The sequence below is a fragment of the Muscardinus avellanarius genome (genome assembly GCF_963383645.1).
Source record: "Muscardinus avellanarius genome assembly, chromosome: 8".
Lineage (NCBI taxonomy): Eukaryota > Metazoa > Chordata > Mammalia > Rodentia > Gliridae > Muscardinus > Muscardinus avellanarius.
The window spans coordinates 86,424,443-86,568,621 of record NC_137794.1 but is presented as its reverse complement, the minus strand read 5'-3'; positions in this window follow the sequence as shown (position 1 = coordinate 86,568,621).

Sequence of the window (144,179 nt, the reverse complement as noted above, 5' to 3'; positions counted from 1 at the left end):
ATCAGCACTTAGAGGCAGAGACAACAGGATGATAGGTTTACAGCAAGGCTCACCAGTTTGGTGAGACCCTCAGCTATTTAGTAAAACCTTGTTTGAAAATTAAAAAAATAAAATAAAAAGGGCTGGGGAAGTAGCTTGGAGTAGAATGCCCCCGGGATGAGTTCCAAGTACCAAAAATAGAAAAATAAAAAACCCAGATGGTACACATGATTGTGCAAAATGCTAATCTGCCTTAATTTTTTAAGAAGTCACTAAAATCATAAAATACATTTGTGATTTGCTTTTGGTAAAAATATTAGTAATTAAATGACCAGCATTCATATTATCACTATACCCCTGTACCTCATCATGAGCTATTACTGATTTCAGTAATAGGTTAAGCAGGCAGTTATTTACCTGCAGATATGTAAAGATGCACTTGTAAGTTTAATTAATTCATTAATTTCTAGAAGGCAACAGTTGAGTTTTATGCATCTACTTTTACACATCTATCTTTTTTAAAGAATAGTTGCAATCAAACCAGGGCTTTGAAAGAAAGCTTTGGACTTGCCATTGCTTGCTATGCAACTTTTATTGAACTCTGCTCATGGATGCCACTGCTGCTTGCCACACTCCAATTGGAGAGCTTTTCAGAATACCACAATTCTAATCCCATATTCTACACATGGAACTCTTTCAATGTCCTTTATATGTTGCCGATTACCTTCCTTTGTCCTATTTGCTTAGCTTTTCTTGACATTAGTGAAAAAATTAGTAGAAATCTGTTCAAAGAAAAATCAAATGAAATATCTTCCTGGTAATGAGAAGGATCCCTGTTCTGACATAAATTAGGGTCCAAGAAAATCCTGTCTCCAGAGAAGTGGATCATAAACCCACATACTCTCATACTTGCATGATTTTAGAATGTAAAGGCAATAGAGACAGGGCTCCTGGTATATTAAAATGAAATATGGCTTTTTTCTTTTCTAGAATTGAGTCTGTATTTAAACTCTTCAACTGTCAGCTAACCCTTTTGGGTCCTTACCCTCTATAATATAAGAATCAGTCATCTTAGCAGTTCAATGCCAGCAATATACAATCTACTATGAAGGTTGAGAAGTTGAGAATCAAATTGTTGCATTCCAAGATGTCTTCTGGATGTGGGTATGGCTCAGTCAATGGTAGAGCGCTTTTCTAGCACAGGTAGGTCCTGAGGGAATTTAGATAATTATGAATCAATTCCTGTGTGTGATTTTGCCTTTCAAAAAGGTTTAAGATGATGGTTAAAAAGCATTTTCACTCATTCTCCCGTAATCACACAAATATCTTACAAGAACATAGAATGACTTTCATACTTGGTATATAATTGAGGTAATAAGTATGCCCCTGTCTTCAATAAATTTAACATCTTTACAGTAAGTTTGATATTTAGCTAACTCTCTATTTACTTGAAAAAATATTAATGGAGATTAACCAGTCACAGAAAGTGAAGGGTTATATGTTTTCTCACATATGAGGAAGGTAGGGAGTATTCAAGACACAAGAGCAACTCTAGAGGATGGAGAAACCCCAGTGGAGCCAGGGAGGTGTTCCAGCAGCTGGCTGGGGGAAGGGAGAGGGAGAGTTAGTGAAGAAAGCACTTCCACAGACTTTATGTACAGATGTGAGAATACCTGCGCCAATCTCACTATCATGTATGGGGAACAGGGGAGAGGGCAGGGAGCTGAGGTAAAGCCACCAAGTGCTGTGTGCATGTATGTCCCTATCTCTGTGAATTATATTATGATATGAGACTATAATGTACCAATAAAAGTATTTAAACAAGTAAATAAATTAAATATAAAAATTACAACTGGACATTGTGGTGCACTCCTGTAGTACCAGTATTTGGCAGGCTGAGACAGGGGGAGCGTCAGCAACTTATCAAGGCTCCCCACAGCTTAGTGACACCCTGTTTTAAAATAAAAACTAAATAAAATAGTACTGGGGCTGTAACTTGGAGATAGAATGCCCCTGGGTCCAATCACCATTAAAACACACACACACACACACACACACACACACACACACACACACACACACTATATATATATAATTATTTAATTATTACAATCTTTTCAAAGTTACTAAAGTTTGAGGGCCTAGAGTAAAAAAAAAACACAACTTCTAGTTTTACAGAACTCTTGGAATTTAGAATTAGAAAACAGAAATGTGTCATAGTAAGGTAATTTTGATGATGGAACTTTTAGAATTAGAGAAAAAGTGCCAATATTTTAGAATTTAGAATTAGAATTTAGAATTAGAAAACAGAAATGTGTCATAGTAAGGTAATTTTGATGATGGAACTTTTAGAATTAGAGAAAAAGTGCCAATAGTATTCAAACTTCCTGCATTAGTACTTGATACCTTATAAGAATAAACAATCCCAGCCAGGTGTGATGGCACATACCTATAATCCCAGTACTTGAGAGGCTGAGACAGGAGAATCACAGGTTCAAGACCAGCCTCAGTAACTTAGTGAGCTCCTCAGCAATTTAGGAAGACCATTTCAAAATAAAAAATAAAAATATAAAAAAGGGATGGGGGTGTAACTCCCAGGAAGAAAGTTCCTGGGCTTAAGCCCTGATACAAAAAAAAAATTCTTATATGACCAGGGAAAGTTGAGTCTGGAAACAGAAATGGTGCAGAAGCAAGAGAAAGAAGGCAAGTGAGGATGCAGGATGAAGAAAGGAGCTAAGAAAAAAAATGATGGGGCCTTCCATTAGGTGTCTGCAAAGAGAATGATCTAGTCTCTGCAAGGTGCTAAAGTATCCAAGCTATTGTCAAAGACTCAGTCAGTTTCACAATTCTATCTGTGGCTATTCCTGTGTGAGGCATTAATGAGGGGCACTCAGCACAGTCAGGATGATCAAAAATCTGGCCATTAGTAAATAAGAACACTGAAGCTTACAATCTCATTTCTTGCCTAAAATAATCTTCAAAATAAATATAACATCCTGGTGTGGAGGTGCACACCTGTAATCCCAGTACTTGGGAGGCTGAGACAGGAGATCACAGGTTTGCAGTCAGCCTTAGCAACTTAGTGAGGCCCTCAGCAACTTAGTGAGACCCTGTTTCATAAAATAGGGATGTAGGTGTAGCACAGAGGTAGAAAGCACCTGGATTTGGTCCCTAGTACTGAAAAAGAGAGAAAAGAAGGAGAAGAAAGAAAGAAAGAGAGAGAGAAAGAACTGGAGATGCAACCCCAGAGACATTCTACCTCAGAGCTATGCTCCAACCCTATTTTTTATTCTTTTTTTTTCTTTTTTTTTTGTGGTACTGGGGGTGGAACCCAGGGGCTTTCTACCTCCAGGCTATACTCCCAGACCTATTTTATATTTTATTTATTTGGAAACAGGGTCTCACTAAGTTGCTGAGACCCTCAGCTGAGGCTGGTTTTGAACCTGTGCAATCCCCCTGTCTCAGCCTCCCAAACACTGAGATTACAAACATGTACCACTATACCCCACTCCAAGATTTTTTTTTTTTTTTTGCGGTATGGGGGGTGGGTGGGGATGAAACCTAGGGACATTCTACTTCTGAGCTACACTCCCAGCACTACTTGCTATTCTTTATTTTGAAACAGAGTCTCATTGATTTGCAAAGGACCTCACTAAGTAGCTAAGGCTGGTTGTGAACCCAGATCTTAAGGAAATTTTTTTTGTAAATAAATAATGTTTATGATGTACATTAACAAACATATCAAAGTCAATCACTAAGCCAAACATAAGAAGAAGGGATGGGGAAGGAATGGGTGGGAAATGGGTAAGGGCTAATTGGGTGATGTGTGCATGTATGCCTCTACCATCTTGTACTTCATTAAAATAAATGACTACAATGTACCAATAAAAAATTTAAAAATAATAAGCAAATAAATAAATATGGACTAGGACATGTCCCCCAGGAATAGAGCGCACTTGCATAGCATTTGCAAGACCTGGGATCTAGCTGGATGCAGTGTTGTTCACCTATAGTTCCAATGACTCAGAAGGCTAAAGCAAAAGGACCCAAAGTTTGAGGCCTGCTTTGGTAACATCATGAGACCTTGTCTAAAATAAAAACTAAAAAGTGTTGGGGATGTAGTTCCAATGGTATAGTGTTTTCCTAGAATGTGCAAAGCCCTGGGTTCAATCCTCAGTATAACAAACAATAAATAATTATAGTAGTAGTCGTAGTCGTCGTAGTCGTAGTAATGATAAATGTGATTAGAGCTGGGAATGTGGCGCTGGCACAGCATTTGCCTACCATTCACAGAGCCATGCGTTGGATCCCTATCATGGCAAAAACAACAACAACAACAAAAAACCCAAAACATACCAATTGTTTTTATTAGAAATGTAAGAAGTTACTGACCATTCTACAGTTGATCTGAAGTATAAATAAGACTACTACTCATCTCAGGTTGTGTACTTTGACTATCTGTCCCTATCTTGTTTTCTTCTTATCTAACATAATCTGTCCTACCATTAAAAATCTGAAAGGAGCCAGGTGTGGTGGTGCACGCTTATAATCCCAGCATTTGGGAGGCTGAGACAGGAAGATCTGGATTCACGGCCAGCCTCAGCTACTTATTAAGGCCCTTTGCAAATCAGTGAGACCCTGTTTCAAAATAAAAAATAGTTTCAAAATAAAAAATAAAAAATAGGGCTGGGGTGTAGCTCAGAAGTAGAATGCCTTTGGGTTCCATCCTCAGGGCCACATATACACACAGAAAATCTGAAATGATAAAGATTATTTTCCTTAGTAATTGACCTTTTTCATGAGGTCTTAACAAAGCCCAGAATCATAAGTAACATTTTACTTTTTTACAAACTGAAGATGCCTTTAATAGTAGTATGCACGCTCTCCTATATATTCTCTTTGGGAAAGAGAAAATTTCTAAATCTCAATGGTCTTATTCAACAATAAGCTTTCTGCAGGTAAGCTTTTGTTGTTTTTTCTTTTTAGTACTGGTGATTGAACCCAGAGTCACTTTAGAACTAAGCTATATCCCCAACCCTTTTTATGTTCCATTTTGAGACAGGGTCTTGCTAAGTTGCCCAGGCTGACCTCAAACTTATGATCCTCCTGCATCAACTTCCCAAATCACTAGGATTACAGGTGTGCACCACCCCACAAAAGGACAGAGGGAGTGAGGTCAAGTACACTGGCACAGAGGCCACACGTCCTCAGGCACCGGGGTTCACCTGCACAAGCAGCTCTGTGAGCTTCTCCTCCCCGCTGTATACTGCTCCTGAGGCCACACGTCCTCAGGCACCGGGGTTCACCTGCACAAGCAGCTCTGTGAGCTTCTCCTCCCCGCTGTATACGCTCCTGAAGCTCTCCCTTCTTGCCAGAAGACATCTGTAGAGAAAGTCAAGGTCACTCAGTCAGCAAGCAGCCACTTCTGGGGAATGGAAGACAGGTTCTAATATAGAGATAGGAAGAAACCCCTCTGAGCACAGAAGAAAAAAATGCTGAATGGAAACCCATTTCCATTTGTACACTAAATGAAGAATTTTAATAAAGACCTACTACAGCAAAGTAAAGATAAAAGATTGCCAATTAGTATAAAAACATTGCGAAAACTTATTAACAACATCAAGGTTCAAAACACAGTCAATAATAATGCTGTCCTCATCCTCATCTCAGCAAAAAAGCTGCCCTTCATCTACACTCACTTTCTGTTCCCTCTATGGGTTTAGAGTGACCTTTTCCTGTAGGAGGATCTACATCTTGTACCTTCCTGTCTCATGAAAAGATAGTATGAACATGCTACGTTTGCATAAATCTAAAATTATGCCAAACTAAAAAGATTAAAAAAATTTGTAATTATGGTCTTAATTTATAATAAACATGTATGTGTGTTAATAAAAGCAACAAAATAGTTGACATTTATTGAATAGTTGCTATATGACAGGTACAACATTTCTATGTATGATCTCATTTAATCCTCATAACCATACTTTTAGGGAGGCAAAGAAGGTAAATGACTCTCCAAAGGTCATAGTTTAAGTGGCAAAACCAGGACATGGATCCAGGCTGATTCCATGGCTTATGCACCTAAACATCAAGCTATTTGGTGTTTATCCTTCTCAGATGTGCTCAAGCTCATGCATAAAGGTGTACATACACAAAATATGATTAACATTCTGAGATATATAGATATCTATACAGACAGAGGCCTATACAATCTATACATGTGTATATATATATATATATATATATATATATATATATATATATGATCTGTGTTTATCTTTTGGTGATAGAATTACTGTGACGTTACTTTCTGCTGTACCTTCATATAGATTTTGTAATTGTGAAATAAATCTATAATCCATTTGTTAAAAAAAAGAAAGAAGAAAGGAAAGAAAGAAAGGAGGAGGAAGAAAGGGAGGGAGGAAGGAAAAGAGGGAGAAAAGAAAAACAATTTGATGTCCTCTGATCTCCCTCATGGTAGACTTGGCAGTGAGTGTCACAGAGTAAACAGGTATTTCAGCAACAGACGCCCTGGTTACCATCTGTTAGATGTGAGGAGCTTCTTATTGCCATTGAACCTCTTTTCTTAATTCTAAAACATTAAGATAGTTGTGTCTAAGCTATAGAGAAGAGGTTCAATGGCAGTAAGTTGTGATAATTCTCACAACTTCTCTACACATTAGACACAACTATCTTAATGAAATAGAGCATGCAAAACACCAAGCAGAGAGTAAGTTGTAACTATCATTTTCAAGTCAAAACAAAGAATGAGTAGAGGAGAGACTGAAGCATAGGAGTGACAGTGTAGGATTTTCAAAGGGTTTATTACAAAAATAGAACAGTTTAAATTTAGAGATCCATGTCTAAAATACTTCAGAATAGAAAGTCAAAAGGAAAACCCTATGTAATTGTTTTAACAAAATCTGAAAAATCATTAAATAGCATTTACATTCATTTGGGGTTAAAAAAAAACTTTGATGAAGTTAGAATGAAATACTTTTTATTTATTTTTTTATTTTTTTTGTGGTACTGGGGATGGAACCCAGGGGCCTTCTACCTCTGGGCTACACTACCAGACCTATTTTATATTTTATTTGGAAACAGGGTCTCATGCCAGCTGAGGCTGGCTTTGAACCTGCACAATCCTCCCGTCTCAGCCTCTCAAGCACGGAGATTACAAGCGTGCGCCACATGCTGGCTAATAAAATACTTTTAATACAATTAAATGCATAGAATTAGTAAAACATGATCATTTCAATAGATGCTGAAAAAGCATTTGATAAAATGCAACATCTATTTATGCTAAAAGCACTGCAGAGAATCAGAATAGAAGAAACATACCACAACATCATAAACACAGTCTACAATAGGCCCACAGCCAATATTATATTAAGTGGGGAAAAACTTTGAGAATTTCCTCTAAAATCAGGAAAAAGACAAGGTATCCATTATCACCATTTCTCTTCAATATAGTACTTGAGACTGTAGCCATAAGCAATAAGGCAAGAAAAGGAAATCAAAGGAATATAAATAGAAAAAGCAGAAAAACTTTTACTATTTGCAGATGGCATGATACTAAGAAGACCCAACAAACTCAACCAAAAGGCATATAGAACTGATCAACAAATTCAGCAAAGTGCCTGGACCCAAAAGCAATCTTAAAAATCAGATGCTTTTCACGTCCAGCTACAATTTATTTTTTAAACTCGCAAATAACCAAGCAGAGAAAAAGAAAATATTTGAATAAACAATTTATAAGACAAGAAACTTATAAGATGAATAAACATAGGGATAGGGACTTACCTTGTTAGTAATTGAAAAATTGAGTTGAGATGGCCTTTCATACCCATCTCAATGGCAAACAATTTAAAATGTCCAATGATGTCAGGGGCTAATGAGAAGCATGAAGCTCCTGTAATCTGCTGGTGGAAGCCTAACTGCAAAAACCTTGAAAACAATTTGGCATTTTCTAAGAGTTAAAAATGTGTGTGCTCTGGGAGCATTCCACTCCTGGATAAATGCATTGATTTGTACACAGGAATCGTGGTCACAGGGGTCTTGCCAGCACTGGTTATAGCTACATGCCCTGGAAAACCACTCGAATTGTACCAAAAGAAAAAGGAGATGAATATGTAAAGCCCTAAGCAATTTTTGGCAAGATGCTTACATATGTGCTAAAACTATAAAGAAAGGAGAGACAAAATTTAAATTCAGAATACACATGAGAATCTTGGAGGGTATACAAGGAGTTTCAAAAACTTAATAAGGTTCTCTAGAAGAAAAGTGACGGATTTTATAGGCACAGACGCTCCTCCTATCATTTTCCTATCTAAAATGTTTGATGGACATTATGTTTTTGGAAAACAGCTTCTGAGCATTTGTTGTGTTTCATAGAGAGCAACAAATATATATATATATTTTTTTTCCAAAAGCAAGTGATTTTGTTGTTAACTTGGGAGAGTATAGAGGATGGCTAAAGTAAATACTTTCAAAAATGTGTATTTGTGATTGCAAAATGCACTCAATCCTATATTATGCTTGTGTGTCATTCTAAAAGCTATGTACTCATCAGCTTTTATGAAAATATTAGTGTGTACAATACATTTTCTTGCTCTTTACAATATCTAATAAAACTAAAAATTTTATTGTGTGTACATACTAGAGAGATTTGGAGGTGGTTACTGCCATGTTATTGTCTGATTATATAGAGAGAGCCTTTAAGCAGACCTTGTGCTCTGTTTCTGGAGACAGATGTCACGATTGTCCTATTCATATACTATTTCTTTTATTTTACCTTATTTTTATATTTGTATTGGTGCATTTTATTATCACATCAGAATGTAGTTCAAAGTGATACTGACCTACACACACAGCTCTTGGTGAGCTTGATTCTGTATTTCTGCAGGCATTTCTTTTATTGGGAAAAATATATATATATATGATATGAAAACTGCACTGTCGAAATAAAGTATTTCTACCATAGTTACACTGATATTTTCATGGAGAAGTTTCTTTTTTAAAAAAACTAAAAGAATAATGTCATAAAGTAATTGGTTTCTACTTAATGTAAAATAGAATGTAAGTACGACTTTATTATTTAATCAGGTAGGTGGAAATCTGATAGTTTTTATTCATGCTTAAGCAAGGGTCCTCATTCAAAGTATTAAGCTACTTTTTCTGTTAACACAAGCAAACAAGAGAGTACACTTGGTGCATAGGATCTCTGATAAACCAAAACACATCCAGCAAAAACTCTCTCAATTTAATGGTTTAAAAAAACCTTAGTTCATGTCAAAGCAGAAACAGACTCTTATTACACAGGCATCCTGTTAGTGTCTTAAAAAGTAAATCTGCAATAAGTAATCAGATACATTGTTATACACCTGCTAAAACAAAAAGTACTGTATGCTGTCATAAAGAGTAGGAAGTAGGGACTGTAGGCTTCAAGAGATTGGGTAATAATAAAGAAAAAGGCATCCTTTCAACTCGGAGGACAGTAGCTGATTTTGTTCCAGACAGTGCTGGGAGATGCTGGAACTCATTCATACTCGATGACTAACAAGGGCTTTATACAGGCCATCAGATGATATCAGTAGGTATCAGTTCAGAATCTGTTGGAAAGCTGTCCACATGGGCAAAGTTGGTATGAAGTATCATGACACATTGTAAGCAATCTCAGTTCAGAATTTTTTTCATCTCCCAAACCAGAAATTAGGCCAGTTCTTAACTTTGTTGTAGTTGAAAGAAAAAGACAGTATAGATTTCTCTTTTCCTATTTATATCTACCAAAAAAAATTACAAGAGGCCCAGCTAAATTTTAATTTCAGATACACAGTGAATGTGCCTTTAATATAGTTGTGTCTTGTGCAATATTTGGGACACACACTACAAAATTACTTTTATTTTAGTCTGTTGTTTACTTTTATTTTATTCCTGTATTTTAGCTGGCAACTCTCACATTTTCCCTAGTTACATTCCAAGCTTCTTTGTTTTTTACAATGGTTTACCCATGGCAAATTTTTAAGAGCAATATGGAGTGATGACCCTGTATTTAGCTTGGACCCGAAACAGTAATTCTGAACATCCCCCAAAGCTAGATTTTTACAAAAAGCAGCCTACTTCCTAAAAAGAAAACTATTTTTAAAGAAAGCCAATATCAAAATTAAAATGCCATTTGCTGAAATTAGGGATTGAAAAATCACATCCCTTAGACTTTTTGTGCCATGTCAAGTCACCCCCAACAAATAGTATAATTTAAATAAGGGTTATTTAGATAGTCCTTGTATCTCAGCAATACTTGCCATAATCATTCTACCTGTAAGTATTGACATGTGTTAAAAATATCAAAGGAAAAGAAGAAAACGAGGCACATATTTGGCATGTACATGGTGTCAATGAAGGAGTTATAACAATTTGATACAAGATTCATGATGGATTATTCGGAGGCACTGGGGAGAGAGGCAATACAATGCGGTGGATCAATCGCAGACTTTAATTAGAGCATCACGATGCGCAGACGGTTCGTTCCCTTGGAGATGGCCTTGCTCTTTCCTACACTTGTATTTTTCTCCTACCTCCTAAGCCTGCAACAAAAGGCCTTGAACTATTTCTCTGCTCTCATACATTCTGCTGCAGGGATAGAACCCAGGAAACCAGTGGTATTTCTTCCAAGGTGTGAGCTCTCTGCTCATTTAGGGCACTCCCAGAAAGTTTCCTGGACTGAGTACTCAAGCTACCCTCCAAATACTCCTCAGTAGTTTTTTCTTTCAAGAGAATTTTGACCAGTAGAGCCCTAGGCAGCAACTCTAGGAAATGGAGATTTACAGGTAGGCATGAAGGTGTGCCTCTAAAGGTTTTGTTGTTACAGAAAAGACAGTGCTAACTGGAAATTCAAAATCCAGCAAGCATATATCTCATCTCATGCCAAACCTACAGTTGGGACTGTTTGTAGAGTACAGCTGTAGAGAGTGCAAGGTGTGATCCCAGCAACAAGGTGAAGAGGAATAAGACTATTCATCTGAGCATGCTTCAACCTTAACACAACTATTATCTGAATAGCCATGTTTCAGCAACAACAATTTTGCCTAAGATTGGTCCTTCTCAAAGTAATTTACTTTTTGAAATCTGATGGTACTCACATTTAAGGGTACTTATGATGGTTAATTTTATGTGTCAACTTGACTGAGTCACAGCATGACCAGATTACACATTGGTGTGAGTGTGTGTGTGTGTGTGTGTGTGTGTGTGTGTGTGTAAGATTAACATTTGAGTTTATGAAATAAATGAAGTAGATTGTCCTCCCCAATGTGAGCGGGCTCTTGAGGGCCTGAATATTCAGGGGAGAAAGGAATAAGGAATTTATCTCTTTTCTTTTGTATCAGTACTGAGCTGGGTGGGACATCTCATCTCTTCTTGTGACATTTAAACTCAGGCTGAATCACATCACTGCTGTCTGTGGTCTCCATTCTGCAGAAGGCAGATGGCAGACCTTCTCAGGCTCCATAGTCAGGTGAGCCAATTCCTTATAGATCATCCTCATCTTCTCTTTCACTGTGTGTGTGTATATATATATATATATATATATATATATATATATATATATATATCCTCTTTTTCTGGAGAACCTTAACCAATACAATTTTTATAATTCAACCTGGTGAGTAAAGAAAAACATTCTTCTTTAATGCAAATCTCTCGATGTAAAGCAAGCATTCCATGCTTCATTAACAATACCCTGGGTGCTGCCAAACTTTCTGGTGTGTGTGTGTGTGTGTGTGTGTGTGTGTGTGTGTGTGTTACTTGATATTGAACTCTGGGACATTCTATCTTCAAGCTACACTCCAAGCCCTGTTTATTTATTTAATTTTTTTGTGTGGTACTGAGGGTGGAACCCAGGGGCTTTACTACCTCCAGGCTATACTCCCAGACCTATTTTATATTGTATTTGAAAACAGAGTCTCACTAAGTTGCTGAGAGCCTCACTCAGTAGCTGAAGCTGGCTTTGAATCTGTGCGATACTCCTGTCTCAGCCTCCCAAGTGATGGGATTACAAGTGTGCACCACCACACCCGACTTATTTATTTAATTTTATACAGGATCTCGCTAGATTGCTGAGAATCTCACTACCTTGCTAAGCTCTCCTCAAGTTTGTGATCCACCTATATCAACCTCTCAAGTGCTGGGATTACAAGTGCTGCCATCACACCCAGCCGAATTTTCTTATAAAGAAAATCAACATACTTCTTATTCTTTATCACTTATTTACTAAACACAGAAATAATGACATTCATCCTTATACATTTGATTGTCATTTTGGCAATCCTTAAAGCAGCGTTAGTTTGTAAAAAGAGATTTTTTTCTAAGTAAAGGAAAAATATAAAGCATGAACAATTATGTGAAAGAAATCTCAATGTTGTAGATTCATTTTTATATCAATATGAATTTTCTTGTGAAGCTTTGACCTAATTGAAAGGTGACTATTTTGAGACCCTGTCATACTTGCCATTGTTCAGAGAAGTCCCACATTTTTCTATTTCATTCAAATGAATTAGGAGTGATGCCCTGAATGGCAGCTACCACCCTCTGTTTTCATCTCATCACAGCTTTGCTATTGGTTCCTGCCACCCCTTTAGCCTGACTGCCCCCTTCATGCCAGTATGCCCCATGTCAACTCTATTTTTGGTTCCTAACCTGACTACATGGTCTAAATCTGTAGTGCTGAAGCTTAGGAATCTACATTACTGAAAATTCCCACATCCAAGAGATTTTTTTTTTTTTTTTGGTGGTACTGGGGTTCCTGAAAGCCCTTCTACCTCTGGGCTACACTCCCAGACCCATTTTTACATTTTTATTTGGAAACAGGGTCTCCTAAGCCAGCGCACACGGCTGGCTTCGAACCTGTGGGATCCTCCTGTCTCTGCCTCCCAAGCGCGGGGATTACAAGCGTGCGCCACCACGCCCGGCTCACATCCAAGAGATTCTGATGTGCCCAGTCCATGGACCAGTATCTGTAGACTTTAAAAGCCCAGCCTAGGCTAATCCATTTTTTTTTATTTCTCTTCAATTCTATTGCCATATTCCCAATGGTTACCAAAATTCTTACCTTAAATTTTCATAGTTCCAGTGCCTAACCTATTACTGTCTGATTTTACAAGTACAATTTATACCTTTGGACCTTCTTGTAGGGGAAGTTTAGAAGTGTTAGGTCTTAGATTACAAATCAGGTCAGCCACTTGCCCCAAAACACAAAATGGAAAAGTGATGATGAAAAGCAGGGAAGGGACTTTAATCAGTCTAGCTGTACATGGAAGACAAAGGGGAGTAATGGCAGGAGGTCTCAGATAATACAGACAAGGAAGACCAGAAATATGCACAGTCAAGGAATCTTAGTCTGTGATCTGGGTTAATCATTATCTCAAGATTGGTCAGGTGGGCCTTCTTGGAAGGATAAAGAAAAACTGTTATTGTCGAGGGATCGTTTTGGCTCAATATAAGATATTTATTAATCAGAACTGGTTTTCCTAAACCAGAGCACCCAGATAAAAAGAGAATGATGCAAAATGGAGGCAGAGATGCCACATTTTTATCTCGCTTTTATGTAGCCATTGGACATTTGTAGGCTCAAGTGAAGAATCAGTTTTTAGCAAATGCAGCCTCTAAGTCTGTGTTATACTCTGATTTTATAAAACCAAGTATGTCCTTGAAACCTTTCCTTCCTGATTCCTAAGTTTTTATAAATTCCTTTCTCTCTAAAATCATGTTTTTCTTCTCTCTGACTTACATATTGAAACTCACCACTCTTGTGACCAGACGACCAGGTCATATTAAAGCAAGCTCCATACTGTTTACAGAACAGTATTTCCCCTGCACCTGCCCTCATGCACACTCTGCTCTGAGAGCTTGCAAGCTCCTGGTAACCAGGAACAGTGCTCTGTGCATTTCTGAATCCAGTACTTCTGAAACCAGAGTCCCTCATACATGAAATATATTGAAGGGACAATTGTTGGCTTTACCCAGTTCTCTTTATTTGAAATTTCTCCTTGATCTATGATTGCTCATAGACTTGATGTATCCTTAAGAGCATGGCAGAAGCCCCATGTATGATCATTCACACAGTTTAGGATTATTCTCATCTTTCAATATGAAACCATGTTAAACAATTAGTATTTACTCACTAGTGAACATTAGCCCTCATTTTAGGAAACCCTGAGTCTACATCTAGATTTTAATTTCTTCAAGGAAAATAAGTGCATCTGATATTTTGTGGAACTACTCATAATGTGCATCACAAATAAATTGTTCAATCTTAGTTACTGAAAAGAATTAGAAAAGATCTTCGAGATAGAACAGGGCTAGGAGCTGTGAGTCCTGAATTTTAGACCTACCTCTGTCATAAACTAGATGTGGAATCCTGGATAAATGATGGCCTTTTTTCTGCCTTAGTTTCCTTATCTATGAAGAAAAAGATGCTTGGTAATATGATTTTTAGTCAACTCTAAATTTCATCATCTGGGAACATTCTAGCTGGCTTAAAAAAGTGCTGGGGAAGGATGTTTGCTCTATCTACTCCCCTTTCCTGGACCATTGCGCTTTCAGATGCCTACTAGGTTCACTCTCTCTTTTCCTTCAAATCTTTTCTCACTTTTTACCTTAGTGGTCTCATCCTGCCCACTCTTGTTAAGATTTCAATCCACTCTCTCCCCCATGTTCTTCTTACCACAGCATTTCCAATCCCCTTTTTGCTACTTATTATTTTTTCATAGTCCTCATCACTTTCCTTTATATATGTGATTTTTAAAACTACATTTTATTTTGTCTCTCCCCACTAGAATCTCAGTCTCCAAGGTCATGAATCTTAGTCTGCTGTGTCCAGCAGTGTATCAGGAGCACAGAGAACAGTGACTGGCAGCTGATGCTCAACAAATATTTTCATAATGAATGGATTCATTTATCATGGTAAGAAAACTTTTATAAATTAGACTTTTTAGAATAGAAACTCTCTGTAACCTAAAACCATAAACATCATCTTGACTTTGCCTATTAAAACTGACTGAAAAATAAAAGCACCAAGTTAGGAACAAGGGTGTAATTCTAATAACAATCATAGATATAACACTGCTAAATAATTTCTTAAAAACAGGTCAGAATGAATTCTTCTGAATGTGTTCCATCAATTTGCATAGAGTAAAACTAACTATTTGGAATCTTTGAGAAATAAAACATTCTAACTATAGATTTTAATCATTGAACTTGAATGATTTATAATATGTGGTATCCCATGTTCATAAACAGTATTGGTATAATTTAGATATGAACTATCCTCCAAAAGCTAATATATTGAAAGCTTTGTTTCCAGATGGTAGCACAATTGGGAAATGGTAGAAACTTTTAAGAGGTGAGGCCTAGTTGGAAAAAGTAGTTCACTGGGGGCATGGCCTGGAAGGGTTTATCAGGAGTCTAGATCCAGGCTCCCTCTCTCATTTCTCACTGGCTGCCAAAGATGAGCAGTTTTCTTCCACCACACATTCTTCACCATGATGCAGTGCCCTACCACAAGTCCAAAGGCAATAGAGCCAAGACATCATGCACTGAAACCATGAACCAACTTTTGAGTTGTTTATCTTGGGAATTTTTTCACAGCAACAGAAAGCTAATACAACGAAAATACTGAATATTAATGATTTTCCTTGACAAATGTACATTTTATAATAACTCATTCTGAAAAACAACTATCTTGCTATAACTACAAAGGACAATAAAGTAAATGTAGAAACTTAGGATTAAATTCTATGTTTCAAGTAGGTACCCTGAAATCAATATTTTGAAACATCCTAAATTATTTTAATGATTTTCTGATTTCTCCTATAAGCAGATTTATAAAAGTGAATTCTTAACACTGATAGTTGTTCTGTCTTTATTACTCCCTTGACACTTTATACTTGTGTCAGAGTTTATCTTGCTGTTGTTTACATCTGTTGAGATATCTGTCTCATCTAAAACATGTAAATTTCATAAGGGCATACAACTTAGATATACTTTTATACACAGTATGCTTAGAAAGTAATAGAAATTCAACAAATATTTCTTGAGTACACAAGGGAAATCCCAACAAATTCATTTTAAACATGCCATTTACCTTACAATTTATTTTTATTGGTTCACTATAATCATATAATCTTTTTTTTTTTTTTTTGCTTTTCTTTTTTTTTTCTTTTTTTTTTTAATTTATTTTTTATTGGTGCAATGTATTCATACATCATAGTGGTATAAAGAAAATACTTTTGTAGACATACATGCACATCTCGCCCAGTTAGCCCCTACCACGATCCCCACCCCATTCCCTCCCCATCCCTCCTTCCCACGCTTGGCTTACTGGTTGACATCTAGTATTATAACAATTTATACAATATTAACATTGATAATCTCACATAACAGTTTCATTTGTCTGGTACCAAACTTTTGATGACTTAAAGATAACATTTCAATATTTCTTTTTGCTTTCTTTCTTACCAGAGAATATTTTTTCTTTTTTTTTTTTTTTTTAGGTGAAACTATCATACATTTATTTATTTATTTTTCAGAAAAAATCTATCCTGATATGGAATATGGACTCTAGATACCCAAAACAGTCTCAAAGGAGAACAAAGCTAGAAGATGTATGTTTTCTGATTTCAAACCATATAAAGCTACAATAATTGAAACAGTGTAGTACTGTTCTAAAGGCAGATATATAAACCATTGGAGCTAAATAAAAGCCTAGAGATAAATTCTTCCATACATTGTCAAGTTATTTTTGACAAGGTTTCCATGAACTTTTGGTGGAGGAAATACTAGTCTTTTAACTAAATATTGTTGAAAAATAATAATAAATGAAAAAGAATAAAATTGGACCCTTACCTAACACATATACAAATATTAACTCAAAATAGATAAAAGACCTAAATATAAATCTTAATACTATAAGCTTTTAGAAGAAAATCTGGGTCATAAAACCTCACAACATTGAAATTGGAAGTGATTTCTTGGATATGATTTCAATGGCACAGGCAACAAAAGAGTAAATAAACTCCCTAAAAAATAAAAAAAAAATATTGTATATCCAAAGACAATGTAAACAGAGTTAAAAGTTACTGATCCTCTTCCAAGAGTTCCTCCTATGACCCATTTCTCCCTAACTCTCACATATTAGGGAAAGCATCTGATTTCTTATTTTTTGTGCCTGACTAATCTCACTTAGCATAATGTCCTCCAGTTCCATCCATTTCCCTGAAAATGATGTAATTGAGTTTTTTTTGATGGCTGAGTAAAATTCCATTGTGTACATATCCCACAGTTTTGTAATCCATTCATCTGTTGATGGACATCTTGGCTGGTTCCATAGTTTGGCTATGGTGAATTGTGCAGCTATGAACATAGATACACATGCATTAGTTTGGTAGTTTGGTTTCTTTTCTTTTGGGTAGATACCCAACAGTGGTATTGCTGGATCAAATGGAAGATTTGTTCCCATTCTTCTGAGGATTCTCCATACTGTTTTCCAAAGTGGTTGCACTAATTTGCAATCCCACCAACAATGTCTTAGAGTTCCCACTTCTCCACATCCTCGCCAGCATCTGTTGTTGTTTGTGTTTTGAATGATGGCCATTCTAGTTGGAGTTAGGTGATATCTCAGGGTGGTTTTGATTTGCATCTCTCTGATTGCCAGTGATGTTGAGCATTTTTTCATGCATTTATTGGCCATTTGAATTTCTTCTTTTGTGAAGTGTCTATTTAGTTCATTTGCCCATTTTGTTATTGGATGCTTTGTTTTCTTAGTGTTGAGTTTCTTGAGTTCTCTGTATATTCTAGATATTAGTCCTCTATCAGTGGTGTAGGTGGCAAAAATCTTCTCCCATTCTGTTGGCTCTCGATTGAGGTTCTTGATAGTTTCCTTTGCTGAACAGAAGCTCTTCAGTTTCATGCAATCCCATGTATTGATTCTCCTTTTAATTTGTTGTGCCTTTGGGGTCTTGTTGAGGAAATGTTTGTCTGTGCCTATGTGTTGTAGTGTTGGACCTATGCCCTCTTCAAGGAGCTTCAAGGTCTCTGGTTTAATTTCCAAGTCTTTGATCCATCGTGAGTTGACTTTTGTACAGGGTGAAAAAGTGGGATTAACATCCAATTTTCTGCATATGGTTAACCAGTTTTGCCAACACCATTTGTTGAAGAGGCTATCTTTTTTCCAGTGTATGTTTTTGGCCCCTTTGTCAAAAATCAATTGGCTGAAAGTGTGTGGACTTGTTTCTGGGTCTTCTATTCTGCTCCATTGGTCTATATATCTGTTCTTTTGCCAGTACCATGCTGTTTTTATTACAATGGCTTTGTAGTATAGTTTAAAGTCAGGTATTGTGATTCCTCCTGCGTGGTTTTTGTTGCTGAGAACTACCTTGGCTATTCTGGGCTTTTTGTTATTCCAGATAAATTTAAGGACTGATTTTTCTATGTCTGTGAGGAATGATCTTGGTAGTTTAATGGGCATTGCATTAAATCTGTAGATCACTTTTGGGAGGATGGCCATTTTAATGATATTAATTCTGCCAATCCATGAACATGGAAGGTCTTTCCATCTTCTAAGATCTTCTTCGATTTCTTTTTTCAGTGTTTTATAATTTTCTTTGTAGAGATCTTTTACTTCCTTGGTCAGGTTTATTCCTAGGTATTTTATTTTTTTGTGGGAGATCCTGAGTGGAAGTGTTTTCTGAATTTCTTTTTCATTGGATTTATGGTTGGTGTACAGGAAAGCTTCTGACTTTTTAAGATTGATTTTGTATCCAGATACCTTGCTGAATTTGTTGATCAGTTCTATAAGCCTTTTGGTTGAGTTTGTTGGGTTTTCTAAATATAGTATCATGTCATCTGCAAATAGTGAAAGCTTAAGTTCTTCTTTTCCTATTTGTACTCCTTTGATTTCCTTTTCTTGCCTTATTGCTCTGGCTAGAGTCTCTAGTACTATATTGAAGAGAAGTGGTGATAGTGGACATCCTTGTCTCGTTCCAGTTTTTAGGGGAAATTCTTGAAGTTTTTCCCCATTTAATATGATGTTGGCAGTGGGCTTATTGTAGATTGCCTTAATAATGTTGAGATATGTTCCTTCTATTCCAATTCTCTGCAGTGTTTTTATCATAAATGGATGTTGAATTTTATCAAATGCTTTTTCAGCATCTATTGAGATGATCATGTGGTTTTTGTCTTTGATTCTGTTTATATGATGAATTACATGGATTGTTTTTCGTATATTGAACCAGCCTTGCATCCCTGGGATGAACCCTACCTGGTCATGGTGAATGATTTTCTTGATGTGGTTTTGAATGCGTGTTGCTAGTATTTTGTTTAATAGTTTTGCATCCAAGTTCATCAGAGATATAGGCCTGTAGTTTTCCTTCCTTGAACTGTCTTTATTCGGTTTGGGTATTAGTGTGATGTTGGCTTCATAGAATGTATTTGGGAGAGTCCCGGTTTTTTCTATTTCCCGAAATAGTTTGAGTAGTATTGGGATTAGTTCTCCTATAAAGGTTTTATAGAATTCACTTGGGAAACCATCTGGTCCTGGGCTTTTCTTTGATGGTAAGCTCTTTATTGCTATTTCCATCTCTTTGATTGTTATTGGTTGGTTTAAGTGTTCTATATCTTCTTGACTCAGTTTAGGAAGGTTGTATTTATCTAGGAAGTTGTCGATTTCCTCCAGATTTTCCATTTTGTTGGAGTATAGTTTTTCAAAGTAGTTTCTGATAATCCTCTGGATTTCTACGCTGTCAGTAGTAATGTCTCCTTTTTCATCCCTTATCTTCATAATTTGGGTTGATTCTCTCTTTTTTTTAGTTAGGTTGGCTAGTGGTTTATCAATCTTGTTAATTTTTTCAAGAAACCAGCTTTTGGTTTTGTTGATTCTCTGTATTGTTTTTTTATTCTCTATTTCATTAATTTCTGCTCTAATTTTAATAATTTCCCGTCTTCTGCTGGCTTTGGGGTTCAATTGTTCCTGCTTTTCAAGGGCTTTGAGGTGTGTCATAAGGCTATTTATTTGAAGATTTTCTGTTTTTCTTATGTGAGCACTCAGTGCTATAAATTTTCCTCTTAATACTGCCTTCAAAGTGTCCCAGAGGTTTTGATATGTTGTTTCTTTATTTTCATTTGTTTCTAGAAATTTCTTGATTTCACCTCTTACATCTTCTATGACCCATTCTTCATTCAGAAGTGTGGTGTTCAGTCTCCACATGTTTATGTTGTTTCTCTGGGTCTTCTTATAGTTGATTTCTAGTTTCATTCCATTATGGTCTGAAATGACACAGGGAAGTATGTAACATTTTTTAAATTTGCTAGTGCTCATTTTGTGTCCCAGGATGTGATCTATTTTAGAGAAGGTTCCATGAGCAGCTGAGAAAAATGTAAACTCTGCTGTAGTTGGGTGAAATATTCTATATGTGTCCAAGAGGTCCATTTGGTTAATGGTGTTCTTTAGTTCTGAGACATCTTTACTGACCCTTTGTCTGGAAGATCGGTCTAGTATTGTGAGTGGTGTGTTGAAGTCTCCCAGTATTATTGTGTTGGGATTTATGTGTGGCTTCATGTCACAAAGAGTTTGATTTATGAAAGTAGCTGCCCCTATGTTTGGGGCATAGATGTTGATTATTGTTATTTCCTCTTGCTGGACTATTCCTTTTACCAGTAAAATGTGACCTTCTTTGTCTCTTCTAATAAGTTTGGGTTTGAAGTCTAACTTGTCTGATATCATAGTTGCTACTCCTGCTTGTCTTCGAGTACCATTAGCATGGATTACCTTGCTCCAGCCCTTTACCTTGAGTTTGTTCCTATCTTTACTTGTGAGGTGTGTTTCTTGTAAGCAGCAGATGGATGGATTCTGGCTTTTAATCCATTTTGCCACTTTATGTCTTTTTATTGGGGAGTTGAGGCCGTTTACATTCAGTGTGATTATAGAGAGATAATTTTTAATTCCCAACATGTTAAGATCTTATTTCTGTTTGAGATACTGTTTATTCTTCTTTGCTTAGTTGTCTGCTGGATGGGAATTCTTGTTTCTTTGGTTCTGGCGTGAATTACCCATTTCCTCTTTGCAGTTAATCTCCTTGAGTATTTTCTCTAGCGCTGGTTTTGAAGACATAAATTCCTTCAGTTGCTGTTTGTCATGGAAGCTTCTTATTTCCCCATCTAATTTGATGGATAGTTTTGCTGGGTAGGAAATTTTTGGCTGGAAGTTGTTTTCTTTCAGAGTTTGGAATATGTTACTCCAAGCCCTTCTGGCTTTCATAACTTGGTTTGGGAAGTCTGGAGTGATTCTAATTGGTTTGCCTCTATATGTCACATGGCCTTTTGTTTTTGTTGCCTTTAAGATTCTCTCCTTGGCTTCCACATTAGTCATTTTGACAATTATGTGGCGTGGGGATCCTCTTCTCTGATCCTGTCTAAAGGGAGTTCTATAAGTTTCCTGGACCTGTGTATCGACCTCTTGCTCTATGTTTGGAAAATTTTCTGCTATTACTTCCCTGAAGAGATTGTTGATCCCTTTGGTTTCACCTTCTTTTCCCTCCTCTATTCCAATTATTCTTAGGTTAGCTCTCTTGAAATGGGCCCATATTTCTTCAATGTCAGATTCCTGCTGTCGGGTTTTTTTTTCTAAATTAGAAACTATGCGTTCATTTTTAGAATGATCATCTTCAAGAAGCGAGATTCTATTCTCCATGTGGTCTAATCTGTTGTTTATGCTTTGAATTGAGGCCTTTACTTCATTAATTGCATCCTTTATCTCTTTTTGACTCTCTCTAAATTCTTTTCGAAAGTCCTCTATTATTTCTAAAGTTATTTTCCTAATTTGATCTTCTAGAGATCTTTGGGTTTCTGTGTTATCAGATTCTGATGTTGTGGTGTTGTTGGCATTCACTGCTCCATTGTTATTTCTCTTTCCCATGATTTTGGAAGTTTGTGCCTTCTCTGGGTTCTTCCCTAAGTCACTACAAGTTCACTTAAGATGCTCTGGATCTCTAGTCTATGGTATCTCAGTCACCACTACTCCTTTACTGTGTTGTATCACAAAGTCTCAGACCCAAGGAGTCAATCAAGGCTGCTTAGACCGTGGGGGGTGCCAAGTTGGGCGTTCTCCAGTGGGGAGTTGTGACTATGGTATGATATCTCTGCCACTGCCACTCCCCCACTGGGCTGCACTGCTAAAATCTCCGACCCAGGGAGACTATCTGCGCAAGTCCCTGGGAGTGCAGTACTGGGATTTCTCCTCTACGGGCCGCAATTTGACTCACGGTTGTTGAGTGCGCTGATGGAGCTGTAGTGAACTCGGTGGATTCGCTGCTGCCGCCACTGGCAATATGGCACCACTGCCACACCCTCAGCCGTGATGCGGCGTATTTCTTCTCTGGTTTTGATCTCTGCTCTGAGTCCTTGCCAGTTGTGCTGCGCCCAGCCCTTGGGAGCTTTAGATGTTCCCTGCACCAACAAAACTGCTGACTGCCGCCCGGCTGTTCAGCACCTGCTCACCTCGGCTCGCTGTCCACCCCTCCTCTCAGGCGACTGGTGGCTGGTTGAGTGGGTTGGTCTAGGGCTGTCCGGTGAACTCGCCGCTGCCGCCAGCAGTAAGACGCTGCTTCTGCATCCTAGGCCGCGAGGCCAGAGTACCTCCTCTCTGGATTTGAGCTCTGTTTTGAGTCTCCCTCCTCTCTGGAGCCTGGTGTTGCTAGGGGAGATGTAGGCCGCGCCGCTCCGGCCGCTCTGCGCCGCGGCTCTGGCTGCTCCGCACCACGGTTCTGGCCGCTCCGGCTGCTCCGGCCGCTCTGAACCGCGGCTCTGGCTGCTCTACACCGTGGGTCTGGCCACTCCGGCCGCTCCGGCCGTTCCGCGACGCAGCTCTGGCTGCTCCGGCTGTTCTGGCCGCTCTGCTCCGGCTGCTCTGGCAGCTCCGCTCAGCTGTTCTGGGCACTCTGCTCCGGCTGCTCCGGCCGCTCCACTCCGCGGCTCCGGCCACTTCGCGCCGCCGCTCCAGCCAATCCGCGCTGCAGCTCTGACTGCTCCGGCTGTTCTGGCCGCTCCGCTCGGCTGCTCTGGCCGCTCTGCTCAGCTGCTCGGAACCGCGACTCCAGCTGCTCTGTACCGCGGGTCTGGCCACTCTGGCCGCTCCGGCCGTTCCGCACCGCGGCTCTGGCCGCTCCGGCTGCTCCGGCCGCTCCGCGCCGCGCGGGGGCGGCACTTCGGGCTGGTTTTTTTCCGGTGACTTGTTTTTCCAGCCCTTTTTCTCTGTCCCTTATATTTACCGTTTTTATTTCTTTGCTGTGGTGTTTTCTGGCTCTGAAAGGCGCTGGTTTTGAGGTAGTAGAGTTGGATTGTTAGCGGGACTTGTAAGTGCCGCTTTCCTCCGTCGCCATCTTCCCGGAAGTCCATATAATCTTATTGAAGCGATAGAAACATATATATACACAGTACTCACTGAGCCCTCATCCAGTTCCCACCCCATTCCCTCCCTACCTCCTTCCCATGATAACTTATATTTTGCAATCATACCTAAAAAACAAGCATGCTATCTTACACTATTTCAAGTGTAAGATAGCATTAGAATTCATATAATGTTAATATAAGGTACCTAAGAATGAAGAAAAAAAGCATGGAAATTTAAAGTCATTTTTGTATGATAATTCTTAGTTTTATTTATTATATAATTTTTTTAAAATTCAGACTAAAACTATGTAAATGCAAAATAACATATACTTGTAAGGTTACTGTAGACTATAAATGATAAATATAGTATCATTTGAACCTAGTATATAACATATGGTGAATTATATATAACTTTTAAATTCATAAAAACACATTAATATGGTCAGTTTTTAAAAATAGATGCCTGTAAAATTGTGTTTAATACAATTATTAAAATTCTCAAAGACTTTAAATGGATGTCAGAAATCTTCACCAAAAAACTTTTCAAAGTAAGTTCATAACTGAAGACAAGGTCATGATTAAATAAAGTCATTATCAAAAATATTGTCTATAGTAAAGTCAGATTGATTGAAATATTATAATTCTGCTTATTATTTATTTATGAGACTAATAGTTTAATAAATGTCTGTACGTTAATGTAATTATGTTCATGCCTATGTTTCTCACACTTATTTGACATACTTTTTTGTAAATCTGTATTTTACATAATCTCATAAATCTCATTCTTAATTTCTTGAATTATCTATATTTTTCTATTAATTCTAACTCAATATATAAAACTTCTAATTCATAGAATCTAAAATATGAAAGTTTATTATTTATTTTCTGATGGCAAGCTAATGATTTTGGGTTACTAATATATAAAATGGCATATGTCCAGCTCTTAGACATCAGACACTTCTCAAATGTATCAGTAAGCTTCTACATTTTCATAAATGAATATTTTTATTATATCAACAGAAAAAATGACCTTTGTGCTTCATAATTTTTGTATGATTGTTGTAAATCCACAGAAAAAGAAAGGTGACATAGATATATATATATTTTTTTCCGTACTGAGGTTCCTGGAAGCCCTTCTACCTCCGGGCTACACTCCCAGACCTATTTTATATTTTTATTTGGAAACAGGGTCTCTTAAGCCAGCACGGCTGGTTTCGAACCTGCGCAATCCTCCTGTCTCAGCCTTCCAAGTGCGGGGAATTATAAGCGTGCACCACCACGCCCGGAGTGAAAGGTGACATAGACTTTAAGTTTGCCTTTTCTAAATTTATTTTGGTATAAGGTATACAATTTATAAGTAAAAGTTAGTATGATGTATACAACTTATATAAGTAAAATTTAATTATCTTATCAACAGGCTAGAACCATTTCAAAAATCTTATATAAAATGAAGTAGCAGCCAGGTATGGTGGTGCATACTTCTAACACCAATACCTGGGAGGTCGAAAGAGGATGAACACAGGTTTGAGGCCAGTGCATGCTAACATAGCAAGACCTTGTTTCAGGTACCTTACAGGGTGAGGGGAGGTACCTTACAGGGTGAGGGGAGGTACCTTACAGGGACGTTTACTACGTAAGAATTACATAAACAAGATGGAGGTCATGGGTATAAAAAGTCCAGTCCACATGCTGTATCTTGGGGTGGTGAATTGGCTCAGACCACCCCCACCATGCCATTGTGGCATGGGGCTATAACTATCTTCTGTATTTCTATCTTTTTAATAAACTTCTTTAAATCTTCAAAAAATAATAATAATAAAATATGGCAGGGGGATAACACAGAGGTAGAGTCTCCTGTGGATTCAATCCCTAGTATGGCAAAAATAAAATAAGGCAAAATAGAGCAGCATATATTAGCTATTTAAACTATTATTGCAAGAATGTTTCCAATCAACCTGTCCAAAATATAAATTGAATCCCACAATGATTTGGATTGATGTAAAGGGACAGAGGTTTTTGTGGTGTTTTTGGCAATGGCAGCAAACTGTCAATGAGAGATGAGGTGAAAAACCTCTGACTGATGCCTTCGGATGCCCACACACAGTGCGCTCTACTTACCGCCTGCGTGGTGTGCTCGTGTGCTCGCGTGGAGCTCCACAAGGAGGCTGCACAGAAAGGCGGCTGCCTTGGTCTCTCCAGAAGTCTATGAATGGCCCCTGAGACACTGGTGAGAGCTTCCTTACGCAAGCTGGTTCACAATCTAGATTAATGGGGCCCTAGCAGTGACCACAAAAATCCACTGGGCCAGGAATTTATTGCATGGTTAGTCCACAGATACATTTTCCAATAAAATTGTATGTTGCCTCTTTACAAAAAGTTGATGATCTATTTTACACAATTATGTAATATTAATTTCACATACAATTAATTGCTGTTGTGATTATTAAGATACTAAGAACTAAAAGCACCACTGATTTCATTCATGTCTTTCATCTTGTATAATTTCCATTAAAGGAGTATTTAAAGCATCCCTAATTACATTATATGGAAGTTCACAGAATTCTTGATATTTAAAATAGAAACTTCAGCAGGGCATGGTGGCGCACGCTTGTAATCCCTGCGCTTGGGAGGCGGAGACAGGAGGATCACGCAGGTTCGAAGCCAGCCACGCTGGCTTAAGAGACCCTGTTTCCAAATAAAAAGTATAAAATAGATCTGGGAGTGTAGCCCGGAGGTAAAAGGGCTTCCAAGAACCCCAGTACCACCAAGGGAAAAAAAATAGAACCTTCAGATTACAAGATTTAGGGACTCTGGGACTTAAACTTCATCTATTCATTTACACACACATGCATACATACATACAGGCATACATACATAACATACATACTACTAGGGATTGAACCCAGGGGCCTTCTACCTCTGAGCTATACTTCCAGCCCTTTTTATTTTTTTACTTTGAAATGGGTTCTCATGCATAATGTCCCTGGGTTCGTTACCCAGTCCCTCCCTCTCTCTCTCTCTCTCTCTCTCTCTCTCTCTCTCTCTCTCTCTCTCACACACACACACACACACACACACACACACACACACACACAGACACTACACAAAAGCTTTGCAGGTGACAGGCGACAGTACAACTTCAGAGGAAACCAACTTGCCTAGGCTTTGTTGGGGTCCTCAGAAGCTTCACCATTGCACTAAACATGAGGTTACTACTGAAAAATCTCTACTAATTTTCGTAGTCATCTTCTACCCACAGAACACCAGTTACATCCTGGCTATTCCCCTGAAAGCTACTTTTCAAGTATTGAAGGCTTAGAACTTCTGTCGATAGCATACACAAACAGCTTAAAAGAAATCCTTGCATTATTCATAATAATTGAGTAATTCATGAACAATAAATACTTACTGAGCACATCTTACCTGACTTTTATCTCATGAACTGACAATATCCAAAGGGACTGTTACCTGGGAGTACTTTATGACAACTCTCCCTCTTCTCCCATGCTTTGGTGTGCTTATTAACTGGGCCATGAGCATAAAGAAACAAGACTCTTCCTAGCTCGTGTGTTTCAGAGAGAAATGGTTCAGGTTCACTTGATCAGAGAGGGCCAGAGTCAGAAGTTTACCTTTCTGAACTTTGCTGAATTTATCTGCATGCCTTTATGGTGTTTTAGAGACTCGCTTATTAGTCCAACTTCTATCTATTAAGAGCTATAACATTCAAGGCTATGCCATTTCTAGATAAAGCTAGAGATAAAAAAAAAAAAAAGACCTAAGAGATGCTGGGCATGGTGGCGCACGCTTGTAATCCCCGCGCTTGGGAAGCAGAGACAGGAGGATAGCGCAGGTTCGAAGCCAGCCATGAGCGCTGGCTTAGGAGACCCTGTTTCCAAATAAAAATGTAAAAATAGGTCTGGGAGTGTAGCCCGGAGGTAGAAGGGCTTCCAGGAACCCCAGTACCACCCCCTAAAAAAAATAAAAAGACGTAAGAGACAATACCAAAATACTTTGATATATCTATGACTCTAGTTATTGATGGACAGAAATATAGAGAGAATTGAAACTTGAGAATGGAGCCCCAAACATTTCCTCCACCCCAGGGAGAGAGCGTACAGTACAAACGGACTATTTGTAGCCCTTTCCTGGCCCTTGAAACTGAGGCCCCATGTGGCAAAATCTGGGAGAGCCTCTTGCTGCTCGTCAGGGCTATTTTTGCATAGATTCATCAGCTCTGGGGACTGTCAGGGTTCTCCAGAGGGAAAGAGGGGAAATGTGGCTCATTGTGAAAGAGAAAAAGCCATGCTTGAATCAGCTTGAAGGTTAATAGAGAAAATAGTCACATAAATGCATTTTCCCCCCTAAGGCTAGGCTACTGTCAGCAAAAGATGACTGAGTTAGCAAAGGCATTTCCTTTTTTTTTTTATTTTCAGCATCATGAATTTTATCCATGCATACTAACCCCTCTCTACACCCCTACACCCCTACACACACACACACACACACACACACACACACACACACACACACACTTTAAAGAGGCCATCTGAGTCTGCAAACTCTATAAACCTCCCCAGTGAACTATGCCAGATTTCTCATCACAAACACGTATCTGATGGGGGAGAAGCTGAGACTGGTTTAAGGGGTTTAGAGTAGCTATTCAATTATACTGCTGAGGACTGGACAAGGGAAATGTAGACAAAGAGAATAATACTCTCTTTTCACCAATAAAAAATGGTATCGGAAAATAATGCAGACTTCGGTTTTAATTGTTCTACCTTAATATTTTGAAAGTAATTGTTTTATTTCACTTATGGTGATCAGTTGCAAAGGACCGCAAGAAAAGGGATTTTCAAGGCAGCAAATGACCACATTGTATATGTTAAGTATTGGGTTTAATTTATTTGCCCCCTAATTTATATATAACATATATCTATAGGTAAATTTATATATAACATATGCTATAAGTTTATTTTTGTTTTTAATACTTAATCATCATGCCATTATATGCTTAAAAACTTCTACATTTACTTCTGTAACAGGTTTTAGAAAAATAAGTGATTCTTTCTGTATAGATACATTTGTGATAAAGATCCAGATATCATTTCTTTTTCTTTTTCTGTTCCACTTTAAAATCTCCCATTAATTTTTTCCCCAATGTCATTGGCCCAAGCAGTGTTAGAACTTCTATTACATTCCTTAATGTTCTGTCTCGTTATTACTTTTTGCTCCATTATTAATACTTACAAATAGAATTTTAGCCGGGCGTGGTGGCGCACGCTTGTAATCCCTGCGCTTGGGAGGCGGAGACAGGAGGATTGCGCAGGTTCGAAGCCAGCCGTGCTGGCTTAAGAGACCCTGTTTCCAAAAATAAAATAGGTCTGGGAGTGTAGCCCGGAGGTAGAAGGGCTTCCAGGAACCCCAGTACCACCAAAATAAAAAATAAAAAAAAAATCGAATTTTAACACGTACAAAAAAACATCTGGTATGCCACAAGTCATGTGATCCAAGAGACCCACGTTATCTGAAAAGGGCTTGATTCATTTAGCATTGCTTATTTAAAATATTTTCTTTGGTTGGTCTAGTGCTTGTTTTAAATACTCAACTGCTCCAGTTTAAGATTTATTATGCCCATTAGTATTGCTTTGTTGAAACTGTAGTATGCATTCTAACAAGTATCTACAATTTATGGTGGTAAGTTCAAAGTTGTATAATTATTGTAGTAATTTCCAACTCATTCACTTGTCATTTTTTATTTCCAGACCTTCCCACAAAAACCTCTAAAATTAAAAAGAATCTTATCCAACTTTTTTTTTCTTCTGTTATTCAAAAGTCAGTAAGTTTAGCTTTTGGTAAAGCAAAAGTTGACCTTAAAATAATCATTCATATTTTTAAAATTTTTATATTAAGGATACTTCACCAAAGTTCAGAAAAAAAGTGGGAAAGTGACTCAATGAATGATCATTTTTCTACAATGTAATCTTTTGGATTAATGTTTTAGATTTAATGGATGAAAGTAATTGAGCTTCCTTCCAAGATGTTTCTTAAATCTCCCTAAGATCTTGCCATATCACACATAGAAAAATGAAACTTAGTTTTTCTGTCTCATGTGATTGATCCACTCTTAGATAAAGCCACTGAGGTCAAGATGTGTTATTTGAGCAATATTGTCACTTGTGGAAATCTGCATGGGTGTCCTGGTCCTCTATTACCTTTTTTCCCCCCCAGGAAGCACTGTGACATCAGCTGAAGCATTTCATTTGCATTCCACAGAGCTGCCTGTGAATTGGTCTTTGGGTCCAGTGAAGAGCTTTGTTTTAGTTTTTTAAACATATAATGAATTGTTCCCTACTGAGTAGAAAAAGAAGTTATGATCAACTGACAATTAGAGTATAGCATATATTTTATATATGTATTTTATGTATTTACATATATACTTTTACTTTTTACTCACCATAGGAAATTATAGATTTAAAGAAAAGAAAAATGAAAATAATTTTTCCCACTATAAAAGATTAATAATTAATTGAAAACTTTCATAAAGGTGGTTTGCCAATAAGGAATTTTTGCATCTATTTTTTAAACTTTCTTTAGCAGTGGGGATCTTCTCCTTAAATAAAATATTATTGTATATACCATTATATAAAAATACAAGGTACAGTTTCTTTTTATAAGTAGAGATTCAGAACTCCATCAGGTCAACCCTACTTTTGTAGTAGAAGATGGTCTCTGAAGCAACTTTGAGGGGTCTTGAGGCTCTGAAAGGCAGAACTTGAAACTCATTCCAAGGTCTTATTTTGAGTCTTTTGCCTATATCTATTATTTGAACTAGAAATGAGGTAGACACAGTTTCTTGCAAATCAACATCAAACAGGAGAAGGTAGCATCTGCTTTTTTTCACTTTAACACAATGGACGGATCTAAATTCACATCTTGAATAACGCAATGGACAGATCTAAATTTGGATCTTGAGTAAATTGCATCACCTTTTATGTTTTTAGTTTATGACTCTGAAAGTCAGTACAAATCACTTATCTTGCACACTGTTGCTGAGATAAGATGCAACATCATATATGAAAACCTTAGTAAACATTAGCTCCCTTTCCACGCAGATATCAAGTCTTTTCTTCTTTTGATTAGGGTGTTTCAAAGAACAATTTTGTAGAGTATCTATAAAGCTCTTACTGACATGTATGCTCACCACACTGCCTCCTACCACACCACAATTTGTCATCTGAATCAGAGAACTTTTGGTATAATGCAGCCTTCATGATGTAACATTTATCTGTTTTCAATGAAATTTCTGGGAGAATGTCTGAAGTTAAGTCTGGTATCTTTTTGACCCATTTTCCTCTTCTGCAGGCCTTGGGTATTGGACTTATCTCTTTCACAGCTACCACCAACTAGCTTCTCATTCATTGTTATTATTCTACAACATAGGATAATATCTTTGCTGTTTTTTCTCTTAAAAAAAAAAAAAAGACACTCAGCGCCGGGTGTGGTGGTGCACACTTTTAATCCCCTTGCTTGGGAGGTGAAGACAGGAGGATCACGCGGGTTCGAAGCCAGCCTCTCTGGCTTAAGACACCCTGTTTCCAAATAAGAATATAAAAAATAGGTGTCTGGCAGTGTAGCCCGGAGGTAGAAGGGTTTCCAGGAACCCCAGTACCACCAAAAACAAAAGACACTCAGATCCTTCTCTAGGCAATAGTAATTCAAAATAATCAGCTATTTTCTAAATACAACAAACAGGAAAGCTATTTAGATTTTAAAAATTTGTTGGGAGGCATCTCTGGATGCAGGAAGTCACTCTAGTAACTCTTGCACACTCTATCATGTACTGTACATTTTGTGGCACTTTTCTGGAGTTTCAGGTGTGCAGCAAAAGTCCTGAACTGACCATCTTCAAGGTGCTTAGAAAAAAGTCACATTGACTTTCTAGTTGAGTTCACATAATTGTTGGCTCTGTTTAAAACATGGAAGAGACCAGTGCAATGACAGGCAACAGAGAAGTAAGTACATCTGTACAAAAGGTTTCAACACCAACTCACAGAGTCACTCATACCCTTTTGAAGTATCCTGCATTGTGACTGACTCAAAGTGACCAATTCTATTTGATCCCCTAAAGCAGAGATAGACCTGTTATAGAGACTATCTAAACTTTATATCACACATGAGCGTAAAACTACATAATCAAAGTTGAATACTGGTCCTTCTGTCTACTCTGCTAGCCCAACAGAACTTTTTGCGAAGGACTCTCCGGTTCACTTTGATTTCCATTTGGGAGTAAGACATGCCCAGCCTTATGTTGGTTGAATGCCAGGTGCAAGTATACAGAATTTAGCAATAGGTTGAATTAAAAAAAAAAAAGTCAGATCTGGGGGATATTCAGAAAGCAACTTCTAAAAGTGTTTTTCAGATTCCGGATCTAGAATTGATCCCTCTGGCTGTTCAAATGAGCTTCTTCAATTTTGTTGTTCTTGTAGTTTTCATGGTTTGTGACTAATCCTTGCTCTTTTAGATGATGTGAGAACTTCCATCAGGGACTCGCCAGAGTCCTTCCCAAGCTCTGGGTCCATCTTGATAACTTCTTTCTTTGTTCATTTTGCATGACTGCGACGTCCTCCCTTCTTTCATTTATTTTTTTCTAATTTGTTTCCTCTTCCTGACCTCATAACTTCTGTTTTCAGTTGGTGCCGCCTGCTGCTCTCAGTTGCTCTGTATCTCTCTATCTCCTAACTGCACTCTGATTTTGTCCAAACCTCTTTTAGGGAATTCCAATATACTCTTAAAGTCATCTAAATGTCTAAAATTTTATAAATGATACATTGATATAACATACTTGAAAATATAAATCCTACAGATATTCACCCTTCAAGTTCTCAGGTTCACCAACCTCCCCCAGTACTTCCTAGTAAAAAATTCAAGTGCCATCCAGGAGGGTGGTCTTTCGAAGCCTGTAATAATAGTTTTACAGTACCAAAATATCTCAAGCAGACAATGAAGAAAAATCACTATAATTTGCTACAAGGGAAAAGGAAAGCTTTTTCATTGAAGCCTTATTATAGGCTAGCATTTCTGAAAATGTTTGATTCTGCATAAAAATTGTTGCCTTAAGATTCTTGAAAGCAATAGTCATGATGAGATTCATTATACTTTAGTTCAGCTTGGTGGCATTGGACATGCATGCCACACTTGCACAACGTTTGTCTGTTTTCTATATGCCAATATAATAGTACTGCTTAAAGACTCAGAGTTTCTTTATAGATAGGCTGCCAAAATGTATAAAATGCTGTACAAGTGTCAAGTTCTGTTATTACTAAAGCAAATATAGGTGGTCATTTCTTCTATGGGGCATATCAGTAAAATAAAAATATTCTAAAGTCCAATATGACTTGTCATTGATGGACTCTTCAGTGTTAATTATTGATCATATATCTCTGAGTTTGGTTAAGTTGGAGAATATATGGGATTAAATATTGGACAGATCTACTCAGAGATTAACTTTGATCATGAAAAATTTTCTCTAGTGGATTTTGCATTTTCATTACTATATGTTATCATCTGGCCAGAAAAACAAAACAAAACAGTAAGTAAACTACTTTGGCTATTCTGCCAGGACTGATTTTTTTTTTAGGATAAATGAGATTTATAATCTATTATAAAGTTGTTTGGTTGTGTTTTATAGGGGTACTGAAAGTTTACCTTCTTTATATAATAAGATAGAATAAATATCAAAGAAAATATGATTTAGAATCCCAAATCAAAGCATGATGCTCTTAGGAGAAACCTCTGTGGTTGATATGTAATAATATGATTTATTATTAAATCTTTCTTTACTATCAAAAGAGTATTTGGTAGTTGTAGGATTTTTAAGTATACTTTTATTATCAAAAATATTAAAGAGGAAGCTTCTAAAATGCCTATTGTATGTATAATAAGTTGCAGAAATCTATGTCCACTGGATTCAGCAGCACTTTGAATCCTGAGCTGCAGAAAGTGCTTAGACACCACTAATCCCTAGCCTTGCTTGCAGCAGAGCCAGTCTGTGCACAGATTTGCAGGGTCAGGTTTCAACATTGTAGACTGTACAAGAGGAAAAGCCACCTGCAAAGAATGATATTCACAATTTCTCAGGCTGAAACTCAAGGACTCTCCAGCAATTTCTAATACATGGCAACAGGTAGATATTATTATTCGTCTAGAAGTAATATGTAGGCACTGTATTATGGTCAGATATTTCAAGGATACACTTAACTGCTAGATATTTATATAACAAATTTAATTTGGAAATCACCAAGTTCTTGATCAACAGGCCTTACTGCTTATAAAAACTCTGAGTTAGAAGCTGGGAATACAAAATTAAATACCTAGCCTATCTCCAAAAGATCACATTGTGGTTAAGAGAACAAATGGGAAATTTTTAAGAAGTCTTCTATATTTTTAATAAGTCAGGAATTAAGGTAGAAAAATAAATATTTGGGGAATAGGAAATTCCAGTATCTTCATTGCATTGTAGACTTGTTCTTTCTGATTTTTTTTAAAGAGGCCCCCTTTGCACAACAATGACTAAAGTCATCTCTTTTGGTTTTCTCTTTGGTTTCTGCGCCTTTCCCCACAATCTCACTTCAAACCTCTCTTGGCTAAGTCTTGATGTTTTCCTATCCGGCTCACCTACCCTTATAAAATACGTTTTGGATAGTCCTGTGGGACTGAGGATACTGGGAGTCTCACCACCAAGCACCACTGCAGCCCCGTTCCACACTCACCCTAGATTCTCTATGCAGAAAAGACCAGCATCTCTGCTTATCTAAGAAATGCATGTGGACCGCTTTTATCATCTCACATACTAATATCCTTCAATAACTATTTATCAAATAAAAGAATGAATGCAATGTCTTCATCCTATGGTATTCTAACTCTAGACTTAATTAAATCTATGCTTTTCTGAGTTTTTGCATTTCCACATGGGTGATTTTTGCATACTACCTTTTGGTTTTGTTTAAAGGATCACCTACAAAAATGACTTCTCAGCTCATTAAGAAAAAAAAAAAAGAAGCATTCATATAAGGGTGGCTGCTGTCTTTGTTCATTCAGGTCATTATACCAAATCCCATAGATTAGGTGATTTATAAACAGAAATTCCTTTCTCGCAATTCTGGAGGCTAGAAAATCTGTGATCAGGCTGCTGGCAGATTTGGCTTCTGGGGAGGGCCTTTTCTTTTTTGCTTCCTGTCTTTTCCCTGTGTGTCCTAACATGATAAAAAGATGGATTCTGATCTCTTGAGCCCCTTATTGGTCCCATTCCTATGGGCTTCACCCTCATGACATGGTTACCTCTCAAAGGCCCCTCTTCTAATACTTCTACATTGTGGAGAAGGGTTCAACAAATCACTTTGGAGTGGATACAAATACATCACAGCAGAAGCTAAGAATTTTTTTTTTTTTTGCTTTGCTTTGTTTTATTTTGGTTTTGGGGAATAAGCCCAACGTAATTCGACCTCTAAGATAAACCCCCAGACCTTTTTATTTTGAAACAGGGTCTCCCTAATTTATTCAGCATCTCCCTCTTACCTAAACTAGCCTCAAACTTGCAATCTTCCTGTTTCAGCATCTCAAGTATTGAGATTACAGTCATGTGGCACTGTGCCTGGCTAAAAAACTGATTTTTTTTTTCAGAACTGAGGATTGAACCCAGGGGCCATCTATCTCTGAGCTATAACCCCAGAATTTTAAATAAATTCTTTATTTTAAAACAGGGTCTCACTAAGTTGTGGAGGGCCTCAATAAATAACTGAGGCTGGTCAAAACCCTGCTATCCTCCTGACTCAGCCTCCCAAGTATTAAGATTACACGTGTGTGCCACCATGCCTGGTTGCTAAGAAATTGTTGACAGTTTAAAAATGATGCTTAAACTAATATTTCTTTATGATTTTAAAGTCCACTTATTTACTGAGACAATTTTTTCATTAGACTTTGAAACTACAAAATGCTGCCAGCCTGGCCCTCCAGTTCCATCTCATCTTAGATTTTCTGTGCCGTCCATAGTACGTGTTATATAGTGCCTCATCTCCAGCTAGCACTACCATGTGATTTAACACACTGGAGTTCAGCTTGGTTCATGTTTTGAATGAGGTGTGGAGGAGAGAACAGAGCTAGTAGTTTGTTAGGCTTCTAACTAGGCGTTGTGCGGTGTATGAAAGAGACTGTGTACGGAAAAATTTAAAGAACTGAGTTTTATTTACTTGTTATGTAACCTCATCTCTTTTTTTTATGTCTTTGTATGTTTTAAACTTCTTGGGAGTTTATAACACATGACAACAACTCACTGTGATTTTCCTGGAAGTCCCATTTAGGATAATCATTTAGCTTCTTCAGTGTATCATTCATAACAGAGAATTGCTCCTTTATTCCCAGAAACTGAACAGTAATCATTCCTTACACATGTAAGACTGGATTTTACTCAGTTTTCGCCATATGCCACAGATGTGTACAACTGGTCGTTTTTATGTTAATTCAAAATATTTGGGTAAGATCATACTTTCTTAAATGCATGAGGCTAAAAGACAAGCAATTCCTATGCTTATTTTTTTTAAATTTACTTGAATCCAACCATGTAATTTCCTCTTAAGACTCCTAGTCTATCCTTTAATGCATAAATAAGGGTATTTTAGGGGCAGCTTATTGCTCTGACAAATTTAATGCTGAATAACATGGCCACTTACTTCTGAAATGCATATTTTCTCCACTGGTACTTTATGTAATAAACTACAATCTCACAACAAAAATCTGTACTATAGAAATATGGTGTGTAGAATTTTGGGGGGGTGTGGTACTGGGGATGGAACCCAGAAGCATTCTGCCTCTGAGCTATACCCCGAGCCCTAATTTATATTCTTTAATTTGAAACAGGGTGTCACTGAGTTGCAGAAAGCCTCACTAAGTAGCTGAGGCTGTCCGTGAAACACAGTCCTTCTGACTCAGCCTCCAGAATGCTGGGATTATAAGAATGCGCCACCATGCCTGGCTGAATTTTTTTTTTTAATTTTTATTTTTTATAAGTGGAACATATTGAAAGTGGTGTACATTTACATTGTGCTTCATGCCCTTCCCCCTCCCTTTCCCTCCCCAATAGAGAGTGACTAGGTTAATCATGTTGTATTTATGTTATTACACATATTCGTATATAGCTCCTCCATTGAACAACCTCAGCCTTCTTCCTCTCCTATCCCTCCGTTCAAGCTTTGCTGAGATTTCCCCTCCATCATCTGGAGTCCCTCTGGTATTACCACTACTCCCTAGCTTGGGCATATTAGAGAAAACATATGTCCCTTCACTTTCTGTGCTTGACTGATCTCACTTAACATAATGTTCTCCAGTTCCTTCCATCTTCTTGCAAATGCTATTATTTTATTTTTTTAAGGTCTAGTTAGGCTATATCTAACTAGACCCTATATTCTCAAACTTAGAGTTTCTTTCATAATAAATGACATATAAATACCAACTTTTTTGTTTCTAACAGCTGCCTATTTATTATTATTTGACCCTACAATAAAATTCCCTTATGCTGATACCATTATTCCAAGTGTATAATATGTCCTGTATGCTGAGGGTCAAAGGGCAAGCTGCTACTTTTGTCCTCTTTCCCTGCATTTCTAGAAGTCTGACTTTCTGGGTTTAATTTGTTCTTTTTTTTTTTTTCTGGGTACTCGGAGTGTCAAGTTTGGTGACTGATTTGAGGTCTTTCTTCTTTTGTTACACAGATGTTAATAGCTATTGTTTTCATTCAGGCCACTACTTTTGCTGCATCCCATAAAGCTTGGAATGTTGTCCTTTTGTTTTCATTAGACTCCAAATATTTTCTAATTTCCTGTGTGATTTCTTCTTAGAACCATTGGTTGCTAAGTGGATATTATTTAATATATCCACTTATTTGGTAAATTTGCTTCTGTTATTGTTTTCTAGTTATATTCTATTTCAGTCAGAGAAAATACTTTGTGTAGATTCTATCTTCATGAATTTATTAAGACTTATTTTGTGGCCAAACATATCATCTATGCTGAGCAATGTTCCATGTGCTCTTAAGGAGAAGGCATATTGTGCTGGTCCTAGGTGGAGTGTTCTATGAATATTTTGTACTATGCTGTTGATGGGTAGACTATTCTATGATTATGTATTAGACTGAAATACTGATTTTGTAAAAAAAAAAATAAAAACAACTAGATTGAGAAGGGATGGTATTTAAAAATAGTGCATATTGCCGGGCATGGTGGTGCACGCTTGTAATCCCTGCACTTGGGAGGCGGAGACAGGAGAATCACACAGGTTCAAAGCCAGCCACACTGGCTTAAGAGACCCATTTCCAAATTTTTTTTTAAAGTAGATAGATAGATAGATAGATAGATAGATAGATAGATAGATAGATAGATGTTAGATCTGGGAGAGTAGCCCGGAGGTAGAAGGGCTTCCAGGAACCCCAGTACCACACACACACACAAAATAATAATAATGCATATCAATTATATGTCTACATTCAAAGTAATAAACTTCTATTCATATCTGATACAACATTCAAAAATTAATTAAAAATGGAACACACAAATAAGCATAAATCCCTAAACTATGAACTTCTAGACAAAATTGGGGAAAAATCTTTGTGATTTTGGGTTAGGTAAAAAGTTGTTAGAAAATATATCAAAAGCATGATTCATAAAATTTGATAAATTACGGATTAATAAAAATTAAAAACATCTACTCTTCACAAAAACACATCCTATGGAGAAAATGTTTATATATATTTGATAATGCAGTTGTACTGAGAATATCTAGAGAACTCTAAAAATGTAATAATAAAAAAAATTTAAAGCAATTAAAAACTGGAAAAGTATTCAAATAGACTATCAAAAAATATACAGGTGGGAAATAGCAAATGAAATGATGTTTAATATCAGGAGCCACTTAGGAAATGCATCCTTAAATATCAGTGAACAACACTACACACCTATTAAAGTTGCTACAATCTAAAAGACTGATCACACCCACTGTTGATGGTAATATAGAGGCTCCGGAACTCGCAGACACTACTGCTGAGATTCTAAAATGGTCAACTACTCGGGAAAACTATTTGACACTTGGTTAAACAATTGTATCATCCTGCCATTCCATGCTTAGGCATTTACCTAAGACAAGGAAAGCACATGTCCCTCTGAAGACTAATGCAACAACATTCATAGCGGCTTTCATTGTAAAAGTCCCAAACTGGAAACGACTCACATGCTCATCGATAGGAAAACTCAATTGAAAATGTGTTATGTATTCATAAAATGGAGTACTACTCAGCAAAAAAATGGAATCATCCACTGATCATACACGACATTGAAAACCCTCAGTGGTAATTGTGCTAAAAGAAGGAAGCCGGGCAAAATGAATACATACTCACTGATTCTCTTCACATAAAATTCTAGGAGCCGGGCGCGGTGGCGCACGCCTGTAATCCCCGCGCTTGGGAGGCAGAGACAGGAGGATCGACAGGTTCAAAGCCAGTCGCGTGCGCTGGCTTAGGAGACCCTGTTTCCAAATAAAAATGTAAAAATAGGTCTGGGAGTGTAGCCCAGAGGTATGAGGACTTCCAGGAACCCCAGTACTACCAAAATAAATAAATAAATAAATAAATAAATAAATAAATAAATAATAAAAAATAAAAAAATAAAATTCTAGGAAATGTTAATCCCTTGTGACAGAAAGTCATCACTTCAGCAGTGACAACTGTCAGCTGCTCAGTGGTCTCCTGGATTTGCTTGTGGGTATGAGGAGGAAGAGGAGGACCGCAAAGCGATCCAAAGAAGCTTTGGGCTGGAGATGTCCACTAGCTTCACTGTCATACAGATGCATACAGTTCCACACAAAAAGTGGTTTATTGCATATCAGCAGTGTCTCAATAAAGCTATATAGTAAAATAAAAAATTTAAATAAAATATATGTTAATATTTATCTTAATAAATATAATTTATAATATTTATTTTAGTGGATCAAATGCAATATTAGTAATATACTTTATTTAGTTTATTAATATTTATCTGAAAATTATTATCATGAAATAAATAGTATCATGTTACTGCCCTGGCTAAGACTCTTCAGAGTCTCTGCACCCTATGCTAGAAGCCAGCTCGCCCGTATGGCGCAGTGCTTTGAATGAAAGGGTATCTTGTTTTTCTCACAGGCACACACACATCTTGTGCTCCTGCTATGTACACCAACTTCGAGTTACTTTACGAAAGAATAAGTTTTTAAATTTCTTCATTGGGTGGTCATTGCCACCCCCACTTGGTTCAAAACCTTTATATCACAGGCCAGACCTACATCTGCTTATATCTTTGAGACTCAGCTAAAAATGTTTTTTATTAAGTTTGCCCTCAATTTGCCAAGTATCTGGGCCCTGCCTCTTCTGTAATCCCATAGCACTCTGTCCAAGTTGCGATTATTCCTTTTGACAGATTAAAATTATGTGTTTACCTTTCAGGCCCTCTATCAGATCATGAGATTTTGATGGCAAAGCTTTTTTTTTTTTTTTTCAGTATTGCGGATTGAACCCAGGGCTTTCTACCTCCAAGCTATGCTCCCGATCCTTTATTTCATTTTTGTCTTGAAACTGGATCTCACTAGATTGGTGAGAGCCTCACTACTTGCTGATATTGTACTTGAACCTGCCATCCTCCGGTCTCAGTCTCCCAAGTGCTAGGATTAAAGGTGTGCACCACCAAGACTTTTACTTTATTTTGCTTTTACCCCAGCAAGTCAGCAGGATTCAGTATGTTTTGAATGGCTCTATAATTTCAAGACCAATAAGATGAAAACCTAAATTGCTTATACGGAGTCATGATACATGTAAGTATTATTGTCACTATTCTAAAGATGTCCTGAAGGCAAATATTACCCCCAAGAAACTGCCAGGCCTCTTTGATAAAAGAAATGCGTTTCTATCATACTGCTCAGCAATAAATTATTTTTCAAGTTCCAACATCTAGATTTGATCTCTCTCTGAGCCCAGTGAGACCTTCGTATTCCCATATCTCAAGAATTCTAGTTCCCGCATTATTGCAGTTAAAAAAATTCACTTGATTATTATATTTCAATGCTTTGCTTTTAAGTGAAAAAAATCTATAAAACTTTTAATAAGGGAGTAAAACTGACAAATCCACCAGCAGTAATATAATTAAATTTTTAATGCTTTTTTGTCATATTTTCTTTAGGTAATCTTAAAAAACAACACATGCTTCTACATCCTGGTTTTTCCACTTTGAGTTTGTATAATGGTTGCTCTTTCTTAATTAAAAGGACTGTCAGAGGATAAAGGGGTGGTAATATAATCAGGCCAAACATTTTCAAATTTCCTTCTTTATTGCTTTCTACCTTAATGAAAACATTCTCACACTAAGCCACGGTGGTATTAAAGAACAACATAGCATTGCATTTAGCATTACTGTAAATAAAAAAAAAGAGAAACAAAAAATCATTTCATTACTCTGTAAAGAATCTGATTGCAAGTTTAGTCCCTAATTTTTAACATTTAGATTCTTCTCAGAAAGATAACTCTTTCAATTAAATTGCTGCTAATCGCATCACAATTATTTTTACCTATTGAATCATATGAGAGAAGCAATTTCTCTTCAAATGAGCTTGAAAGGCCAAATGACTGGTGACTGGAAAAATTCAAAAGGGAACAAAGTTACAAAACCAGCTTCAACAGAGACTACTGATCGGATTGATTATGCCTCAGAGAGTCTGAGTTCCTCTTTCAGAGCCGAGCAATTCTTTTCAGCTTGGCTTTCAATAACTGTAAAATCCAGACTGGTGGAATGATTCCAATTTGTGGACAGTGTGATTAATTCAGAAAGTTGTGGCATGGTAACAAAGTCAAGTATTTCTCATTTTGAGAAATGTCCAACTTCTTTCATGGATAAGACTGAACAGATTCGGAGGTGCCCTGCTTCAGTGGGAATCACATTAGGGAATGACACATGGTAGAAGGAGGAGGCTGGAATAAAAACTATCTCTGCTTGTGGTTTTTCATTTTTACAGAGGGCTTTCAGGAGGTCTTGAGGAACTGTAGACAACCAGTGGAGGAGAAGCCCTTGAAATGTGTAATACTGAGCAGAGAGTACTGGGTCAAGCACCAGTTGCCCCAGACTTCACACTGAGCACCAATAAAATATGAGGGGCTGTTGGAACCATGGTAGAGTGAGAAAATCTCAAAATTTTGGTGTGAGAAGTTGTTTTTTTCTGTTTTGTTTTTATTTTTAAAAATACTTTTAAGCCAGGTGTGGTGGCACACGCCTGTAATTCCAGTACATGGGAGGCTGAAGCAGGAGGATCATAGGTTGGAGGACAGCCTCAGCAAGCATCTCATCAGCCTAGCGAGATCCTATTTCAAAATAAAAATAAAATGGGGCTGGAGGTGAAGCTTATATGCCCTTGGGTTCAATCCCCAGTACCACAAATATATGTAAATAAACAAAATACTTTTATGGGTACATTGTAATTATACATCATGCTGAGGTTCAAAGTCATACAAAGAAAGATGCACACAAGTCTGTGTGTTTCCCTTCGAAGTGTGATTTTAGGACTGCCATCAGTAGCTGTTTTGTGTGTATGGCAATGACTTGTGCATCACTGGAGTTATTGAACAAGAGTTTGGAAGGTCTTGACTAGAGAATGTGTACTTTAACCTACTTGCCAACGATTTTATGGCCATTCAAGCGTGGGAACCATTGCTCTCAAGCTATTTCTTTAGTGAAGAAATAAAACAAATAAGCAAGCTAAGATACATGGCATAATTTCAGTTTTGCAACAGGAGAGCTAGACACTATTTCAATTTTAAAAAGGGAGAAATTATGCCTGGGAAGAAGAATCTCAATCTACCTACAAATAAAGAGTATTATGGATTGATTCTCTAAGAGAAGACATAGGTTTCTGTAGGTGGCATTTGGGCGAATCATGCTCCAGATGAATAGAATATATGAGAAAATATAATATACTGAATTGTGTTCATGATATACTAATTTTGATGAGTACATCATGATTAGTATTTTGATTAGCTAATAATATGTTATCATTATAATATTTAGGAAGCATTTAAAAATTCCAAGGCTCATCTTCAAAATTCTTATTTCATGTGTCTCCTAAGGCTGCTTTTTTTGTCATACTGGAGACTGAACTCAGGGGAATTCTACTTCTGAGTTACATCCTAGAGGGAATTTTAAAATTTTGAGCATGCATGAAGAAAAATGTGCAATTAGGATTTAGGGTAGTTAAAGGAATAAGAGTCACAGAATTTATTAGAATTGTAGCAAAACAAAGGAACAATAAACAAGGGGAAGAAAGGAATTCAGGAAAGTTCAGATGATCATTACTACTATTCCAGCAGTAGCCAGAATTCTCCACATTAGCTTCACATTAGAATCACCCAATGTTCAGTGTGTGGTCACATTGGAGGACCACTATACGACAGGAAAGTTACAAGGATGGAGATATCAGGAACATCCCAGAACCCCAATGCATAGGAAATCACTGGTGATTCTTTAGAACAGAGCCAATTTAATATTTGAGATTGAAAGCTAAATTGCAATGGGGTTACAGAATAAGAGATAGCAAAGAAGGGATTCCAGTTATTTTAGAAAAAAATTGATATTAAAATAAGCCATTTTAAAAATACTTTCTCAAAATTACTTTCAGAGAAAATGGTTATATTCAGAAGACAGAAAAAAATCAAACCAGTATATGCCTCACTATATTTCTGTGACTCTAATAATTACCTGAGTATGGAGGAGGCATGGGTGGGGCAAGAAACTGGGGTGATATGTCAAATTTGGGGAATGCCTTTGAGTGAAAATCATTCCAAAATGTGTTTCTTCAAGACAATCCCCCACTTTCTCTATCCTTTGTAAATTGCTTTTGTCTTCCCATTTCATTGTCCTACTGCTCTCATACAAAGTAAAGTAAAATGTTTTAGAGTCAGTGGGAGAATTTAAGACTTAGAAATTATTTAGTTGGACATACTCACTACGATTAACCTTCTTCTTGATTGAATCATTCCTATTTCCAGGAAATTTTTATTTTGAGGGGGAAATATAACTATATTTTGTCTTTATTTGTTGGCAAGATTCTAAGTAAGTTGTACAAAAGTCTTGTTCCCATACTTGCATCGGTATAGTAGAGTCACATCTGTATTTTGTCTTCTTTTATTTTTCCTTTTTATTCATAGATTTAGAGCTCTAATAAGTCAGAAAATAGTGATTCTAGAATGTAACTAAAATTACACTTGATGTTACCTTTGAAAGTTTTGTCACTATTGACGTTTCTACTATTTAATGACCATTAGCTCTTAATTTACTTTAAACTGCTTTATATCTTTTAGTTTTCCCAAGCGACCTTTTTTTTCTGTTCTTCTTTTGTGGAAACTTTGTGCCTATTCTTACTCAGACATCACACTTATATCTCTCTCAGTCTCAACCCTTGCTTCTTTTTTGACATTCAATGATGGGTATCTGAGGTGGAGATTATATAGAATACATAAAAAGAAAATTCTAAAATAAAGTGGTGTCAAAAATATTAAGATAGTCCCACTTAAATATACATTTTAGCACAGTTTTATTCTAGACTTATTAAAAATTTGACATAAAGATAGCAATATTTCCCCCAGAATAATTTTTTTAGCCTTTATACCTACCCTGTAGAGCCAAAGAGGGGCAGATATTGAGTTTGATCATCTCCTTTCTCACTCCCCCTTCACCTCCATAAATGTCTGTGGGAACGCATCATGGAACTATGGGTAGCCTAGCCTCCTTGTGACTACAGTGGGGAACCTGCCTAGTGTGAAGGGGACAATGAGAGATAAAGAAAAAAATAAGTCATCCTCATCCAGAATTATTGCCACCACAGGAAAAAATAAATGCCCTTTATTTCTTAGGATGGTCTGGGTTGAAATTTGTATTATTTACAACAATATTCTGGCAGTACAATAGAAGAAAATCAACGGAATAAGAGGTAAGAGACTACAGGATGTGATGGGGCATACCTGTAATCCCAGTACTTGGGAAATGGAGACAGGAGGAGTACTGGTTCCAGAGCAGCCTCAGCAACTTAACAAGTTCCTCAGCAACTTAGTGAGACTGTTTCAAACTAAAAATTAAAATAGAGCTGGGGGTATAGCTTGGAGGAAGAATGTCCATGAGTTCAATTCTCTGTAACACACACACACAGACAGACAAAATATAGTATATATCACACAATAGACACTTAGGGATTACTAGTGCAATGAATAAATGAATGCTCAAATTTTCCATTATTCCAGCATTTGGGAGGCTGAGATAGGAGGATCGTGGTTCACAGCCAGCCTTGGCTACTTAGTGACAGCTTCTGCAACTCAGTGAGACCCCATTTCAAATAAAGAATGAAAAATAGGGCTGGAGATGTAGCTCAGAGGTAGAATGCCCCTGGGTTCCATCCCCAGTTCTGAAAAAAAAAAAAATTCCCATTATCTCCACTGTCTCCCTATGTGAACTTAGAAAAATCATATGACTTTAATTATAAAATACAATATTAATAAACTTTTCTAAGATCATATCCCAATAGCCGGGCGTGATGGTGCACGCTTGTAATCCCCGCACTTGGGAGGCTGAGACAGGAGGATCACACAGGTTCGAAGCCAACCTCGGCTGGCTTAAGAGACCCTGTTTCCAAATAAAATATAAAATAGGTCTGGGAGTGTAGCCCGGAGGTAGAAGGCCCCTGGGTTTCATCCCCAGTACCACAAAAAAAAGATCATATCCCATTAAATATAACATAGGTATGTATATTTTTACATTTTTGTGAAGGTTAAAACAAATATTAACAATTATTAACATTAATTTTTATGTGAAGAACTATTTCTTTGTAATTTTATAGTACTGAGCATCAGTATTACACAATAAATTATCTTTGATAAGAGTAATATATTCAGGAAGAAATATATTTAATATCATATACTTTAATACATGGTTTTATATACTTGAAGCATGATATATTATAAAATGACTAAACAAGAAGATATTTTATATAAAATCATGGTAGAAGTTTTACTGCCTCTCTGTGCTGAAAACTATAGGTCATTATTTTCTACAAATAGTTCAAATATATTGCAGTCTATAATTATTATGTGAATTATAAAAACATACTTATTAATATCATTTAACTTCTAGACTTTTTAGAACAGATGAGTAATTTTTATTGTTTTGTACTTTATTCCTTTTCATTCCTTTTATTTATGTAATAGAAATTAATTACATTGACGTGCTAAAATTAGATATAGGGTTGTTGCCTAACCAAAGTTAAAACTGAAAATTACACTTTGCAAGTCCTTTTAGGGAAACTTAATAACTATTTGATTTTTATTTATTTACATAGGGAAATGAATTAACAGTTTATTTGGAGAAAAGATAATGAAAATTTGCAAAGATTTGAGGAACAGTACATAATACTACAGCAATATTGTGATTTTCACAAATGTCAGAAACAAATTGTTGTTTGACAGATTGAGAAAAAGTGATGATTCAAGGGGGATTTTAGTTGTTACCAAGTTTAAGTTGGGTGTTATTTGAACACCCTACTGTGGTTGAAGAGGCCCTTTTTAAATGAGATGGAAAAACCTACTTTCTAACTTCTTAGAGTTTTATAATTTCATGGCTCTTTCTGTAAGAATGTGACATCGGATCCTAATACCTGCCTAATTTTTACTAAAAATGTCATCATCTTCCCCATCAAAATGATGACTCTTGTTCAGTTTTTTTTTTTAATTTAATTTAATTTTTTTTGTTTTTTTGTTTTCTTTTTTTCTTTTCTTTTTTTATTAATTTATTTTTTAAATTGGTGCATTGTAGTCATATATCAATCACATTGGAGTACAAGACTTGAGAGGATATACAAGCACATATCATCCAATTAGCCCTCCTCCAGCCCCCATCCCATTCCTTCCCCCTCCCTCCATCCCACGCTTCTTTGGTAATTTACTTTGATACATTTGTTTATGTACCTCCTGCGTTTTAAAGAGGCTCTGTCCTCCATTATTACATACCCTCTGATTGGTCACATTAGTTGCTTCACTATAGGGCCCTTTCTATAGCTCAACCTCTTCCTGTTGCCCTTTTCCTCCTAGTTATTGCTGATTAAGAGAAGCATCTGATTTATATTTTCTGCGATATTTCTCTGTGCATGCTGCGTTTCAAGTACCAATCCCACTCTTGATGGTCCCAGTAGTGGCCTGGCTACTCAGTGGACTGATCCAGAACTTGCTGGCTCAAGCAGCGGCCTTGCCTCATGGGAGGCCCCAGTTCTGGTCTCGCTGGCCCCTGCACCGGTCTAACCCCTAAGCTGGCTTTGGTCCCGGCCTTGGAGGCCACAGGAGTGAACTTGCCTCACGCCAGGCTCCGATGCTGGCCATTGGCCCCTGCACCGGCCTAACCCCTTGGCAGGATTCCAATTCCGGCCTCGGAGGCCCCAGCACCAGCCTAGCCTCACGGCAGGCTCCAATGCCGACCTCATTGGCCCCAGCACCGGCCTAACCCCTCGGCAGGCTCTTATCCCGGCCTCGGAGGTCCCAGTACCGGCCTTGCCTCACGGCAGGCTCCGATGCCGGCCTCGCTGGCCCCAGCACCAGCCTAACCCCTCGGCAGGCTCTTATCCTGGCCTCGGAGGCCCCAGTACCGGCCTTGCCTCAAGGCAAGCTCCAATCCCGGCCTCGGAGGCCTCAGCACCGGCCTTGCCTCACGGCAGGCTCCAATGCCGGCCTCGCTGGCCCCAGCATCAGCCTCACCCCTCGGCAGGCTCCAATCCCGGCCTCGGAGGCTCCAGTGCCGGCCTCGCTGGCCCCAGCACCGGCCTAACCCCTCAGCAGGCTCCAATCCTGGCCTCAGAGGCCCCAGCACCGGCCATGCCTCACGGCAGGCTCCGATGCCGGCCTCGCTGGCCCCAGCACCAGCCTAACCCCTCGGCAGGCTCTTATCCTGGCCATGGAGGCCCCAGTACCTGCCTTGCCTTATGTCAGGCTCTGATGCCGGCTTCGCTGGCCCCAGCACTGGCCTAACCCCTCGGCCGGCTCCGATACTGGCCTTGGAGGTCCCAGCACTGGCCATGCCTCATGGCAGGCTGCGATGTCAGCCTCACTGGCTCCAGCACTGGCCTAACCCCTCAGCAGGCTCTTATCCTGGCCTCGGAGGCCCCAGTATCAGCCTTGCCTCATGGCAGGCTCCGGTGCCAGCCTCGCTGGCCCCAGCACTGGCCTAACCCCTCGGCAGGCTCTTATCCTGGCCTCGGAGGCCCCAGTATCAGCCTTGCCTCATGGCAGGCTCCGATGCTGGCCTCACCGGCCCCAGCACCGGCGTAACCCCTCGGCAGGCTCCGATCCCAGCCTAGGAGGCCCCAGCACTGGTCATGCCTCACGGCAGGCTCCGATGACGGCCTCGCTGGCCCCAGCACCAGCCTAACCCCTCGGCAGGCTCTTATCCTGGCCATGGAGGCCCCAGTACCTGCCTTGCCTTATGTCAGGCTCTGATGCCGGCTTCGCTGGCCCCAGCACTGGCCTAACCCCTCGGCCGGCTCCGATACTGGCCTTGGAGGTCCCAGCACTGGCCATGCCTCATGGCAGGCTGCGATGTCAGCCTCACTGGCTCCAGCACTGGCCTAACCCCTCAGCAGGCTCTTATCCTGGCCTCGGAGGCCCCAGTATCAGCCTTGCCTCATGGCAGGCTCCAATGCCGGCCTCACTGGCCCCAGCACCGGCCTAACCCCTCGGCAGGCTCTGATCCCAGCCTAGGAGGCCCCAGCACTGGTCATGCCTCACGGCAGGCTCCGATGACGGCCTCGCTGGCCCCAGCACTGGCCTAACCCCTCGGCAGGCTCTTATCCTGGCCTCGGAGGCCCCAGCACCGGCCATGCCTCACGGCAGACTCCGATGCCAGCCTCGCTGGCCCCAGCACCGGCCTAACCCCTTGGCAGGTTCTTATCACGGCCTCGGATACCCCAGTACCGGCCTTGCCTCACGGCAGGCTCCGATGCCGGCCTCGGAGGCCCCAGCACCGGCCTTGCCTTATGACAGGCTCCGATGCCGGCCTCGCTGGCCCCAGCACTGGCCTAACCCCTCGGCAGGCTCTTATCCTGACCATGAGGGCCCCAGTATCAGCCCTGCCTCACGGCAGGCTCCGAATGCCGGCCTCGCTGGCCCCAGCACTGGCGTAACCCTTCAGCAGGCTCTTATCCCGGCCTCGGAGGCCCCAGCACCGGCCTTGCCTTATGACAGGCTCCGATGCCGGCCTCGCTGGCCCCAGCACTGGCCTAACCCCTCGGCAGGCTCTTATCCCGTCCTCGGAGGTCCCAGCACCGGCCTTGCCTTACAGCAGGCTCCGATGCCGGCCTCACTGGCCCCAGCACTGGCCTAACCCCTCGGCAGGCTCTTATCCTGACCGTGAGGGCCCCAGTATCAGCCCTGCCTCACGGCAGGCTCCGAATGCCGGCCTCACTGGCCCCAGCACTGGCGTAACCCTTCAGCAGGCTCTTATCCCGGCCTCGGAGGCCCCAGCACCGGCCTTGCCTCACGGCAGGCTCCGATGCCAGCCTCGCTGTCCCCAGCACCAGCCTAACCCCTCGGCAGGCTCTTATCCTGACCTCGGAGGCCCCAGTACCGGCCTTGCCTCATGGCAGGCTTCGATGCCGGCCTCGATGGCCCCAGCACCAGCCTAACCCCTCAGCAGGTTCCGGACACGACCTCGGAGGCCCCAGCACAAGCCTTGCCTCATGGCAGGCTCCAATGCCGGCCTCGCTGGCCCCAGCATCGGTCTAACCCCTCGGCAGGTTCCAATCCCGGCCACGGAGGCCTCAGTAGTGGCCTTGCCTCACAGCAAGCTCCGATGTCGGCCACTGGCCCTGGCACCTGCCTAATCCCTCAGCAGGTTCCGATCACTGTCTCTGTGGTTATTATTTCAAAGGTTCCAAGTGTAATGTATCAGATCTCTGCCTCCCCTGAGTATTGGCCACTGGCATTGCCACTGCCTCCACCGTTTCAAATCCTTCCCAGGCTCTTTTTCCACTCTGAATGTTGTCCAGTGTTCCTAAGCATGCGTGATGGTAGCATTCGACATTTGGTATAATTTCTCCAAAAAAATAAAGTTGGTAGGATCCGGTTTCTGCTTCTCCTGAATACAAGTCTCCACCACCATCGCGGAGAACTCTTTCAACACCGCCTTTCTCCTTGGTCTCCGCTAAACTCTCTCCTTACAGGTGATGTCTGAGATTCTTAACAATATAGAGAAATAGCAGTCCTCTTTCACGGCGAATATTTCCATAAGTTCCAGTGCATTTAGATAAGTTTTGTCTGCATCTCCAGTGTCCTGGCATCCATAACGGCTTTCTTACCTCCTCTCCGATATTTTTCTTTATCTTTTTCTGTTCTGGGCCCGGTTTCTCCAGGGGTCTGGCGTGCTACGCGCAGTTCGGCCCTGGGCCCAGGGTCCCGCGACCCGGGTCCGGCTGGTGTTTGTCCAGTTCTTAAATACAGCAATCTGTGGCATTCAGACAAAGACTGTGGGTCAGCCTGAGCCAACTCTTAGAGAAAAACCCTTTATGTTAGAATCTGTCTTCCAAAATAGGACCATATTGAGAGTCAAAACACTAATGATATTTGTCAAGGTATTAAAGAACCCACAATAAAGTGGTAACTATCACCCCTCTGTGGTCAAAAGCAATCAGAAGTTGATTGCACATACAGTATGAATATAAAATGGGCTTTAAAAATTATGTTATTTTTTATATTAAAAGTTTTAAAATGTCTTTTCATGTTTTCTCACATGTTCTGAGAAGAGAGATTTAACAACTATAATGAATGTAGATAATACCCTTTAAAAACATATATTTCTTTATTCTTCAGCAAAGAAAAACAAAAAAATCATCAGAGAGAAGCCATGGTTTTAGAAGAAGGGTAGAACCATATGGTGTATTATTTTCATTACTTATTCATGAAAAACCTGTTTTAAATCATTCTAAGTAATAATTCTTAGTTACTATACAACAATGTATTCTGTTTAATGCTCTTCCTTTTTGCTTCATAGCCTTGTTTCCTAATGGTAGGCAGGGAACAAAGTCTAGTGTTTTTTTAAGGTTTTGTTCTTTTGCTCTTTTAGAAAACACCACTAAATTTGCTAAGGAACTAAATGCAACTAACATAACATCTCCATAATGTGTTATCCAATTGAGAATGAACACTAACAATATAGCTTCTTGTTTTGTTCTGTTTTGATTGTGTGGTACTGGGGATTGAACTCAGGGCCATTCTACCTCCACACTACATACACCCCAGCCCTGTTTTTTGAAACAGGGTCTCATTAAGTTGAGGAGGGGCCTCACTAAGTAGCTGAGGCTGGCCACAAACCTGAGATCCGCCTTAGCCTCTCAAGTACTGAGATTACAAGCATGCGGCACCACATCTGACTTTTTTTTTTTTTTTAATTTATAAAGAGTTTCAAGCTGGGCATGGTGGTGCACGCTTGTAATCCCAGCATTTAGAAAGCTGAGACAGGAGGATTGCAGTTTGCAGACAGCATCAGCTACTTTGTGAGGCTCTTTACAACTCATTGAGATCCTGTTTCAAAATAAAGAATAAAGAATAGGGTTGGGGGTGTAGCTCAGGTAGAATGCTTCTGGGTTCCATCCTCAGTACTGCAAAAAATAAAATATAAAAAGAGATTGGAGCCTGTAGGGGAGAAATCACTTAAATTTTAAAACCTTTAGTTCTTTATATACATTTTACTGCTTTATATGGAAAAGATATTTGAATAAATGTCTTTATTATTATTATTATTTTTTTTTTGGTGGTACTGGGGTTCCTGGAAGCCCTTCTACCTCCGGGCTACACTCCCAGACCTATTTTTTTTTTTTACATTTTTATTTGGAAACAGGGTCTCCTAAGCCAGCGCGCACGGCTGGCTTCGAACCTGCGCGATCCTCCTGTCTCTACCTCCCAAGCGCGGGGATTACAAGCGTGCGCCACCACGCCTGGCGATGTCTTTATTATTTTAAGGAAAGTTTTATACCAAGGTTCTGAAATTGATGAGAGATCAATTTGGGTATAGTATGTAATTATAAGAGATCTTAATAGAATTCCAGCTGCCAGCCATAGTAGACTCCATTGTCATTTTCAACACTAACTGAAAACAGTCTGAATGGAGAAAGGGAGTCAAAATTTATCCATGATGAAAGAACTTAGAATAGTCGTTTTTTGCTCAGGGCAAGGACTAAGAGGAGGCTTGAGGTTCCAGGTATAATAGTATAGGTTTAGAATGTTCCCCTATCCCTCACAGAAACGAGGTAGCAATAGGAAGCAGTTGGAAATGAGGCTTAGCCTTGGGGATTATATAAGATTCTTTCTTCTCCTTCCTTTCTTGCTTTTTTTATAATAAAAATTGTAAAACACTGATGAAAGAAAGAGTACAGAGTACACACAAATAAATGAAATGGCATTCCATCTTCATGGCTTGGATGAATTAATATTATTAAAATGTCTGTACTTTTCAAAGGGATCTACAGATTCAAGGCAATCCTCATCACACTACCAAAGAAATTCTTTAGACTCTCAAAAAATAGAAAAATAAAATAAAATTTAAATAGAACCACAAGAATCCTGATTGTGCAGACTGAGAAAAAGAACAAAGCAGAGCTATCACAATATCTGACTTCAAAGATATATTAAATCTTTAGTGACCCAAACAGCTTGGAACAAGCATCAAAACAGACACATAACCCAATGGAACAAAATGGATTTATGCATTATAGCCAGTTAATTTTGAACATGGTGCCAAGAATATATACTGAAAAAAGGACAGCATCTTTGATAAATAGTCCTGGGAAAACTGGATAATACCTATGTAGAAGAATGAAACTAGAATCTTACTTTCCATCAAATACAAAAATCAACTCAAAATGGATCAAAGACCTAAATGTAAGGCCTGAAACTCTGAATCCACAAGAAGAAATCATAGAGGAAGCAGACAAGATTTGGGTATAGGCAAAATTGTTCTGAGCAATATCCCCAAAGCACAGACAACAAAAAGAAAAACAGTCAAATGGGATTTTGCCAAATTAAGAGGTTTTTTGCACAGCAAAGTGAAGAGACAAACTACAGAATGAAAGAAATTTTGCAAACATTCATCTAGCAAGGTTTTAATATACGGCATGTAAGGAACTCAACAGCAAACAAAACAAATAATGTGATTTTTAAATGGGCAGAAAATCTGAATAGATATTTCTCAAAAAGGTATACAAATAGCCAAAGAGGATATAAAAAAATGTTTGCAATCTGTAATCTTCAGACAGATACCACAATGACATATAATTTCACTCCAGTTATAATGGCTATTATTATAAAAATTTGAAAAATAACTAATGTCTATGAATATGCAGAGAAATGGGAAACTCTACTGTTGGTGGGTATGTAAGTTAGCATAGCCATCATGGCAAATAATACAGAAGTTCTTCAATAAACTAAAAATAGAACTACCATGTGATCAAGCAACCTCACTACTGGATATATGTCAAAAGAAATAAAATTACTGCATGGAAGAAGTATCTGAATTCTCATATATATCTCACTGGACTATAGTTAAAATATAAAGTAAGCCAAGCTATCAACTGATGGATGAATGGATAAAAAAGTAATACACATACGCATATATTTATATATATACACATTTATACACACACACACACACACACACACATTCACAGTGGAATGTTATTCAGATATAAAAGAGTAAAATTCTGTCTTCTGCAGAAACATGGATGAAATCAAAGGATATTATGCTAAGTAAAATAAACCAGACACAAATACCTCATGATCTCATTCATTTGTGAAAGCTAAAAGAGTTGATCTTATAGAAGGAAAGAGTAGAATAGTGGTCACTGGAACGGAGGAGAGACAGGAGGGAGGGGATAAAGAGAGGCTAGATAACAGATAACAAAATACAGTTTGATAAGAGGAATGTGTTTCAGTGTTCTATTAGCACAGTAAGGTCTCAGTTAACAAAAATTTGTCTTTCAAAAAGACTAGAAGAGGCTGAAGTTTATCAGCACATAGAAATGATAAGTATTTGAGGACCTTGGAATGCCGATTATCCTGATTTGATCATTACACATTGCATACATGGATCAAAGTATCATATTACCCCATAAATACATACAAATATTATATGCCAATTAAACATTCTTTAAGAATTTGAAGAAAGTCCTTATCGATGGTTCATAAAAAACTGTGTGTGAGAATTAGAATGTTTGTGAATTTTGGGGTGAGTGGGTGAGTAGGTGTAACTGTGACAGTGTGAGCCTCACTGTGAGTGTGCAACATAAATGTGAGTTTATGTGTGTGTTTGTGTGTGTGTGTGTGTGTGAGGGAGAGAGGAAATTATGGCATGTACAAAATGTTAACAATGGTTAAATCCAAGTGTATGGTGTATAATAATTTTTTCAACATTTTTGTACTTTTAAAAAGTTTCTCAATAAGAACAGAGCAGTTTTAGAAAGTAAGAGAAGTAAAATGATCACTTGACCCGAATTCCAACGCCTAGGATCGCTGTGGACCGTCCTGAGGACCAGGATGAAGCCGAGCGCTGCAGAAGGATGTGCATGGGCCAAGACGCCGGATGAGTTATATTCTTCACATGCCCAACTCCTGAACACTCGCCGTCCTAAATCTTATTTTTATATGGCACACATTTAAAAAATTTAGGAGTGTCCTGGAAAGTTGTAACAGCTGGTCTGCGAGTGTCAGGCCCCGGGGCTGGGGGCGGTTGAATGTCTGAGGAATTCCGAGGCCTCAGAGAGAAGTATGTTTTAGAGCAAGGCCCCCAGACTGCCCAGGAGCCGCGGTGTGAGAAACAAGCCACGGGACGGGCCCTGACAGATGTTATGAAAGGCTGGTGTTAAGTGCCTTTTTCAGGATATTAAACCAGCATCCTAACTGGCAAAAAAATGAATTGTCACTGACATGATGTCGGCCCGTTGGAGACCCTCTCTGCTACTTTCCCTGATCTGGGAACCATTACACACAGGCGATCGCTATGCTCCTGGGCTGAATTCTAAATAATGATTTCTAATAAAACCTATTTTAGACCATTCAGGCCAGAGGATAGAGACGAGCCACAAAACATAATGTACTTACAGCCGCCCTCCCTCCCTTTCTCTCTTTTTTAAAGACCTGAATAATGGAAGAGAGATCTGGTGATAAGGCATTTAAGAAAGGCTCTTGGTGCTGGCCAATCTGCTTAGCTAATGGCTGTAAGCTGACACCCCTAATGAAATAAAAATGTCTCAGTTCAAGTGCAGGGCTGCACAATCGCTAACCACGCTGGATTCTGGCTCTCATCCCGGTGATGGGTACCAAGTAACATGCTGACAATTTCCCAGGACTTCCTTCCTCCCCAGCCGCTGTCGACCTAAAAGTAGATAAAGAAATCTAAAGAAACTATGCCTTGAGTTCAAGAAAGTAGTGGAGCATCGGGATTTTCAGCCAGGGAGTCAGTGTGCTTTCTCATGTTTATCTCTTTCCTCTGCTTGTGAATGTGGACTAATTATTTTTCACCTGGAATCCTAAGGCCAGTGGTGGATTATCCGCAAGGAGTTTTAGTCCTGTTCTGTACTTTTTTTTTTCAACTGGAAACCGAACCCAGGGGCATTCTACCTCTAAGCTATATCCCCCCAAACATATATTTTTTTTTTTAATTTGAAAACAGAAGCTTGCTAAGTTGCTGAAGCTGGCCTCAAACCTGCCATCCTATTTCGGCCTCCCAAATACTGGGATCACAGGGGTGCACCACCAAGCTGGACTCTACTTTGCACTTCTAAAAAAAGGCAAAGGCGAGACAGACACAGACACAGAGGGGTGTGCACCCTTGAGGTGGTCACAGCCCGCCTTGCTGCCCTCGGTGGTTTCCTCCGAGCTGGCAGTGCACGCGGCAGGCTACAGAGAAGCCCTGTCCAAATGTGCTAACACGGGGTGGCTGTGGTCACCCGGGTCCCCGCTCTCCCGCACAGCTTGCGGTTGTCTGACTTCAATCAGCGGGCAGCGCCCTCCACGTGTCCAGCCATCAATCTTCTGCCGCCCCTGGATGAGTGTGGCGCAACACGAGGTCGTGTTCCAGTTAAAAAATAGCTTTTGCTGCAGCTTTCCTTCTTCAGCCACGGAGGAGAAGCATGCCTTTGATATTTTTATTAAAAAAAGAAAGAAAACACATCAGGAATCGGGCTTCATTCTTAGGGCACAGAACTAAATTCCCAGCGTTGTGGAACCTTGGGGTTCGTTGTGTGGGAAAACAGACAGAAGCGTTGCGTGCTGCCTTCCAGATGCCAGAGTTTTGCCTGGTAGAAGAGACCCCAGGTGGAAATTGTCTCTATAATTTCTTTTCTTTCTTTCTTTCTTTCTTTCTTTCTTTCTTTCTTTCTTTCTTTCTTTCTTTTTTGTGATACTGGGGATGGAACCCAGGGGCATTCTACCTCCAAGCTATACTCCCAACCCTATTTTTTTATTCCTTATTTTGAGACAGGGTCTCATTGAGTGGCAACAGGCCTCACCAAGTAGTAGCTGAGTAGTAGCAGAGGCTGTCCTCGAACTGCGATCCTCCTGTCTCAACCTCCCAAAAGCTAGGATTACAAGCATGTGCCACCACGCCTGCATAATCTCCAGCAGAGTGTTCCCGAGGATGTGGTGTGCCTAGCATTTCTCACAAGCAGCAAACCGACATCACAGTTCTCAAAACAAAAAAAACAAACAAAAAACACAGTGAAAAACATGGATTTGAAAGATGTCTTTTGAGGACTTCTGGGAAGATGGCGACCGAGAAAAGCGGGGCTTAAGAGTCCCGCTAACAACCAATCTCCATTACCACAAAAAGAGCGCCTTTCATAGCCAGAAAACACCATCACCAGAAAAACAAAAAAACCACCAGGCTCCAGAGAGAAAGCGGACTGAGAACAGAGCGCAGGGCCACAGAGGAGACACACGGGCCCGAGGACGCGGCAGCAGCGCCATACTGCCGGCAGCAGCGGCGAACTCAGCAGACGGCTACAGCAAGCCAGGTGAGCCGCTGCGGAACAGCCAGGCGGGATCTTTCGGCGCAGACAGCATTTAAAGCTCCCAGTGGCTGAGCTCAGCACACGCTGCAGGGATTCAGAGTGAAAATCAAAACCAGAGAAGAAAAAATACGCCAGCCTCATGGCCGAGGGCGTGGCAGAGGCGCCATATTGCCACCGGCGGCGGCAGCAGCACTGAATTCACCGAGTCCAGTACAGCTACATCTACGTACTCAAGAACAGTGAGTCAAATTGCGGGCCACAGAGGAAAAATCCCAGTATTGTGCCTCCTGGGACTTGACCCAGTGAGGGAGTGGTGGTGGCAGAGATATCACACCATAGGAGAGCGTGCAACCTGGCACCCCCCATAGTTTAAAGCAGCCTCTATCGACTCCCTGGGTCGGAGACTCTATGATACAACCCAGTAAAGGAGTAGTAGGGTCTGAGATAATACAGACTCGAGAACCAGAGCACCTTAAGTGAAGCCATAGTGACCCAAGGGAAGAACCCAGAGAAGGCACAAACTTCCGAAATCATGGGAAAGAGGAATAACACTGAAGTAATGAATGTGCACAACCCCACAACATCAGAACCTGATAAAACAGAAAACCAGAGATTTCTAGAAGATCAAATCAGGAAAATAACTGTAGAAATAATAGAGGTGCTTCGAAAAGAACTCAGAGAGAGCCAAAAAGAGATAAAGGATGCAATTAATGAAGTAAAGGCCTCAATTCAAAGCACAAACAACCGATTAGACCACATGGAGAACAGAATCTCGCTCTTAGAAGATGAGCAATCCAAAAATGAATGCATAGTTTCTAATCTAGAAAAAGATATCCAACAGCAGGAATCTGACATTGAAGAAATATGGGCCCATCTTAAGAGAGCTAACCTAAGAATAATTGGAATAGAGGAGGGAAAAGAAAGTGATACCAAAGGGATCAACAATCTCTTCAAGGAAGTAATAGCAGAAAATTTTCCAAATATAGAGCAAGAGGTTGATACACAGATCCAGGAAACTTATAGAACTCCCTTTAGACAGGATCCGAGAAGAGGATCCCCACGCCATATAATTGTCAAAATGACCAATGTGGAAGCCAAGCAGAGAATCTTAAAGGCAACAAAAACAAAGGGCCAACTGACATTCAGAGGCAAACCAATTAGAATCACTCCAGACTTCCCAAACCAAGTCATGAGAGCCAGAAGGGCTTGGAGTAACATATTCCAAACTCTGAAAGAAAACAACTTCCAGCCAAAAATTTCCTATCCAGCAAAACTTTCTATCAAATTAGATGGAGAAATAAGAAGCTTCCATGACAAACAGAAACTGAAGGAATTTATGTCTTCAAAACCAGCGCTAGAGAAAATACTCAAAGAGATTAACTACAAAGAAGAAATAGGTAACACTCACCAGAACCAGAGAAACAAGAGTTTCCATCCAACAGACAACTAAGATTGGTTATCTGTGGAGATTCATTATTTATGTTAGTCTTTTACCTATCTCTAAATTGTATTGTTTGCCTTTATTGTTGTTAATTTTTAGGATTTCTAGTTGGAAATTAATATACCTTTAGATATAGCATTTGGAAATATTTTATCCAATTCTATTAGTAACTTTTAACTCTGTTTACATTGTCTTTGGATATACAATATTTTCTTTTATTTTTTAGGGAGTTTGTATATTCTTCTGTTGCCTGTGCCATTGAAATCATATCCAAGAAATCACTGCTAACTTCAATGTTGTGAGGTTTTATGACCCAGATTTTCTCCTAAAAGTTTATAGTCTTAAGATTTATATTTAGGTCTTTTATCTAGTTTGAGTTAATACTTGTATGTGGGATTAGGTAAGGGTCCAATTTTATTCTTTTCCATGTAATTATTATTTTTCAACAATATTTAGTTAAAAGATTATTATTTCCACTACCAAATCTTCGTGGAAACCTTGTCAAAAATAACTTGACAATATAGGGAAGAAGTTAGCTCTAGGCTTGTATTTAACTCCAATGGTCTATATATCTGCCTTTAGAACAGTACTACACTGTTTCAATTATTGTAGCTTTATATGGTTTGAAATCAGAAAATATACATCTTCTAGCTTTGTTTTTGCTTTGAGATTGTTTTGGGTATCTAGAGTCCATATTCCATATCAGGATAGATTTTTTTCTGAAAAATAAATATATGATAGTTTCACCTAAAAAAAAGAAAAAAATATTCTCTGGTAAGAAAGAAAGCAAAAAGAAATATTGAAATGTTATCTTTAAGTCATCAAAAGCTTGGTATCAGACAAATGAAACTGTTATGTGAGATTATCATTTTTAATTTTGGATAAATTGCTATAATACTAGATGTCAACCACTAAGCCAAGCATGGGAGGGAGGGATGGGGAGAGAATGGGGTGGGGATCGGGTGGGGGCTGACTGGGCGATGTGTGCATGTATGTCTACAAAAGTTTGTATCCCACTATGATGTATGAATACAGTGCACCAATAAAATAAAATTTAAAAAAAAAAAAAAGAAAGATGTCTTTTGAAAATAAATTGTGGCCCTTCCTTTAGCTTTTAGTCACAGCCGTTCATGGATTCTGGAGCACCTTTTGTGGACTCTCATCGCAGGTGCAGGGGCAGGAAGGCTGGCGCGGGTGGCAGTGAGGGGAGCTGGAGGAGGGAGGCATCGCTCCCGCCCAGGGCTCTCCTGGCTGGGCTCCTGCAGATGCCTGCCCACTTAGTCACCTCTAGGACATGACACAGTAGAGACTCTGTAGCCAAGTCCAGCTGCCTGTTTTAAAATAGACTGTTCTCAGCTATGATCGCTCAAGGGTCCACCTACCTTCCTGGCAGAGTTCGTGGAGAATCCTCTAGAGGTGCAGGGTGTAGAAACAGCTGATCCCTGTGTATCTTTATCCCTCCAGCCTTTGTGCTTCTCTAAGTAAGGAAATGCTGGCCTTGGAAAGGCTTGTTTCTGTTAGATTTTTAAGTGAAGGCAGTCATCAGGTGCAGGGAAGGACTTTCTAGTAATCCAGTTTTGTACCTGGCAACCAAAGAATGTAACTCAAGACAAAACAGAGCTTGTCTGTATCCCACCTCTCATGTCTAATATTCTTTTTTCTTTCTTTATTTTTTTTTTGGTACTGACAACTGAACACAGGGACATTCCACATCTGAGCTATACCACCAACCCTGTATTATTTTTATTTTTATTTTTATTTTTTACTTTGAAAAAAGGTCTTGCTAAGTTTCTGAGGACCTCGATAAGTTGCTGAGGCTGGCCTTGAACCTGCAATCCTCCTGTCTCAGCCTCCAAAGTACTGGAATTACAATCGTGTGGCATCACATCAAGCTGACTGATTTTCTTTAGGGGTTTCAAAATCATCTGCCATCTTTATAGTTTATGTAAAAACTTTTGGGAGAAGAGGAAGAATTTCAAAATAGCCTAGTATAGCAATTTAAGCTGAAAAAAAAAACCCAACTTATAGGTCAGGGGGCATTACTATTTTGGAAAATCTTTCTAGAAATAATAGAAAGAACCAGGGATTTGAAGAAGCTGGCAGACTTGTTCTAGGCATCTGATACTGTGTGTGCTCGGGACAAGATTTCAGAAACACAACTATTCCTGCTCATTGCAGGACTATAGACAATATTTGTGTAAGGTGGTATCCTCATTTTGAAGATGAACCAATTCACAGTAAAAATGGAAGGTGACTCATAACAACTCCAAAGGACACGCAGGAAGTGGCCTTTTCAGCATTTATAATATTAAGCCACTTAAATGGCTTACCCATCCGCATAATTCTTTCACCAAGGGTCAACTGAGTCCAGCTGCTTCCCACACTTTCCAGTTTGCCAAGCTCTGTAAAACTGTACTAGCTCTGAAATGCTGAGCTATAGAATGCACGTTGAATGAACAAATGTGTAACACTGCTGTTTGTGTTGGAATTAATGATCATAATATCTATGGTTTGTAATAGAAAGATTAGAATAGGACAAAAATGTGGTATGACTACTGAACATGTGTTTTATTTATTATTTATTTACTTATTTTATTTTTTATTTTTTGGTGGTACTGGGGTTCCTGGAAGCCCTTCTACCTCCGGGCTACACTCCCAGACCTATTTTATTTTTGGAAACAGGGTCTCTTACGCCAGCGCGGCTGGCTTCGAACCTGTGCGATCCTCCTGCCTCTGCCTCCCAAGTGCGGGATTACAAGCATGCGCCACCATGCCGGGCTGAACACGTGTTCTAGAAGAGGCTGCTGTGTGCTAGGCACTGATCTAAAAGATGAGAAGAGCAAAGATAAAGTACTTCTTGGTGTTCGCATGCTAGCGGAGGAGACGTACAATAAATAAGTGAAAAATAAAATACATAATATTAGCGATTTGTTGATAAAAGCCACAACTAATTCTAACAGAGGTGGTAAGAAATGGATTTTCTGTGAAGATTTACTGGAATAGAGAACTGCAGGATGAGAATGAGGAAAACAGAGATGCATCTGAGAGAAGATGTTCCCTGCAGCCTGATGTGTGAGAACAGGAGAGAGCCCGTGGGAGGGGACCAGGCGTTGCCCAAGACTGAGGAGGTTCCCAGGACACAGGGCTTCTAATGCTAAAACCAGGAAAGTCCTGAGCCAACTCGGAGGAGTGGGCCACACTGGGTGGCTGCAGAGGCCTAATGAGAAGCCCAGATAAAGGATGAGGCCTAGCAGTCCTCTGGAGGGAACAGTCTGGAGTTATTATGAGTTTGATGAAAGGTTATTGTTAGTCATCTGTACATTTCAAGTTCTTATTCTCGATAAAAGACTCGTTGCATAATGGAAAAGACACTTAAATCATTTCACATTTAACACTGAACAGACATGAGGTTCAATTAGTAGTACTGTTTTATGAGTGCACTTGATTCTGTGGAATTTGAAGACAGCAAAAATCTGATAGACAAAGTTATAATGATCAAGGTTTTTAATTTGCTGGGATTGATTTGGTAAGAGAATGGGAAGGGTGGGCAAGAAGATGACCTTGACTTTAATTTTGTAGACCTACATTTTTCAAGGTTCAGAAGATTCATTTTCTGGGGGATTTAATCTATTTGTGGGAAATGTCAGTGGGAGAGTTCATCTTTTTGTAAGCACTATCTGTGAGAGTTTGATCATGACAGGCATTGAACTGTAAATTTTATAGGGTGAAGGAAACATCAGGCATCTAGAGGGCATTACCTGGGCTACATTGGAATCTGGTGTTCACTGTGGAATTCTTTCTAGTGTATGTGGGCAGAATTAGGGTGGAGCATAAATCCAGCTGGGAAACAAAATGGAAGGTGACAATAGGAGATGTAATGTTTCCTAGGAGGGGTGGTATTCATATCCTGTATTGACTCTTTGTAGAAGCTTCTAGAAAGAATATTAAACAAGCATTAATAAGAGGCCATGAGGAACCAGGAATGGCTTCATATAGTGGCCAAAGACAAGGGAAACAACCCTGTAGCAACCCTGGCATCTACCCAAAGCAAGTTTACCTCCTGGGAATTGAAGGCTATTCAATGTTCTTCTTTCTGAAAGGAATGATGTGACTGAGCCATAATTTAATGAGTAGCAAACTATTGGACATAAATTCTAAAAATCACAGCTACATCTAAGGGAACACATTAAAGAATACAAATTAGTAGACAGATTATTTTATACTTTTAAGAAAAATACCATCAATATTTGAAGTCATCCTAGTAAATTTCCTTGAAGTGAACTGATTTAACGTACAAAACATCTAAGCATGTCTTTTAATGATGCAATAAAAGAAACTATCTTTTCAGATAAATCTATATACTTATGAAAGTATAATTTAAATAAACTATAACAAAACACCTATCCATCATATCCATGAGTCAAAACAAGGAAAAGGATTTTTTTTTAATTTTAGAAAAAGAAAACTCTTAAGTCAGTAATAAATCTGAAAAAATTTGAAGCTCTTGGAAACAGCCATGACTATTTAGTTCTAAGACAGAAAACTCTAATTCAAATGAACTAAAATAAAAGATAAGATGTATTGGTTCACAGAACAATAAACAGCAGATATCCCCTTCCGGGCAGAGTTGGATCCAGGCGCTCAGGCAAATTGCCTGGTCAAATTGACCCTTCTCTCTCCATCTCTTCACTCTCAGGCAACCTGTTCCCATGTGAAGAAAAACCAAACCACAAGGAGCACCAGACTTACACTATGTGAATAGCTTGAAATCTGGGGAGAGAAAAGGTTATTTTACTCACTATAAAAATATCCCCAAAGAGCTCCGGTTGATGCTGATTGGGTAACATGTTTAACCTTTTGAAATTTGATGGCTCTTAGTGTTGATAAAAATAGAATTTATCCTCCGGTGTGTGTGTGTGTGTGTGTGTGTGTGTGTGTGTGTGTACAGTACTGGAAATTGAACTCGGGACATTCTATCTCTCAGCTACAGCCAGCTAGCTGAGGCTATCTGTGAACCTTTTGTTTTTAATTTTGTATGTTTGCTTTCAAATAGTACCCAAGAACAAAGGAAAAAAATCCTGAGTATTCATGGATATATTCATAGTAGAAGTCCACTTTTTTTTGTGACCCCTGAAGGGGGTCGGGGTCTTCGAGACCAATGAAGGGGGGTCGGTGCAGGAAAGACCCAAGGCCAGCCATCGGAGATAAGCAAGCAAGCAAGCAAGCAAGCAAAAGCTTTATTAAGACAGCCCAGCTCCCTTTTATATCAGGCAGCTGGGAGGAGGAGGCTTCCGCTCACAGCGAAGATCGCACAAAGTACGGGGCGTTTACTGATTGGGTGGCTCATACCCCAGTGAGTGTGTTATCAAGGGACTGGTTGTTGGGCATCCCGTGGCCCCTTTGGCTGGCTATGAGGTAATCAGCACAATCCGGAAGAGAAGCCGGAGAGGCGCCATCTTTGGCATGACTGGGCTGCTTATCCTAATATTCCTCCCATTTTGGTTTTTTAGGGGCAGGGGGCGTCGGATCATTCTGACTACTTCCTGCTAAAAGGGGGCAGTGATGGGAAGGGGCAGGGAGGAGTAGGGAAAGCAGCCCCCAAGTCCAGGCCATAAAAAGTAAATGTCGTCGGGGCAAAAGTTGGTGAATGTTCCCTGAAGATGCAGATCCCACCAAGACATGAGGCAGTCGTCAGGATGGTGGACAGGAGGTATCATCCAGCTGTCTTCCAGGAGGGCTTGTATCATGAGTCTCCATCGCAAAGGGATCCGTCTCTGTATGCTGTCAGTCGTCCCTGGAAATCGGTACCTTCCAAGTTTCGAAGCTGGTAGTTTCTGGGCCAGGGATGTAACCTGTTTCTGTAATGCTGAGAGTGATTCAGCAGTTGATAGAAAGCCCCAATATTTAGAGTAACTACATATTTGCTGCGTTGTGCCAAATATCTAATTTTTTTTTCCTGTCCTCTTCTCCCTCACCCTGTGATTGTGATGGGGTTCGCAGCTAGCCTTAGTGAGGCCTGCCACAACTGAGTAAGACCCTGTTTCAAAATAAAGAATAAAAAATAGGGCTGGTGTGTAGCTCAGAGGTAGGAAGCCTCTGGGTTCAATCCTCAATCTCTCTCTCTCTCTCTCTCTCCTCTCTCTCTCTCTCTCTCTCTCCCTCTCCCTCTCCCTCTCCCTCTCCCTCTCCCTCTCCCTCTCCCTCTCCCTCTCCCTCTCCCTCTCCCTCTCTCTCTCTCTCTCTCTCTCTCTCTCTCTCTCTCTCTCTCTCACAGTATATTAGAAATGAAGAAGAAATGAGATCTTAAAAAAGAATAAATTGAGGAAAAGCAGAAATGGACAAAGATAAAAAATAAAATACAATTCAAAAATAGTTAAAAAGAATTCAAGAGAAAATGTTAATAATGTTAATAATAAAAAATAGAAGGGCTAGGAATAGAGTACAGTGGTAGGGCACTTGACTAGAGCCAAGAGCCCTAGGTTCAATTACCAGGATGCCCTTCCCCTAGCATGATGATACGCATCATAATGTTTGATAATAAAAGACAGTGGTAGGCCATTTGTATCATATGCATAACTGGAGTCTGTGTAGGAGAGAAAATGGAAGTAGAACAAATAGTTAAAGATTCAACTCAAGGAAACTTTTCCAAGGTACAAAAAAGTCAAAAATAAAAAATGCTTGAGTCTAAATGTAATGAGCAGGTATATGTTATGAATATTCAACCTCTGAACTTTTTTAGCAAATTTAGTAGACTTAAAAAAAACTAAAAAAAAAAAAAAAACATCCTTTGGAGAGATGGAAGAGAATTTCAAGTCACTCATATGAGAGAAAGAATTCAGTTTTCCTATTTTCATAACAATATTTAAAGTCAGAAGGCAGATGGGTATGACAGTGCCTCAGCAACCTTGTGAGACACTACACAATTTAGTGATACCCTATTGCGATAAACAAATAAATAAATAAGGCTGGAGTTGTAGCTCAGAGCTAGATTGCCTCTGGGTACAATGCCCCCCCAAAGTCAGAAGTCAGGTAATATACACCAAGAACTGAACCTTAAAAATAGAAAATGCATCTTGCTTTCATATGTTCATAAATCTTTCACAGGCATGAATCATACTGGACAATAAAGAAATATTTTTATTCATGTATAATCCATTATAAAAATACTTTTTTCTCAAAGAGGAAATTTAATCCAAAAGTACAAAATACCTAAAAATGATAATAAAGCACTTTATATTATAACTTACAAAATATAACTAACACACTGTTCAGAGAAAAAAAATACAGTGGTCCAAACATTTTATCAATAAACAGGAAAGATAAAAAACAAATAGAACTGAGCATATGTCTTATAGAGTTAATAAAATAACAAATATTAGAAATGAGTTAATAAATAGATCCTAAGGAAGAATGAATGAATGAATGAATGAACGAACAAACTGTCTTTTGGGGAAATTTATCAAATTATATGCTGAATTATTTTTAATTTCAAAAGTGAAGGAAATTAATATAATTGTAGAAGACTATTTTTGTCCAATTCTATAAGTAAATTTAAAATTTTGCATGAAAAGAACATTTTTTGTTGAAAGTGTAGTTTACCAAAACTAACTACAGAATAAATAGAAAAATGCAATCAGGACAAATTATTTAGGAGAAAAGGAAAGTCTTAAAGAACTTTCTCTCAAAAAGGCAACAAATAAAAATAGATTAACAGAAGGTTTCCACCAAGTTTTTAATAAATAACATTATTTAGTCTGTTTCAGAGTCTTTTCTAGAAAATATAGAGAATGCAGAACCTGGATACCAAGATCTATGAAGATTATTTCTTTATTTGTAACTGCAGAATTTATGACGGTTTGCTTTTTCAAAGTCACCAATAGAGAGTTTCTATAGCAAGTTTGCCAGCAAGATGAATATTTATATTATATATTTTCAATATAAGAATCATATCCTATTATTTTTGCCATATTCAACTAGTTATCAATAAATCATGGAATCAACCAGCCCTTGGAAAAAGGTGATTATACAAGAACATGAACACATGGAGTTTACCTTAAAGTGTGACTACCACATCCTTTGGCAGAAAACTATAAAGAACTCTCATTCATTAATAGAAACATAAAATTCAAATAAAATAGGGACTAAAAGAATACATCAGCCCTCTACGATAGGAGGATATTATAATCTATTATAGTAGAACATTATAATCTAGTAGAGCTAGTTCCAGAAATGCAAAGATGGTTCAATATATAGTTAGTATACTCTACTGTTTATAGGTCTATAAGCAGAAACACATGATCATTTCCACAGACAATGAATATGCATTTGACATTGTTTAATATTCATACTTATTTTAAAAACCACTGAAGTGAGCCAGGCATGGTGATACACACTTATAATCCCAGTTCTTGGGAGGCTGAGACAAGAGGATTGCAGGTTTACGGCCAGCCTCAGCTACTTAGTGAGGCCCTCTGCAACTTAGGCTCTAAGAATAAAAAATAGGGCTGTGGGTGTAGCTCAGACGTACAATTTCTCTGGGTTCAACCGCCAGTACAGCAAAAACACAAACCAAAACAAAAATAAACAAAAACAATGAAGTGCATTACACTTAATTAAGTTGCTTTTAATTAAATTTATCTCAGTAGCCAGTCAGTTGATTCCCCCCAAATTAGGAAAAAGAAGGATGCCAAGTACCACTACTGTTACTTAAAATAGTTTTGGAGGTCCTGGCCAATGCAATTAAAACAAAAAGATATTAGAGATGTGAAATTGGGAAGGAAATATTAAAATTAATACCTTTTATAAGTTATCACTTATATATATGTACCTGAAACAACAAATACAATCAAAAAGGACTTCATAAAATAGGAGTAGTGGGGTCTGAGATACTACTGACTTGAGATCCAGAGCACCTTAAGTGAAGTCATAGTGACCCAAGGGAAGAACCCAGAGAAGGCATAAAATAGAATCTAATAAGATAGACATATGAAAAATACGTAAAAACCAAGACCAGCTTAATCCTCACTTAAATAAGATGAATATAGCCCTTCTCCCTGGGTCTTATGATACAAAACATAATCTACCAGTGTTTCACCCCTCAGGGCACCAGCCCCACCATCTCGCTCAGAGTCTTTATTTTTGTATTGGTGCATTATTGTCATACATCTTAGTGGGGTACAAGATGGTAGAGGCAGACACGCACACATCACGCATTTCTCCCATCCCCATGTCCCATCTCATTCACTCAATGTCTTTAAAGAGTGTAGTTGAATTTTCCACCCTTGAAGGTAGTTCCAGAATGCTGCATGGTCAGGGCCACGCTGGTTATGACACCGTATCTCTTTTCTCTAAACTAAAGCCTGCAATTCAATTCCCTCAGGAAGACGTCTCTGATTATACTCAGCAAATACTCGGCATGCCATGGCTTTGCATGCCTTTAGCACTTACGGCAGCAGTTTATCTTGTCCTAATTTGTGCTTACTTCTCTGTTGCTTACTAAGTAAGTGTTACGTGGTCCATGTATTTTTTGCCCAAATAAATATTGTTTTATTCCCTCCACCTGTGGTGCTTAGCTTTAGTACTCTACATCCGAGTAATTAATACATGAATCTTTGGGGTTTTTTAAATAATTTACATAATACAGAACATATTTTCGTGTTTCAACATTGAAAAAGATACCAGGGCATATGGAAAAAAGTCTTTTCCCCTCCTGCTCCCTATCTTCATAGTTCCCATTATCACAGCAAACAATTCCCAGTGCTATTTTCTTATTTATTCTTCCAAAATCATCTCATGCTTATGTAAGTCAATGCAGTTATACCCTCTTTTCTTTATTTTTTAATGTGAATGGTAAAGTATTAATTTCTTTAAACCTTGTTTTATACCTTGACAGTATATTTTGAATATCTTTTTACTAATACATGGAGGGCTTTTATTTTTAAATTGAACATATTATTCTATTATATGGATAGGCGATAATTTATCTAAGTAGTATACAACTGATAGGCATTTATTTTGACTCCAGTCTTTGCTATTATAAACAATGTTTTCCAACTGGCATAAAGATAAGTACAGATATATTTGTACCATATACCACCAAGTATATATATCTCTGCTGTCTCAGATTTTTATGAAAAGTAGCTGACGGTCTCATTACTTCGTGAGGCACCACCCCGCCTCCTCTGCTCAGTTCTGCTTTTCCCCACCATCCAAGATCATCTCGAGTTTGTTGCCATTTTTGTTGGGGACTACTCCTTTGAATTGAGTCCCAGAGGCAGGACTGTGGTTTCAGCTAGAATTTTACTCATTTTTTATTGTAATACTTTTTAGCAATTGAAACATTTAGCAATAGAAATATATGTTTGTTTGGGCTAATAGCTTTGTTTTTGGGAAACTGTTTTACAAAGTAATAGTCATCCCCGAGTGCGAAGTTAGAAAAACTGTTTTCATAAAAAAAGAAATTTTGTTGCTACTGAGTTTTTCTATGTTTTAATGTAATAATTTTTACTATATGGAAGGAAACATTTAAGTGTCTTAAAAATAAAGCCATGCCTCTCCTTAACTTTACATTTAATAATGTAATGCCCAAACGCAGAAGCTATGTTTCAATTGAAGGGCATGTATAGCAGGTGTGGTGGTCCACACCTGCAATCCTAGCACTTAGAAGGCTGAGACAGGGGGATCTCAGGTTCACAGCCAACCTCAGCAACTTAGCAAGGCCATGTTTCAAAATTCAAAAAAAATATATAAAATAGGATTAGAAGGTGTTTCTCAGAGACCAAATGCCCCTGGGTTCAATCCCCAGTAACACACATACACACACTCACACACACACACACACACACACACACACACATGCACACACACAAACACACACATGCACACACACAAACACAGAGGAAATAAGTAACTTTAAAATTAGGCTTCTTAGTAAACACAAGCAATCACGTACTCATTTGTAATAATAACAAACTACTTCCATTCTTCTTTCAGCCCCACTGGGAAGACACGGTTGTGAGGTGTGCATTTCCAGAGGCTGTCTCATTGTTGCCTGGAGCTACTACCTTGATTAGAACCTACAGAGCCACATTGCCGAGCTCATATGCCAGAAGCCAACATTTGCACCAGCGTTTTTTCACAATCTCCATTTCTACTTATAGACACAGATAGGAGCTTGTGCTTATGCCTGCACTAGCCTCCTGGGTGTTCTATTTAACATGGTGCTTTGTCACTGCACTTGTTTCCTGTAACACTCCCTACATGAACACGTATAATAAGTATCATTATACTTATACACTCTAAGTGTGACTAGTGTAAGCTGTTAGCTTAAGTGTTACTAAGTATTACGCCAGCACAGTGATTAATTAAGAAACAAAGTCATCAATAACGTAAAATTGAATCTGTGGTCTCAAATAATAACAATCAGATAAATCAAGAAAAGGTTAAGTAAATAAATACACCCCTCATAGTACTGAGTAGGATACACTGTGGCCTTCAAACACAAAGTCACCATAACATTGTTTATATGACCAACTTTTCCCTGGGAAGCTGGTTAGTCAAAAACTAACACTATAAGCCGGGCATGGTGGCACACGCTTGTAATCCCAACATTTGGGAGGCTGACAGGAGGACTATGCAGGTTCGAAGCCTGCCTGAGCTATTTAGTGAGGCCCTTTGCAACTCAGTGAGACCCTGTTTCAGAGTAAAGAATAAATAAAAAAAAAATAGTGCAGGGGGTGTAGCTTGGAGATAGAATGCCCCTGGTTTCCATCCCCAGTACCGAAAAAAACAAAAACAAAAACAAAAAACTTAACACTATCTGGGAGCAGAAACTAGACAGGACTGAGGCCTTTTTTTGCATGGTAGCATAATATATTCATTTCTTACTACCACAAAGGTCAGTGGTAACATTGATTTATTTAACTGCCCATCAATTTAGTAGTAAATAGATAGTGTCTATGGTTAAGCTAATGGCTTTTATATTCACATATTGGTTCTTTTATATTCACATATTTGTTCTTTTTTAAAATAATGTTTTAGCCAGGCGTGGTGGCGCACACTTGTAATCCCTGTGCTTGGGAGGCAGAGACAGGAGGATCACGCAGGTTCGAAGCCAGCCTGGCTGGCTTAAGAGACCCTGTTTCCAAATAAAAATATAAAATAGGTCTGGGAGTGTAGCCCGGAGGTAGAAGGGTTCCATTCCCAGTACCACCAAAATAAATAAATAAATAAAATATTTTATTATCGCATTGCAATTATACATCATGGTGAGATTCAATGCTATAAAAACAGACATACAGCTCTTGGTGTATTTCCTCCTCATCCCTCCTCCCTCCTTCTGCACATGTTAGTGTAATTGGTTGTGATACCTTCACATATTGCCATAGTGTTATTTGAACTGTTTTCCTCCCTCAGTCCTCTCTCTTCCCTCCCCAACTACCTTCCTCCAGCCCCCTCTACTACTCTATGGGTCTGTCTCCACATTATGTAAGATCCCTTCTGTTTGTTATTTTCTCACTAGCTGCCACATATGAGAGAAATCACACCCCTCTGGACCTTCTATGAGGGGCCCAGAAGCTCTTATAAGCAGATCAGTCTTAGTCCTCCCCCTAAGCACGTTTTCTACAATGTGTATGTGCTATGTTGATTTCTCTAACATCACACTTTTAAAACTGGCTCTGAAACATAAAAGGGGGGTCTGAAACGAGTATAAATTTTAATATGTAAATTTTAATGTTTATATTATGTTTATGCTAATGTTTTAATATGTAAAATTTTAATATGTAAAATACACAGAGCTTCTTATTTCTTGTTTCCAAACTAAAACTATATGAAGAAAACAATGCCTGCCCAGGTTAGTGTATTGCCATCTCGGAACCGTTTCTACTTTTTGGTGGCTCTTTCCTGTACTGCAAGAGCTCAAGGCCTGAACACACATTTCCCAGAGGCGTCTCCTCCAGGCTCCAGCTGAAGGCCTGCCACTCGCGGGTGCCAGTTGAGTTGCCCCGCAGTGGAAGGGAGGAGGGCCCTCCTGCTCCCATGGTAACAGGGGGCGAGTGCGCTTTAGCAGAGGGCTCAGGAGATCTTTGGCCAACACTTCCTGGAGACCACTCACCTCGGGACCACAGGCGGTGCGGTCATTAGCAGCAGCACTCCCTAAGATTCCTGTCTTCCCTCATTTGTTTCCCAGGCTTTTATATACCTCACTCTTACCATGCTTTTGTAAGTCTTTAATGTCCATTAAATCTCTCCTCATTTCAACATCTTAGAGCAGTTTCTATTTTCCCATTTAAATGCAAACAAATACAGTCCTTGGTACCTACAGTAAAAGCCAGAGTCTGCTCCGACCTTGGGCAGTGGTGGCAATCTTCTGGGTGTCTTGGGAGCCACCCTCCAGTCAAGTATGGCCATGCACTGAAGCGATAGGTTCAGCGCAGAGCTAGTGCCCATTTGTCCCAGTCCTTACAGGATGCCGTAAGGCATTTTCCTCTCTTTCCCCATTGACTCACTGAATGAGGTGGACTCCTAGAGAAGTACAGAGTCCGTGATGAAGAAAGTGTCCCCGATTGACCCTAGTGAAGAACCATCCGTTTATGCCTCCCTCCCCAATGCTAGTCTCACCGGCGTGGGAAGAGTTCCATTATTATGAGAAGCAACTGAAATATTGGGACTGCTGGTCATAGCAATGATCTCAGGTTGAGTAGCTCAAATCTGAAAATCCAATATGCTCCAAAATTCAAAACTCTTTGAGTACCAACATGGTGCTACAAGTGCAGAAGTCCATATCATGAAATTTATTAAAAAGTATTATATAAATTTTTTAGGCTATCTGTATGAGGCATAACTGAAATAATGCATTTTGTATTCAGACATAGGTCCCATCACCAAAACATTTATTTATATATCTGCAAATATTCTAAAAATCTGAAAAACTCTGAAATCCAAAACACTTCTTGTATTTTAAGTATTTTAGATATTCTTTACCTATAAAAATTACTAGGTTGCATTTGTTTGAATGAGAAAAATATACTAATTTTTCAGTTTTTGTTGGAAGTTACAAGTGAGGCAAAAGTTGGTAAGTTAAAGAGACATTAAAAGAAAAAAAATGGATGCTCAGTTTAAGCCTGCTCTGTCGCTTACTAGGTGGTTATCTTGAAAAAAGATTCTTAAATTCTTGGAGTTCCAGGGTTTTTTTTTTTTCATTCCACCCATTTCATCAGAAAATTATATTCATCATAATTGCTTTTGCGATTCCCATGAATTCATATGTGTAGAGTGCAGGAAGGGTGTCTGGAACATCATTATGCATTTGTTAGTGTTCAATATAAAAATGTTGGGAAACAGTCCTGTCTTTCTTGTCTTCTGCCATTTTTGGTTTTGTTCCTTTTCTTTAATATTTCTCCTTCCTACATTAATTCTGGGTCAGTTGCCTAGACTCCCTTTGAATAGAACTGATGGAAGATGTTTTTAGTTTTTCTTCATCTTTACGGTTTTCAGGTTTATTCTGCTTTGCAAGGATCCTGGATTTCATTCTATATTAGTTGTTTATCCCCAACTGGACCTTCTTGCACTCTGACTATATGTAGTACCTTCCAGTTAGCAGGAAATGTCCTCTTTCTTCCTCAACAGCCTTCAATCTTACCCAGGGTTTTTCTCTCATGACGTTTAATGGCCTTATGGAAATCTTTTAAGAGGTTTTGAGTTTTAGAGCCTCAACACACCAATGCCTGTGCTACAGATCCGGCTCTTCATTACTATTTTGTCACGTGTTACACTATTATTTCCCTGCTTCTTAGAACATTTTTCTCTCAATTTCATGTGTGGCAATCAACGTCTGCCACCTGTTTGTCCACCAGTATATTACTTTGACTACTCCCAGTCTTCAGTCTAGTTTGCTGACTTGAATGTCATGCAGTTTTTCTCTGCTCTTCTTTCCATATCTTTATCCCACCACACAAATATCTGTTGTTTGCTTTCCCTCATCAAGCCTCTTTCTTGCTGAACTTAGCCATGTGTCTTTAGTAAAGTGCTATTGTTTTTTGTTGTTGTTGGGTTTGTTGGTTTGGTTGGTTTTCTTCTTTTTTTTTTTTTTTTTGGTGGTGGTACTGGGGTTCCTGGAAGCCCTTCTATCTCCAGGATACACTCACAGACCTATTTGATATTTTTTATTTGGAAATAGGGTCTCTTAAGACAGCAAGGCTGGCTCCGAACCAGTGCGATCCTCCTGTCTCTGCCTCCCAGGCGCGGGGATTACAAGCGTGCACCACCACACCCAGCTTGGTTGGTTTTCTATACTGGGAATGGAATCCAGAGGCATTCTACCTCCAAGCTACACTCCCAGTCCTATTTTTTATTCTTTATTTTGAAACAAGGTCTCATAAGTTGCAGAGGGCCTCACTAAGTAGCTGATGCTGGCCTCGAACCACAATCCTTCTGTCTCAGCTTCCCAAGTACTGGGATTACAAGTGTGTGCCACTGTGCCCAGCTAGTAAAGTGGATTGTATGTCCTTTGATAGAACTGTTTTATGTGACCCATAGTCTTTTGTGGTTATGACAAGCATAATTCACAAAATGTTTTTAATATGTTCCTCTCTGAATTAGAGATAACAAGTAGGTCAGCTACTTCATACCATAACTGTCAACTAAATATCACTTCTCCCTCTAACCTGCTCCCCCAATACATTCATACAATCTCAGAGAAGTCAGAAATTGCAAGAAGATGGCTTGCCTTGGATTCCAGATTGTTTTCTTCCTTCTTATCTTTCGAAAGAGTAACTGATACATAAACTCTTGAGCTAAATACTGAGGCCTTCTTTAATGAGGAAGAATCTTTGATTGAGTTTTGTCTTGTTTTTTTTCCTGAATTAAAAAGGAAAAAAGAAAACCTCGTGATGAAAATGTTGATCTTTACTGTTCTATATGCAAAATACCTGGCAGAGTGGCAAAGACCCTTTAGAACTCCATAGTGCTTTATAAAAAATTATTTATTAAAAGAGCATTTGTTAAATGTGTCTATGCCTTTCATGGCCTGGTATTGTCTTCAGGGACTATTGTGTGATAGTAGCGAATGGAGCTGGACCACAAAGAAAAGTAGTGAGTAGGATGGGTATAAATCCACAGATATACAGTGGAAGGCTTTTTGCAATATCTGTGTTGTTAAGGTCACCTTAAATGGAAGAAAGTAGGCTCTTGTTTAAGGGGCCACATCTGTATATCTGTATATACATATATGTATATGCATATGTATATATATATATATGTGTGTGTGTGTGTGTGTGTACATATGTGTGTGTATTTGTACTGAGAATTGAATCTAGGGGCATTCTACCTCTGAACTATACCCCTCACTCCCTTTTTAAAATTTTGAAATTGGAACTCTCAGCTTCTTACTCAAATATTAGTTTTTTGAGAGAATAACTAGCTCTAATTTATACTCCCTCGCGTAAAATATGTAAAACCAGGATATAATATAGTGTAAAGATTTAATATATGCATGGCAGGAAGAGTGACTATTAATCCTGTCTTTCAAGATCCGGCTGACTTATGGGTTGACTGATAAGAATGTACATGGGTAATATGTTAAAAAAAAAGCAGGTAATTTGCATAGCATTTGCACTATATTAAGTATATTAAATAAAGTAGAGATTATTTAAAGTGCTAGGGGAAAGCCAGGCGCTATGACTGTAAGGGCCGGACGTGGTGGCACATGCTTGTAATCCCACCATTCAGGAAGCAGAGATGGGAGGATTCGAGTTTGTGGACAGCCTCTGCTACTTAGTGAGGCCCTTTGCAACTCAGTGAGACCCTGTTTCAAAATAAAGAATAAAAAATAAGACTGAGGATGTAGCTCAGAGGTAGAAGGCCCCTGGGTTCCATCCCCAGTACTGCAAAAAATAAATAAAAAATAAAGTGCTACAGGAGGATGTAAATAAGTTATGTCTGAATGCTACGTTTTACATAGGGGACTTGAATATCCACAGATTTTGGTATTCTTGGAGGTCCTAGATAGAGTCTTACATAGGTTTTGAGGGAGAACATAGGTTTTGAGGTTTTTGAGGTTTTGAGATTTTATTTTAACATCATCTTTATTTAGAAGTACCTGCTTTCTGAAATCCTGTGATACCCCTAACACTATTGAGTCAGTAAAAGTTCTTTACTTACTAATGATAGAGCGCACCAGATATTTTTATGCTTAATTTAGCATGTCTCTGACTTCTACATAGTTGCCAACTTTCTTTGGGGCTATTGCTCACTTAATTTTCCTCCTAATTTTCTGCCCCTGGTTTATTTTCTGTTTGATTACCAGTCTTGCTAGTGATGTGCATAAAGTGAGAGTAAAGAACAAGTTTTAAGAGAGAACCTCAGAGGATTTTTCTCTAAATAAGTTGCACATACCTTTAGTCATGTCCTTTGGGATTTGAGAGTTCCACCGCAGAAGAGTTCTATGTCAGGCTGCTGACAGAGGAGAGGCAGCCAATGCAATGCAAACTGTGTCATTAACAGTGTCCTTAAACACAGGACAGGGATCCAACCTGATTTGCAGACACTCACAGAACTCAGCTGTGACCTGAAAAAAATAAGTAAAAGTCAGAGAGAGAGAGAGAGAGAGAGAGAGAGAGAGAGAGAGAGAGAGAGAGAGAGAGAAGAGAAGAGAGAAGAGAGAAGAGAGAAGAGAGAAGAGAGAAGAGAGAAGAGGGAATAGAAACTTAGAGAAACAACAAAAATTAACTTTCTGCCTAACAACTACAGGATTGCTTGAGTGTTACAATCATGTGAACTGAGAAAAATTAAGATCCACATGCTTTAGCATATAGACATATTGAAGGCTAAAGAACATAAAGGAGCGGGGATGGAGAAACCCGTCAGTAGCTTTGAGCTGCCTCATTTTTTTAATGGAAAAATTGCTACAAATGGGTTCTTCAGCATATGTTATTAATTTCATTATCCTGGCTTCTTGCCAGATAACCATCAAGGAATGGTTTTTTTGTGATTTCAGTTGCAACTAGTAAAACTCATGCGGGCATTAACAGAAACAGACAAGAGAGCTTTTTTTAATTTTTAAATCAACTCCAAGTGACTATTTTAAAGCATTTTGTTTCATAAAACTAGTTGAAACATTTGTTTTTGTTGATGAGAAGAATTATACTTTCCTTTAATATAGTATTCCCAACCTATCCCCAACTTCTTTGAATGACTTGAATTTGAATAAATTATTAATACTGAAAGATAAAATATTTATCAATACAATGTTTTAAAATGGATAAAACTTTATAAGTGGCCATAATTTTTTTTTATTTTATTGTGTCACAAGGATTTTTTTATAAATAATAGTGAACACTATGAAAACAATAATGCTTTGTTTAGATAAAGAATTATGATAAATACTTGAAGAACAGAAAGGCAAAGGCGGTATTAAATTTTACTAGGAAGGCTTCATACTGTACCTTTTGAAATAGTTTGATTCTGTTATGAAAAGTTCTCATCCATGGCACAAAAACACTCAGGAATTAACATCAACCCTGGACTTTCAGCTGATATGTACTGATGTCAATTATCACTTAGGAACTTTAATAATACCACTTGCCATTTATCTAGCCATTCTGAAAGTATTGTACAAATGATTTTTTAGCCTATTTTTTTAAAGGGGTCTTTTTGTGTGTGTGTGTCTTTTTGGACTGGGGATCGAACCCAGTGCAGTGCACTTGCCAGGCAAGCGCTTTACCACTGAGCTACATCCCAGCCCCATATGATATTTTTTAAAGATATTCCTACAAACCTTTGATCCAGGTATTTCCACCCACAATTCCAAGTGAGAAACTAAAATCAGAGACAGCATGTCTTGCTCAAAATCATACTGATAATAAATGTGAAAGAGAATTGCAACTCTTTGAGAGCACCTGATTCTAAAATCCAGGGCAACCAAAATCCCAGTCTACCAAGACTAAGGGGTTGGATGGGGATGTGGGGTCCTAAAATTGGGAAGTTCTAACACCCCCAAGATGAGTTGATTACCTTATTGGAATCTGCCATTTTACCATCTTTCTGGCTCACTTCAAAGGTAAAACAGCTTTATTGTTGACATAAAGAAAAGCAAATGATTTCTTTAGGTTGATTTTGTATCCTGCAACTTTGCTGAATTGGTTAATCAGCTCCAGAAGTTTTTTTTTTTGGTTGAGTTCATTGGATCTTCTAGATAAAGAATCATATCATCTGCATATAAGGATAGTTTTAGTTCCTCTCTTCCTATTTGAATTCCTTTGATTTCCTTTTCTTGTCTTATTGCTGTGACAAGTGTCTCAAGGACTATATGGAAAAGGAGAGGTGATAATGGGCATCCTTGTCTTGTGCCTGATTTTAAAGGGAATTCTTGCAGTTTTTCTCCATTCGATATGATGTTGGCTTTGGATTTATTGTATATAGCCTTAATGATGTTGAAATATTTTCCTTCTATTCCAATTTTCTGCAGTGTTTTTAACATAAATGGGTGTTGGATTTTGTCAAATGCTTTTTCAGCATCTATTGAAATGATCATGTGGTTTTTGTTCTTAGTTCTATTTATGTGGTGAATAACATGTATTGATTTGCATATGTTGAACCAACCTTGCTTTTCTGGGATGAAAACAAGTTGGTCATGATGCACAATTCTCTTGATATGGTTTTAAATGCATATAGCTAGTATTTTGTTTAGAATTTTTGCGTCTTATGTTCATTAAGGATATTGGTCTGTAATTTTCCTTTCTTGAAGTGTCTTTATTTGGTTTGGGGATTAATGTGATACTGGCCTCATAGAAGGAATTAGGGAGAATTCCATCTCTTATGGAGATTCCTTAGAAAACTGGGAATAGATCCACCATTTGATCTGGCTATACCACTCCTGGGTATCTTTCCAAAGGGGTTGAAATCAGAGAACTACGCTAACATATGCATACCCATGTTCATAGCAGCACAGTTTGTAACAGCCAAAATATGGAACCAACCTAGATCTCCATCAACAGATGAGTGGATTGCAAAATTATGGGAAATACACACAATGGAATTCTACTCAGCCATAAAGAAAAATAAAATAATAGCATTTGCAAGCAGATGGAAGGAACTAGAGAATATTATGTTAAATGAGATTAGTCAAGCACAGAAAGAGAAGGGACATATGTTCTCTCTAATATGTTCAAGCTAGGGAGTAGTGGTAATACCAGAGGGATTTCAGACAATGGAGATGAAATCTCAGCAAAGCTTGAACAGAAGGATAGGAGACCAAGAAAGCTGAGGTTGTTCAATGGAGGAGCTACATGTGAATATGTGTAATAGCATAAATACAACATGATTAACCTGGACACTCTCTATTGGGGGGGAGGGAAAGGGAGGGGGAAAGGCATGAAGCACAATGTAAATGTACAACACTTTCAATATGTTCCACTTATAAAAAATAAAAATTAAATTAAATTAAAATAAAAAATAAAATGAAGACAGTTCTCTGATTTTTATCAAAAAAACAAAGGTAAAATGGCAGATACCAATAAGGTAACCAACTCATCTTGGGGGTGCTAGAACTTTCCAGTTTTAGAACCCCAAATTCCCATCCAACCCCTCAGTCCTGACTTTGCATTTGCCTTGATTGCTTTAAAATATTGAGTGAGGGGCCTTATTTTATTTTCTATTTTTAAATTTTGAAAATCCTTCTGGGAATGCAGGATGTGTGAAATTGCTCTATCAATAAACAAATACATTAATTTTTTTATTAAACAAGTGCAACAGCCACAGAGTTCACCATGGCACACAGTACTAGGTCTGATTTCTGCAGCATTCACAGAGGTGTGAAGGGGACCGGCAAGAAGCAAATAAATAGCATTTTATCCAGAATTAACAATGGTAATCTCATATAGCAGTTTCATTTGTCTGATACCAAACTTTTGATGACTTAAAGATAACATTTCAATATTTCTTTTTCCTTTCTTTCCTTTCTTTCTTACCAGAGAGTATTTTTTTCTTTTTTTTTAAGGTGAAACTATCATACATTTATTTATTTATTCTCCAGAAAAAATCTATCCTATTATGGAATATGGACTCTAGATACCCAAAACGATCTCGAAAAAGAACAAAGCTGGATGTATATTTGGAACAGGGTGGGGAACGGGTAGGGGCTAATTGGGCGATGTGTGCATGTATGTCTACAAAAGTTTTTTTTTTAATCCCATTATGATGTATGAATACAGTGCACCAATAAAAAAAAGAAATAAAAAATACTTGGCATATAGTAAAAAAAAAGAAGCAAATAAATATGTTTTACAGCAAGTATTGTGAAGCAGGGTGAGGTAAACGGAAGATCAGGTTGCATTGCTCAAGTGTCCTTGACTTGTCGGGGAAGGTGTCTCTAGAGCATGACCTTGAGGCAAGGGGGCAGCTTGACGAGGAGGCCCTATGGCGGAGCTGGCTGTGGAGGAAGCAGAGTTTGTTCACACAGGGCCTTCAAAGCGCTCCTAAAAATTTTACTTGGAGGAAAATGTGCTTGAATGGGAGGTTTTCTCTTTCCCTCTCTCTCTCTCTACAGAACAAAAACACAGTGTACAGTATGAAGAATTGTACTTCCCTAAAATCTACTTTGCAGTTTAGACCTGCTGGCTTGGATCAAGTTAGGAGTTAGGAGAATCTGAGAAGAACCAGAAGGCTCTAAGAAGGAATTATGTCTACCATTTGATGTCCCTGATTATCCACATGGTTCCCAGTGTATAATTTGGGATGAGTGAAACTCAGGTGTACAAGTTTACTAGCTGAAAATATCTGTTTGTATGTGCTACTAGGGATGAATCCAAGGGCATTATACCTTTGAGTGACACTTTCTATTTTTTATTTCAAAACAGAGTCTTGTAAGTTGTTCAAAGTCTTGCTATGTTGCTGAGGCTGTCCTCAAACTTGTGATCCTCTTGGCTTAGCCTCCCAAGTACTGGGATTACAGGCATGTACCACGACATCCAGCTTTGAAAATGTATTATGCCACAAATCAAATGTCAATTTTTAGCAGGCAAATTCTCTTTGGTTTGGGAGGTACTATGGTCTTAGGTGATCAAGCATAGCAATAACAATAGTAATCACATACATGTCTTAGATCTGAATAATGATTTACAATGCTCAGAGCTCTTTTCTTAGCGTTATCATTTATTCCTCACAAGTGTGAGCAGAGAACTTGTTAATAATACTGTCTTACGTTATGAGTTTGAAGTTCACACAAAAACAGTTAGGTGACTTTTTCAAAGTTATATTTATAGACAACGATGGAGCCAGGACTAGACACAGATTTTTTTTCCTAGTTCAGTGTATCCATATATGGTCTGTATGCCATTTCAAAGCGATGACACTATTTGGAAAGTGTACAGGAAGTGAAAAGTGTCAAATCTATAATCATTTGTCTTCTCTGGCAACATCAAGAACCAGGCCATAGTAAAACTGGAAAGGCAACATATTTTTCTGCTTGAGACTGAGTCCTCTGCTCATCCTGGAACCCCTCTTAGTGGTCTGAAAGGTGAGAGAGAAGACCAAGGTCCTTAATCCTTTGCACCAGGCACCTTCCCTGGATCATTTCAAATTTCCATTACTCATTATTCCATAACACCCATCCAGTCTAGATGAAAATGAGTCCTTTTTTTCACTTCAATTCTGACCAGGAAAAATTAAAACATTTTTTTTCAAATATATCAGTCTCCATTTATAAATGCTTATTACTCTCTTTTTCCTCCATATATCCCCATATACATGTGCTTATGTATGCTTACTTTCTATGTTTGTGTTTACATATAGACTTAAATATATATGTGTTCAAGTAATATATATGCTTAAATATAATCTTAAATTTCACTTATTCTTAAAACAGTACCTGTTTGACGTTGTTTGACCCTTCTTCAAATTACTTCCCTATCTCTGTGTCCAACTTTAAAAATTTTATTCTCTGTCTTCTTTCTTCCATATTCTGTGCTTCCTTTAATCCATCAAAAGTGTTTTTCTTTTCACTTTTACTGATAAAATCTCCTAGTTCTTTTTCATCCTCAGAAATTCCCGAAGTTCGCAGACTCTCTCTTGCACTGAACATAGCTGCCCACTAGTTCTCTGATCTAATCCATCTGTACATTGCTGCAGAGCGCTCTTCCCAGTACAAGTGAATTCTATATTTTCAATGCAGTGAAAATTCTGGTTTCCATGACCCACAATATATAATCCAAATTCTTTAGCTGGCACAAAAGGCCCATCTTCACAAGCTGATGAAAACCTCCTTTGCAAGCTTTATTTTCTGCCTCAATCATTCTTCCTTCTTTCATAGCTCCTTGCAGGTGCAAATGCTCTTTCTTCTGCCTGGTAAATTCTCATCCATCCTCTAACACCCAGCCCCAGGGTCCCCTCTTCTGTTCTCTTGTGTGTGATTTCAAAGTATTTTGATTATAATCTTTCAACAGTTTTCACCATATGGCAATTCTATTTTTCCAATTATGTGCCCTTCTCTTTGGCTCCACTGTATTTGGACCACTGTCTTGCACATAGTAGGTTCTTTGAAAGCTTTCCAGTAAATATGAATGTGAATGAAAAATACATGGAGTGAATTAGTTAACTTTATTACAGAAACATCAACACATATATTCTTCTTCTGACCACAAGGGAAAAAATTCAACTTTACAATAAATTACTTAAATGAAAGTATATGTGTGTGATCATATATACATTCACCCTAGTAACTATTCCCTCCCTATGTGTATTTCAACTACTGTAGTTTTAACAGCTGTCATATATGTAAATATTGCAATAAATTTAGGGCTACAGTTTTATGGCATTGAAGTGAAAATGAAGAATTCCAGTGAAACTCTAGACTATAGCAGTGTCACAGACGCTGAACATTATAGATCACTATCACAAGATGTGAACCCAGATGATGTAGTGAACCTTTTTTGACCTCTGATAAAAATGTACCATCAAGGGACTAATAACACATCACTTTTCTAATAAGATATGAAAAGATAAAAGTATATAGCAAACAATAGAAAATAGAATCAAGCTAAATATCCTTTAATGGACAAATGTTTATTTCCATTTATTCTTTTGTGTTTTCTAATTTATTTATAACATGTCTATAAGTGTTTCAATAGTGGGAATGTATTTTAGGTTGTTTTCTGTTGCTGTAACTAAATGCCATTGAGAGGGAAATTTATAAAGATCAGAGGTGTTTTTATCTCATAGCTTTAGAGGCAGGGAAATTCAAGAGTATGATACTGGATCTGCCCAGCTTCCAATGAGGGCCTTCTTAATGCATTATAACATGGTGAAGGATATCATGAGGCAAGATAGAGCAAGTCAGTGGCTCGGGTCTCTCTTCCTCTTGAGCTATCACGAGCCCCACACTTATGACCTCATTGAGTCCTAATTGCCTCCTAAAGGCTCCACCAACAAAATAAAATCAATATATGATTTTGGGATTAAGTTCCCAACAAATGAATTCCATGAAACATTCCCAAACCCTAGCAGAAAGCAAAATAAAGCTCAATGTACCTACATAACTGCAAGCTCTTTAAGTCAAAGAAATGGTTAAACTAACCCAATGGCCAAATATAATTTGTAGGTGCTTATATGAGTCATTTTAATATTTCATTAATAAACCTAATGTTTTATGTTTCTTTTAAAATAATATTATTTTTTCTAATTCTAAGAATAGTTGCTAGTATTTTTTGTAGTGAATTTCTTTTCTTTTTTGTGGTACTGGGGATGGAACCCAGAGGCATTCTACCTCCGAGCAGCACCCCCAGCCCTATTTTTATTTTTATTTTTATTATGACAGGGTCTCATTAAGTTTAAAATACCTCACTAAGTAGCTGAGGGTGTCTGCAAACTGGGATCCTCCTGTCTCAGCCTCCCAAATGCTGGGATTACAAGCGTGTACCATCACACCCGGCTTGTAGTGAATTTCTAAAAGACAAAATGATTTTAAAAATATTTAAATTACTCATAATTGTATTTGCCATAGAAAAGCACTATTAAAGTGTTGACTTATTTATCTATATATCTTTCTTATTCATTTAACATATATATGTTGCGTACCACTTTCATTTCAACCTGTAAGTCTCTCTTTGAATTTTCCACCATTTCCTTATGAAAGTTAGCATTTGTAATGGAAATGATTTCTATAATTGTATCTCCAATTCTGACCTCTTCATTGACTTCCAAATATAAGTTTATATATAAATATCTGGGAAGAATGTAGAGGAAAATGCACGAAGAGCTCTCTGCATGAATGTTTTTAACACATTGAACTTCACTATGATGGATAATGCAATCATTAATAAAACAATAAAAAATGAAACAATAAATGATTTGAGGCATTCCAAAGTTTAGCAAGCATCTCAAAATCAAAAGAGAAAAAGCAACAGCTGACTTCCTTTCCTTGGCCCCACGTTTCCTGCTGAAATGTTGGTTAGGTCAGTAATCCAAGAGTCATCTGATTCTCTCCTAGTACCTTCTATACTCAAGCACCATCAGATCAGCACTACATCCAGAACATGTCTTTCAAAACTATTCACCTCTCTCCTTGTTCTACCAAAACTATAGGCCCCATCTTCTCTTCCCTACCTGACTTCAATTACATTCAAACCCTCAGAAACTCAATGAGACACTGCTTCAAAGTAAAAAATAAAAAGACTTGGGTGGGGTTATTGCTCAGAGGTAGAATGCCTCTGAGTTCAATTTCCAGTGCCACATACACATCTCTCTCTCTCTCTCTCTCTCTCTCTCTCTCTCTCTCTCTCTCTCTCTCTCTCACACACACACACACACACACACACACACACACACACACACACACACACCAAAACTACCATTTTTATTTTCCCTCTAAATGACCCACTGTGCATAGAGAGGCTATCAGGGATGCATGCTAGGAAGTTCCCCCTTTCCCATTCATGATCTCAGTTTTACTCTTTTCTCTCCATTCTAGTCCTGGGATCAGGAAGGGGTATCCTGCAAAGACTTATAATCCCACTAAAAAAGATAATCAGGAAAACAGTTCCTCCAGGCATGGTCTCACAGGGAAAGACCAATGTTCATAAGCAATATATGTGCCGAACTAACAAAACACTGTACTCGTTCTCTTTCTTCTGCTCGACCAATCAAATCAAGAGACTCGGGTCTCAGAAGGGAGATCCAATAAGCAAGTTTCTCTAGTAAGGGATGGGCAAGAGGATGGGGTACAGGATGTGTACAACCCTTTGTACCTTCATTTCCATCCAGTGGTCTAAGTATCTCCTTTTGACATCATTATATAGAGGGCAAATATGTTTATTATATTATTTTATAATTAATTATATTATTATAGTAATATATAACATGTATTATCTGTGGGCCCTATTTAAAAACAGCCTTTTTTCCATAACTTACTGGTTACTATTAGCTCTTTTTAACAATATATTCTTTTGTCATTTTTATGAAAACATTTTTCAAGTTTATTGATGACTCCTTATTTTGCTTTTGAAAGATTTTGATATAGCACACTTTGGGCTTTTTATGTACTCAAGTATACTGATATTTTTTTCTTCCCTTGGTGATTATTTCTTTTTCTAAAATCTGGGATCAGATGACTATTTACATAAATTATTACTCTTCTGTAGTTTTATTTTTGACACTCATTTTTAATTTATCTGAATTGTATTGGGTTGTGATTTTAGGATCTAGTTTACTTAACCCACTGTCACAGCACCATTCATTAAATTTATTTTCTTATTATTTATTAGATTTTCAAATGATGTATTTATCAAATGATTTCATTTGGCTTGTTACATTTGTGTTTATTTGCTTGCTTTTATTTCTGATGGGACTTTTGTCATGTAAGAAATGCTAACAATAATTAGGATTCATTTCAAGATTTTCTTTTCTATTTCTTTGATCTTCCTTTTGATTTTCAGACCCAGACCACTCTGCTTTGTTATTGTAGCTCTGTATTACATCTTTAATAGCCAGTATAGCAAGTCCCTCAGCATTTTCTTTATTCATATATTTCTTTGATGTTTTACTTTTTTATTCTTCCAGAGGTTTTTTAAAATTTTAAGAAAATCCCATTAGACTTTACATGATTATAATATTATATCTATGGGCTAGTTTGAGAATTTAAATATCTTGGTAAAGAAGTTAAATAACAGGGATGAAAAGGTCAAGACCAAGGAGAAAATTTTAGGTTAATGTCTGATTTCTGGATCAACAGCCATAAGACCAATCTCCCTGTCCCTTATCCCCACCCACTTAAATGTTCTAATTCTTACTCTACACATATTCTTCGTAATGAAAATGTTTCATTTCTTCCCAACTCCTACTTGTGTATACTGTACATTCAAATCCCTTATGTAAATTTTTGACCATGCATCTACAAGACAGCATGCATGGAAAACTCATTTCAGCTTTCATTTGAAGGGTGAAGGTAGCAACATAAATCTTATAATGTAGGAGGAAGATTCCCTCCAAAAGAGGAAAATGATCAAATTAACCAAATCTCATAACTCTCATCTTTAAACAAAGGAAAAAACAAAATCTAAAAGCATTCCAATGCATGAGTCAATTCTTCTGATCCTGCATAGTTAAAGATTGTGTGTTATGCATAGAGGCTCCTTCACGAAGGAAAACCACAGTGAATCTATTATGCCAGAGCTCTTATTTCAGGATGTTGCTGCAAGAATTCCTTAGGGTTTTTCCTGTAACCTTGAGCAACCCCTTTAGACATCATTCACCAGTCACATACAGCTATATATAATCATACATTACAAAGTGAAAAAGGTTTTTTATCTTCAATTAGGTTGGAAAGGAGTATTTTTTTTTCAAAAATAATTTCAGTCCTTTCTCCACCCGAAGTTTATAGCCATTACTTTTATATGTGATTGTATGAAACAACTGCAGTTAAGAGAATTTGTCAATGAACTCTTGCTCTGACTTTCTGCCTTAGTGTTAGCATCAATACTTGATTGTTGTTGGATTATTTATAAAGGGCTAGACTGTGGGCTCTGAGTTTCCTGTTGCATTTTTTTTTAATTTTCATACTAGATGTTTTGGAAATACTATAAGAACAAAAGATAGAGCTTAGAGACCAAGAAAAATGTAGTACCTGATGAAAATGAGGGAGATTTAAATCTTGCTATTACCCCAATATTAATTTACTTACAACCAATTCCTTTTCACTTAGGAAAAATTTACTTCCTGGCCGCTAAAAAATGAGTCAATATTTGGAAATATTTTACAGCAGCATAATACTGGGATTATTCTGAAAAATAAAACTTTTCCTCAATTGGGGTTAAAATTTTATTAATTTGCTTGGCATGATGGTACACACTTGCACCAGCCTCCCAAGGAGGCTGAGAAAGGAGGATCACAGGCTCAAGGCCAGCCTGGATAATTTAATGAGTCCTTGTTTCAAAATAAAAAATATAATAGGGTTGTTGGTGTTGCAACACCACAGGGCTCAATCTTCAGTACCACATATAAAAAATTATTAACTCATTGAATAATGATACTTCTCTTTTATCCTCCACTCTTGCAGTAGTAGGATAACTGTAACTCTTTTGATCTAAGAAATAATTGCATATACTATTACTTGAATGTGTTTTGTGATTGTAGCATCTAATCTCGGTATCTGCTTATCAGGTATAGGATATTAAGTTGAGAATAAATGTTTGATAAAAGTAGTATAAAATATTACTAACTCCCCCTTTAAATAGTAGACTAAAATTTTTAGAGCATCTTAGAGACAATTGCTAACAGCAAGGAATCCTGAGATTCAGAAACACACACACACACACACACACACACACACACGCACACACACACACACACAATTATTATTTTAAAAATATAAGAATATCATGAGCTTATGTGGTATAGTGAATACATGAATTTTGCACCAAAGCCCGTAGTAGTGGCATAGGGTCAAATAATGGTAGAAGTGAAAACAAATCTGGTGTCCTGAAGTCATTCTTGAATGCTATAGAATGCTGTTATCGGGCCCCACTCTTTGGAAGAGTTTCTGCATTTTAGAATAGAGCTGGAGGGCCAGGCGTGGTGGCGCACGCTTGTAATCCCCTGGCTTGGGAGGCTGAGACAAGAGAATCGTGCAGTTTTGAAGCCAGCCTCAGCTGGCTTAAGAGACCCTGTTTTCGAATAAAAAAATATAAAAAAATAGGTCTGGGAGTGTAGCCCGGAGGTAGAAGTCCCCTGGGTTCCATCCCCAGTACCACCACCAAAAAAAAAAAAAAAAAAGAAAAAAAGAATAGAGCTGGAGGGTTTGTGCATAATAATTAAGACATGTAAAGCTGGCATTTAAAATACATTCACAATACACTTCTTTCACTGCTGAGACTTTAGGCCATATTTACAAACAGCCAATTTTGCCTAAAATATTTAGACAATGTTCTAAAAATGGTCAAATTATGTTTTAAACACTTATATTTACACACAAGAAAAGAGAAAATTAAACTTTTTAAACACTTGTATTTACACACAGAAAAGAGAAAATTAAACTTAGAGCACGAGATGATATAAATCAACTGATTTGGTAAATACATATTATCTGTAACTCCTTAATACGGTCAGTGTGGCATTTTAAATATGAATACATATATTTTTATAATAAATAAAAACTTCCTTATAACCAGGAACAAAGAAATTATATTATGGACAACATCAATATTCATTTGAGAGCCAGGTTTGGTGGCCACGCTGGTAATCCCAACATTCGGGAGGCTGAGACTGGAGGATCGCAGTTCGCAGACAGCCTCAGCTACTTAGTGAGGCCCTCTGCAACTCAGTGAGACCCGGTTTCAAAATAAAGAATTAAAAAATAGGGCAGGGGGTATAGCTCGGAGGTCAAATGCCCCTGGGTTCCATTCCCAGACCCGCAAAAAAAAAAAAAAAAAAAAAAAAAGAATAAAAAATAGAGGAGAGAATGTAGCTTGGAGGTCAAATGCTCCTGGGTTCCATCCCCAAACCTGCAAAAAAAAAAATTCATTTGACACCTTTTTATTACAAATTTAAGAAATACCAGATTATGCTCAGTAATGTCAAAAGTTCCCATTGCCTGTGAGAGGTATGGTCCTCAACTCAAGTTAGTTCACCTAGAAAGCTTCAAAAATGTTTGTACCCAAATTAGTACGTCTTGAGGTAGAGTCTGGGTATTGGTGTTTTTTAATCTAATGTCAGTGAGACCTGGGTTACGAATCAAATGTTTGATATTCAAGACCTTAACCTTGGCTCTCTTTGTTTTCCTATACAAATCTGAGTTGCACTCAGAAAGATTTAAGAAATATATTGGCCTTATATTTTCCAATTCCTGGGCACATATTTGCTTATAGCCTTTCCTTTGTGGACTTCCCATTTCCCCTACTAAAATTTCATCATGTTCTCAGGTCCTAACTCAAACCATTAAGTATCGAGCATCTGCTTGTGTTCAAGTTTCCCATTCTACAGTAGTCGTTACATCTCACTCAGTAATATAGTTCATGGCCATGTAGAGAATGTGAGCAACTTAAGAGGCATTGATAAAATGGGGCTGTGATAACAAAGAGAATGTATTACAGGAGCACACTGGAGTGGCACCTGATCTAGATGTGGAAGCCAGAAAAGCTCCAAGAAGGTGGAAGCTTGAGGGATGGATGGGAGTCAGGAGCAGAAAAGAGTGTGTAAGGAAGGAGAAAGGGCCTGAGTGTGATGTCTAGAGGTAGGGAAGAGCTTGTGCTCTTCAGGGCTGGGCAGGGAAGGTGAAGGGGGAGTGGGAAGCAAGATTCCGAGAAAAGCAGAGGCCAGACTACACATGGATGGAGTGTCCACCAATGTAAAGAACTTGGACTTTCATTAAAGACAGAGCTAGGGGAGGGCCTTAGAAAGGGTTTAGAGCAATAGAATAGCGGAAGAGACTCGGGAGAGGGAGATGAGAAAGAGAAAAAGGAGGATTGAGGAAGGAAACGGTTCCAATAGAGCTATGTCCACATATGAAGGTATCACTACCAATCTGACAGGAATGAGCAGGAGGGTGAGGTGGTGGCACACAGAATTAAGTACAAGTGCGGTGTGCATGTATGAATGTATTGCTCTGAATTCCACTATGATGTAAAATTATAATGTGCCAATAAAAGCACAAAAAAGGGGGTTACCATGATAACAAACGCAGCTTATGCTGATCATATTTATTGTAGCAAAGAGGTGATAGGGATTGAGAGGCTTAAGGCTGGAGCCAGGGAATCGAATCAGAAAGCTATTGCGGTGATCTAGATGGAAAATCGGACAGGCTGGATGTGGGGCAGGGCCAGCGGATGGGGCTGTGATGCAGTCCTGCACACTGGTGGAAACACAGGTTTGCTCTTGTAGGAAACTCCCTTGAAGATGCTGGAGATGCAGTTTTTAGAATCATCTACATGAAGATAGTGAGATAAGCCATGGCAGTAGAAGAGTTTTCTAAGGAAAAAAAATGGGTCAGATGGAATTGTAGGGAGCACTGACTTCGAAGGGAAGGGTCAAGAAGAGGCATGAGGTTTATAAAGAGTAGGCAAAGTACTGAAGAACTTGAGCAAAACCAGCTTTAGAGAATCCAGCTGGACAAATTTGCCCACTGATAGCACATGCCTGTGCTAGATGATATTGTATACCTGTGAATTTCTCATGATCTGTATTAAATTGCAAACCTGTAAATTCCTTGTGAAATTGGTGTAGAGATTAATTTTGCATGTCTCGTCTCAGGCAGAAGTTGCAGCCAGTTTGGCAAATCCTGTGTTACTTCTAAATGGTAAAATTTTGCAAAACTATAAACTGAAGATTAGAAATTTAAAAAATAATAAAAATTTTAAAATAGTGGAGGCAAAAGAAGATAATAGCAAAAGTAGCATAGCCTTAACAATCAATTGAGGTGAATAGGAAATATAGTGCCTATAATTTTATCAATGTAAGAGCTTTCTGGGACAGGGGACATGCTCTCAGACACTGTGATTTACCTACAAAATCCTCTTCAAAATTGTCACTACAAATGCAATTGCATAATTACTTAACTAAGGTGTGACTTTGCCTCTGGTTAGAATGTAAGCTTCTAGAGATCACAGGCAGAATCTATATCTTCAGTTACTGGAATAATATCATCTAGGAATGCATTTATTAAGTACTCATTGAAAAAATAGGGAAAAATACAAAGTTCTATACAAAATAATACTGAAAAAGAAAATATTGTATGAAGGGAAATGGGATTCAAAGAGATGAGAAGTATGGCTAAGAAGATAGAAGTCCACAACTGTCACAACTCAAAAAACACTAATCACAGAGTAGCTGCCTGCCCTGGTTTTCCAATGATGTTCCTAGATGACAGCAGTCATCCAACTCCCATTACTAAAAGTCCCTCCTTTTCAGGGACCTCATGAAAATTAGAAGAGAGACCAGTAGAGCAGTGGAAGAGGATGGGGTGGGGGAAGAGGACGAGATGGAAAGGAGACATGCAGGAAGAAAACAGACCAAACAATTTTGCATATGCGAATGTATCACTGTGAATCTATCATGTAAAATTACAATATACCAATAATTTTTTGCTGTACTGTGAATTATAACCAGGGATGTTATACTTCTGAGCTAGATCCCAAGCCCTATGTTATTATTTTTGTTTTGAAATAGGGTCTTGCTAAATTGCTGAGGACTTTGCTAAGTTGCTGAGGCTGGCCTTGAAACTGCAATCCTCCTATCTCAGGCTTCCAAGTACTGGGCTTGTAGGTGTGCCCTCCCCCCAGTCCTAGGTCTAGTAAAATATGTAAAAAAAATAGCTGGGTGTGGTGGTGCATGCTTGTAATCTCTGAGCTTGGGAGACTGAGACAGGAGGATCGCACAGGTTCGAAGCCAGCCTCAGCTACTTAGTGAGGCTCTCAGCAACTTAGTGAGACCCTGTTTCCAAATAAAAAATAAAATAGGTCTGGGAGTATAGCCTGGAGGTAGAAAGCCCCTGGGTTCCACCCCCAGTACCACACACACACACACACACACACACACACACACACACACACACACATATGTCTTCCTCTTTTTTCATTCTCAAAAGTCTCAGTTTTCATGTAAGGAATATAACTACCTGAACTAGAAATTTGGGTAAAAGATAATATAAAGAAAACAATTGTCTTTTTGTGTGTCTGTATATATATATATTTGTGTATGTGTATTTTATACACAATTAAAATAATACTTCACATATATTTCATTCAAGGTGAAAGTTTGCAATGAGTAAAATGGGATTAAAAGAAAGTAACAGTCTCCACAAGTCTTTTATCCCATTAAGATGTATGACTACAATGTACCAATAAAATTTTTTTTAAAAAATAAAGTGGAACTGGAAAGGAAAAAAAGACAAAAATATAAGAAATCAGATGCTTTTCCTAATATGTAAAAGCTAGGGAGAAATGGGTAACAGGAGGAATTCTAGATGGAGAAGGAAATCCTATGGAGGAGCAAATAAGGCAACCTAGCTGAGGGGACGGGAGGGGGGAAGAGGGAAACTCTCTAAAGCACAGGATGTACTTAAACAAACATATCGATGTCAACCACTAAGCCAAGCAAGGGAAGGAGGGAAGGGGAGGGAAAGGGGTGGGAATCTGGTAAGGGCTAATTGGGTGATGTGTGCATGTATATCTCCACAAGTCTTTTATCCCATTAAGATGCTTGACTACAATGCACCAATAAAATTTTTTTAAAAAAGAAAGTAATATAGCATGGCAATAATAACCTTTAAGGTATGATAGATTTCATTGATATCTTTATTTGACAGGTGGCTGTCACCATTGTTTCGTTTCTAATTTTATCTTCCCCAAACCTACACTCCCCATGATGCCATGACATTTTTAGGCGCCTAGCTCTGTTTTCTGTTTGTTTGTTTTTTGTTTATTTGTTTGTTTTTGGTGATACTGGGGTTCCTGGAAGCCCTTCTACCTCAGGGCTACACTCCCAGATCTATTTTATACTTTTTTATTTTTGAAAACAGGGTCTCTTAAGCCAGAGGGGCTGGCTTCGAACCAGCGTGATCCTCCTGTCTCCACCTCCCAAGCGCGGGGATTACAAGCGTGCGCCACCACGCACGGCCTAGCTCTGTTTTTGATGCAAGGCATTACTGGTATATTCTGCTGCTTCCAGCGCCTGTGTGGAAACTTCATTCTTGAACATCAGCCACCAAAGTTTGCAAAGCCTTTGAAATCCTTTGAATCAAAGCAACTTGTAACTGTACATTAGCATTATTAATCTGAATGTGAATTTGAAAGTTTGCCTGATGCATGGAATTGAATTGCACTGCTGATTTTATTACGCTGATCAAGCTGCACTGTCTTGTAGCAATTCTTCTCTATCTACTGTTCAGGATAAACAGATGCTCAAACTAATCCCAGAAAATACCAAGTAATAACTTTTCACCTCAGTGAGGCCACGCACGGTGCAGGTGAGGAAAGTTAAGCAATTGCAGGCTGTCCTCTTGCTCAGAGCAGCCAGGAGTCTCTCTGCAGACTTGCCGTCTTCAGCAGATGCCCTGGTGTGAGAGAAAGTTGGAATTTTCCACTTCCTGATGATGTGAAAATTTTTCTTATTCATTTTGTTTCCACAATATCTGGCATATTATGGTCACTTATATAGAAATATTGAATATCGATAAATGAGCATAACTATTTGGTATTTTCAGCTTTAACAATTTTTTACACAAGTTAGCAAAATATATATACCTTGGCAAAGAGAAAGCATTTAAAAATATTTGTTGCATTGATAAGCTTGTTATAAACTTATTTCCCTAGAAAAGGATTTGAGAAAAATTTGCACAGAAATTCTTTACCAGGTATTTCAATAATGATTGAAGTGCATACCTGCAACCTCAGAACCTGGGAGGCTGAGACAGGAGGATAGCAGATTTGAGACGAGTATGCAGTAACATAGCAAGATTCTGTTTCAAAATAAGATTAAATAAAGAAATAAATAAATAGGGATGTTGGTGGTGTTCATTTGTAATAGAAGGCCCCCTGGATTTAATCCTCAGGGCCACACATGTTCAAGAATTGAGGTCCTAATTTTGAAAATTGTTCTTCACTTTATAAGTTCGAATCATCTTATTATCACAGTCACCATCCTAACAGGTAAAGATTGAGGTCATATAGTGACAATGATACCTACGTAATGTGTGTTATGTTTACATCCAATAAGAAATAGACACCAAGATAGAGTTGGAGTTAAGTGAAGAGAGCCATCGGGCCATAATGGTAGCTTGGTCTCTATTGTAGAAGGAAACTGGAGAAGGGTCAGGCAAAAGCTTCTTGAGCTGCCCTGAGGCTGTGGGAGGGTTTGGCAAGACTATTGGAGAGTGGGCTAGCCCTGGCTATCACAAATGAGCTGTCTCTCAGCAATGGCTTGCTCTGATAACCTGCCATGCTGAATAGAGAAGAGCAGGTCATTAGAGTGAGTACTTTCTTATTCTCAAATATACCTACTTGTGAACTCAAGAGAAAATATTTTCAAGACTGCCTTAGTGATTCTTGGATCTTTATTTTATTTTATTATTTTATTTTATTTTATTTCCGGTACTGGGGATGGAAACCAGGGGCATTCTACCTCCAAGATACATCCCCAGCCCTATTTTTTGTCCCTTAAATTCTTTTAAACAGAGTCTCACTGAGTTAGTTGCAAAGGGCCTCACTAAGTGGCTGAGGCTATCCTTGAACTGCGATCCTCCTGTCTCAGCCTCTCAAATGCTGGGACTACAAATTGTGGGCCACCACAGCCAGCTCTCAGATCTTTAAATGCATTTTAAAATAACTTTGTCAAGTTCTTTAAAATATCCTTGTGGAATTTATATTGGAGTGGTATTGAACTTTTGGACTGATTTGGTAAGAATTTGTCTTTGAAATGTTAAGCGTCACCATTCACAAATATATCCTATGATTTTATTTATTTAGGTATTATTTATGTAGTTTAAGTGTTTTTAAATTTTTCTCCATAAAAGCCTTGTACATTCAAATTATTTTAGACAATTTGGAAGATCAATTACTATTGCAAACTATTTATCATTTGCCAGATTTATTACTCTTCAACAAAACACTGCTGTGCTTTATTTTTTTTGTGTGTGTAGGAAGAAATCCAATTGTTTATTGTTTGTTTGAACTGTGTCCTTACAATTCCCATCACCAACATTTAAGTGAATGGACTTCCTCTTTTTAAAAATGGCATTACCGTTAACATCATCATCATCATCATCATCATCATCATCGTTACTGAGGATAGAACCCAAGGTATTCTACCTCTGTGATATACCATCAGCCTTATTTTATATTTTATTTTGAAACAGGGTCTCACTAAGTTGCTGACTTGCTAAGATGCTAAGGCTGGCAATAAATCTGCCAATCTCCTGTCTCATTCTCCCAAGTACTGGGATTACAGGCCTGTGCCACCATGCTCAGTCTAAAAATGGTATTATTAATTCCTTCTCTAATTCCAAGTTCATGAGTGATCAAGTAAGCCAAAATATTTCAAGTGTTTTTAGAGAGAAAAGTGCTAAAGAGACTAGAGTTCTTTTGGGGGCTATCAGAAAGTTAGTGCTCAAGAAATGCCTGTAGACTGTACATAGAATGGGAGTATCAGTATCAGAATGTATTTTCACTTTCCATCACTCAGACTTTATTCCCTGTCTCCAACTGCATCCTGAGCATAGCCACTTGAGTTTCTCAAATTCACTATTATTTTTTTCAATTATTGAGTAGTGTTGTCTTCTAACTTCTCCGTCATAGTAGTTTATATTTAATAAAATAACAGCTACCATGTACATAAATGATATCTGCCTCTAGGGTACATCTCAATTTTTCAATATTAGTAGTGAAATGCAATTTTGTGTAGATTCAAATAAATATCCTGGAAAAGTTATTTTATGTATGTATGTATGTATTACTTTTGTTCTACTAGGCATTGAACCACCCACGGGCATTCAACCACCAAGCTACATCACAGCCTTTTTTGTTGTTGTTTAGAAACAGGGTGTTTCTAGTTTACTTAGAGCCTTGCCACATTGCTGAAGCTGTGCTCAAACCTGTGGTCTTCCCATATAAGTCTACCATGTACTGGGATTATAGTCACGTGCTACCACCTCCAACTTGGACACTTTCTTTAAAAATAATTTGTGGCTCTAAGAGGGACACCATCACCTACCTGTCACAGGCTTGAAGAAAATAAAACAGAATATAAACAAGAATACCAGATCTATTCGATTTTGAAGTGCAAAAAAAATTTCAAGTCTAACACAGCAACTGTTTGTTTTTTTAAAAAAATCACATTTCACTACTTATTATAATGTTATTAATTTATTTATGTAGTTTTAAAATTAATTTGCAACTATTACTTAAAATATTTTGAGATTGTGCAATCGCTAAAGAACATCAGCTTTCCACTCTGTTTTCATGCCAAACAAAACTACATTTTCTGATTTCCTCTACTGCTAATTTGACATAATATGTCTATCTGTTTTCATCATTGACTTTGGTTGTGCCTGAATGCTCAATTTTCATTTCCCCTTTAAATATTTCTCTGTGACTTTTTAGCCATCTATTGGCTACTTTCCTTTAGCTCAGTAAAGACTCAAGAACAGTGTCTGCCTAATCCCCTCTCACCATATAAATGGGCAATAAAGACTTTACAGCAAGGTCAAATCTTATGGGGAAAATATTTTAAAAGATCATTAAAGTAATTATTCCCTGGAAGCTAAAGTAATTGTTTTAAAATCAGATTTCTAGAGTTGTGTGGCTATGGAATGGCCATAAAGTTGAGAGAGGCAAACACAAAGTATGTCTTTTGCATCACACTTAGCAGCCTTTCAAAAAGATGGCTTAGATTTCATCATGAAATCCAACAGACTAAATGGCCTACATCCTGTCATGGCTTAACTATTGAGCTGAAGATGCAGGTGTAAAGCTCTCTTCTGGTCCCACCTGATGTGCTTTGGGTGGCTGGTCAATCAGCTCTCTGTACGTCTCAGTTTTCTGATTTTTGCTAAACTTGTCACTCACCTAAGAAATCTTCAGGTGAGAAAGCTCAAACCCTGCCTGATTCACTGGGGCTGTATATCTTTTTCCCACAGGGTTTATTTAAATCTTTCGGAAAGTTTGTTTGGGTCTTAGTGGACCAGGCTTTTTGCGATATTATGAATATCCCCACAGCAGAACTCATTGTTGTAAATAAATCTCCATACTACAGATGAGAAGAGTCTGACAAAGAATACCAAGCAGCAATATTTCCAAGCATTTAATTTTCCTTACTAGTGTAAAGACTTAACAAATAATGAATGTTTAATAAAGTACTGAGTTGGCAGAATTTAATTGCATGCAATTATAGAACTGAGACCCCATTTCCTCACAAGCTGTGTCTGGGTGTCTTTCTCAGCTTCTAAGGGCTGCCTATCATGCCCTGGTGTGTCCTCCTTCAGCTCCAAAGCCGGCAACTATAGGAGTTCTGGTCACCCTTCAAATCTTGCTAACCTCACCTCCACGTCATCTGCTCTGCCTGGAGCTAAAGAAACTTCTTAGCTCCTAAGGGGTTGAACATTTAAATTGGCCCTACTGGATAGTCTGAGATCCTCTCTCTCCTTAATTACTCCATCAGATTTTTCACAGCTATAATCTAAAGAACTGACCACATAACTTAGAGGAAGAAAGATGTACTTGCTCATGGTTTCCTTAGGCATTTTGGTGTTCAGTCCATGTGAGGCCAAGGAACACAAATCTCAGGGCATGGCAGCAGGAAACAGAGAGAGGGAGAGCGCAAGTCTTTGTTCTCACATCATGGAGGTCGGGAGCAAGCAAGCAGGCAAGGGGAGAAGGAACCATATCTAATCTCCAAGCTGCAGCTCCAGGGACCCTCCTTCTCCAGTCACCCTACCAGCTGGGCCACCACCCAGATAATCTATTATGGTGGGTTTATCCACTTTTGAGATAACCAATTCCTGCTTCCAACATTGCCACCTTGTTTCCATAAAGGCTGGGGGACACCCCAAATTGAAACTATCGCACTCCTAAAATTACATTTGTTATGTAACCTAGAATAGTAACAGGTTATAGAAATTAGGGTGTGCGCATGATCAGAGGTAACTCTGCCTGTACTATAAGGCTAATTCCAAGAGAAGAAGTCTTTCCATTGGTCTGGTATATGTGCATCCACTTTGTGGCAATGCCTAGGGAGAGGCAACCTACCTGAGAAGGAAATTTATTACATGCTGTTTCCAATGGAAGACATCTCTAAATTACCTTTCAACTGAAAATAGTTCTGTAGTCTCTGTCCCAGTGAACCTGTTGGTGAGCAGTTTCCTACAACATGCATAAGACCAAATAGGAAGTTTATTAATTTTTGAGGTTTTTAGTCTCTGAACTGATTCAGTGTTATTATTCAAAACTTGATGTCCCAGTTTCTGACTATGCTGATATAAACTTATATCCTTACAATGTATTTTAATTGGTAACTTTTAAAGTAAGACAAAAGGTAGATAACAGGCAAAATCTGGAGCTTGCTGTATAACATTAGTTTAACCAGAATAGCCTAAAGTAAGTCTTATAAACCATGGGCCTCTTGGACTCAGAGTTACTAAAAAGCTACTACGTATTTCTATTATTCACATGGGGAATAGAATTGAGGAATTTACTGGAAGGCAAATCCTTCAAACACAGAATTTTTATAATCACGAACATGTTCTGTTTCTTGCATAATCTCTGGCAAAGTGTGAAAATTCAGGCAATATGTATTGAATGAATGAATGGACATATGAATGATAAATGAATAAGCATATAATGACACTCTATTCTAAAGTTTAAATGAAACTAACCTGGAAAGCCCGCCATAAATTTGATTTATTCATAAACTGATGGTACAATGTAAAATAAATAAAGATAAGGAGATATTTTAATAGGGCTTTCTCATAGTTTTCTTAACCAACAGTATAGACCTATTATGACAATAGAACAACCTCCCTGACTGCATTACAACCAATTGTCTAAATAAATTAATTAAAAAGTAGTAAATTATTGAAATAGTTGGACAAATGATACCCAAACTCTAAATTATTTGTACTAAGATATATGAGTTATATATGTTCAAAATCTATACCCATACATAAAACCAACACTCCAGTTTATTTATTAATTTAATCTTTCATATTCACAAGAACATTTTCCATAGTTGTTAAATGTAGCATAATATCTACCTTAAAAGTATATGGAAGTCGGGTGTGGTGGTGCACGCTTGTAATCCCAGCATTTGGGAGGCTGAGACAGGAGGATCACGGTTCGTGGACAGCCTCAGCTCCTTAGTGAGGCCCTTTGCAACTCAGTGAGACCCTGTTTGAAAATAAAGAATAAAAAATAGGGCTGGGGGCGTAGCTTGGAGGTATAACTCCCCTGGGTTCCATCCCCAATACTGCAAAAAGTTTTTTTAAAAAGTATGTAGAAGCCAGGTGTGGTGACATAGGCCTGTATTCCCAGTATTTTGAAGGCTGAGACAGGAGGATCACATATTTGAGGACAGCCTCACCAACTGTCCAAGAGTAGCAAGACTCTCAGCCACCTAACAAGAACATGTTTCAAAAATAACAAATAAAAAGGGCCGGGAGTATAGCTCAGAGGTAGAACACCCCTGGGTTCAACCCCTAGTAAATCACACACACACACACACACACACACACACACACACACACACACACAGATTCATGAAAAATACAATTAGAAACTGTTATGCTGAACTACAAATGGTGGTAAAGGCCATCGATGGTTATTATTATTTATTATCAGAAATAAATGCTATAAGCATATAAGCATATTTTACTTGTATAACCAAAACATAATATCCCCCCCAAAAAAATAGCAAAATACTGGTCCTGGCATCCTCTGACCCTACTGAATTAGTTTCCTAATGGCCATGATGATGGTATGGGAGGTAAAAGGAAGATTTCCCAGATGTCACAAAACTGGCATGCAAACTATAAAAATAAAAAGATATGATAGGGCGATAAAATTCTGTTAATAGCTACCCCTTCTCCTAATTCTTCATGATAATGTTTTTTATATACACAGTAGTTGTAAAATGAGTGAAAATAAGCATGAGTTATATGGAATAAGTTACCAATTTTTAGGAATCATGTGCCTTAAATTCTATGAGTTCCACAGACTCCTCCAACACAGGCTGAGAAACTATCTGCGATGCAGACAACCTGAAGAGTTTCCAGCCACTCTGCTTTCCTCCCTTGGATCTGGTGAAGCTGGAAAAAAACAGCTTACATTTTTCTGGAAAAATCCATGCTTCCCTTGGGATAATCTACTGTGCAAGTCTGCAGGGGTTAGCGATAACTGAAGACTAAGGTTTTTAAAGTTTAAAACATAAATCTTATGCTTCTCACCAATGCAGATTAAAGTTTGGATTCTCCAATAGTAAACTTTGAGAATTTGGACTGTGAATTAATTATATCCTGTATGTGAGAGGATATGACCTGGTCTATGCAAAATAAACTCCCACAGGCTAAAGGGCAAGTCCAGAGAGCATCATTTCCTTCAGGGAACTCAGCACCACGCAGCTGCTGTATTAACAGGGAAAAGTGTCAGTCGTTGAATGTAATAGCTGCCTAAAAAAAATTTAAAAATGACAGAAGTCTACTTTCTTGTGAATAATTGCCTAAAGCTTTAAAAATTATAAAGTGGGAAGGTCATAGTTTATTCTGTTTTTAAAGAATTATTATGAAAGCTAAGAAAACCACACAGAAAAACTCTTACAAAAATATTTTAAAGTGTGACCTGTATACACTTAATTCTTATATTTGCTTTCTTCCTAATCTTTAGAGAATTAAAAGAATGTTTACATCCTAGCTTTCAGGCATACATATTTTCAGGAGTCTTCAAACAGAAGAAAAAATTCTGAAAAACTGTGACTATAATTTGATATGGGATGCATTTAACAGCTGGAAGGATTTCACACTTAGGGCCCAATTTACAAAACTTTGGAGTTGGCATTGTTTCAACTATAGTCTTGGAAGTCATAAGTTCCCAAAGATTTTTTTTTCTGGATTTGAAAATTATTTGTGTAAGAAAAATATATCATTTAAAAAATGAAGTTATAATAGCAGAATCTGGCCAACCAAAACAGAAATGAATAACTTCAGAAGAAATGTCTAAGAGGATTATCCTGCTCGCTCTCAGATTGCATTGGAACAGCTAGTTTTTTACTTTTCTTCTTTCTTTTTGCTTTCCATCTATCTGTCGTTCCTTCCTTCTTTCCTTCTTTTTTTCTGAGAGTCTCACTAAGTGGCTGAGGCTGGTCTTGAACCTGAGATCATCCTGTCTCAGTCTCCCAAGTACTAGGATTACAGGAGTGTACCACCATGTCTGGTTAGCTTTATTTCTAAATTATCAAAGTCCTTTGATACCAAGTAATGTATGCTTTCATTTCCGTCATCTTTATTTAACCCAAGAAATGTACTACTATGTTAAAAAAAGAAAATAATAAAATTTAGTATGATAAATATTAATAGTAAAGAATAGAATCAAATTAGATCTTATTCTCTGTGTTCTGTGCATGCATGCAAATGCAGATTTGTGTAGTACTCATGAGGGGCTATGTTAAAAAAAAAACTGAAAGTAAGATAAAGACACTTGAAGAAATAGGAGTGGGTTTGTTTTTCTGGAAGGACTAGGTATAGAAAAGAACTGCCCAAGAGAATAAGAGAGGGAAGCACACCACCACCATGCTGCTATTGCTATTATTAGCTGTTTTGCTCTGTTCCCTGGTCTTGTGCTTCCAGAACACTAGAACACTGATGGGCAGTAAGAAAAATGAGCACTGTATGCCTCTTGCCCTCACAGCCTCTCCTAGGAAAGGCCTCCAGGCCAGAGCTTCCTTTTGTGTATCCAGATTTCTCTAGATTCAAGAAAATGGATCAGAGCTTGGGCTGTTTTCAAACTGTAATTTGATGCAACTCCAAAGAAAACTTTAGCAAATTGCCAGTAATCCAGCCACCATGATTAGGCATCAAGTTATCTGGCCCTTGCTCATTGAAACTTTTCTCTCTGGCACCAGGAGCCATTCCTTTTAACACTCTTCAGAATTCCATCTTAAGCCTCCCCCAATTACATAAATTTGCCTGGGTCTCATTTGTTTTAGCAACTATATTCAAATGCTTCATTTAAGAGAGTTTTCAATATTATTTATATCTTATAAGAAGTGCTCTAAGATGGTAGAAAAGGCAGAGATAAGGAATCAGACAAAATGTTTTATATGCTGGTGCCTTGAATTATTTGCTGTGTGATCAGAAAATTAGTATTATTTTGTGACATTCAATTTAATAATTTCAATGTATTGTACTAGGCTATGGTAAAGATAATTATATCTCTGAAAAATCACCTGGGATATACATAAAGGATGAAGGCTCCGTTTCTCAATCTATGTTGTGTCAGATGCTGCTTTAAGTTTTGTAAGAAATACTTACACAATGATAAAAGCAATTCTAGAGTTTATTTTAATGCTTAATACACTAGTCCTTTATATTAGTATAGCTTTCAATTTAAGAGAATGAGGCAGTAGAAATAAAGCAATACATATGAAGGAATTTGAAGCCAATTATTGAAAGAATTGACTTATGTTTAGTCTCAAATATAAGTTTCTTAAGAAAAATTGCAGATGGGGCTATGGGAGACTGAGTGGCTGCAGGTTTTTTAATACCTGAAGTCTAGTTCCATTAGCAAATTATGTCAATGTCATGAAGAATCTAATTATTTTAAATCCTGAACATACCCTGGTGCCACTGGAGCAAAACTGAAGACCTAGAATATTTTAAGATATTATTTTCGATCACTCTACCACTCATTTCAAACAGATCTTTGGCCACAGGCCAAATAAATAAATAAGTGGAAGTATGCTGTGCCCCTGGTGACGTCCTGCCTAATTCCTGTCTGGCCTCTATGTGCTGTGTCGTGAAAACAAGCTGCACAGCTTCTGCTTGGCCGGGAGAGCACAGGATTACAAAATCTGCTGATCCCTGTTTTGTTTTAACACCTGTGAAAAAAAATACAAGACTGTCATGTGGCACACAAAAGGCTCAGGTGTCTCCCTGTTTAGAAGCTGGCGTCCAAGACAGCAAGAGGAAATAAGGTTGTAATATTAATAAACACCTGCCAGCGTTGTTATACTCATTGGCTTCGTCCCAGTGAAATTGTTAATCAACTAAACCTAACAAAACAATTGTCTAAGCCCAAAGGCAGGATATGTTACCATGTTGCTCTGAGTTCAGCCTGTGATAAATATGAGAAACCCGTGTACTGTACTGTTCTACAAACTGTTCTACAAACCAGGGGAGCCGTGTGTATCCCTGAGTGTGAAGTTAAAAATAACAAGAGTAATGATAGCACCGCTCACAGCATGCCGGGCACTGCAGTGAAGGAGAGGACAGAGGCCTGTACTTCCATGAGGTCACATTCCACAGATCCTAAGCCCAGAATTCCCCATCCTGTTGCTTCAAATCCCTCTGCCTATTTCCCCCATGGGATTGTTCAGTGACTTGCAGAGTCACAGGAAGGTGTAGAGAGGGAAGAGATGAGACACAGTGAGAATGGAGAATTTTGATTAAAGAAAAAGCATCAGAATAGACATCTGAAAGGGGTGAAGGAAGTACCTTGGATGAACCTGGGGAAAGCAGGCTTTCCTATGATAAATGCAGATGATCAGAGAGTTGACTCCCAAAAAACAGAAGGTGTGGTCTGTTTCTGACCAGCTACAAGTCTTTGCTTTTTCCTTGACAGCAGGCAGAATCACTTCTTTGGAGTGAAGGAAGTATAGACAATGAGATAGATATTCATAATAATATATTACTTTTGCTCCCTTGCATTTTGATTGAGCCTTGGATACATATAATCACATCAGGGCCCACTCCTCAAAAAAGTTTTAAGGCATCATAGCATTTCTACTTCAAAGAGTTTTGGCAGGGCTCATAAACACTGTTTTTCTCGGTCGCCATCTTCCCGGAAGTCTCAAAGACATTCTCGACCAACACATTTTTCCACTTAATGTTTGCAGGACTTAGTACAAGTTGGGTCTCCTTTTTTAATTATTCTAGTTCTGAATATTTTATTATAGTTTTATCAGTGCATTATAGTCTCACATAATCTAAATCATATTGACAGTGGCATAGATGCACACTGTTCTTGGTGCTAAATGTTTAAAGGTAGAATGCAATATACAAATCCCATTTTCACGTTCAGATGAAATTGCTGAGAAGAAACAAGAAGCATTCAATTACAGGGTAAAAATATAGGAAACTACAATTTTATAAAAATATTACCAAAAATATTTACTATTTTTTTTGAATTAGATAAAATAGAAAGGAGTTATATATCAGCTTATTGAGGCAGAATCCTGCTTTACTCTGTCCATATTGTGGCTTGTACAAAGGAAAACTTCAAACTTCAATAATCATTGATTTAAAAAGAATGAAAAATAAGTGATAGCTAAGCAATTGACCATCAAGTGCATTCTAACAAAAGACAATGATACAAAATATTAGCTGGCCATGGTGGCACAGGCTTGTAATCTCAGCATTTGGGAGGCTGAGACAGGAGGATCTGGATTTGTGGACAGCCTCCGCTGCTTACCGAGGCCCTTTGCATCTTAGTGAGGCTTTGTTTTAGAATAAAAATTTAAAAATAGGGTTGGAGGTGTAGCTTAGAGGTAGAATGCTCCAGAGTTCCATATCCAGTACCAAAAAAAAAATCATATGGACAAAAAGTTCAGAAGAAACACATTAAGAAGAATAATTGGAATAGAGGAGGGAAAAGAAGGTGAAACCAAAGAGATCAATAATCTCTTCAAAGAAGTAATAGCAGAAAATTTTCCAAACATAGAGCAAGAGGTCGATACACAGGTCCAGGAAACTTATAGAACTCCCTTTAGACAGTATCAGAAAAAAGGTTCCCTACCTTTTTTCAAAATTTTCAAAATGACCAATGTAGAAGCCAAGCAGAGAATCTTAAAGGCAACAAAACAAAAGGCCAAGTGACATTCAGAGGCAAATCAATTAGAATCACTCCAGACTTCCCAAACCAAGTCATGAAACCCAGACGGGCTTGGAGTAAATATTCCAAACTCTGAAAGAAAACAACTTCCAGCCAAAAATTTCCTACCCAGCAAAACTATCTATCAAATTAGATGGGGAATTAAGAAGCTTCCATGACAAACAGAAACTGAAGGAATCTGTGTCTTCAAAACCATCGCTAGAGAAAATTCCCAAAGAGATTAACAACAAAGAAGAAATAGATAATACACACAAGAACCAGAGAAACAAGATTTTCTATCTAGCAGACAACTAAGCAAAGAAGAATAAACAGTATTTCAAACAGAAATAAAATCTTAACATGTTAGGAATTAAAAGTTATCTCTCAATTATCACACTGAATGTAAATGGCCTCAATTCCCCAATAAAAAGACATAAAGTGGCAAAATGGATTAAAAAACAGAATCCATCCATCTGCTGCTTACAAGAAACACACTTTATAAGTAAAGATAGTAACAAACTCAAGGTAAAGGGCTGGGGCAAGGTAATTCATATTAAGTAGTCATCCTAAAAAATGTGAAGTAGTATTTCACTATAGTTTTTAATTTGTATTTCCTTAATAATTAGTTATATTATGATAATGATGAATGATATTCATGTGTTTATTGGTCATATAAAAATCTTTGGAGATTCACTATCTATTTTAGTCTTTTACCTATTTCTAAATTGTATTGTTTGCTTTTATTTGTTGCTAATATCAAGAAATAGCAAAACAATAAAACAATGGCACTGCTTTTTCTTAGGAGAAAAAATAGCAAATGCTTGATTTAAAGAGCCATAGTGATATATTGTGCATGAAATAGTAAACACATTCATTTTTTTTATTATATGGAATATGGAAGCCCACAGGAAAAGTCTTATCATGGAGGCCTTTATGTCCCCATCTAATGACAGGGCACATAATAAGTTTTAAAGTATCACCACTCACTTATTAGGTATGAGCAGCTGAAGAGTTAGAAGCTATGGAAGTAGAGGGGGGAGGCTGGAGATCCAAACTAAAACCTGGTTTCTTTTATATTTCCCAGTTGGACTATTAGAACTGAATTAAAGAACTTTGCTGAATTATTCTGTTGGTCTAAGTGAGTCTGGCCAGAAGCTGAGAACAGAAACATATTGCAGAGGACACAGGGGAGTCTTGGACAAAGTACAGCAGCTTCTCCCAGTCTCATGACAGACGCGCACACACACACACACACACACACACACACACACACACACACACTTCCACCCCAGTGCATCAACAGAGTGAGCTCTTAAAATTAGAAGAAACACACATGAGCTGTCTACTTCAAGAATAATTTGGGAACATTACAAGAATAAATAAGCCATTTGTCTGTTTGAAAATTATTTAATAATATCATCATTAACCATTGTAGGTGAAAAAGAATACAATTCTATTATAGCAACATCACATGCCACAACTCTATGCTGAACCAACCGAAAAGATTATAATAATGGGAATCTTAATTTATTAGTGCTAGTAATACACAATTCTATCATTTTAACATGCAGCAAAATAGAACTAAAGGGAAGTCATCACTTACATAAAGAATTATGAACAAAAGAGAACAAACACCTAGATTTAAGCAAACTAAAGCAGTGTGCAAAGACCAACAAATCCACTGCATATGAAGATGTGCAGAGATGCTTATGTTCTTAAAAGGCTTGATGGTCAGTGATAATAAAACATAAAATAAGTGATCAAACATTTATTAGTATAAGAAACACTTATTAGTATCAGAAAATATTAGTGCTAGAATTTAGGTAATAGGCATATATTCACTGTAAAATTATTTCAACTTGTATATTTAAAAAAAAAAAACTTAGTAAACAGGGAAACTAGGATTTTGGAAAACACCAAAAAGTGTTAACTAGAGAAATTCATTAGGTGAGAAGGTACTATGCAGAGCCACCCCCAACAGAGAAACAGCACAGATTAGTTAAGAGCACAGTCTTTGACATTAAATACATCTAGAAGCAAATTTCAGCCCTGGCATTTACCAGCCATGTGACTGTTATAATTACTTTGTATGCTCCTCTCTTGGCATCAGTAAAATAGAAACCCCTTGCCAGAACAGCCTTAGCAGGTTATCAAACATTATTCAGAGTTGCCATTCTTAACAATTATGGAAAACAAAGATATACCATCAATAGGTATATAAGTTTGTAAATTAAGTGCATAAACACTATCCCCATAAGTGATACACATAAAGTGCTAATGATGTGGTGTTTCCATCAAGATTCTTTTCATGTACAAATAATGAAATATTCAAATAAAGAGTCAATTTTTGTGTAGCACACATAACAAGAAGTTCAGAAGTAAAGGATTTCCTGGTTCATTGATTCAACTGTGTAAGAGAGCTGCTAGAAGTTATTTCTTGCAAGTCTTTATTATTATCAGGGAAGAAGCATTTTCCCAGCAACCCTTAACATTTTTACCCTCTTGTCTCATTATCCAGAAATAGATCACATATTCCTTCTAAATATTCACTGACCAAGAAGAATGAATTACAAGGATTGGCTTAGAATAATCATGGTTTATCCCCTGTATTTGGACGAAAAGTCCATTTTCCCTGAGTGCATTTATGGCCAAATATCTGGAAAAAATCAGCCATGCGTTCATAAGGTAAATAAAGAAAATGGGCATTGAATTGGTAACCAATAGTCGTGTGCTATATATAAGACATAACAATTATATTTTAATAAAAACATACACAAATTACATGCTTATTATAGTAATTGAGTGGCATAAAATAACAAAAACTTCTGTGATGTAAGAATTTTTAATCTACTAGAACTATTTTCACAGCAAAGATTCTACCACAGTATTCTACACTGAAGTTCACTTTTGGTAAGTTTATACTGTGTGCACCTTTGCACATAGGATCTTCTACATAGGATGAAAATTTTATGAAAAATATTTCACAAAAAGTTTTTCACTTTTAAAACCAATGAATGACTGTTCCAAAATGTTTCTCATAAACAAGAATATACATAAATGAGGTTTTGGGTTACATATGTTCCTTCAGGGTAAACTTTAAAATAAATTAATAGATTGGTTCATATTATAAAATAAAATTCTATTAATGTGCATTGTTATGAAAAAATATTTTGACTATAATGTGTGAATTTGTTATTGTAGTTACAGCAAGAATTTGGACATAAATGGAACCACTTAGTTTAAACTTTTACCATAAAGATGTTCTGTATATAAAATGTGATATTCTGGGCTGTGTTTGGTTAATGCAAAAAATACAGTTTACTAATATTTACGAGACCGTTGAGGGGGCCGTTAGAATTATGTGAACTAAGACCAAAGTTTAGGCAGATCACTCTGTCATCGGGTGCTTGAAAGGTGGGCAGAGGAGAGTTGGGCCATACACATTATGAAACTTTTGGATAAACAAAGTTTTACTTGAATAGGGACCTAGCAGCCCTTTGGAAAACATGCCGGAGGTCCCCAGCTAATAGTATTTTGTGAGCCTTGTATTCAGGCCAAAAATCTTTGAAAGTCCTAAGGGAGCCACAGTGCCTAAGTTTCAGCTAATTTAGCATCATTTAAATGGGGGCTGTGCTCTATACCTTAGGGTCTGGATTTCTTTATTTCCAATTATTTAATGGGACCATTGAAAAACAGTTTTATAAAAAAAGAAAACTTATTTTTAAAAAGACCCACATGATTTTCCACTTTTGTATGTTGAGAGTACATGTTATTGCTTTGAATTAAATTTGTTTCAAATCAACAAATATTTACTGAGTTCTTACTATTTGCAAAAACCTGTGTTGGGTGTTTTGGAAGAATAATGGAAGCAAAAACAGCTCTAGCTTTCAAGAATATTTAGAATCTAGAGTTCAGTTAGGATTATCCTCAAGATATCATCCTGTAGAGTAAACTCCAGAGATCTATTGCATGGTATGAAGACTATAGTTAATAACAACACCTTATATACTTAAGATGTCGAAGAACAGATTTTGAATGTTCTCTCTTACACTTACATATAAAATGATGTTAATAATATAAATGTTAATGTTAATATGTGTTAGCTCAATTTAGCCATTTCACAATGTATTTCAAGCATCAGATTGAACACCATAAATTATGCATTGTGTCAATTAAAATGTATAACTAAATAAATAATATTGAACCCAGGGATGTTCTACCTCTGAGCTACACCTCAAGCTAGCCCTTTTGAATTTTTATTTTTTTTAAAAAAGGTTTTGCTAAGTTGCTAAAATTCTCACCAAGATTCTGAGGTTGGCCTCAAACCTATAATTCTCCTGTCTCAGCCTCGTACGTACTGGGATTACTTACCACTTGAGCCTGACTTAAATAAATACTTTGAAAAAATTGTTCTGTAAGATAATTCTGTCAGTTGAAGACTCTTTTGAGGTAATATGCCCCTGGATGAAAGAAAATAAAAACAGAAAGACACGTAAGAGAAAGGGGAGATATGGCTCAGATACTTTTTATGTACATCTACATTGTACATCTATTCTTTTGTACATCTATTCTTTTGTACTTCTGTATCACTTAGTCTTTATTTCCAAATGACCACGTGCTTCTTTATAAATAATTAAATATTGTTTACCTTGATATTTTGTAATGGTTTTGATAATCTATATCAAAGACATTATACATTATAATATAGATGTTACAGGCAGCCTTCAACATGGCCTTGATTGATCTCTGCTGACTTCTTATATTCTTGTCTCTGAATTGTTCGTGGAATATGGCAGAAGAGGTGATTGTCATGTTTGAGGTAAGGATATAAAAGACTAATATCTCTCTCTCTCTCTCTCTCTCTCTCTCTCTCTCTCTCTCTCTCTCTCTCTCTCTCTCTCTCTCTTCTCTTGCTGTAGGGAAAGCCAGACACCAGATGATATGAGTATCTAAGACTTGCCAGCCACAAAGAAGCTTGAATACAGCTCCTGTGGCCCACGTGGAGCAGACAGATGACTGTACACTCAGCCAATATCTTGACTGCAATCTCAAGAAAGTTCATGACCCAGAACCACCTGACAACCTCCCAATTCTCAGAAACTCCATGAGATCATAAGTGATTGTTATTTTAATATGCTTGGTTTGGAGGTAATTTTCATACAGCAAAAGATAATTAATAAAACACACAATGCCATCTTCTGACATATAATCCCATCCATCATGTAATAATTACTGGAGAGCTTATTCCACAAATAGTTATTTATTACCCACAATTCCTTAGGTTAATAAATTCAGATTATCCACCTTAAATTTTTATTCTGGGATATTTACTCTTCTTCAAGCCTAGCATTTTTAGCATTTAGTGGGTTTTTTCTTTTACTTTTTATTAACAATGCCTAAGAAATTATTAAAATTATTTGTATGTGTTATTTGTAATTTGATGGTTTTGAAGTAGATTTATTTTATTTTCAAGTTAACTTTTCCTCCACATTTCTTTTCTTTTATTGGTGCACTGTAATTATACATCATAGAGAAATTCAGAGTGATAAAAACATACACACACATAGTGCTGTGTGTTTTCTCCAGGTCCCACCCTATTTTTTCCCTCCTCATATATAATATTGTTATTGGTAACTTTATATACAAACATAGAATTACTTAAATTGCTCATAGTCAAATTAACTTTTGTGATATTACGTTATTTCTTCCTGTTCCCTTCCTACCCCCATTCCAGTATCACTAAACAAATCAGTGAGAACAGGAACCAAGTAGATTTCTGATCGCTAGGTTTAGGATTTTTTAACTTACTTTTATTATTTGTTTAATGTGCTAATATAACAAACTCCCAAATCCCAATGTCTTATTACTTATATAAGTCCAAAAATAGATATCCTAGAGAGTGGGAGGTTTACCATGATGTTCTTCAAGGATTCTGTATTCTTTCATCTCATTGATCCTTGGCTAGACAACTGACCAGGAAAGAATGTGTTATATCATGTAGGTTTTATGCACCACACATGAAAGTGGAGGACTTCTTCCACAGTCTGCTAGTCGGATCTTTATACTCTTCCCAGTCCCAGGAATCTTTATTTAATATAAAGCTCAGAAAACTGACTCTTTTAATTTTAAGGCTACACTGTTGAGACTTTAAGAAATATATAATCTTATTCAATTGTCCATTTTATAAACCAAAAACAGGCTATCATTTCTGCCCCATTTTTCTGCTATAGCAAGTTTAATTCCTTGGTGCTGTTTATTTCTTTTTAAATTCAAATAATTCCCAAATACCTCAGTAGAACTGAAAGGAATATTATATTTTTACAAAACTTTGAAAACAGAGGTAAGATTGATACAATGGTCATAAATTCTTTAAAATTTAAATTTTAACAATTAATTTTTTTATTTAAAGTACAAATTAATTTGGAATCCTTAGGTTAGATAGAAAATACAAAATGAATAATTAGCTTCTGTATAAGTATTTACGATAAATATGTAAATCTTATTTACCTGATTTTTATTTTATGAAAGTTTTTATAACTTTGACCAACATAATACTTTAACAGTTATATAACCAGTACTTTTTCATATATGCACATTTATAGACATTTACCTCCTACAACTATTTCCACAGTACACACAATTTTACACTGATTCACAGGCCATCTGTTTCTTATGAGTCCACCATTATTCTACTATTAAATGAAGGGCCACCACAGCAAAGACCATAGATATATAATATTTTCATAATTTCTGACATGAATATTACTGCTACCCAAGAGAATAGTAAATTAGTCACTCTAGTACAGAAACCTTCTAAACATTTTTTCCTTGAAATAAAATACACATTTTTATGTAAGAGACAGGAAATAATCAAATCTTCTACTTGTGGGCCAACTTTGTAGTTTCATAGTCTTATTTCAAATATACTACAGAAAACAGAAAATTGAGAAATTATTAAAAGAAAAAATTACACAGAACTATGAATCTCACATGTCGTTTTCTTCTAAAGAATAATTCAAATGATTTAAAGTGATTATGGTTTACATGAGAAGGGAAGCAAAACAGCCCCAAATCTGGATACACAGTAATAATATGAAAGGTGGCCTACTTCAGAATTGTAAAATGACACCCAGCGAAATATTTATTTAATACAATGAATGAACATATGGCAAGGGAAATTTTGCATTGAAATAGAAATTTTCAAATTACCTCCAAAAATAGCTAAATTAGCTTATTTATTTTAAAAATAAATTGCATGATTGTGAAGAGCAGACTTCATTTAATTCTGAGCAAATTTTTATTTTATGGGAAATTCTTTCTTAGAAGTTCAATAATGGTCATAATCATCTTCATAATCCAAGAATCTTCAAGAGTCTGAAGACGAGATATAAATATTCAAGAACTCGACATTCACTTGTTTCTGGTTTTATGTGCTTAACTTAAAGTCTTATGTAAAATAAGTTTGTCTCTTTAATTCATGTATAGTTTATAAATTATTCACCTTCAACACCCATAAGTTGAAGATTAAAAAAACTTACTTTTAATTATACAGCTGAAATGTGCTAAAAATAAGTCATCCCAAATGCTAGAAATAAAGTTTAAAACTGAAAACCAGAGCAGTTATAACTTGATGCCATAACTACTATAGCCTGGGATTTATAATGCAGAATTATAAAATATCCACAGATATAACCCCACATAAATAAGATTCAGAAGGCCTATCAATCATCAGATTTAGGCTTCAATGACAATAACTCATAGAAAGAATATGACAGAGTGTGCAAAATAAGTATGTTAAAAAGATGACTTAAAGCATAAAAGACAGAGTTGGAAATATATAAGAACCAAAAATCATTGTAAAAAAAATGGCAGACTTGAAAAAGAATCAAGCAATCTAACATAAAAAGAGGTTTGATAAACTGAAAGATATTCTTTATAAAAAAGACAGAAATAAAAAGTTGACCCCCCCCACTAGTGAGAGCAGAGACTAAAAAGTGAAAAATGTGAATAAGATATGTGGAAGCTAAAGAAGCTGAGAAACAAAGAGAAATTATGATAAGTGAGAAGAGACTCTAGTGGAATGGGGCAAAGGGGTCCAGGGAGGAAACTGGAGAGGACAAAAGGAAGATCTCAGCATGGAAACTATTCAAATAATCTTTTGTTCATACATGAGATTATCTGTATCAATGTAAATATTATCTATGAGAAAAGATGGCGTAGGAAGGGACCCTGAGGGAAACACATAACAAATAAGGTGTACATGTATGTATCTGTCACTCTGAACCTAAATATATGATGTATCATTACAGTGCAACAATAAAAAAAACAATAAAAAAGAGAAGAAACATAAGATATAATTTATTTCCATCATAATAAATTGGCATTATATATATATATATATATATATATATATATATATATATATATATATATATACTATCATTAAGGAGAAAGAAAAGAAAAAATTCCCTGCAAAGGAATTATAATTAGGTTAACGGCAGACTCTTTGTATGACAATGAAGTCAGAAAAAAATGGAACAACTGGCTCATTGAACTGAGTGAAAATGACTGCCAGGAAGCAAAATTCAATGATACAAACAAATTTGTTCAAGAGACCATGTTTAAAGGGAAATACTCTGAGGGAGTCTCTGAGACAAATCTGAGGGAGTTTATAATATATAAAGTTATCTCTGCACAAAATTCTTCTAAAAATATATTTTAAGAAACAATAAACACAATGCAAGAAGAAACAAAGTTTGTTAACAGATGAACAATTCTAAATAAAATTTGTCTATGTTTTTTAAGTGCTTAAATTGGAAGTATCCAAGTATTAAGGTAAAAGTAAATACTGAATAATTGTCACATGTAGGTGATTAATTAAAACTGCTTCAATATTCCTTTAGTGGCCAGGAGCAAGCAGGGATATCTAACAATATCATACTATGTTAAAAATCGTAAGCATGTATAATTTTAATGTTGATTTTTTTATAAAATAAGAAAGAATTAGAAGTCTCTCAGACTATAGTGGGAAGAAAAAATAAATTTTAAACAACCTTTATCCATGTAATAGAAACCAGAGAAGAAAAAAATATTGAAAATAGAATGTCAAATAAAATAAGGTTTTCTATGGCTTTCTATTTCTAAGAAGTAAGTTGGAAGTTTTCATTATGCAATAGAAAAATACAGATGAGACACTTTAACACCACTTTTTCAAGATATTAAATGGAGAAGAATCAACCTATATTATTATATTTAAATTTTTGACTAAAATTAAATTACAAACTTGGGAGAATATTAACAAATGATATTATTATCCCTAAATGATCTGAAAACTAGAATCAATTAGACTTTGTTTTTAGATAACATTTTATAAGGTGGTTTGTTGACTTCTCTAACAAGCAGAATATCTGGCATGATTAAAAAAAAGCACAAAAGTTTTTTGGAATGCCCAGTTGTACTTGAACAGATGTGGTAGCTGAATGAAATAGTTTATTCTGCTTTAGTTTTTTTCTTCCATCTTTTACCCAAGGTTGTTAAAATAAAGAGCCATTTATTTCTATATTTTAAATAAGGAAATATAAAATAAACAAGGAAAAATAAAGCTATGCCAGTGTTATTTTCCATTTGTTCTAGTTCATTTATATATGCACATAGGACTGCCTCCAGACAATTTTTTTTGTGTTTTGGTCCCTTTTGTCTTAAAGTCCCATACCTAATCACCATGTGCCCAAGCAGCCTCTCCCTCCAGCTGTCCAGTGTGACCTAACTCTGCCCTCTCAAGCCAAGGCCAAGAGTGACAAAATTTTTCAATGATCCTCTTACAATTAAAGTACCTGTCCTGTGTTCCATTCTGTGTGAGAATTTTTTCTCAGCTTTTCAATACATCAGCAATAGTATTCCAAAAAGTATGAGTGAAATCAGAATACTTTAACCCTCTTCTACTTAACTACCATGTGAATCTTATTTATAATCATATCATGGAATACAAGAATGTGTTCAAGACCAAGATGGATCTTCAGTTTTATCTGAGACTTAGAGAAAACAATAAACCTTTTTACCTTTCATTTCTTCATTTATAAAATAAAGGAATTATATTTAAATTGTCCACCTCAAAGGATTATTGTGAACAGTAAATGAGATCAAATACTTATAGTATTTGAGGTATAGAAACTCTGTAAGTTATTTTCTATTGTTTTAATATACCCTATTCAAATGGTTGGCTTTACTAGAGACAATTTTAAATATTATGACTTGGACCCGGAATAGTTTTAAGTAGGCATTGTTTCCGAAACCCATAAGTAGACAACTATCTACATTTTAAAAAAAATGTTTTGAAAGCCATCTTGAAATGATTCAGGCAGTCCACATTGGGAAACCCAATTATCTTCCAAATCATATATACCAGTGTACTCTTCAATATCTACTCAAGAAGGCCAAAAACCTTAAGGATTTTTTTTTTTTTTTTAGAAAATGCACTCACACAGACTTCCCACTCTATTTTGTTTGAGAACTGGAAATTTCACTGTTTACAAACATCCCAGGATATCAAATCTACCTTTGTGAACATTCTATGAATGGATTATATAACAAGTAAAAACCCAAAACATTCTTACTAGGTGTTCTGTTAGTCCAAGAAACCAAGTATACAACTATATATGAAAATATTAGAGCTGGACATGGTGGCACACACTTTTAATCCCAGCATTTGGGAGGCTGAGACAGGAGGATCGCAGTTTGCAAACAGCCTCAGCTACGTAGTGAGGCCCTGTGCAACCCAGTGAGACCCTGGTTCAAAATAAAGAATAAAAAATAGGACTAGGTATGTAGTTCAGAGGTAGAATGCCCCTGGGTTCCATCTCTATTACCACACAAAAAAGAAAATATTATGATCCAATGTAAGAAATATTTTTTCTTCTAAAATGAAATTATTTGCACTTGTTTATTATAGTACAGAATAAAATCAATGACAGATTTTTTTAATCAAAGTGATATGACTTAACCACAGGATATGCAACTCAAAATGCACCTAATAGATTTGATTTAGTATCTTATAAGAAAAATAAACTTAAAAAAAAATAGAAAGCTGCACAGTTTCAGAATAAGGCTACCCACACCAACCCAGCACACACAGAGACAAACACATACAGCATACACACAGTCTCATTCCACTATCATTTATTTTTCTCAAATAATAAATAAAACTGTAGTGGTTTTTGTATACATTTAAGAAATATTCTTTAAGCAGGCGTGGTGGCACTTGTAATCCCAGCATTAGGGAGGCTGAGACCAGAGGATCGCGGTTCGCGGACAGCCTCAGCTACTTAGTGAGGCCCTCTGCAACTCAGTAAGACCCTGTTCCAAAATAAAGATTTAAAAATAGGGCAGGGAGTATAGCTCGGAGGTCAAATGCCTCTGGGTTCCATCCCCAGACCTGCAAAAATAAAAACTAAAAATATTCTTTATGCTGACCATAGTGGTACATGCCTATAGTCCCAGTACTTGGGAGGCTGAGACATTAGGAGCACAGTTCATGGCCATCCTCAACCATGAATTTAATGAGACCCTGTTTAAAAGATATAAAAATAAAATAGGGCTGGAGTGTAGCTTAGCAATAGAATGCCCCTATACCACAAATACATTTACACATACATATTTTAATAGGTTGCAGAAAGGAAACACGTAAGCATCACTAAAATGGATCAGCATAGCAAGCCGTGGTGGCGCACGCTTGTAATCCCCGCGCTTGGGAGGCGGAGACAGGAGGATCGCGCAGGTTCGAAGTCAGCTGCTCTGGATTAAGAGACCCTGTTTCCAAATTTAAAAAAAATATATAAAATAGGTCTGGGAGTGTAGCCCAGAGGTAGAAGGGTTTCCAGGAACCCCAGTATCACCTTAAAAAAAAAAAAAAGATGGGTCAGCATAAACCAGAAGGGGCAACCATGACTTTTTGTTGGTATTATACAAGTAAAACTTGACCTATGAGTGCACTCCCTTTTAATATAAAATCATTATATATTCTGCTGGCCAAAAAATTAATGTGTACTCTGCAAGGCCCAACTTTCTCTACCATGAAAATACAAAACTGAATAAGAGATAGCTATATCCCTCCGGGAGATTTAAATGGTAGCCATATTCACTAGAAACTAAATGTAATCCTTTCTTTCTTACTATCCTGACCATGGATAGGTCTCAGGATAGAATCTCCCATCCACGTGCCAATATTTAAATTAAAAAACATATTTCTCTCATCTGTTTTTATAATGCATTTAACTAGTCTGTTGGTGGTCTTTTTCCATAAAAATGGTTTTTAAAGAACTATTTCAAAATGTCGGAGGAAAGGCAGCATGCCCTCTTAACAGATGACAAGTCTCAAATTTGGAAAAGGTCTTCATTACAGGGGAGAGAAATCTTTCAAGGTATGCCTGTGTAATACAGCACTACATCAACATTAGAGGTAAGTACCAATATCCTGGTGACTTATCGAGGAATACCGGGTGTTCGACAGAATACCAGTGGTCTCAGGCACTTAGAATTTTAAACGCAGAAAAAGAATCACCGTCGATCCTCCAGTCGAGACTTATGAAAACAATGCAGAGAGAGAGTGAAGTGGGTTTTGTTGGTTTAACCTGAGCCTGTGATGTGTTCACCCTGGCCATTGCTTCAGCCCACATTTTTACATGTTCCCGTTCTCATTTGGAAACATAGCAAACATTTCTATGTCACATTTTTCTAGTTGTTTTCTAAAAAGGTTTATGATCACAGCTGCGGTAGTTATGGGTCGGTTTATAGTACATTGCCCATAGATGGGCCCATATGTCCAACAGAGTTGGTTTGATATCATACCTTGCACAGACATGGGCAGCTCTTGAGGAGTGCCTATAAACCTGCCGTTAAATGGACCAGCTGTGCTCATAAACTTACATTAGCAGCCTCAGTCCGCCCGCCTTACAAAAGTCATTGGCAATAAATCTATGTTCAGTCTATATATGCACTTTTAAGTATTTTTTACACTTCTGAAAAGAAAATATAAAATGTATCCAAGTCTTCTGTGATCCTGACTGAAATGAGAGCTGATTTCTTTGGAGGTGTATAAACAATGTCTTTAAAAGGCCTCATTTTCTATTTTTTTTTTTTTTTTACAAGATATCCATCCTTCACGCAACCTTTTTCCCTGGGCTTAAAAAATAGAAGTAAATGTTTGACTTTTCCTCTTTTTTTTTTTCCTTCTCTCCCTTCTTCCAAATCCTTTCAAAAGAGTGTTGATGGCTTGGGCATGATTTGATCTTCCCACACTCTGTCACTGATTCCAGCATGTAGCTTTCTGTGGGACCAAGAGCCAGCAAGTACAAAAACAAAAGGCAACACTTGTACCCTTCAGGAGTGGTCCCTCATGGCATTTGCCCAGGAAACACACCCCGGGGCGCCATGTCAATGGATCTCCATAATGGATCTCCATCACTCTCTTCATTGCCAGGAGACTAGCGGTGATGATACTGAGTCACTGTAATGTGGCCACTGAAGGAAGTCACTTATCTATTGGAAATAGAGTTCTGACTCATTTTGCTTACACTTCAAAATAGCCAAAATATGGTACCAACCTAGGTGTCCATCAATAGATGAAGGGATAAGGAAAATGTGGTATATACAAAAATAGAAGTTTACTCAGCCATAAAGCAGAACAAAAAATGTGTCATTTGCAGGAAAATGGATAAAACTAAAGACTAAGCTAAATGAGATCAGCCAGTTTCAAAAAGTCAAGGATCATATATATTTCTCTCATATGTGGAACTAGAGAGAAAATAGGAAAAAAACGGGGCTTCAGATAAATAAAAAGAGAAAGCAGTAGAATAGAAAAAGGGAAACGGGAGGGAGGGTGAGGGCAAAGAGGATGATTAGAAACGAAACAGTTCAAATAATGTTATCTCCATATATGAAGACATCATTACTAATCTTACTAAGTGTACAGGGAAGGGGAGGAGCATGTGGCTGCGGAAGGGAATACACCAAGTGATATGTATGGATGTGTTTGTATCACTTTGAATCTTACTATAATGTATATAATTAAAATGCACCTACAAAAGTATAAAAATATGTGCTACAGCAATGTACGTCCATAATATTTTTATTCCCTGTTTTAGTTCTTTTATAATTGTATATATTTAAGATGTACATATTATTATTGTATATTGTATATGTATATTCTATTTTTTGTATATATTTAAGATGCTTTAATATACATATCCAAATGGAATAATTACTATAGTCAAGAAAGTTAATATATTCATCTTCTCATATAGTCACATTGTGTATGTGTTCCTGTGTTTGCGTGTGTGTGTGTGTGTGTGTGTGTGTGTGTGTGTGTGTGTGTGAAAGGAATCCAAAGTCCACTCTCAGCAAATTTCCAGTCGACAATACTATGTAGCATTAGGTAGTCCTCATGCTGGACATGAGATGCCCTGACTTATTTCTATGTAATTAATACTTTGTACCCGTTGACCCCTATCTCACCATTTGCCCCAAACCCCTGCTTTCTACTCTAGTTCTATATATTTTAGCTGATGCTGCTGTTGTTGTTTTCTGATGGGTGTTTGTCATTATTTTATATTAGCCAAAGCCTTGCATCTGAAGTCAGTAGTGTTATAGAGTCCAGGTCTACCACTTATTAAATATTTTGGGGTAGATCATTGCAGCTCTTCGAGTTTTCCTCTCCCACCAACTGGAGATACTTAGTGGATCTCAGCCTCTTGCTTCTGTTCCTGCTCAGTCACAATGGCTTGTCACTCCATCCATTTGCTTCCAGGACTCACTTTTCCATTCCCACTTCCAGCTCTAGATTTTTAGAACTGTGAACATTTTATATCTGGACCATGGTAACAGCATCTGTTCTGATAGTTCACTTTCTAGTTTTTCCTTTTCTAGATCATCTTTCTATAGATTGTCAGGCCTCAGTCATTTTCTTGCTCAGATCATTTTAACTCCAAATATTCCAAATAAGTGCATATATTTAAAGTTATTTTTCTTAGATGAAAAAAATATTTTTGCCAGTGTCAATGAGGCAAAAAAAAATTTTGTCAAAATCAAGTTTGGAAAAAATTTTAAATTACTTTACGGACATAAGGAGACATTGAAGCAAACTTCAAAATCATTATAAACGTTGTCTTTAACTGAAACTTTTCATTTAAAAATGGCTGCATATTTAAGAATTTTAAAATTAGGTTTTCAGTCTGTTTTACAAATCTAACCAATAACAGTTTGGCTTTATAGATAGTGTTGATGTTCCCTGGATATGTGTGTTAGATGTTTAATTGTTAGTGTAAGCCCTATCTCTATGAAACAATACAGTAGTGACAAAATTGGGAGTAGAAGTGGAGAAAAAAATCATAGACTAGTCCTTACTAAGGTCTTCTTGAGTAACAATGATAGGAAATGGGCTAATCTTATATCTATATCTATCTATCTATCTATCTATCTATCTATCTATCTAATCTATATATACCAATATATCTTTCTCTGTGTCTGTCTAGCTACCTAGATACCTAAGTTTTTTGAGTAATATGAAAAGAGGAATTTATATCTCTCATCAATTCCTTGAGGCAGAAGGGTATGCAGTTAAAAATTATTTTCCCTCTCCTCTCTGGCTTAGCCTAATTTATTTCAGGCGACCTTGTAAAAACATTCAACACTGTTGGGCCAATGCATTCTTAAGCTGCCACTTTTGTGGTTTTTCAGCTATCCTATTTCTCTGCTTTAAGAATCATCCTGTCTTCTACTTGTGGCTCTGCTCGGGGCTGTCACTGGTCCCTTCTCTTGCTCCATATTTCTTCCTAGGAATTCTATGCACATTCCCAACTTCAATCACTACCTGAACTTGAACAACCCACACATTTCTCTCTCTAGCTAAAAACCTTTTCTTAAATAGCATATGAAGTTTTTAGGAACTTATTTCACATGTCAAATGACCAATCCCAGATGTGCTACAAATTCATGATGTCAAAAACGGAACTCATAACCAACCCCCAAGCCTTGCTGTTTCTTGTCACAGTGAATGAAACTAATATTTATCAAATTACATAAACCAAAGATTTAATTTAGCCTTGGCACCTATTATATCTTAAAAAAAAAAACTCCTTGTCACACCCAGAAGCGCTATTTTTTTCTCTTAGGATAACTATTCTCTTAAATAAGCTCTGAAATCTATTCCTTTATCTGAATCTTTATTACCACCTCTGTATTCTATAAAATAGTCTCTTACATCCTACCAGAAGCCAAAAGGCACCTACCTCGTCTCCCAAGTCCACTTGGCTTCTCTAATCCATCTGTACCTCCTGTCATACATCATCTCCATGGTTTCTCACTGCTCCTTTCACCTTACTTCTTCCCAAGTAAAACTCTTCACTGGCTTTCCATAGCTCTCAGAATAAAAACAAAGTACTCCCAATACAGCTTTTAAAACCCTGAGTGGTGGGCTGGGATGTAGCTCAGTGGCAAAAGGCTTACCTAGCAAGTGAACTGCCCTGGGTTTGATCCCCAGTCCAAAAATACAAGCTAAGAACACACACACACACACACACACACACACACACAGACACACACACACACACACACAAAACCCTGAGTGGCCGTGTGCCTCCCTGCTTCCATCTTGTACAACGATCCTTTCATTATCTCCGCTCAAGTCTTTCTGGCCACAAATAGTTTTTCTTAATCATTGTCTCTTCCATTGTTTTGCATCCTTTGGATCAAGACTCTTCTTTAATTTTCTAAATTACAATTTTAAACTTACTTTTCAGATTTTGAGACTCTGAACACCTTGTTTAGATCAAGTCCATCTATTGCAGGCTCGCTAGGACCAAATGCATCCTCTTTTATTAGGATTCCAATTTCTATCTGATTGTGTGGCACTTCTATTGCCATCTTCTTAAATGAACTTTAAATTTCATAAAAGATGCTGTGAAAATTTTCTCACCACTCTATCTCCAGTTCCTAGGCTCCTATGTGGCACAGAGTGAGTGGTCAGTAAAAATGTAACAAATACTGAATAAAATGAGAATCACTTCAATGATAGAGCCACCTTTTTAAGGTAGTACAATGAGAGCCTTGCCTGCAAGAAGCAGAGTGGTGGGGGAGGGACCCACAGGTTTTGGAGTCAGACAACCGTGGACACGGAACTCTGCCACTTAGAAAGCATAAATACTGGTCCCTCTGGGAAGGTGTTTCCTCCTCATCAAAAGTACAGTAGGACTGCCTTCCATTAGGGCTTTTCTGAGGATAAAGGATACAAACTAGTGCCTTGCTGAATAATTAATTTAACAAAATCACTAGATAATTTAAAAATTTTAACTGGATAATTAATTTAACAAAACAACAAATTTCTGTGCACCTACTCTATGGCAAACTCATCATTTTTTTCTCAGTACGGCTCCTAACTCTACATCATCTTTGTTACATATTTGACACTAGGTATTGGCTTATAGTTCACCTTTTATATGCTGCATATATTGTTTCTCCAAGTATAATGTACTAAACTTGCTTTTCTCTTTAAGTTATTTTTTTATTCTTATTATTGAATATTTCATATACCAATTGGGGGAAGTATGTCATTTTATTTGTCTGATGACCTCTGCATACCAAATGCATAGTGAGTCACTCATAATCCTTACTCATAGAGGATTTAAAATAAAATCATATGGAGTAAATACCAGCTCACATGAGAAGTATGTAAAAGCCTAAGTATTACAGTGAATGTCAAGAACTTTGTCATCATAATAGAGTTTCAATATGAAATGAAAACTTAGAACAAATTAGTAGTTGCCCATAAACACCTTTAAAATATTTACGGCTCAAGTTCTTTTCCCTGTCCAAACCAAATTCGAGGAGACACTCTGAAAATTAGAAACATTTTCTCAAATATCCTTTACATGTTTTGTGGAAGGAATAATGGTAGTAAATATGGAAAATATTGGATTTTATTTTGTAAGAAATCCTCAAAGAAATTTATTAGATGCCAGGGTCAAGTTGTTAGTTTATATTCAACAGTCTTAACTGTAGTTTAAGTGCAAGAATTTAAAATGACAACAAAACTAGAAGCATTTAAAATGAATTTAGGACTTAATTCCAACTTCTATTTGTTCAATTTAAAGTGTCTATAAAGGTTGCTTATCCGTGCTTGAATACATTAAAGTGTAGACCTTGATCTTTAGATCAGGAAAAAAGTTTTAATAAGGATTCAACATTCCCAGACTATGAACTTATAAAATTTGTATTTTCCATACATATTTACTCTTTAAAATTATATTTAGAGCTTGGTGTGGTGGTACATGCCCGAAATCTCAGTATTCAGAGGCTGAGATGGGAGGATTGCAGGTTCAAGGCAAGTCTCAGCAAGCTAGGGAGACTCTCTTTCAAAATTTAAAATTTTGAAAAAAAATTTAAAAATTAAAAATAAATAAATAAAAAACTTAAAAACTCTGGCGACATAGCTCAGGAGAATGCCCCTAGACTTTGAGTCCTACATCAGGAATCTCATGCCAGAAATGGTCTCACCCAGCAGTTCTTTATTAGAGTCATATCTTACTCCTACAGAGATCTGGGAATCCAATGAAACATTATTCCAAAATAACTAAATAAGTCTCAGGTGAATAAAGATCAGGCTGCAGGAATTATTCTAAGAAGAACTATCACAAAAGGGAAACAAACCTTTTTGCTCATTGTCGAAACAGCTGTGAGGAAGGACCCGGTACCTGGAGGTTCACGGTGTTTCAGCGAGGAGGAAAAAGTGTCCAGCAAATGCTGGTGGGAGATAGCAGTGTGCAGGTTCTAGAGCAAACCTGTAAATGCAGGAAAGATATTACCCTATGGATTTAATTGTCAAGAAAGATATTTAATTAGCATAACTTTGATAACTAGAATTTTTTAAATTATGCATGTTTATTGGTTGGATAGTACCTTACCTGCTCATGTACCTTACCTGCTCATGTCTTTTTTTTAGGATGTTATGTTCATTTTTTTATTAAGATGAAAATTTTATGAGGATATTGATCTTTCTGGAGTATACTGCACATTTGTATAGTCTGTAACTTGTTTTAAATTTTATTTATGATCTAACTGAAGTCTATCTATACTTGTTATGTTTTTAGCTTTTGTTCTCCATCCCAAAATCAGTTGGGCATTCACCCTTAACTTTTTATATTTAACTCTATAAAGCACACAAATAAAATTTTGTAATATAATAGCTACCCAAAATATTTTTGCATTTTATCCTCTAATCACCCTTACTTGGATAACTCATCGCTTCCTAACAAATTTGAAATTTCATTTTAATCTTATTCATGTTATATTGTCTACTCTTCTATCTATCATCTATCTAATCTTATGGTTTGCAAATTCTAATGACAATGTCAAGTGTTCTAAGTAATGTAACTTATAACTTATTTTAGTATCTAATAATGCAGGTGGGCTCCATTATTCTTCTTTTAAAGAAATGGTGCCCTGTTCATAAAAATAAATTGAATTTATTTTCCCAGATGAACTCTAGAATCAATGGTCAACTTTAAAAATAAGGTACTGTAGACATTGGATTAGAATTTTATTAAATATATATAGTATTATGAGAGACAACTGACAACTTTATGTTGAAAATTCCCAAACTAGAACAAAATATGTCATTCTATTTATTTTTATAATTTATTTTTCAGTACAGCATTTTAGACTTGTTTTCATTCATTTTCAGCATATTTCATGTTAATTTTATTTCAAATTAGTACATACTTTTGTATATTTTTTAGCTCTTGAAAATGATCTTATTTTGCTAAGTTATCTTTTCTGTCATATGGAAACATAATCTCCATATTTTAACATACATTTTTGAAGAATAACCCCTTATACACAGTCTCTATTCCAAGTGACATTTTAAGTTTTAGGTGAAGAGAAACCACATAGACTTTGGCATCATAAATACCTACATTCAAATCTTGGCTCAGCTCCTTCCTCACTGAATAACTTTGGTCAAGCATCCTCATCAACAAAAGGATGAATTTATCCCTTGATGTGGTCAATGTAAGATAAACAGAGATTATTTATATAGCACAGAGCTAAAATGTAGCAGAATGCAGAAAGTAAAGAAAAAATGGTTTGTTCCCCCTCACTGTGCCTTATAGAAAAATTATTTGGAAATTTCATCCATTTGATAGAGGAACTTGAAAATATAATTATATTGCAAACACATACACGTAGAGACTTCAAAGGTAGTTTTGGGCTTCACTGATGAATTGCCCAGATATTCACAGAGAGAGCTCTGATCATTGGGCACAGTGCTGGGCACTGGCGATGTGAAGGCGGCATTCCCAACTCCATCCCGGGCGATCAGCCGTTGACTGTTACAAAGCAATGGCTTCCTCTTCTCACTCTGCAGCTCAAGTGTCTGATCAACCCATTTCTTTATTCTGAGCAGCTGCTTTCCTGCATCTGACCTTCCTCCTCTTACCAGCTTAATATACAGTCTCAGCCTGAACAGAGTGAAGCAGACTATTGGGTACGTTCATTTTTATTTCTGAAGTTACTGTGCAAATCTTTATTTCATTTTCTGTTGATGCCTTGGGAGCTGACCCAGGATAAACGGAAGCTACCAACTGCCAACTGTGCTCTCAGCTGCGTGGTCGGGTCAAAGGTGCTCGGCTGAGCTTGCAAATTCTGCGGGTTTGCCAGCCCTGAAGGTATTCGCCTTAAAGGGAAGTGGTGCGCCCTGCATACCTCATCCCACAAAGCTGCTGGATGCACCAGTTCCAGGCAATGCCCAATTTGGAGAGGAGGAGAAGTGCAAAGAAAGATATGCCCTTGATCTCCCTCCCCCCCAAAAATGCATAAAACCACCTGCAGATCCCTGGCCACTCTAATCTTGGCTTTGGGCACACCCTCATGCATTAACAGTGGAGAAGAAACAAGTTTCTGTTTCTCTGAGTGCTGGGAGCCGGCATGACAGCTGGTTTCCATGAACGAAGCACATATTCCAACCCTGTAAGGAAGAAAAAAAAAGCTCTCTATTACCCTCTTTTATCTATTAAACTAGATTGTTTTATTATTATTTTTGTGCCTTCAATATATTTATCTAAAATTTTCACACGCTGCATTCTTGCAAATGAAAAGCTATTCTTGCACTAACAAATATTGTTATCTGTGATTAAACATAATTCAAATGCTCAATTTTTGATAAAGAAAAATTTAAAAAGAGAGAGGTTAACAACTAGAGAAAAAAAAAATCTGACCGAATAAAATTATTTGATAAATGAGGTCAAACTCAAATTTAGCTGCAGGAATCACTGCCTTATCAATGTGAAAAAGGAAATAGCACTAAAAGAATATTCTTTTTCTTTTGAAAGATGTCCCCTCTGACCCACTGTGCCAGAGTGAAGAGTTCAGGGACTATAAATGTTACCGATGACTCGTCCTCCCAGTCTAACTCGGGGTTTTTCTAAATGCTTAATTTAAGTAGCTTACAAATTATCTGCTGAAGCGTAGCCAGCGGCGCCAAGTGAGCAACACTGGAGACGTCAGAAGGGAGTTTGGAAAGGAGACAACAACCTTTAAATAGCCCAACCATGTGCATCAACAACTAACTTCAGTGGGTCTCCATCACTACTGACAGCCTATAAAGAAAAGCCTCTGAAGGCTTTAATCCAAGAGCAAATTGCTTTTTATTCACTTACTGCGGTCTTGCCACTAGTATCATGATTGTGCTGCTGTTCAAGGCTTTATTCTTTCTTGACTTCTTTTGTTCACTTTCCTCTAAAGAGTTGTCAAAGTCAGTGTGAATCAACTTTGACCACTGTCATCATTAGCTTGGCAGAGCTGAGAAACTTCTAATGGGAAAAGAACATAATTAAGCATTCTTGTGGTTGACAGAGTGAAGATATAAACCAATTTTAATGGTATTTTTACTAATGAAAATTTTGAGACATTGGATGACTTAATATTCATTCTGATGAAAGAATATACATATAACCATAGAAAATTTTTTAATTTTTTATGTGGATCATATTGAACATGGCACACATTCACACAGTGTTTGGCGTCCTCCCACCTCTACTTCCCCTTCCCCGCTCCCAACAATGAGTGTTCAGGTTGACCATGCTATATCATACTTTTATACATATTCGAATGTAGCTCCTCCATTAATCAACCTCAGCCTTCTTACTCTCCTATCCTTCCATTCTAGCTTTGCTGAGGTTTCCCCTCCATTACCTGCAGTCCCTCTAGTATCCCCAGCACTCCCTAGTTTAGGCATATTAGAGAAAACATCCATCCCTTCTCTTTCTGTGCTTGGCTAATCTCACTTAACACAATGTTCTCCAGGTCTATCCGTCTAATTGAGAATGACATGATTTTGTCCGTCTTTATTGCTGAGTAGAATTCCATTCTGTATATTTCCCATAACTTTGCAATCCATTCATCTGTTGATGGAGACCTAGGTTGGTTTCATACTTTGGCTCTTACAAACTGTGCTGCTATGAACATGGGCATGCATTTGTTACTGTGGTTCTCTGATTTCAACCCCTTTGGAAAGATACCCAAGGGTGGTAGAGCTGGATCATCTGGTGGATCCATTCCCAGTTTTCTAAGGAATCTCCACGCAGATCTCCATAGCGGCTGAACAAGTTTGCCCTCCCACCAACAGTGTAAAAGAGTTTCTCTTTCCCCACATCCTTGCCAGCATTTGTTGTTATTTGACTTCATTATGCTTGCCAGTCTGATTGGGGTTAGATGGAATCTCAGTGTAGTTTTGATTTGCATCTCCCTGATGGCTAATGATGTTGAACATGTTTCATGTATCTATTAGCTACTTGTATCTCTTCTTTTGTGAATGTGTCTATTCAATTCAGTCACCCATTTCTTGGTTGGGTTATTTATTTTGCTAGTGTTGAGCCTTTTGAGCTCTTTGTATATTCTGGATATTAGCCCTCTACCAGAGTGGTGGCTGGTAAAGATCTCTCATTCTGTGGGCTTCCTCTTTATGTTCTTGATAGTTTCCTTTGATGAGCAGAAACTTTTTCATTTGATGTCATCCCACTTGTTAATTCTTGCTTTAATTTCCTGCGCTTTGGAGGTCTTGTTGAGAAAGTTTATGCCTGTGCCTATATGTTATAGTGTTGAGCCTGTGCCCTCCTCTAATAACTTCATAGTCTCTGGTCTAATTTCTAAGTTGTTGATCCATGGTGAGTTGATTCCTATGCATGGTGAGAAGTAAGGATTTAGTTTCATCTTTCTACAAATGGATAGCCAGTTCTCCCAGAACCATTTATAGAAAAGGCTGTTTGTTGTCCAGCATATAAGTTTGGCCCCTTTGTCAAGGATCAATTGACTATAAGTGTATGGGTTTGTTTCTGTATTTTCTATTCTGTTCCATTGGTCTGTATGATTGTTGTTGCACCAATACCATGCTGTTTGTTTTTTTTTTTACTACTATTGATCTATAGTATAATTTGAAGTGAGGGACTGTGATGTCTCCTGCATGATTCTTATTGCTGAGAATTGCTTTGGCTATTCTGGATCTTTTCTTTCTCCATATAAAATTTATGACTGATTTTTCTAGGTCTATGAAGAATGTAGAAAAAATTTTAACATCAATGAGTTTCCTAATACATGTCAGGCATTCTGCGGAGAATTTTGCATATGTTTATTTCATTTATTCTTTTTAACAGCATGATAAAAAGTGCATTATTGTTCCCAGTCTACAGGATGGAAAACTGGAGACTCAAAAAGACTGAATAAAGTGTTCAAGCTTAGAAAGAACTTTGCAGTTGCAGAGCCTGAATTAAAATTCAAATATGCGGACCTCACAACTCTTTCTCTTTCCATTATATTCCCCAAGATCTACCATACAACAAAAATTTAAAATATAAAAACCCCAGTGTAAATATATTCTTCCTCAGTGACAACAACAAAAAATCTTAGAGTAATTATAATTGCTAATAATTTATGTCAGTTAATTAAAATACTTATTTCATAAAATAACAGTTTTATTTTACCCCCCTTGGTACTAAGGATTAAACTTAGAGACATTCTACTGAGCTATATACCCAGTCGTTTTTATCTTTTTTTATAAATTTTAAAAGAGTTTTCCTAAGTTGCTGAGGTTGGTGTCAAACTTGTGATCTTCCTGTCTTAGCTTCCCAAATACTGGGACAACAGGGATGCACCGCTACTCCTTGCCAATGTTATATTTTAATAGTTATTTATTCAGTGGGAAATATGTTGTCATTGTTATTAACTATAATGCAAATGGTTTTAATATATCTAACAAAATTAAATAAGTGTTAGGCTCATGGCACATACATAAAATGAATACATAGCTGCCATATTTCAAGTGGAGGCTTTTTTTTACTTTTTCTGGCTTTAGTGAGGTGTACTTGACTAATTGTCAGTTGCACACATTGAAGAGGTGTGATGTGGATGTGATGATGTGTTCATTGGGAAATACTATCTTAATTAAGCCAATTAGTACATTTATCACCTCACATAGGTTATGATTGTTTTTAGTTTTGAAAACACTTAAGAGCCATTTTCTTTGCAAAATAAAGTTTTATTCTTGTTATTTTTGACACAAGTTCTCAAAATCTCACTATGTTGACCAAACTGGCCTTGAACTCATGAGCTCAATCTATCTTCCTGTCTCCCTTATAGCTGGGACCACTAGCATGCACCATCTCTGCAGATGTCTCAATGCAGTATTACTAACTGCATTCATCAATCAATCTACACATTAATTCTCCAGAATTTATTCATCCTGCATAACTGACTTTTTTTTTTTTTTTTTTGCCAGTAGTGAGAATGGAATCAAGGGGCATTCTACCTTTGAGCTACACCCAGACTAATTTCATTCCTTTTTAAATTTTATTTTGAAACAGGATCTTACTAAGTTGTATAGGTCCTGACTAAGTTGCAGAGGCTGGCCACGAATTTGTAATCCTCCTGTCTCAACCACTCCAGGATTGGGATTACAAGTGTGTACCAACACGCCCAGCCATAACTGACATCTTGTATCTTTTGTCCAATATCTCCTCATTCCTCCCACCCCCCTCAGCTGCTGGTGACACTACTCTCTGCTCCTATGAATAATTTGACTTTTTTAGACTCCACATATGAATAAGTGAAATCATAAAATATTTGTCTTTCTATGTTGATTTATTTCATTTAGCATATGGCCAGTCAGATTAATCTATGTCTCTTGCAAATGGCAGATCTTTCTTTCCTTCTTTCTTTCTTTCTTTCTTTCTTTCTTTCTTTCTTTCTTTCTTTCTTTCTTTCTGGTGGTACTGTGGTTCCTGGAAACCCTTCATCGGGCTACACTCCCAGACCTATTTTATATTTTTACATGGAAACAGGCTCTCTTAAGCCAGCAAGGCTGGCTTCAAACCTGCGTGATCCTCCTGTCTCCACCTCCCAAGCGCTGGGATTACAAGCGTGCACCACCATGCCTGGCAAGAACTTCTTTCTTTCTTAAGGTGGAAAAACATTTGTGTGTGTGTGTGTGTGTGTGTGTGTGTGTGTGTGTGTATGTATGTATGCCACATTTGCTTTATTCATTCATGATTCTTTGCTTTTAAATTCTTAGTGACTAAGAGAATACAAGGCTCTTTCCTCTGTTCTCTTTCAACCTAGTCATTTGTTTTTGAATGAACATTCCAAATACATCTTGTGCTATTGGTTAGGTTTATACTTAAAAAGTAAATCCACCACCACAGTAAGACTTAAATATTTTTTAAAGAAATTGTAGAGAAACCCATACATGTCTGGTGTTGGTGGAACATTTTAGTATCTAAACCACTCTCCATTTATTATTAGGGGTGTTGATGTTTTTTTCTCAAGGAGAAATTGCCTCTGGATAGGCACAAAGATCCCCTTCTTGAGAGGCCATCATCCAAGCACTTGGAAAACCCATCACAAAGTCCCAACAGAGGATATTATTATGCTAACCAAAATGGGGTTTAGCCTGTTGGTCAGTTAGAAGTTGAGAGTCATTGTGTATATTTTTTTTTCTGCCATGGCAATGTGCCTAGATTAACAGGGAGAATAAAGTGTCCTGTGCTTAATTCTTCCTAATTTTATTCTCTGTAGTTATTTCCAAGGAATATACATCTATAGAAAGTTTGTGCTTCATAGATGTACTAATATGGTAGCCACCCTTAGACACACCAAGCCATTAATTGCTCAAAATATGGCTAGTGTAGCTGTAGAGCTAAATTTTGTATTTGACTTAAATTAGTTAACTTAAAATTTTAAATGGAAGTGGCGTAAAACATGGTTTTGTTAAACACAACAGCATTGTTTTGTCAAGTACTACATGTTCCCTTGACTGCTGCATCATGTGTAAGGTCTTATTGAGATGAAATTTTCTCTTTTACTTTTTTTAGTGTGGCTACTAGGAACTTTAAAATTGCATATGGCCCACATTATACTTCTATCAGAAAATGCTATTGTGGAGAAAGTAGAGCAAAGATTCTGGCGTGAGACAGCCTGGAATCAAAACCCATCTCCTTCACCTATTACTCATTTGGCGATGGGACATTCACTCGGCTGCCTTGACTTTCTTTTCTATCAGTTAGGGATGAAAATAAAAGTATATAGGGTTATGAGAATTAAATGCCCTCAGATTTTCAAAGTGCTCAAAAGAGTGCTCAGAATATAGCAAGCATTATATATGTATTTGTAGGTTAAAAGTAAGAGCAAGCGATTCCTCTCTAGATAAAGTAGATCAAAATGCATCTAATGGGTGCTCAATGACAGATTTACCTCAGTTAATCTAATGCTGTAAACTAAATATCAGTACTACATGAACTGAAATAGCTAGACTTTTTTAAGTCCCTCCAAAAGGACACTCATAACAAAGATAAATCAAAACATACATTATACAAAAGCATAGTACCACCTTGAAATGTTATATAAGATTTTTTTTTTTTTTTTTTGGTGGTACTGGAGTTCCTGGAAACCCTTCCTTTGGGCTGTACTCATATATATATATATATATATATATATATATATATATATATATATATATGGCTTAGCTGGCTTCGAACCTGTGTGATCCTCCTGTCTCCACCTCCCAAATGCGGCAATTACAAGCGTGTGTGCCACCACACCCAGCTAAGTAAGACTTTTTCTAAAGGCAAGTATAGACCCAGAGGCCCTATTCTTTTTTTTTCCCCCAAGGTCTGGGGATGGAACCCAGGGGCATTTGACCTCTGAGCTACAGCCCCTGCCCTATTTTTTATTCTGTATTTTGAACCCGGGTCTCACTGAGTTGCAGAGGGCCTCACCACGTAGCTGAGGCTATCCGCAAACCGCGATCCTCCAGACTCAGCCTCCCGAATGCTGGGATTACAAGCGTGCGCCACCACGCCCAGCTCTAGACTCTATTCTTGCCCCTACAGTATTCAGTATTCTCTTTCTTCCAGGGCTGCTGGAACTTTCAGAGCACAGAAGATTCTCCTTTGGTAGCACCTGCTGAGAATGATGATCAACCACAAACATTTAATGGATTTAAATATTGTTGTATGTTTATTTTGCTATTATAAGCAGTAACGTCACTCAGTCATACAATTAAACCAGCTGAAAAATAGTCTTTCGGGTGAAATTGTAATTCTTCTTTTATTTATTTATTAAAATATACAGTAGGTTAAAACACAGCCAAAAAAATAATATCATAATGTGTCTTTTAAAATTTTTGTAGACAAAGGACAGACAAATCTCATCTATAAAAATACACAAACTTTTCATATACTTAATTCATTAACCAGATTCATTGAATACCCACTGCATATCCCTGAAAATCAAAACATAATATCTGTTCTTGAAGAAATTGTATCTCCTATCAAGTAAAATTAAGACAAAAGTGAGAAATTTTTTATTGCAGATTTTTAAAACAAACAAAATGTCCATTTCAAGTGGTTTTCCATTAAAATATATTCACGTATTTGTGTTTCTTTCTTTGGATAAAAGAGTAATTTCTAATTTAACAAGTTACTTATCTTCATGTTTCATTTAGATGTCTTTATTTAATCTGACTACAAGTAAATAATTATGGTCAATACTCTATAAAACATTGTTATATTTGCCTAAAGTGTAAAAATGCACACATATACACATCACATATACACATGCACATGTGTGCACCATCACATTGGTACTCTGGCAAGTGAAAATAAACCCCCAAACCAAGCTTAGGAGACCCAAAAGCGTTGAGTAAAATTAGGAATATATTGAGCTTGTCATTCTGTTTTCAGAACACGGCACTCCCCTCACCTCCCCCTCGTCTGTGAAACACATCTGTGATTTCTTTACTAACCATTTTCCAGCCTCTTTCATAAAATAACGGTTGTGTTCTGGTGTTTTTCATTTTGAATACTTAGAGCATGTCTCCCGTCTCATCCACCATCACATTGTTAAATCTAAAGTAGAAAGAGAGAGTGATCACCCTGGTCACTCCAGTTGGCAGCAGCAAATGTGTTGTTTTCAATTACTCTGTATAAAAGCTGAGCCAAAGGACAAAGTAACTCTCCAGGACGATGTGCTTGGAGAAAATGCTACCACAAACAGAGGCCAACAGTGACAACTTCAAACTGAAGCCCAAACGAGGGGTCCTCACGAGGGCCGCTAAGGGTTAAGACCAGACACTCTCCACTTGGTTTTGCCCATCACACAAAGGAAAGTGATTTGCTTCTAGGCCTGTTGGCCCGGGCAGACGCAGCCTGTATCCCTATGGGGTGGTGTTTGATAAAGGAAGTTCATTTGCCCAGCCTTCTGCTCCAAAAGGATGTCTGCTCCCTGCAATAGTAAAAGTTAACACAATACAGAAGTCTTACTAATATAAAGGATTTGCGATTAACACTCTACATCGATTCTGATTTTCCATATTTTTTTTAGTAGGACCAGGTTTGCTAATAAATTGCCAGCTGCTAAAGTCACTAAGCCTATTTTCATCACAACCACCACATAACAGGACCCCTGCAAATAACGGGGGCCTGCTTTTCTCTCCTTGTACACTTTTATATTGTTTCAGATGAAACGTACCTCCGCCAGCATTGCTGGGGCTTCGTCGTTAATGATTTAAAATAGAGTTACAAGGTTCGGGGGCTAAATTGGCAGACATGTGGGCAGTGTGGCATCCCAGCCAATCGCTCTTTCTTCTGAGGCCTGGAGTTGGTTTCTAAAGGAAAGAAAGGAGGAGAATCGCCAGAAGTCGGAGGAGCCGCCTTTGATCAGTTACTATCTTGCCAACAAAACAAAACAAAACAAAGATTTTTTTTTGGTGGTACTGGGGTTCCTGGAAGCCCTTCTACCTTCGGGCTACACTCCCAGACCTATTTTTACATTTTTTTTTTTTTATTTTGGAAACAGGGTCTCCTAAGCCAGGACACTCAGCTGGCTTCGAACCGGTGTGATCCTCCTGTCTCTGCCTCCCAAGCGCAGGGATTACAAGCGTGGGTCACCACGCCCGGCCTAAACAAAGAAAGATTTTTAACATAGGGCTTCATCAGAAGGAAGGGTGGAAAAGAAAAAATTACAGAGTCATTCATTAGAAACAAGACATTGGGGGTGGGGGTGGGGGGAAGCAGGGCTCTCTCAAATTATGCAGAAACCTGCCATAATTAAAGAAGATATAAAGTTTGAATTTTGAATGATAAGCAATAAAGAACTATAGATTTTGCAATCCCTCCACCATGACAACCCCTCCGATAGAATGCAGATTCCTTATTAGAATGAGGATTTGCACAAAATTGTATTCTAGAAAGATTCTGGATATTCAAAGGAAGTTTTTGTGGGCTAACAGTTCAGACTTCTCAAGAGCAATGAGCTTTGCCCCTGAGAAAACGTGATTTTCATCACGCTGCTGCTCTGCTCTCGCTGTAATGCCGGTTTTGACTAGCTGTGTTGCTGGTAAAATGTTATTGTTGGCAAAAGCTGACTGCAGGAGACAGCTTTAGGAGGCTCCCGCCCTCTCTCCCTTCAGAGTGGAGATGTGCAAATTGACTACAGTACCGGTGGGACTGTCAGGTACCTCTGACCCAGATTCCCTCAGTGTTGTAGCACCCTGTCCCTTTGTTCTGTAATGAGAGCCAAATGTTCCCCTTCTCCAGTCCCTGCAGCCCTGTAATGTGACGCCTGCCCCAGGCAGCCTTCATGGGCCCCTCTCCTTTCCCGCTCCTGGGCCCTCCCTGTTGCTACCATTGCCCTGAAATTGAAAAGGGGTTTAAAAGCCCCTCAGTTCTCCCGAGTGACAGCTCACCCTCTGCTCCCTCCCACAGAGCGAGCATCTAGCTGTACCCTCTGACTGTCTTTTCATGATGAACCAGAAAGTTAGCAGGTCAGCTATGGCTGTTAGCCTTCCTTCCCTTCCTATCACCTCTTTCCTTCCTTCCTTCCTTCCTTCCTTCCTTCCTTCCTTCCTTCCTTCCTTCCTTCCTTTCTTTCTTTTCTCTCCTCTTTCTCTCCTGTGAAAGCTTTCATATTTTTATTGGTGTATATTAGTTATATGGAATGGTAGGTCTCATTGCAACATATGCATTTATGGCCTCTCCCAAATGCAAAGACCCTAATGCAAAATACAATGGACTTTACTGGACTATTTAGGACTCAGAATAGGAAATGTTGTGCCTAACCTATACCACTGAAGCTCCCCTTTAAATTATATCTTCCTGGCTATTTTTCCTACCCCCAGAAAACCATGCACAACATCTGAGAACATCAGCTTGCAGCCTCATTTGACTGAGAAAGTTCATTGTCTACTTAAGTCTGTCTGAAAAAAGTTGGTGCCCACACAGAGATCCATCGACCACACCTCAGCTCAGCAGGCAAACAGGGACTTTCTCCCTCAATCAAAGCAAGCCTTGGAAAAGTTCCAGGAAAAAAATAAAAGTGCAGGAAGCCATAGCTGCAGTATGCCAAGGGCCCTGAACACTGTAGTATGTCAAGGGTCCTGAACACTTTCCTTCCACCTGTAGCCCGCCTTCAGTCTGAGCGCATTTTCAAAAGGACCTTTGCTTTTGTCAGTTTAACGCAAGAAAATAAAAAATTTGGTTTTCAATTTGCCAACTCAGGCCTTGCTTTTCTAGCAATTTCACCTTCCATTTCTGCGGCCTCTCGTATAATTTTTATTATTATTGTAACATCATGTTTCTGGAGGATTACCTGTCTGCCAGGCAGAGACTTAGTGCACTGGAGTGAAGGATGCCAAACCTGGCTTCAGTGTTTTCACTCGGAAGAGGAAAATCACCAAGCGTATGGACTGCTTCATGTCTCATTATTGAAACAGAAACACTGCTAAGCACTTCACATGCATGTCTAATGCAATCTATACCACAAATGTGAAATAGAAATACTATTGTTACCCCCAGCTTTTAGAGGAGGAAAAATAAATGAAAGTGTAGAAAGAGATGAAGTAACTTCCTTTATGCTAATGCGTGACTGAGCTGGGATTTGCATCAAAGTTCATCTGATTCCAAAGCTCGGGTTTTTAACAGAAATGCTGCCGAAAAGGAGTTGGTGATTGATCAGACACTGGAAGAGATCCAGGTCTGGGGTCAGAGTGATGATGCTCTACTGAGCCTGGAAATGTGAATCGAGGTTTAGAATGATGCACCGTTAAAACTGAATGGGACTTTTGTGGTCTGGATCGACTCCACCATTTCATAGACAAGGAGTCGGAGGGTCAGAGGTGGCCTAATCTATGTAAATTCATATAACATCACACTGGCAGAGCTCAAACTGGAAGGCAGCTCCTTCAAGGCCCAGCCTGTGTTTCTACTTTTTCTGTTTACTTGGCTAGCACTTTCGAACATCTGCAGTTTCAGTGCATGGTCTTTTAATTTCAAAGTTTTGAGTAAAAGCAGAATGTCTTATCCTCACCAAGTCTGTTACAGCCCAGGTATTTCTACCTGCCATAGGTAGGTGCTACTGCTCATTATATCTCTGCTTCCGGTTCACTTTCCAATGTCAGCTAGAGGGCCAGGAGGGGGATATTTAAGTACTGAACACTGAATTCCCTAAAACAAACGAGCCAGCTGGCTGGCCAGCTTAGAACATTTTGTTCAGAGTCCCAAGAAAATTAGGTGAAACGAAAGAAAGTTGAATAATCCACCATTCAGTTTTCCAAGGTAAATTTAGGGTGTTTTATATACATGTTGAATATTCTTTGTGCCTTTTGGGGAATGGTGTATTGTAGGTATATTTTCTCCTGGTCTGCATTTCCCAGTTCAGGGAACAAATGAGTCAGCCCCTTCCTTTTCTGAGTAAACCAGCCAACTTTCTAGTTTGAAAAAGAATAAGCAACATTTGTGTGGTTTATTTTAGATAAATGTGAATTTACCTAGCCTGTGTCTGGGTGCCATGTGGTGGGGAAGATGCTTTATGTGTCTAAATTTAGTTCATTTTACCACTCAGATAATTTCCATTTTTCAGATAAGAAAGCTAAAGATGAGAAATTTTTTTTCTGTTTACGTTCACATAGCTAATAAGTAGAATGTCAGTCCACTCTGCTCTCACCTAAGTTCTTGACCTTTCCATCACAACATGCTCCCTTGGTTTGAAGTAGTTTCAAGACTCTCCACTCCTACTGTGCAAAGACCCAGCTGCTGAGGGTCTGGGCTGTGTGTGCCCTCTGCTTCTTTCTTTGCATCATCTCCTTGCACTCAACCATGGGGGCTCTTTGCAATTATCCTCACCTTCTAGCAGGTTGCCTAGCCATTGAGCTCTTTCCCCTCTAATTTGGAAATTTCTCTCCTCTCCATCCTTATAGTCACCTTGCAGATATTGATTCCTTTTTCCCAGATATTGGTTTTTCTCAACTATCTTTTATTTTGCTTTAAAGTCACTGTGAAACTATGCAATTACAAATAGAAGAATTTTATAATTCACACTTATAAGAAAGAGAACAGTATTTGTGGAACGGAGGGACACTTGGGTGTGCTCCCTCTTCACCACCATTTCCACATACCTCCTTCTATACCAACATAATTCAGTATAATTCAGGCACCCTACCCAGCATGATACTCAGCGAAGGCCATTGCTAGTTGGCAAACTCAATGTACACGCATGCGGGAACTGGTTCTGCATCCTGTCTGATCTTACCCCAAACAAAATAATGGGCCCATGTTACATAGATCTAACCTGGCAAGGAAGCTTAAATCCATTCAATGCAGGGCAAAAAACTAATGTCTTATTCACAATTTTGGTGTCCCCAGGAGTACACGGGAAGGCATTTGTGACTGAAGAGCAATATGTCTTGTCTGTCCCAAGAAGTACCACATATGTGAGGAAATAAAGCAAACCATCCAAAAAAATTGAGACCTCAAGAGGCAATGCTGCCATAAATTTATAAAAATATTAGCTGGGGATGCATGCCTGTAATTCTGGTACTTTGGAGGCTGAGACAGGAGGAACATAGATTCCAAAGAATCCTTGGCAACTTAGTGAGATACTGTTCCAAAAAAAAAATTAAAATGGTCTGGGGGTGTAGCTTGGGGGAAGAATACCCTTGGGTCCAATTCACCGTGCCTAAGTTAATAAATAAACAAATAAATAAAATTAATAGAAGCAAATAACATAAAGCCTCAATTGTAGCATGGAACCAGAAAATGGCTCTGGCAAGAGGTTATGCTTTTTCTCCTTTTCCTTTTTTCTAGCCTGAAGAACTCTTTGGTATTCCCATCATCCTTATATTAAACCCATTAAAAATGCCATAGGCTTCTTTTTCAGGTCCTCAAAAAGGTGCCGTGGCTCTAGCAGATAGGGAAATGGACAACAACTTTTCCATAAGCATGACTCTGGCCCCTGAGACATGAGTACCCACCTACTTTTAAAAAGGCAACCTGTGAGAATTTCAAAACACTGCACATCTTTTCAGGATTGCAGATACAGCTGTGGGACCAAATCTTTTTATGTCACATTACTGAGAAATCTCATGTGAAAATATTTTTGGAAAATTCAGTTACATATCAATTGACCTCCAAGAATCAGCTACAGAAGAAAACCTGCTGAGAATAATTTCGCAGAAGGAGGTATTTTTTGATGCATAGACTATGACCATTCTTTATTTGTTTTATAAGCTCTGTTTTTACCCATGATTTTCTTTGTTCACAGCAGAGACCTTCTGTCCCAAAGAGACTGGAGAGTTAAGATGCCCACATAATGTCCAGAGCTCCAAATTGCCTTCTCCTCTTGAAAGGGCTCCCCTATGTCTTCTAGATGGCACAGAAAGTATGTATTATTTGAAATAAATATTCTCGCAAGCATTTCAACTATAGGAATGAATTAAATAAGGTTTAAAACCAAAGGGCAAGTGAAGAAAATAGGGCTGGAAGGCAAATCCAGGCAGGGGATCCTGGAAGAACTCATGTTTCATAGGGATATTATGGAAAAATATATATATGTCGATAAATACTAATGCGGAGACATGACATAAAGTAAATATTTAAAAGTTCAACACTGACCTTCAGTGATCAAACAGCATAGGGAAGTTATTTGGAGCCTATTGGAATTTTCATCAAAAGCAGGTCAATGGGTATAAAGAGTAGTTTATAAGAGACAGTACAGACTTAGCAGTTCATGCTTATTCAACCAATAGTAGCCTATAATATCCCAAGTCAAATGAAAGGCTATCAAAAGAGACCCTCTTCCAAAGGTTCATATTCCAATAGGAAAAATAAACATTCCCTCACAAAATAGGAGAGTTTCAGAGGAGATGGCATACAATAATACCAAAGCATCACTCTGCATAGCAGAGCAAAAGGGAGAAGTGGGTAATTGTCAGGAGGGTGTTCAAAGGAAGCTTCCGAGAGGAGGCAATTTGTGAGTTGATCTTTTTAAATATATACTTTGATTGGTGCATTGTAATTACACATCATCATGACTTTGGTGTGATAGAAAAATACATCACACAGTATCCCCTATCCCACCTTGCTTCCTCCCCGTACATATTATTGAAATCGGTATTGGTAACTTCATACATAATCAACACATTACTTGAATTCTTCCTTTCATCAAGTCTCTTTTCTTTTCCTTCCCGCCTCCCTCCCCAAATTCTCTTCCACTCTTCTTCTTGTCTCTCTCCTCATTTATCTTAAGTCCCTTTCGTTATCCTAATTCTCTTTAGCCTCAAAATGAGAGAAAACATAAGACACTTCGCTTCCTAGGACTGACTAATCTGACTTAGCATAATATTCCTCTAGCTCTATACAGTTTTAAGTTATATGATCTTGTTCTTCTTTATGGCTGAGTAAAATTCCATTGTGTGTATATATCACACTTTTGTAACCTATTCATCTATTGTCAGACATCTAGGCTGGTTCCACAATTTGACTGTTGTGAATTGTGCTGCTATAAACATGAACATGAATATATCACTGTAATATTCTGTCTCTGATTCCTTTGGTAGAAATGGTATAGCTGGGTCTTCTGGTGGTTGCATTCCTAATCTGAGAAATCTCCACGCTGATCTCCACAGAGGCTGTACTAACATGCAATCCCACCAACAGTGTATAAGTGTTCCTATTTTCTCACATACTTGCCAACAATCATCACTGTTTGTATCCCTGATGATTTCCATTGGAAATGGAGTTAGATAGAATCTCAAGGTAGTTTTGATTCGCATTTCCCTGATTGCTAATGATGTCAAACATTTTTTTCATACATTTATTGGCCATTTGCATTTTTTCTTTTAAGCAAAGGAAACAATCAACAGTCTGAAAAGAGAGCCTATAGGGAGGGATAAAATCTTTGCCAGTCACCCCTCTGATAGAGTACTAATATCTAGAATATACTAAGAACTTAAAAGAAATCTGAACACTATAAAGGAACTAATTCGATCAAAAATGGATTATTGAACTGGATAGACAGTTCTCAAAAGTTTGTCTTGATTGTATGAGAAGGAGGAACAATGTTTCAAAGTGACAGAAAAGTGGCCTTGCTTTGCAATGAAACCCGCTCCCAGGGAGCAGTTCCAAGTACAAGTGTAGAAGAGATCTGTCAATTCTATGGAACTTGTTTTAGTTTAGTATTTATCTCTACCCTTAGTATTATGTTCAGTTTCTGTGGATGATGCAAAAAAGGAATATAAGAGAAAACCCTGCCTGTCAAAGTTTGTAATAATAACTGGGGAAAACAAGGCTCTTACCCATAAACTAATAAGAGAATAATATGAAATAGTATAATCAAGGGCCAAAGTTTGTATATAAACATTAAGTACTGTAAGAGGTCAACCTCTGAAATCTTATTATTTACAATATTTCAAGGAAAGACACTGAAGGGTCTATTTTTAATAAATACAATGGATGGGAAAGTGGTAATTATAGCTCATCTAATTAGCATTTATTCCAGATTAGGAGGCTATCTGGATCAATCATTGGAAATGAAATGCTGGATGGTTTAGAGAAAAATTGGCAATGAAGCAAGCTTACTAAGAGATTATTTGCCAAGAAACCCTTAGTGCTCTTTTTGTTAACCTCTAATGGAATAGATTGTACAGCGTCTTTTGCGTTTTCCCAGGATCTAGCTGAACTTTGAGAAAGGTTTTGAGATCGTGTGGTCGCTTCATGTTGAACTTGACTGAGTGTACTTAAGCAATTACTGAGGTAAAGAACTGGATATCAGATGGTAAATGAAGACTAGGATTTCATTGAACCACGACATTCAGGTAGAGAGATTTCCCATTGACTCTTGGAGCCTTGTCAAGCCATAAGACTCTCAAAATAAATAGCAAAGGAGCAAGTCAGTACAGGCAAGGTCCATATAACTGACCATTTGTAGTCTCAGACAACCAGGAGGATAATGGGGGTAATGGAGAGAAGCAAAGTATATTCTTTACAGCATAGTCAATAAACTGTGCACAGTGATCTAAATAAACAAGTATTTCCCTGTAGTTCTATAAATATAAGAAATATCTTAAAAATCTGGTAGACCCTTCTTTTACTGGGGTAACTCATAACAAATAAATGTTTTAAATCTACAATTGTTAGACAAATTATTATTTTATATGTAAAGTTTATTTGATATATAGGTATATCAAAATAGCTCCTTAGCTGAAGGAAGCAAGCAGGAATAAGTCTTCATGATATATGAGTGCACACTCACTACTAGTGCCACCGGTGATATACAAGATGATATACAAACTATGATGTCATACACAGATGGTCATAAACACTTCATTCTTTCCTTTCAAACTAAAAATTACATACAACCAAAGTATAGGTTTTACCCCTAAGAAAATCTGAATACATAATTTCAACCCATGCATTTAAAATCCACTCTGTAGATTTTCATCTTTTAATTCTGTTGCTCTCAAACTGACCCAGACCATGGTGTGGTGCTCTCCATCTCCTGTCTTTCCCTCTCTTCGTTGGGCTGGAACTTGCATCTCTTTCTGTTTTTCTTAAAATGTGATGCCATCCAAGAAAAATTGACTTGCTTTGTCTCCCTGATGATCAGACATCAGGATTGTGTTCAACCCCATCATTCTCCAAAGAAAGAAATCTTGGCAGATACCTCTCCTTAAAATCAATCTTATTCAAGGTCATAAAGTAAGCAATCGATCTTTCCTCTGTGACTCCATTTTTCTCTTGCCTTCCCAGGTGCTGTGAAACTGCTTTCTTCCACCTCCACACTAGAATGCCTTCACTTAGGATTAAATACTTAACTGCCCTTAGTAGGAGTGAGGACAATATTTATAGTCCCAGAGAAAGAAAAGCCTTTAATCATAGAAATGCAGCAGTAGTAGCAAAATTCCAACCACTAGTCCCCGGATGAAAAAGGACTTTGGGCGAACAAGAAAGTCTTTCCTGATTGTGCTGAAATTACCCCAACAAAAATATGATTTTCCTAACAGTGTGACAGAAAGGAAAAGAAAGAAGAGGAAGGGGGGGAGGGAGGGAGAGAGAGAGGAGAGAGAAAGAGAGAAAGAGAGAGAGAGAGAGAGAGAGAGAGAGAGAGAGAGAGAGAGAGAGAGAAGAAAATATAAGATAAAAAAAGAAAAGAAGCAGACAGATGTGAGACAGTCTCTGGATGTTTCTATGATTTAGTCATCTTTCCTAATACAGATAGCATTTATTTCTAGCTTTCTATGTGACAGTGTTAGACCAGCATTAATGTTATCCTTACTCTTTATTTTCATGTTATACCTATACTCACAAATAAGCTTAATCATCAGATATATATTAGTCTATTTGCAATCTGTCAGAATTCATGCTGACTGAGGACTGAGTCACCTGCCCCACCCTCCCAAACATACAAGAGCACGACCTGACGCCCTGTTGATTTCCTCCCTCCTGATATCCCTTAGGAACTTTCATGGCAGCCTGTAGTGTAGACCACAAAGGAAATTAGACTGATGCACTTCAGACCATCCAGGCTTGAGCAGCCATTATACTCAATCTTGCCAACTCATGTGTACTTCAAAAGCACAGAGACCTTGACTAGAACACTCTTTCCTTCTTTTTAAATTAACTTTACCAGAATAAAAGAGGAAATGAAATGATATAAACCACTTTCATGAAATATTGTTGGTCTGGCATACATTCCCAGTAATCTGTATGTATATGCATTTTATGGCTTAAAATATTATGATTATACCTCACATTTTTAAGCTAAAGTGGATTTAAAAAATAGGCAATGCCAAGGGACATGAAGAAAATATCGGTATTATAGATGAACCTTCAATTCTAAAGATTTCCAGGGCATGTTTTCTCAGAGATTGCAAATCAGATACTTAGTCTGACAGAAAGGCAGTGGATTCCATTGGGTTTTGGAAGGGATAAAAAATACTTCCAGTCTCTGGCTTTCCTGGGTCTTGTGGGTTTGAACAAGAACCGTATGGCTATTTGGACTTAGGTTTTGTGGTTAATATATGATAAAGGGGTTATTACATAGCAGTCCTTGAGCGTTTAGGTCAGCTGTGGCAATCAATCAAGGGACACTTCTTTTTTGGCAGCACACACTTCCAAAAAAAAAAAAAATACTCTGGCAGATCCAAGTTAGTAATGACAGAGTAACCTCCATGTCAAGTAATATACTTGATAAATTTTGCATGTGCTGTTGACTGACAGAAGCTCTGGTGTTCTCTTGAGTAGAATACACAGGCTTCAAAGAACATAGAAATCCTTTCTTTCTCCCCAAACTAAAATAATTTATATTAAATACATTATAGCCATAGAAGTTAAGAGATACTTCAAGAATAAGTTCACATTTTGGTGCCTATTCTCTTGTTTTGTTTTTTTTCTAGTGATTTTTTTTATTCTAAGTAATTGCCCCTATACATTTTTTCCTTAAGGTAATTTCTATTTCTTCTTTTTATATTTTTATTGGTGCATTGTAATTATCTATCAAAGTGAAGTTTAAAGTGACACCAACATAAGTGCAAGGAGCACCTGGTATGTTTCCCTTCCTGTCCCACCCTCATTCCCCTCCATTTCCATACGTGTTAGTGATATTGTTAGTAATATCTTATGTAAGATGTAGCATTATTTGAGCTGTTTTCTTCATCAGTTCTCTTTTATTTCTTCTACTCTCCCTCCTCAAATCTCCTACTATTTTACTCTCTCTTTATTTTCCTTTGTTTTCTTTCTCCTTCTCCTTTGCCTCCTTCTCCTCCTTCTTTTCTGTTTCTTTTCCTTCTCCTCCTTCTCCTTCTCCTCCTCTTCTTCCTCCTCTTCCTTTCTTTTCTTTTGTACTGGGGCTTGAACCCAAGAGCATTCTATTGATGAGCTGTTCTTCAGCCGTTTTTATTTTTATTTTGAAACAAGGTCTAACTAAGTTACCCAGGCTAACCACAGATGAGCCATCCTGTCTCAGACTCCCAAGTACTGAGGTTACAAGAATTATGTACCACTGTGCCTTGCATTGTTTCCTAGTTTTTCTCTAGCTTCTGTGTATGAGAGAAAACATAGGGACCTTGACTTTATGAGACTGGCTGATCTTCCTTAGCATAATATTTTCTAATTCCATCTATTTTTTCTTTAAATGACATACATTTATGAATAAAATTATATTGTGTTTACTAACTGTAATTCATTGTATAAATAGTATTACAGTCAAAAAAAGCACATGATCATCTCAACATATGTAGAAAAGCATTTTACAATATCCAACATTCATTCATGTTA